General features: G+C 37.6%; 1 protein-coding gene, 1 long non-coding RNA gene, 1 other non-coding gene and 1 pseudogene across 7 annotated transcripts; 3 read left to right on the forward strand and 1 right to left on the reverse strand.

Annotated features, from left to right (window-relative positions):
* The first annotated feature begins 217 nt into the window (after window positions 1-217).
* LOC100686720 lies at window positions 218-1,531 on the forward strand (annotated as a pseudogene).
* A 16,416-nt stretch (window positions 1,532-17,947) lies between these two features.
* Window positions 17,948-88,738, forward strand: GKAP1 (G kinase anchoring protein 1). 4 transcript variants are annotated; one of them, XM_038526972.1, is made up of 13 exons: window positions 18,042-18,073; window positions 18,479-18,550; window positions 30,991-31,243; window positions 32,477-32,620; window positions 42,061-42,138; window positions 45,892-46,015; window positions 48,111-48,133; window positions 66,366-66,515; window positions 78,551-78,652; window positions 82,135-82,198; window positions 85,528-85,598; window positions 86,129-86,206; window positions 88,412-88,738. In XM_038526972.1, the coding sequence occupies exons 3-13, from the start codon at window positions 31,034-31,036 to the stop codon at window positions 88,457-88,459; spliced, it is 1,092 nt and encodes a 363-aa protein (XP_038382900.1). In that variant the 5' UTR covers window positions 18,042-18,073; window positions 18,479-18,550; window positions 30,991-31,033; the 3' UTR covers window positions 88,460-88,738. The 4 variants fall into 4 exon arrangements, with proteins under 4 accessions (XP_038382901.1, XP_038382903.1, XP_038382900.1 ...); XM_038526973.1 differs by lacking the exon at window positions 18,479-18,550 and having other exon boundaries at window positions 17,948-18,073; XM_038526975.1 differs by lacking the exon at window positions 66,366-66,515 and having other exon boundaries at window positions 18,037-18,073.
* On the forward strand, window positions 55,054-55,126 carry TRNAR-CCU. The gene has a single exon. It is a non-coding gene; the product is annotated as a tRNA-Arg (tRNA).
* A 4,426-nt stretch (window positions 88,739-93,164) lies between the features above and the next one.
* LOC119870822 lies at window positions 93,165-110,614 on the reverse strand. Of its 2 annotated transcripts, none has more exons than XR_005354063.1 (3): window positions 110,174-110,614; window positions 95,815-95,953; window positions 93,165-94,468 (listed from the first exon to the last, which is right to left on the reverse strand). It is a non-coding gene; the product is annotated as an uncharacterized LOC119870822 (long non-coding RNA). The 2 variants fall into 2 exon arrangements; XR_005354062.1 differs by having other exon boundaries at window positions 93,165-94,519.
* Between the last annotated feature and the right edge of the window lie 12,559 nt (window positions 110,615-123,173).

Consider the following 123,173-nt stretch of genomic DNA (forward strand, 5'->3'; position numbering starts at 1 on the left):
TTTACTGGGTTTTTAACCACCAGTTTTTGCCTATTTGTTCCTCACTTTTTAGTAACAAATACATTTGTGAGTTATTGATAAATTCTGGTAGAAAACTTCTTAAAACTGAGAATGGTTTCCATTTGGTAGTCACAAAGATGTTTTAAACCCAATTTTTCCCCTCAAAGAAACTGTAAAATACTCTTTTCCTTTTTTTTTTTTTTTTTTTAAATACTCTTTTCCATCTTGCAAGATGATGGGCAAAAAAGCCAAGAAGCCGGATACTAAAGAGAAGAAACCTGAAGCCAAGAAGGCTGATGCTGGTGGCAAGGCAAAGAAGGGTAACCTCAAGGCTAAAACACCAAAGAAGGGGAAGCCCCACTGCAGCCGAAACCCTGTCCTAGTCAGAGGAATTGGCAGATATTCCCGATAGGCTATGTATTAAGAAAAGCCATGTACAAGAGGAAGTATTCGACAGCTATATCCAGGGTTAAAAAGAAGGAGGTTCTTGCTACTGTTACAAAACCAGTTGGTGGTGACAAGAATGGTGGTACCTGAGTGGTTAAACTTCCCCAAATGCCTAGGTGTTATCCTACTGAAGATGTGCCTTGAAAGCTGTTGAGCCATGGCAAAAAACCTTTCAGTCAGCATGTGAGAAAGTTGCGAGCTAGCATCACTCCTGGGACCATTCTGATCACCCTCACTGGGTGCCACAGAGGCAAGAAGGTAGTTTTCCTGAAGCAACTGAGCAGTGGCTTGCTACTTGTGACTGGACCTCTGGCCCTCAACCGAGTTCCTCTGCGTAGATCTCACACACCAGAAATTTGTCATTGCCACTTCCACCAAATTTGTTATCAACAGTGTGAAAATCTCCAAACATCTCACTGACGCTTATTTCAAGAAGAAGAAGCTGCGTAAACGCAGACACCAGGAAGGGGAGATCTTTGACACAGAGAAGGAGGAATACAAGATTACAGAGCAGCACAAGGTTGATCAGAAAGCTGTGGATTCGCAAATTCTGCCAAAAATCAAAGCTTTTCCTCAGCTTCAGGGCTACCTCCGCTCTGTGTTTTCTCTCACAAATGGAGTTTACCCTTACAAATTGGTGTTCTAAATTTCTTACAAAGAACCTAATTAAACAACTGATCCATTAAAAAAAAAAGAAACTAAAATAGTTTAACAGCAAAGTCATTCATTCTTTGGCATTTGATACTCTTAGCTATCATATACAAGAAGCATGTTAGAATTAAATCTGACATTACCATGGTGGTCTTTCCTTTATAAGCATTTTGAAGGAAGCTCATTCCCCTCAGTTTGCAAGCATCTGTTGATATTACGGAGTATTTTGTCCCTGTTTGGATCAGGGCATCATGACTTGCACAGCCAAGTAATCAAAGAACAGGCCAAGACTTCAAGAGTAATGGAACTTACAATCAGAAGTATTCTAGTGGATTGTGAACAAATAAATCAGAGAGAAAGAATGTATACTTTTCCTGGAAGAGTTACCTTCAGTGGTACTGAGGTCTTCTCAGTGAGATTTATGACAAAGTTTTTCCCCGAAAAGAGAAACTAGATGAAAGGACCTGATTATGTAAGTTTACTTGAACAGGCCACATAAACCAAAACACCCTTCAGAGCCAGGGTCAGTGCCTTGGGACTTGGTTCTTATGTAGGACAGAATCTGTGCCTCTTCCAAAGAGTGAACTGGTAACTGAAGGAACCTGTATTCTTAAAACATAACAAAAAGGGTATCTATATACATCACAATGAAAATTTCTATAGATATTTATTTTAGAAATAAAGACTTCTTCCTTAGTGTTTTCTATTAACCTTTTATTACTGAGGATAAAGCTGAGAACTAAAAGCCCTATCATGGAGTGCCTGGGTGGCTCAGTCAGTTATGCATCTGCCGTTGGCTCACTGGGCCCTCGGTTCCAGCCCTGTGTTGGGCTCCCGCTCTGTTTCTCCATCTCTCTCTGCTCCTATCCCTGCTCATGCTTGCTCTATCTGTCTCGAATAAAACCTTTAAAAAAAAAAAAAGCCATGTCTTTTTTTTATAAGTAAAGAACTTATACTCCAATGATAAGTACTATGGAGAAAATAAAGCAGGGTAAAGGAATAGAGAATCAAGGAGACTTTTTTAGATGGAAATATGTTTCTGAGCAAGGCACATAAATAAAGCTGTCAAAACGAGGCTGTAAACTCACAGACTTAAAAATTGCTTTTCAATTGACCTAAGATATGCATGCTCAAAAGGGGCAAGTGTCATAAACTGTGTCTTAACACAGAAATAACATCCAACCAGTTTTTTTTTTTTTTTGGTAAAGTTTGTTTGTGTTTGTTTTTTTTTAATAAAATAATTTTTATTGGTGTTCAACTTACCAACATACAGAATAATACCCAGTGCTCATCCCGTCAAGTGTCCCCCTCAGTGCCTGTCACCCACTCACCCCCACCCCCCGCCCTCCTCCCCGTCCACCCCCCCTAGTTCGTTTCCCAGAGTTAGGAGTCTTCCATGTTCTGTCTCCCTTTCTGATATTTCCCACACATTTCTTCTCCCTTCCCTTATATTCCCTTTCACTATTATCTATATTCCCCAAATGAATGAGAACATACACTGTTTGTCCTTCTCCGATGGACTTACTTCACTCAGCATAATACCCTCCAGTTCCATCCACGTTGAAGCAAATGGTGGGTATTTGTCGTTTCTAATGGCTGTGTAATATTCCATTGTATACATAAACCACATCTTCTTTATCCATTCATCTTTCGATGGACACCGAGGCTCCTTCCATAGTTTGGCTATTGTGGACATTGCTGCTATAAACATCGGGGTGCAGGTGTCCCTGCGTTTCATTGCATCTGTATCTTTGGGGTAAATCCCCAGCAGTGCAATTGCTGGGTCGTAGGGCAGGTCTATTTTTAACTCTTTGAGGAACCTCCACACAGTTTTCCAGAGTGGCTGCACCAGTTCACATTCCCAGCAACAGTGCAAGAGGGTTCCCCTTTCTCCACATCCTCTCCAACATTTGTTGTTTCCTGTCTGGTTAATTTTCCCCATTCTCACTGGTGTGAGGTGGTATCTCATTGTGGTTTTGATTTGTATTTCCCTGATGGTAAGTGATGCAGAGCATTTTCTCATGTGCATGTTGGCCATGTCTATGTCTTCCTCTGTGAGATTTCTCTTCATGTCTTTTGCCCATTTCATGATTGGATTGTTTGTTTCTTTGGTGTTGAGTTTAAGAAGTTCTTTATAGATCTTGGAAACTAGCCCTTTATCTGATACGTCATTTGCAAATATCTTCTCCCATTCTGTAGGTTGTCTTTTAGTTTTGTTGACTGTATCCTTTGCTGTGCAAAAGCTTCTTATCTTGATGAAGTCCCAATAGTTCATTATTGCTTTTGTTTCTTTTGGCTTCGTGGATGTATCTTGCAAGAAGTTACTGTGGCCAAGTTCAAAAAGGGTGTTGCCTGTGTTCTCCTCTAGGATTTTGATGGAATCTTGTCTCACATTTAGATCTTTCATCCATTTTGAGTTTATCTTTGTGTATGGTGAAAGAGAGTGGTCTAGTTTCATTCTTCTGCATGTGGATGTCCAATTTTCCCAAACCATTTATTGAAGAGACTGTCTTTCTTCCAATGGATAGTCTTTCCTCCTTTATCGAATATTAATTGACCATAAAGTTCAGGGTCCACTTCCGGGTTCTCTATTTTGTTCCATTGATCTATGTGTCTGTTTTTGTGCCAGTACCACACTGTCTTGATGACCACAGCTTTGTAGTACAACCTGAAATCTGGCATTGTAATGCCCCCAGCTATGGTTTTCTTTTTTAAAATTCCCCTGGCTATTCGGGGTCTTTTCTGATTCCACACAAATCTTAAAATAATTTGTTCTAACTCTCTGAAGAAAGTCCATGGTATTTTGATAGGGATTGCATTAAACGTGTAAATTGCCCTGGGTAACATTGACATTTTCACAATATTAATTCTGCCAATCCGTGAGCATGGAATATTTTTCCATCTCTTTGTGTCTTCCTCAATTTCTTTCAGAAGTGTTCTATAGTTTTTAGGGTATAGATCCTTTATCTCTTTGGTTAGGTTTATTCCTAGGTATCTTATGCTTTTGGGTGCAATCGTAAAGGGGATTGACTCCTTAATTTCTCTTTCTTCAGTCTCATTGTTAGTGTATAGAAATGCCATTGATTTCTGGGCATTGATTTTGTATCCTGCCATGCTACCAAATTGCTGTATGAGTTCTAGCAATCTTGGGGTGGAGGCTTTTGGGTTTTCTATGTAGAGTATCATGTCATCGGCGAAGAGGGAGAGTTTGACTTCTTCTTTGCCAATTTGAATGCCTTTAATGTCTTTTTGTTGTCTGATTGCTGAGGCTAGGACTTCCAATACTATGTTGAATAGCAGTGGTGAGAGTGGACATCCCTGTCTTGTTCCTGATCTTAGGGGAAAGGCTCCCAGTGCTTCCCCATTGAGAATGATATTTGCTGTGGGCTTTTCGTAGATGGCTTTTAAGATGTCGAGGAAAGTTCCCTCTATCCCTACACTCTGAAGAGTTTTGATCAGGAATGGATGCTGTATTTTGTCAAATGCTTTCTCTGCATCTAATGAGAGGATCATATGGTTCTTGGTTTTTCTCTTGCTGATATGATGAATCACATTGATTGTTTTACGAGTGTTGAACCAGCCTTGTGTCCCGGAGATAAATCCTACTTGGTCGTGGTGAATAATTTTCTTAATGTGCTGTTGGATCCTATTGGCTAGTATCTTGTTGAGAATTTTTGCATCCATGTTCATCAGGGATATTGGTCTGTAATTCTCCTTTTTGGTGGGGTCTTTGTCTGGTTTTGGAATTAAGGTGATGCTGGCCTCATAGAACGAATTTGGAAGTACTCCATCTCTTTCTATCTTTCCAAACAGCTTTAGGAGAATAGGTATGATTTCTTCTTTATACGTTTGATAGAATTCCCCTGGGAAGCCATCTGGCCCTGGACTCTTGTGTCTTGGGAGGTTTTTGATGACTGCTTCAATTTCCTCCCTGGTTATTGGCCTGTTCAGGTTTTCTATTTCTTCCTGTTCCAGTTTTGGTAGTTTGTGGCTTTCCAGGAATGCGTCCATTTCTTCTAGATTGCCTAATTTATTGGCGTATAGCTGTTCATAATAGGTTTGTATTTCCTTGGTGTTGATAGTGATCTCTCCTTTCTCATTCATGATTTTATTAATTTGAGTCTCCTCTCTCTTCTTTTTAATAAGGTTGGCTAATGGTTTATCTATCTTATTAATTCTTTCAAAGAACAAACGCCTGGTTCTGTTGATCTGTTCCACAGTTCTTCTGGTCTCTATTTCGTTGAGTTCTGCTCGAATTTTAATTAACTCTCTTCTTCTGCTGGGCGTGGGGTCCATCTGCTGTTTTTTCTCTAGCTCCTTTATGTGTAAGGTTAGCTTTTGTATTTGAGTTCTTTCCAGTTTTTGAATGGATGCTTGTATTGCGATGTATTTCCCCCTTAGGACTGCTTTTGCTGCATCCCAAAGATTTTGAACGGTTGTATCTTCATTCTCATTAGTTTCCATGAATCTTTTTTTTTTAAATATTTTATTTATTCATGAGACAGAGAGAGAGAGAGAGAGAGAGAGAGAGGCAGAGACACAGGCAGAGGGAGAAGCAGGCTCCATGCAGGGAGCCTGATGTGGGACTCGATCCCGGGTCTCCAGGATCATGTCCTTGGGCCAAAGGCAGGCACTAAACCATTGAGCTACCCAGGGATCCCCCATGAATCTTTTTAATTCTTCCTTAATTTCCTGGTTGACCCTTTCATCTTTTAGCAGGATGGTCCTTAACCTCCACATGTTTGAGATCCTTCCAAATTTCTTGTTGTGATTTAGTTCTAATTTCAAGGCATTATGGTCTGAGAATATGCAGGGGATGATCCCAATCTTTCATCCAACCAGTTTTTATGAGAGGACAAGAGCACTGATTAATTTTGCTAGGCCATTTTATCCTATAAACTGAAAACTGTTCTGGATCTACTGCTTTCTAAATATTTAATTTTTTAAAAGATTTTTTTATTTATTCATTTGAGAAAGAGAGGTAGAAGAAGACAGAAAAGTAGACTCTCTGCTGAGCTGGGAGCCTGGTGTGGGGCTCGATCCCAGGACTTAGAATCATGACCTGAGCCAAAGGTAAACACTTAACATACTGAGCCACCCGGGTCCCCCTCTACTGCTTTTTAAAATACATATTTTATTTATTTATTTATTTATTTATTTATTTATTTATTTATTTATTTATTTATTTAAGAGAGTGCAAGCAGGGGGAGGAAGAGGAACAAGCCAACTCCGTGCTGAGTGTGGCACCTGATGAGGGGCTGAATCCCAGTACCCTGAGATCATGACCTGAGCCGAAACCAAGGGTCAGGTGCCCACTGCCTGAACCACCTAGACACCCCTAGATATACTGCTTTGATCACAATTGCTTATGACTTTTTTCCAAGTTTAGGATCAGATTTCACTTTAAAAATGAGATATAATTCACATAAAACTTACCATCTTAAAGTGTACAATTCAATAGTTTTTAGTATAGGTATTATGTTATGCAATCATACTAATTCCAGAACATTTTCATCTCCCCCACCCCCCCCAAAGCAGATCTGTCCCTATTAGCAGTCAGTCCCAATTTCCCCTTTCCCTCATCCCCTGACAACTACTAATTTACTCTTTGGAATTGCCTATTCTTGACTTTTCCTATCAATGATATTATACAGTATGTATCATTTAGTGTTTGCCTTCTTAGGATAATGTTTTCAAGATTCACTAATGCAGTATGTAACTGTTTCATTCCTTTTTATGGCTGAATAACAATCCATTGTATGGATATACTACATTTTGTGTATCCATTCATGAATTGATGGACATTTGGGTTATTTCCATTCTTTGGCCATTATGGACATCTGTGTGTTAAGTTTTTGTGTGAATATTTTCAATCCTCTTGGGTATATGCCTAAGTGGAATTTCAAGGTCACATGGTAATTGTTTAACTTTTGGGTAAACTGCCAAACTGTTTATAAGCAGCTATATCATTTTACATTCCCATGAGCAGTGTATGAGGGTCAGCTCATCAACATTTATTATTGTCTGTCTTTTTTTTATTATAGCCATCCTAATGGATATGAGATATATCTCATTGCAGTTTTAAGTCACATTTCTTTAATGACTAATGACATTGAGTATTTTTTCATGTTTATTAGCCATCTTTGCATCTTCTTTGGAGAAATGTCCATTCAAATCCTTTGTCTATTTTAAATCGTCTTTTCAGTGTTGAGTTGTAAGAGTTCTTTATATATTCTAGATAGAAGTCTCTTATCAGATATATGATTTGCAAATATTTTCTCCCATTCTATAATTTGTCTTCACTTTGTTGATGGTGGCGTTTGCATTACAAAGTTTTTACTTTTGATGAAATCAATTTATTTTTTCCCTTTGGTTTGTTGTGCTTTAGTTGTCATATGTAAGAAACCATTGCCTAATCCGAGATCATGCAGATTTATACATATATTTTCTTCTAAGAGTTTTATAGTTTTTAGCTCTTATATGTATGACTTGGGTATATTTTGAATTAATTTTTGTATATGATGTGAGGTTGGGATCCAACTTTATTCTTTTTCACGTGGATACCCAGTTGTCCCAGAACCATTTATTGAGAAAAACTATTCTTTGCTTATTGAGTTGTCTTGGCACTTTTGTTGAAAACTAACTGATCACAGATATTTGGGTTTGTTTTTGGATTCTTGATTCTTTTCCATTGGCTTACGTCTTTCCTTATGCCAATTCCATACTGCCTTGATTACTATAGTTTTGTAGTAAATTTTGAAGTTGGGAAGTGTCAACTACCAGCTTTGTTCTCTTTCAATGTGTCTTGCTATTTGGGGGTCCCTTGAGTTTCCATATGAATTTTAAGAACAACTTACACATTTCTGGAAAGAAAAAAAAAGGCTGTTGGAATTTAGATAGGAATTGCATTGAACCTGTAGCTCCATTTGGGGAGTACTGCCATCTTAACAATATTATGTCTTCCAATCCATGAACATGGGCTGTCTTTCTATTTCTTTAGATCTTGTTTAACTTTTTTCAACTATGTTTTCTAGTTTTCAGTGTATAAGTCGTATGTTTCTTTGGTTAAATTTGATCCTTAATATTTTATTCCTTTTGATGCTATCATATGTGGACTTGTTTTCTTAGTTTCATTTTTAGGTTGTTCATTGCCACTGTATAGAAATACAACTGTTTTTTGTACATTGATCGTAATTTGTTTTGACTGATAGTAAATTGGGTTAGAAATGCACCATACCACAAATCAAGGAATGAGGGTAGTTTTTACCCATACAAATTAACTAAAAGAGCAGAAATCCCAACTTATTGCTGTTGTTGATAAATTTTTAACTGGTTATTTTAATATTATTCCTTTCAGAATTATTTGTTTTTCTTATCTAGGTCAGGATGGTAAGATCATAGAGCACAGCTGGATAATTTGGCATTTGTGGTCTCCAGTCTTTGGTCTTTTGCATGTACTTTTCCTATTTAAGTAAAACACAAATGGAATAATCCTCAGCATCTGGTCTCTCTGTATCATGAGGATACTTTCTATATATTCCTCAATGCATATATATTAAGGATTAATGATAATGCATAGAGAGCTAATTTATTCAGCAAATTCTTGTGAGCTAGGTCTTATGCTGAGTGCTAAGTGTTAGGAAACAAAGGAAACAAAGGTGAATAAATCACAGACATCCATCAAGAAGCATATGGCCCATTGAGGAAAGACAGACAATAACATTTTGCCCATTTGAATGTATATAATGAGCCTGGCACTCTAGTGACATAACAGTGGGTAAAACAGGCCAAGTTCTTGCTTTAATGGGGCTCACAATAGAAAGGAGAATATAATAGCTCTGGTAAAAATATAGAGGGTACTATGGGAATATGGAGAAAGGGCTTTTAACTTTCAGGGTTAAGGGAAAGCTTTCCCAAGAAGGTGCCCCTTGTGTCTTAATGGACAGGAGGTTGGCTTTTGGCAGGTATAAGAATGGAAGAAATAGCATTTTAGATCAGGAAATTCCTTTGGCTAAATTCTAAAGGCTAAGAAGTAAGAGACAACATCATATACTCGGGGAACTGCATGCTAGTACACTGGAGACCCCAAATAAGTATCTGTTGATAGACTGAATTTGTGCTGAGTATAGGGGACAACTGAGAATGAGGATAGGAAAGAGTTCAGATCACAAAGAGGCCACAGTAAAGAGTCCAAAGGCTATGGAAATCCTGCTGCATTCGTTCTGTTCAATTTATATGGCAATTGGACTGGTTTACTTTTGCTGCTCCAGATCCTTTAGACATAGACAAATGGTGTATAAAATACCAGAAGAGTGTTATAAACCCATTAAGTAGAACTAATTGTTTACTAATAATTTATAGGTGAATCATGAATATAGGATCCATATCTGAACCTTATAAATATATGCAGAATATATATATATATATATATGCATATCTGTAACTATACATAACATCAATTTAATCACTGCAAGGCATCTGAGGGAAAAATTGTCTACTCTAAGAGGGTATTTTAAAAAATAATCATTTTGAAAGTATAAAATAGTTTTACACAACATAATTCCATATACATGTAGGTCATTTTTCAAATTCAAGCTAGTGACATTTGACTTCATATAAATAGTACACTATAAATAACATCACAGTAAGGGCGAGGGGGGTAGCTGAGTCAAAATACTAGGAAAGCAGCATTAACATTTCTATTTTGCAGTGGACAGTGTGACGGTAGAATGAAAAACTTTAGCTTCTTTTTTTAAATATATATAGTAATATATTATTATAATATTAAGATATATATAATTATTTATAATGTATATAAATGCCCCCTCTAATGAGCAAAAGGATAAAGCAACACTTCACAAAAGAAAGTATACACAATTCAACAAAAGGTGGGCATTTTTTATTTATTTATTTATTTATTTATTTATTTATTTATTTATTTATCTATTTATTTATTTATTTTTTATTGGAGTTCAATTTGCCAACATATAGCATAACACCCAGTGCTCATCCCGTCAAGTGCCTCCTTCAGTGCCCGCCACCCACTCACCCCCACCCCCCGCCCTCCTCCCCTCCACCACCCTAGTTCGTTTCCCAGAGTTAGGAGTCTTCCATGTCCTGTCTCCCTTTCTGATATTTCCTACCCATTTCTTCTCCCTTCCCCTCTATTCCCTTTCACTATTATTTATATTCCCCAAATGAATGAGACCATATAATGTTTGTCCTTCTCTGATTGACTTACTTCACTTAGCATAATACCCTCCAGTTCCATCCACGTCGAAGCAAATGGTGGGTATTTGTCATTTCTAATGGCTGAGGAATATTCCATTGTATACATAAACCACATCTTCTTTATCCATTCATCTTTCGATGGACACCAAGGCTCCTTCCACAGTTTGGCTATTGTGGACATTGCTGCTATAAACATCGGGGTGCAGGTGTCCCGGTGTTTCATTGCATCTGAATCTTTGGGGTAAATCCCCAACAGTGCAATTGCTGGGTCGTAGGGCAGGTCTATTTTTAATTCTTTGAGGAACCTCCACACAGTTTTCCAGAGTGGCTGCACCAGTTCACATTCCCACCAACAGTGTAAGAGGGTTCCCTTTTCTCCGCATCCTCTCCAACATTTGTGGTTTCCTGCCTTGTTAATTTTCTCCATTCTCACTGGTGTGAGGTGGTATCTCATTGTGGTTTTGATTTGTATTTCCCTGATGGCAAGTGATGCAGAGCATTTTCTCATGTGCTTGTTGGCCATATCTATGTCTTCCTCTGTGAATGGTGCTGGGAAAATTGGACATCCACGTGCAGAAGAATGAAACTAGACCACTCTCTTGCACCCTACACAAAGATAAACTCAAAATGGATGAAAGATCTAAATGTGAGACAAGATTCCATCAAAATCCTAGAGGAGAACACAGGCAACACCCTTTTTGAACTTGGCCACAGTAACTTCTTGCAAGATACATCCACGAAGCCAAAAGAAACAAAAGCAATAATGAACTATTGGGACTTCATCAAGATAAGAAGCTTTTGCGCAGCAAAAGATACAGTCAACAAAACTCAAAGACAACCTACAGAATGGGAGAAGATATTTGCAAATGACGTATCAGATAAAAGGCTAGTTTCCAAGATCTATAAAGAGCTTATTAAACTCAACAGCAAAGAAACAAACAATCCAATCATGAAATGGGCAAAATACATGAACAAACTTTAGCTTCTAATGCTTTGATTTATTTGATATTCTTGAAACAAGGTATTTTTAAAATATTAATCAAAGATTAGGTTCTACTTACAATCTTAGTATTACTGTGGGATGATTAATGGTCAGTCTATTAAACTGGCTGAATCAAAAACAATAATACAGCTTCCCCCTCCTTTCACTTGCTAATTTTAAAAAATAAATGTAATTTTTATTTTTTTCAAAGTGACAATGTATATGGTTTAAAAGCCAAATGATTACAAAGCTCATAATGATAAACAGAATCCCTGCTCTATTGTCACTCTGATGCCTGCTTCTCAAAGAAAAGTTGTTCTGCTACTTAACTCCACATTTCTAAAGGTCTTATTTCTACTGCCACATCTTAGTTTTTCAGTTTTAGACACTGTGCCATTTACTAATTGCCCAATATGTTTCCATCATATCATTCAGTATTTATTGTATATATTTTAATGTCTACTAGATGTTGTCCACAGGGCTGTGTGTTGTGCCAGGAGAGGTTAATCATGCTACATTAACAAACTCATAAATACCAAAACCTCAGTGGCCTACAACAATAAAGGTTGACTTCTAAATTTATACTTTCTATCTGATGGCAGATCAATTGGAGTTCTGTGCCATGGTGGCTTCACTCAGGACTTAGATGGCCAGAGGCAGCCTCTGAACAGTGCCTGTCTTATAGCAAGGGCAGAGACGTGGCTCCTGAAGCTTCTGGCTGGAAGTGACATACTCACTTGTGCCACTATTTCACTGGCCACCACAATTCATGATGGGACAGGGAAGTATAATTCTCCTCCAGGGAGGTAACATCAGATATTCTTAAACCATCACACAGCCAATAACAAATCTTTTTGTTTCCCCTGGGGTTTATAATCTTCTTTTTCTGGGGTTGCTTACTCTTCTATATACTTGTCACCATTTCATCTCTATATGTTCCATTGGAACTTTGAGGTTTTGTTTATAAGGTTTGAACACATTAGGTAATCAGTTTCTGCGTTTTTGTTTTTGTGTTTTCTTAGTGACATGCCTTCTGGAGCCCTCCACTCTCCTTTGTTGGAATGGACTGGTTGCTCTCCAGGCTGCTACACAGGTGTCCTCTTCATCTCAGGAATTCTCTTTTTTATTCTTTTGTTAGAACTCTTGCTTATCAGGTCCTGTGTGTTTCTGTGTCTTGGGTTATACCGATCTTGGTGAGGCACCTCCTCCAGTAGCTACCTGAGCATGTGTGAGTTAGAATTTTTGAGATTTTTTCCATTTTGACATCTTTTTCTGTTTGCTGCATTAGCTCTATTTCTTCTTTTCCTTCCTTCCTTCCTTCCTTCCTTCCTTCCTTCCTTCCTTCCTTCCTTCCTTCCTTCCTTCCTTCCTTATCTCCCTCTCTCTCCTCTCTCTTTTTTCTGTTAGTTAATTTGAGGATTTTTCATGTGAGGTTTCTTCAAATATCTAGAACCTGAATTTGGGAATAAAGCAGGTGGGATATCTTGTGATTCAATATATACAACTTCATTTAATTCTGCTTTTCTGTGGAGTGAGTCACTCCTGTCCTCAGCTTTGCCTGGTGTCCAGAGGAGCTCTGACTCAACCTCTTCAGAAAATAAACATCTTATCTTCTACTAAGGTAAGGCAGCATGGAATGGGATAGGGATTCCAGGGAAGGAAGGGTCCCATTGTTCTTCATACAACTTTCGTAATGAATTCTGGTTTTCAGTCCATTTTACTTCTGCTTTCAGAGTCATGGCAGCTCTAGTTTCAGAGCCTTCACACATCAGAGTCTGTGATGTGAATGGGTTCACTTTGGTTGTTTCTACCCCCTCCCAAAGGCTTAGGTATTAATTTTCTCAGTTTTGGTAAGTCAGTTATCACTCACCCATCTGTTTTTCATGTTCCTAAGGTTTGTTGACATCCTTCTTCAGCAGGGATCTTTTCCTAGGCTTCATGTTATGGGTTTATACTTTTTTTTATTGCTTCACTGTCATTTCATTTTATTTTATTATTATGATTTTTTAGTGGGCTCCATACTGGGTGTGCTGGGCATGGAGCCCAATATGGGGCTCAGACTCACAACCATAAGATCAAGACCTGAGATGAGATTAAGAGTTGGATGCTCAACTGATGGAGCCACCCAGATGCCCCTCATTTTAGTTATTTTTTATTTTTAAAAGATTTTATTTTTAAGTAATCTCTACAACCAACATGGGGCTCAAACTTACAACCTGAGTTCAAGAGTTGCATGTTCTACTGACTGAGCTAGCCAAGGTGTCCCTGCTTCACTGTCATTTTAATGAGGTATCTAGAGTAAGTGGAGAAACCAGTGTGTTCAATGCACTACATTTAACCAGAAGTCTCCTTACCAATAGCTCTTAACATGTATAGATGTAATAAACATATTTTCTAATATTTTCTAGGTAGAAAAAGCTAAAATATTATTATAGGCAAGTCCATAAGAGTTATAGTACAAGAATAGAATAACTTTTATTGAGTGCTTATATGGGCTCAGCAGTCTTTTAAATGCTTATTTTATTGAATATATTACATATCTTATCCTCAAAATAACCCCATTAGATGGGTATTGTGATTCAACCCCCAGCAATGTGATTCCGGAGTCCCTATGGTTGTTAACGTGGTATGTCATTTTCTAAGCTACAGGCAATCTCTTCATTTCCAATTTGCCAGGTCTCTAGTCAATCCCTACTTATTAAGTTACACCTAAGGTTTTTCATGTATATTTTGAACATTTATAGCCCATTATATTCGATGTAGCATAGCTAGCATCACAGTTGATGTATCTATTTGAGGATACATGTTGGAGGTAGAACAGAGTAGTTTATGACAAATTTTAAAGCATAGTCATTTAAACTGGAAAGCCTGGCATGTGTTTGTTTTGTAATACAGACAGATGGGCATTTCCTCTTAAAGAAAGCAGTTACCATCTGTAATCTGAGAGGTCAAAGAGAAGCAATTACAAATCCCACATTAGTAACACAAAACTTAAAAAGCGCCTGTTTAAGTGAAACATGATCTCTACAAGAGTCTAACACACTGGCCTTAAACACCCTAGTTCAGAGAATTCAACCCCTCATTCTTTGAAGATGTTAGTACCAGGCTCATTATCACTCTTTCCAAGGCTGTTCACTACTCCAACATTATTAATAGTCCTTTGATAATTCTTCATGAGATAAATACACATATATATATTTCAAATATTCTCAATTCCCTGACCAGCTCTCTTTAAACAATCTTGTACCCTCTGCTTTCTCAGTAACCCACTCCCATGATCATTTCAAGGTGTAGACCTTGGCATTACTAACTACAGCCCCACCTCTCATTTTAATTTCAAGCTTCCAACTTTCAGATTATTCTCTATAGTACCAAAAATCCAACTATTCTTCAACTTGATCAGAAATACCAATCTATCTATTCACCCTACCATTTTTGCACTGTTCCCCATCTTTCCCATAGCCTTACCTCTTACGTCTTCTGAAATTATGGTGCCTCCTTTGCTTCTACCCTCAGCCACTTTGCCTGTCACTCCTCATCCTATTTGCCTGGCCAAATCTCAGTCCTGGTTAATCCCAAACTGCCTATTCAGTGTTTGCATGTAAGCAATGGAATATGGCTAGAGGAAAAATATGGGCCCTAGCCATGTTGACTGGTCTGACTATAAGTTCATGACCACTCTCTCAGGTAGGCCCTTAATAGTACCTGAAAACCCTACTATGCTTCCCTAGTCAATCTGTCTCCCACAGTCAAACTGCTTTTTCACCTTGCCTTCTCTCTCCCCTCTCTCCCAAGCTCCTCTTCAGTTATTGACTACATTAGCTAGAGTAGGCTAAACAGACCCCAAAACGTTAAAGCTCTAACTTGAGAAATTTATATCTTGCTCACATAATAATTGACAGTGGGTTTTCCAGGTCAGTGGGCAGCTCTCCATTCGAGCACCTTCCTTCATGTGGTTCTGTCAACCCCAGGGGCTTGTAGTCATCTGCATAATTCAGCTGGCAGAAAGGAAAAATGCATGGAGACACTCTGGCCTGGCAGGTGTAGACATCATTTCTGCTCACATTCCATTAGCGATAACTTAATACTTGACTATACTAATTGGGAGAAAAGCTGAGAGAAACAGTCTGTGTGCCCAGGAAGAAGGGGAGAAGAGATTGCAATGGACAATTAGCAGTCTGCCAAAATGATCTTGCTCCTTAGTTCACTCAGAAAATAGAAGCAACTAGGAAAGAATTTCTATCAAATCCACAAGCCTACTTCCATATGTCCCATATATGTGGGGGTGGGGTGGGGTTGGAAGGGGTAGATTATATTTCTAGGCTCTTCCCATCACAAAGTAGTTTCCAAGCTTTCAATTAGAACAACATGGTCATATGATCATACCACCCAATTACAAATTCAAACACATTTTCTTTCTTTGTGCTCTTTAAGCTTGGTGATATTAGTATCAATAAACACTACTTCTTGTCTCCGCTTTTGTGAAACTCCAATTTATTTACCTTGCTTTGGTGATTTTGCATTAGCCTGGTTCTCCTCTCACTTCCTTTTCCCTCTTTCCTTGCTGGTTTCTCTCATGTAGGTGAGATTCCTTCTTTATTTGCTGGCTTCTCTTAACTAGGTCAGAGTTTCTCAAACTGTGATGTAATACAAATCACTTAGGGTTCTTGTTAAATTGAGGATGCTGATTTAGCATGTTTGAGGGCAAGGGCACAGCGATTCTACCTTTCTAACCTCCTGGTGATGCCAGTGCTGCTGGGCCATTGGCCACACTTTTGAGTAGCAAAGTTCTAAGAAGATGTTCTCCAAGATTCTGCCCTTTGTTTTCTTCTTTTCCCTCACAGTGATATCACCACTGGGCAGCTAACTTACGAATGTCTTTTCTAGTTCACCCCTCTTTCCTATATTTCAAAGTTTTTATTTCTAACTTAATATCCACATCTATTTGGCTGACCCAACAATCTTTCAAATTCTTAAAATATCCAAATCTAAACTGATGTCTCAAGCAGTTCCTACTTGTTTCTTCTATAATTACCTACACACTTAGAACCTCCATTTTTTTTGCATCCACCTTTCTATATGTTCTCATGTTATCCCTTCTTCCTGTAAAACCAATTAATCAATCCCCAGATTTTGTAGATTCTGCTTCCACATCACCTTCCTGCCCCTATCTTTAGTCCAGACTCATCCTTACCTTTCACCTGGCCTATCTGGTGGTTTTCCCACCTCTGATTTTCGTATCCATTGATAGAGAGGTTTTTTTTTTTTTTTTCCTTCCCCAAAAAGACTTTTAAACCACGAAAACTCAAAGTACCGAGTTAAATACAAATTCTCCCACTTGGCATAGGGCCCCATTCCCCTTTGTCTGTGCCACTTCTCAACTTGCTCTGGAATTTAACCATGTACTTTTTCCTGACCGTGACTTTCATTGATTGATCTTCATATATGTTCTCATGCTATCCCTTCTGGCTGTAAAAATCCTCCCTTTCTCCTTCAGAGTTCATCCCAAATGCCTCCTCCCTCCAGGCTGCCTTTCTTTCCTGATCCCCCAGACAGATAGAAGCAGTTTTTTGACCTTCAATACTCTTTGTGTTTTTCAGACGACACCTATCATGGTTTGTCTTTTATTAGAACTGCTTTATCTTTATTTTGTTCGTCACTCTCTTAAGGTAAGGGTAACATCCTTATCGTCCGTAACCCTGCAGACGTTACTATGGGAGCTTATGGGTCCACCATCAGTTAAAGTGATTTGGGGAGATGCTGGGATCAACGGGAAGCGGTAGGGATCTGAAGTCAGTTGCAGCTGGGTTCCGGCTCTGACACTTACCAGCTGTGAGGCTTGGGCGAGCTACTTGGCTGGTACAGGAGAATCCTACTACCTGACGGAGCACCAAGGGGCAGAACGCTGAAGTGCTGTGTAACTCTCCAGAGAACTGACTGAGCCCTGTTGGTTATTTTCCTTACGGGGAGCCGATGCAGGCTTGCTGCTGAAATCCCGATTTGCAGGACCAGCCGTACTTCACGAATGGGCGGTCCCCCGGCCGTCTTCCTCCCGGTCACCCCCAGACTGCTCTCCGCCACGCAGGTGAGGCCGCCGAGCCGTGGCGGAACGGCCTGGAGCCCCGTTCTCTCGGGAGGCCTCCTCCTTGCGCCCGCCCAGGGAAAGCCCTTCCCTTCCCGGTAACCCCGAGGACCGCGGCGCCGCCGCCTACGCGAGCCGTTTGGACCCTGCCCGGCCCCCGTAGCTCCCCTTCTCCGGCAGGTGGTTCCGAGCCTCTCCCCCGGCCCGGGGCGCTCACGTCACCGGCGAACCTCTCCCCACGCGCCAGCGCCGCAACCAACCGGGGAAATAAACAAACCCCGGCGCGCGGCGGCGGCGGGCGCGCCCGGCCCCGCCCCCGGCCCGCCCCGCGGCTCTCACGCCGCCCCCTCCGCCGGGACTTCCCTCCCGCCCTCGCTCGCAGCCGCGCTCTCCCCGCCCCTCCCCGCAGCTGCCGCCGCGCTCCCCGCCGCGGGCCGCTCCGCCCGCCCCGCCCGCCCAGCCCGCCCAGCCCGGCGCCCGCTCGCGGGGCCCGTTAGTGCCCGGCGCCCGCCCGCTGGCCCGCGGCGCGAGCCCCGCCGCGCGAGCCCGCCCCCGCCCCCGCCCCTTGACCCAGCCTAGTCCCAACGCCCAGCGCGGCCGCCCCGGAGCCGCGGGAGCGGCGGCGGCGGCGGCGGGGGGAGGAGGGACAGGAGGGCCGAGCCGGCGGCCGGGGAGGCCCGGTGAGTACGCGGAGGGCGGGCCCGCCTCGTGGGGGGCAGCGCCGGCGCCCCCGGGGCGGGGGTGGCGCCTCGGCCGCGCCGCTGCGTGCGCCTCGGGCGAGGCGGTCGGGGACTCGGCCGGAGCCGCCGGGCACAGGGCGCGGGAGGGCCGCTCCTCGGGAAGGGCCGCGGCGCCGCGCTCGGGGCGGCCGGCGGGGACCCGCGCCTCCTCAGGCCCCGGCGCCCGGGCCGTGGCCGAGCCGCCCGGGACCTCGCGGGGCGCGGGCCGGGGGCTGCGGGGCGGCGGGGCCGCGAGTGACAGGTGCCGCCGCCCCCTCCCCGGCGGGCCCCGCGCCCGCTCGCCCGCAGCCGGGCGCTCGGAAATTTCTGGAGCCGCGACCCGACCCGCTGTTTTCTCCCTTCCAGGTTTGGAAGCCGCTTCTGTGCCCGAGTTAGGTCTCGCCCAGCCCCATTTCTTTCTCAGCGTACTTTGTGCGAGTAAGTTTTGGAGCCTCGGTTGACAGCCTATGGGTGAAATTTGGCTTTCATTCATGAACGAGGTAGAGCGGCTTACTTTTTGAATAAAGTGCTCCTCCTCCCCGCTAGCAGTTGGAAAGTAGACGAGCAGGGCTTTGGATTTTGTTTCTTGCCGTTATTCTTTGGAACAGCAGTCTTTCAGAATTTTGGTCGCATCTCCCGTTCTTAGGGTGCTTAGTTGATACTGAGCAGGAATGACAAAAATGGCTCATTAAATGGTCTTTTCTCTCCAGCTTTTAGATTTTTCATTCTCACCTTAGATTTTACCGTTGAGTGGGTGCTGTGGCTTTCACCCAAGGCGCTGATAAAAGATCATCTCTCCTTTAATAAGAAGCCAGTGAAATTTCGTCTAAATCGTTCAGGGTTGCCTATTCCTTCGAGTGGTAACAGTGCTTGTGATTGTCACCTGAATCATCAGCTTAATGAATTTGGCTTGCACCTGTAAGAGTAGCAGAGAAAGTTTATGGGAAATTGAAAAATTAGAAATACTTAATCAGTGGAAATAGTGATTTTGTTTCTCAACAGGTTTGAAACTATACTTGGTATTAGTCAAATCCTAATTAATGAGAGATAGAATCTTTTTTTTTTTTTTAAAGATTTTATTAATTCATGAGAGGCAGAGACACAGGCAGAGGGTTCAGAAGCAGGCTCCCTGCGGGGAGCCCCATGCGGGACTCTCCATCCAGGCACCCCAGGATCACGACCTGAGCGGAAGGCAGATAGATGCTCAACCACTGAGCCACCTACGCATCCCTCCCTCAGAGATATTCTTAATTGTCACGAATGGTTACAACAAACTTACTTGTAAGATACCAATCTAGCAGCTTCATTCTGTGGACTAAGCAAGATCTGGGAAGTTGACCAGAAGAACATTGGGGCAAATGAAAATACAGGTGTTTTATCCATGGGCGATTCCTTTAGCTCCTCACTCAGTACCTGCTAGTACATTTTGCTTAGATTTTTCAGTCCCCAGAAATTAGGTGCAGATTGCATTAGGGAAGCAGTACCTAACTATGAAGAAAAAAATTTAGGACATACCCATTAAATGTATGTGGTTTGGGGATCCCTGGGTGGCACAGCGGTTTGGTGCCTGCCTTTGGCCCAGGGAGCGATCCTGGAGATCCAGGATCGAATCCCACGTCGGGCTCCCGGTGCATGGAGCCTGCTTCTCTCTCTCTCTCTCTCTCTCTCTGTGGCTATCATAAAAAACATTAAAAAAATCTATTTTCCTTTAAAAAAATAAATGTATGTGGTTTGTTCACAGCAAGTGTGTTGAGAACAAGGTTTTGGTAAGCACTTGGCAGGTGCTGGTTGTGAACTTTTTAAGAAGCCAAAATGAGGGATCCCTGGGTGGCGCAGCGGTTTGGCGCCTGCCTTTGGCCCGGGGCACGATCCTGGAGACCCGGGATCGAATCCCACGTCGGGCTCCCGGTGCATGGAGCCTGCTTCTCCCTCTGCCTGTGTCTCTGCCTCTCTGTCTCTCTCTGTGTGACTATCATGAATAAATAAATAAAATCTTTAAAAAAAAAAAAAGAAGCCAAAATGAAAGATATTGTTTAGTTGTGTTACTTGAGTAACAGAACATGAAATATTTGTTAAAATTTCACCAGGTACTAAATAACTGATACTCAGTGTCATTTCATTTAATGTTCAGTCGTCCTTTTATATTTATTTTATTTTTTATTTTTTTGAGGTTTTATTTATTCATGAGAGACAGAGAGAGAGAAAGGCAGAGACACAGGCAGATGCAGAAGCAGGCTCCATGCAGGGAGCCCAATGTGGGACGACTTGATCCCGGGACTCCAGGATTATGCCTTGAGCCAAAGGCAGACACTTAACCGCTGGGCCACCTAGGTGTCCCCAATCTGTCTTTTTAAATCTAAGTTACATTTCAAGGAGACCACACTAATTATACCTATGTTGTATTAATTTCTTATTTTGTTTAGGCTAAACTGGTTGATGATGTTAATGGAAGATGACTATCATTTTATTAAAGGAATGTATCTAGTTGTTCTTGACTGAGGTATGGACACTGCTACCATTTTTCTTGACCCTTAAGAGGTCATAGTCTGGAAGGATGAGGTCATAGTGGCAGTGGTCCTCAGAACCTTGGTAGGAGAGCCCAAGAGTACCAGCCATTTAGAAGTCTTGCTGTTCACTGCTTAGGCTGTTCACTTTTAGAGTTTACTTAAGTACCTGATATACCTTAATTCTTTTTAATCAACACTTTAAAACCAGTTATGTTTCTTGAGCAAATCTGTTTCCTCAACAAAGTTAGTTGTGATGGTCACTTAGTAGAATGGCACTTCTAATGAAACAAATTGGAACTGCTAATAATCATTGTTAATTCACATTTGCATTATGGGAGTTAGGGATTATCTATAATACACTTTGCATTTTCTTTTGCTGTGCATTCTACTTTACAGCATATATTTCAATGCATAGATAGCTGTGTACTTGGGGAATATATTTTTTAAAAATTCAATAAATTTATCTTTTCTGTGCCCAATCCTGTGGTTCTGTTAGAGATTGACTTTCAGGATGTTGAAATCATGGTTGTAGGTGGCTAGGCACAAGAGTAAAGAGATGATTTTAATAGAATCCACTTAATACAATAAAATACAATAAAATAAATACGATAAATAAAATAAATAAATAAATAAATACAATAAAATAAAGAATTATTACAGAGAAAGGAAAGATTAATTTGAAGGGGAGGTCACAGAAAGCTTCCTGGGGATGCTCGCCCTTGAGCAGGATTTTGAAGACAATGAATAGAAGTTTTAAATGAATGAGAGGGAGGGCATTTTAGGCAAAGACAACAGAAGATATGAACAAGTAAAACTAAATATGTGTTTAGGAAATTTTAAGTAGTTTATTTTGCTATAGTATAACATCTGAGGAAGGACAGGGCTATAGGAAGCCCTAACATACACTATAATATTTAATAAGTCAAATAAATAATTGGCTTTTTGAGTGTTGAATATGTGTTAAAATGGGTTTCACTATAATTTGATATTGCTGCGATCTCAAGCATAGAGGAATTAATGGTGGTAGTCACTAACAAATTCTAGAATATTGTACTTCTATGTTATGAACCATCTACATATTTACATTTGTAAACTTATGTGTTTCTTATGCATTTTGACCTGCAAAACAGGTTGTTTTTACATTTTTTAAAAATTTTAAATTTTTTTAGAGAAAGAACACAAGTGGTGGTGGGGGGGGAGCAGACGAAGAGGGAGAGAGAAAATCTCCAGCATACTCCCCACTGTACATGGAGCCTGACACTGGGCTCCATCCACGACCCTGAGATCATGACCTTAACTGAAACCAGGAGTTGGATGCTTAACTGACTGAGCCGCACAGGAGCCCCTGAAACAGTTGTTTTTAAATTATCTTGAAAATTTTCTTTTGTCTTCAACTATTTAAATTAGCTTATAAGCTATTTTAAAAATTTTGTTATTTTTAAGAGATTTTATTTATTTCCTTGAGAGAGCGAGTGAGCATACAAGCAAGGTGAGCGGCAGAGGGAGAGCAGGCTCTCCTCTGAGCAGGGAGCCTGATGCGGGGCTCCATCCTAGGACCTGACCTGACCTGAGCTGAGCTGAGGGGAGACGGTTAACCAACTCAGCCACCCAGGCACCCTGCTATTTTTATTTTTTGATTGAGGTGAAATTGGTATATAACATATTAGTTTCAGGTGTGTAACATAATTTTATATTTTCCTTTACTAAAAAGTGATCATCATACCGAGTCTAGTTAATTTGTCACCATACAATTGATCCCTTTTACTGTTTTCACCTATCCTTCAACCCCTTTCCCTTCTGATAATTGCCAGTCTGTTCTCTGTATCTATGAGTTTTATTTATTCATTTGTTTCGCTTTTTAGATTTCACATAATGGTGTTTATCTTCGTTTTTTTGTGGATTATTTCACTTAGCATAATACCCTCAAGGTCCATCCATGTTGTCACATGGCAAGGTTTCCTTTTATGTGGCTGAGTAGTATTCCGTTATGTATATATATCACATTTTCTTAATTTATTCAAACATCAGTGGACACTTAGATTGTTTCCTTATCTTGGCTATTATAAATAATGCTGCAGTGAACATAGGGGTGCAAATTAGTGTTTTTGTTTTCTTTGGATAAATACCGATCAGTGGAATTGCTAGATTGTGTAGTAGTTGTACTTTTAATTTTTTGAGGACCTCCATATGTTTTTTTATAGTGGCTACCTCAATTTACATTACCACCAGCAGTGCAAAAGGATTCCCTTTATCGCACAACCTCTCCAACACTTGTTATTTCTTGTCATTTTTGATAGTGAGCATTCTGACAGGTGTGAGATAACATTTTTTAAAAGATGTTATTTATTTAGGGGCGCTGGAGTGGCTCAGTGGGTTAGGCTTCTGCCTTCAGCTCAGGTCATGAGTTCAGAGTCCTGGGATCGAGCCTCACGTTGGGCTCCCGGCTCAGCGGGAAGCCTGCTTCTCCCTCTCCACCCCTGCTTGTGTCCCCTCTCACTATCTCTCCCTCTCTCTCTCTTTGTGCCTCAAGTGAATAAATAAAATCTTTTTTTTTTTTTTATGATAGAGAGAGAGAGAGAGGCAGAGACACAGGAGGAGGGAGAAGCAGGCTCCATGCCAGGAGCCCGACATGGGACTCGATCCCAGGACTCCAGGATCGCGCCCTGGGCCAAAGGCAGGCGCTAAACCGCTAAGCCACCCAGGGATCCCCAGTAAAGTCTCTCTCTCTTTTTTTTTTAAGATTTTATTTATTTATTCATGAGAGACAGAGAGAGACAGAGACATAGGCAGAGGGAGGAGAGAGAGAGAGAGAGGCAGAGACATAGGCAGAGGGAGAAGCAGGCTCCCCCATGGGAGACTGATGCAGAACTCCATCCCAGAAACCTGGGATCACAACCTGAGCCAAAGGCAGATGCTCAACCACTGAGCCACCCAGGTGCCCCTGGATATCATCTTATTATGGTTTTGATTTGCATTTCCCTGATGATTTGTGATGTTGAGCACCTTTTCATGTGCCTGTTGCCATCTGTACGTCTTTGGAAAAGTGTCATTCAGATCCTCTAACCATTTTTTAATTGGAATTTTTTTTGTCACTGAATTATATGAGTTCTTTATATATTTTGGATAGTAGCTGCTTATCAGATATATGATTTGCAGATCTCTTCTTCTAATCAGTAGGTTACCTTTTTGTTTGATGATGATTTCCTTTACTGTGCAAAAGCTTGTTAATTTGATGTAGTCCCGTTTATTTTTGCTTTTGTTGCCCTTGTCTTTAGAAAGAGATCCAAAACTACCACCAAGAATGATGTCAAGTAGCTTACCGCCTGTGTTTTCTTATAAGAGTTTAATCATTTTTGGTCTCACATTTAGATGTTTATTTTGTTAATTTTTGTGTATAGTATAGCATGGTGGTCCAGTTTCATTGTTTTGCATATGGCTGGCCAGTTTTCCCAGCACTATTTGTTGAAGGGAATGTCCTTTACCCATTGTATATCTTTTTCTCCTTTGTTGCAAGTTATTTAACTATGTGTGGGTTTTCTGGGCTCTATTCTATTCTGTTGGTTTATGTGTCTGTTTTTATCTCAGTCCATACTGTTTTGATTATTATAGCTTTGCAATATGGTTTGAAATCAGAAACATGATACCTCCAGCTTTGTACTTTCTCAAGATGCTTTGACTATTCACTGTCTTCTGTGGGTCTGTACAAATTTTAGTTATTTGTTCTAGTTCTGTGAAAAATGACATTGTAATTTTTTTTTAAAATTTTTATTTATTTATTCATGATAGACACAGAGAGAGAGAGGCAGAGACACAGGCAGAGAGAGAAGCAGGCTCCATGCACCGGGAGCCCGACGTGGGATTCGATCCCGGGTCTCCAGGATCGCGCCCTGGGTCAAAGGCAGGCGCTAAACCGCTGCGCCACCCAGGGATCCCGTCATTGTAATTTTGTATAGGGATTGCATTGAATCTGTGGATTGCTTTGGGTAGTATCGACATTTTAACAATATTAATTTTTCCAGTCCATGATGCAAAGTATCTTTCCATTTATTTGTGTCTTCCTTGATTTCTTTAATCATTGCGTTATAGTTGTCAGTATACAGGTCTTTTCAACTGCTTGGTTAAGTTTATTCCTAGATATTCTTTTTGATGCAATTATAAATGGAATTGTTTTCTTAATTTCTTTTTCTGATAGCCTTTAAGTTTTTTTTTTTTTTTAAGATTTTATTTTTCAGTAATCTCTACACCCAACATGGAGCTCAAACCTAAAACCCAAGATCAAGGGTCGCACATTTCACCGACTAAGCCAGCCAGGCACCTTACCTCTAAGTTATTTTTAAAAGGATACTCAAGAGGAAGTGGGGAAATGTACAGAGTAATCATTATATTTCTGGACTAAAATCCTGATTTGTATAGTATCTTAATAATATGTAAATTTTATTTATAGCTCTAACCACCACATTCATAGACTGCCCAATGCTGATAGCTTACAAGGTGTCAGCTATGTAGTTTTTGCTTTGTGTCCATATCACTTAAGCTCATATAAACTTCTGAGCATTTGAGTATTTGGATTTTAAAGATCATGTGAGACAGAAAAGGAAAATAGTAGGGCGGGGGAGAGAAGAGCACTTTTGAACCTACTTACCTTAATATCTCTTAGCTATGACTAGAGATGGAGATGCAGAAGTTTAGGACACAAGACCAAAGGAATAGTGTTCTGGAGGAATATTAGCCCTAACCATTCTTGAAATTAGGGTCTTTAAAAAGCCTGATGTTTTCCATGGTCTGCCTATTTATCTAACCTTTTCAAGGTTTATAAAAGAAAAGTTTCAGATAAATCCCTGGATTATATAACATGACTATCTTTTTGCAAATTCTGAAAAATTTGTTAATGAAGGTTATATTCTCTTAAAAGCATGCCAATGAGCAGTCTTTGACAGTTGTTCTCTCTCTTTGTCTTCTGCATCACTAACAGGAAGGACCAGAGCATCTCTAGGGCAATCTAACCAGTAGCTGCCAGTAGAGGTTTTGACACAGGGCAAAAAAATCAATATTGTATTGAGTACATTATGTTTACCTTTTTGAATTTAGGTATAGATAACCTTTTTGACTTTCCAAAATGAAATTTTTTTTCTTATAGAAGAAAAATGATCATTATAGAATATTTGGGGAAAGAGTGAAAAACTCCAGAAAAGGAAATAAGTATAATGCATAGTCCCGTGAATTTCCTTCTTTTTGGTATGTATGGGAATAATACACATACTTACAAATTTGGGATTATTTTTATATTTTTATTTCCTTTTTTCATTTAAAATTTACCCTCCCTCCCACTCCACTTCTGAAATACTGGTTAGTATACCTTTTGACATGCTGCATAGATTTTTTTTCCTGGCTATTGAGGTAGGTGATGTGTTAGTTATTACATTTTTTAAAAAGATTTATTTATTTTATAGAGTGTCTGCACATCTGCATGCAAGTTGGGGGAGGGGCAAGAGAGAATCTTTCAAGCAGATTCCACACTAAGCATGGAGCTCTGTGTGCGACTCCATCCCAGGACCCATGAAATCATGACCTGAGCCAAAACCAAGAGTGTTGGACGCTTAAGCAACTGAGTTGCCCAGAAGCCCTCCCCCCTTTTATAAAGTACAGCATGTAGCACAGATGCTGGAACCCTTCCAGTTGTCCCATTTCCTTACCCCTCCAACTACTAGGTATGGTGCAAGTGGTAGCTGCTATTCTGTTCTGTTTCAGACCCCTGCCCCTGAACAAATAAGGGATCATTATAGGTGAGCTTTTCCCTCTTCCTGTCTACTCTTTCTTGAGTTAAAGTATTTTAACACAGGTTGCTGAGATGTATCCTCCGTAGCTGCCTCAGAAAAATTTTATGTCTTTTCACTGTTTGTCAGTTAACGCTATTTGTTCTAATGCTTTCTTTTCACATTATCATTCTCTTTTATTATTTTCATTCAGGAATTGTTTATTATCTATCTGCTTTGTGCCCATTGTTTAAGACATAGTCCCTTCTGTGATTCTTGGGTTTCAGATAGATTGGTGTTTCCCTCTGCAGTTTGTTAGGTGTAATCTTCAGGTGTTTCACTCTCTTCAGTGGCTGACTGCTTGACCACTACTTCTCAGGGCCTAAAAACTTTTTTTCATTTCGTAGATTAAAGTCTTAACTTTGAGAAGGGCTAGATGTTGATTTAACTCTCAAACACTTTTTGCGACGGAGTCAGATATGCTTAGCCAAATTTTTAAATAACTTGTGCCAGTTCACCTGTGCCGCTAGGACCCCAAGACATACTTCAGTTAGTAATCATAGTATAAGAACACCAGCATGTTTATATTTGAGTGTTTCTGCTGTTCTGGCAACTGTTCTAAGCACTTCACATAAAGTATTTAATCTTTACAATAACACAGTGAGCTATGCACTCTTGTCCCTATTTCACAGATGAGGAAACTGAGAGATCCGGTGAATTGCTCAAGAGCTTTCAACAGGTAGCAGGTTGACCAGATTTTGACTAGGCATTCTTGTTCCAGGTCAGCACTCATAGGCTAGTGCTCTTCTGCCATTTGACTTCTGCATTACAAACATAAAAGACCAGAGCATCTTGTTGCCTTCAAACGGAGAAGAGACTTACAGCGCTTATGTAGAGCTGGGTGGAAAAAATGTGTTACATTTTCTTTGTTGTATATGATTAGGATAAATAAAACAATATAAAGTATTAGGAAAGATATGAAATGCTGAATTTGTGTGAAACTTCAAAATCTTTTCAGGGTTTCTAATGAGAAAATTGTGCTTGCTTCCCTGAACAGAAGTTTTTAAATTACACGTTTGTTCATGAAATAAGAATATACAATTCTCAATCCAGACTTTTATTTTATTTTTATTTTTTAAAAAGATTTTATTTATTTGTTAATGAGAGATACAGAAAGAGAGGCAGAGACACAAGCAGAGAGAGAGAGAGAGAGAGAGAGAGAGAGAGAGAGAAACAGGTTCCATGCAGGGAGCCTGATGTGGGACTCGATCCTGGGTCTCCAGGATCACGCCCTGGGCTGAAGGCAGGCGCCAAACCGCTGAGTCACCCAGGCGTCCTCCTCCATCTAGACTTTTAGATGATGCTTTCTTCAGATTGAGTTCCCACTGAAATTTTGTTTGGATGAATAGATAATAAAAACAAACCATTTTTGTTGTACAACTATTCAATAATTTATAACAATTGGAATTATTTTTAAAGAATCTCATAGCTCTTCTCATAGAAAAAGAATTTCTTGTGATAAAATGAACTCCAAGATGACATAAAATGACAAAGCTCTTATTTTCAGACAGCATATGTATTGTTTGAGCAGTCACCTTAGAGCTAGACTTTACGCCATTAAAAAGGCATAACACTGGCATGTGGGAAGAAATATCTGCTCCCTGTGAATATAGAGCTATCAGCTCATTACTTGGAACCTTGCTCACAAGGAGACTTTGTGCTTTCCCACTCCTAGTAGCAGCTGCTGCTCCCTGTATTGCATGTGTTGCATTTGGAGTACCTAAAGCAAACTCTTGCAGTAGTTCCCTGGGCCTGCCTACCCTAAGGGGCAGTAGTGCATTGTACACTGATCTGATGAAGTAGATTTTCAGGCCTTACATACTTCCCAGTTGACAAATAACCACAGAGCAGCATTTGTGGGTACTGTCTGTCCTCTGCAAAGCACCAGATGAGGCTGCTTGCATCTGGTAGTGACCTGCCCAGCATCTCAGAATTCTCCTGGGTTTTCTTAGGTGCCCTGAGAACTCAGAGACACTTTATTTGAGGACACATTGGTAAGGAAGCTTTGCCCTATGCCACAGAAAGAAAATTTCTGTGAGCTTTGTGGAGATGTGTTGGACATTTGTGAACATTTAACTCATGCAGAACCATCTAAATGTGGAATTCATGGTTTTGATATCAGTCCTAGAATGGAAAATAAATTTATTTGTGTAAGATATCAATCATGCTAAGGCTAGGTTATACTGTAACAACAAGCTGAAAATCTCCACAGCTTAAAGCAGTAAAGTTGCTTTTTTGCTCAAGCTACATATCCATTAACAGGTTAGTGAGAGACTTTATTCATTGTTATTTCAGACCCAACAGACCTGACCCCCTCTCAACATAGGCTTGAATAGAAGCAGGAACCATGTTCTGGCTTTTAAAGCCTTTTAAATCTTATATTTTACTGGCCAGAATAAGTCACATGGTCATGCCTCTGTTCAGTAGGAGAGTGGTGCATGATTCTCCTTCAGGGAGGGGCAATGAGTATTTGTGAATGGCTAACCCATGCAATTTATAGTCCCAACAGTTAAAATTAAATGTAATAATAATTGTTGAATGACTGTGTAGGATCACTGTATCTCAAGTACTCAGAGCAACTAAAACTTAAAGGATTTTTAACATGACATGTTGAAGTTGGAGCAGAATTAATGCTTTCCAAAAATGTTTTTGAATCTTGAACTTCTTTTTCATTTTGTAATATATTCTCCCTTGTAGTAACTTAACAAAGCCTTAATTCTCATGCTTACAGCAGAAATTTAAGCCTAAAAATGTGTCGTAATTTATCAGTTAGATGTCATTCTTTTTTGTCATGGTATTTTATCTTGATTTGCGTTTGTGTTTTTTTTTTTTTTTTAAGATTTAATTATTTGTGAGAGAAAGAGAGCACAAACCAGTGGGAGAGGCAGAGGAAGAAGCAGGGGGCCTGACTGAGGCTGAGCAGGAGCAGGGAACCTGACTCAGGGCACCATCCCAGGCCCTTAGGATCATGACCTGAGCTGAAGGCAGATGCTTAACTGACCAAGCCACCCAGGCACTCCTGATTTGCATATTTTTGAGTGTAGGAGCAATATATCTTAATGTGGTATTTGTAATAAAAATACTTTTATTTAATAACTTCTAGATGGCATCTCAAAATATCAGCTCTTATTTTGATTTTTCTTTATTTTTAACAAAAAATTCAAAGATTTCCAAATAATTTTCTGGGTTTTTAGATTAAGATGGAAGATTTAACACATGCTTCTCATTTTTGTTCCCTCCTAAAACATACAAACTGTATTGTGTGGTTAGCTTTCAAAATGGACCTCAATGATTTTCACTTCTGGTATTTGTACTTTTGCATAATCCCATATCACATTGAATAGACGAGATTGGTGGCAATAGGATATTGTGGAAGTGACAGTGGCTAGTTCAGATATGAGTACTGTGGCTCAAGATAGATATGTTAAAACTATAAAGAAAAGCAAATGACTTACAGAAAAATCAGAATAATCCTTATATATCACCATGGGGAGTTGGGATGCTATTGGGGAGAGGCACAGGGGGGTTAAAGTTCTCTTAATCTTAGTGCTGAGTACTTGGAGTGTTCATTTATTTACAAAAATTTTTTTACTCAATTGTGTATCTGATACATTTAAAAATAAAAATCAGCAAATTTCTGAGTTTCACAATCTGTTTATTTATTTATTTATTTGTTTGTTTATTTATTTTTTTGTGAATTGAAAGAGTACGAGTCTTCTAGTAGTGACAGAGCTTCTTATTTTGACCTTGGTCAGCAAGGCTCAGCAAACCTAGATTCAGGTTGTGACTCTGCCACTAACTTGCAGAATGACCTGAGGCAAGTCACTTACCCAATTCAAGTGCCAGTTGCCTCCTCTGTAAAACTAAATGATTCATGAGTTGGGTTAGATACTACTGTAGGACCCTTAATATCACAAGTCTACAAGGCATCTCGGTGCACTGAGACTAGTGAAGCAGAAGATAATGTGGAAGGTGATTTTGAAAGGTTGCCTTTGGTTGAAGAAATTTAAGTTCTCTATTTTGCTGTCAGTTCTGTGACTTAGTAGCAATCTCCAGAATCAAACTGGAGGCAGTATTTTGTGTATGAAAAGTGTCTTCCTTTTCTACCTCTTTTTTTCTGTCTTGAAAGTTGGAGATTAACATGGACTTATGTGTGGTGGAAGATGTTCCCACTACTCCATATTGATTCAAGATGTTCTTTGTAAATATGTATATATTATGGCAGTATATTTAAAAGAGAGAAGAAAATAATTTTTGAAAACCACATAGGGAAAAATGAATACATTTTATTGGTGTCAATCATGCAGTAGTTGTCCATGAAATCTCAATCTACTTTTTTCTTTTTTAAAGTACACAATTTTATATTGCTTACTCAAGTTAAAAAAGAATGTTATTGCATTCTATAGAACTGTGGGTATGAATCCCAATATGACTAAAACCAATGTCAGGAGAAGAGAGAAAGAGAGAGTGTGTGTGTGTGTATAAGATTGTTCTAGAATCTAGAACAGATTTTACTGATTATGTTTACTCATCTACCCCCTCTTCTCCCTCCCTACAGGAATTATTCTTGACAGACATATTTTAAAATAGCAATCTTTACAATGGCCTCGGCAGTACTTAGTTCTGTTCCCACTACTGCTTCTCGTTTTGCCCTATTGCAAGTAGATAGTGGCAGTGGTTCTGATTCTGAGCCAGGAAAAGGCAAAGGTCGGAATACTGGAAAGTCTCAAACAAACAAATCAACTACAAATGAGAAAAAGAGAGAAAAAAGAAGAAAAAAGAAGGAACAGCAACAGAGTGAAGCAAATGAGGTAACAGTTATGACTATTTGTGTCTACTCTCCCACTGGACTGTAAGCAGGAGTCCAAACCAAGGAGTCCACAAGGGCCAGGCTCTTCTTAGCTCCTTGTGGCTGTCAGTCCTCAGTATTCCTTGGCTTGTGGCTGTGTCACTTCAGTCTTTGTCTCTGCTCTTACTTGGCATTCTTTGTGTATCTCTGTCTTCACCTCTTCTTGGGGACAACAGTCGTATTGGATTAGATTAGGATCCCCTCTCATTCAGTGTTACCCTATCTCACAAGCTATCTTGATTATATCTGTGAGATTTTATTTTCCAAGTAAGGTCACATTCACAGATACCCGAGGGTTTCAGGCCTATGACATATGTATTGGGGGTTTACAGTTCAATCCATAATAACCTCTATTTTTCTTTCTTGTTTCAACTACTGCATCTCAGATGATGATGATCATACTGTTGTTGGGAGGGGTTTGGCCAGTCCAATTTTAGCTCATCATGTTACTTTGTGATCTAGGCTCTGTATTTTTAAGGACTAGCAAAGTAGTTGCTAGAGTTGTAAGCCATTAAATTTTAATGTTTTTGAATCCCATTGCTTTGTTTTTTTTTTTAAATTTATTGACCTGTAAGGTCATAGATATATTTTTTAAATTTATGATGTTAATTATAAGAAAGGCACTGTTTTAAGTATTCTACATCAATTGACGCATTTATTCCTCACAACAACTCTATAAAGGCAATTAGTAATGGTAAATTGTATTATCATAAACCCTATTAATTTTTTTTCTTTTATTTGGGGGCATTTGACACACAATGCTACATTAATTTCAGGTGTACAACAAAGTGATTTGACAAGTTTATCCATTATACTATGCTTCACCACAAGTCCTACAATGTCATATTAGTTTCAGATGTACAACATAGTCAAAAGCATACTTATCCTGTTTTCTGCTCCTATAAATTTCTTCATTTAAGTGAATCAGAATCATTAAAATGATGGTATAATAGAATACAGTCCATTTTCACCTATTAAATTGTTAGAAACTCACCAACATTATCTATATACTGGTGAAATTAACATTTTACAGAGATTAAGAAAAACACAGATAGTGACTCTGTGAGTTGGAATAATGAATGGTATAGTATTTAGAAATAGAAAAATACTACTGATTATTTAACTTAACAAAAAAACTGTGAGAATTCCAGTATTAGTAAACTGAATATAATGTTTTTGTTCATTTGTCTCATAGCTCAGGAATCTTGCTTTTAAGAAAATTCCCCAGAAATCCTCCCATGCCATTTGTAATGCTCAACATGAGCTTTCATTACCAAACCCAGTGCAGAAGGATTCACGAGAAGAAAATTGGCAAGAGTGGAGGCAAAGAGATGAGCAGGTACAGTTAAGTAAATCAAATTATTTTGCTTTGTATTTCTATGAGTTTATGGATTTTTTTAAATGGCAGTGCATCTGAGTCCATGACACCACTATTTGTGGTGCATTTTCTATTAGATTAACTCACACATCTTTGTGCTTTTATTTTTATTTTTTATCTTTGTGCTTTAAATAAGAGATTCTATTTTTCATCTACTAGGAAAAGATTGATATACTTGTTATTTTGTTAGCTTTGGCAATTCAAAGCAGTTATTTTGTGAGTTTTCAATTCATCTGTCTTTTTACAAGTGAGGGAGAGATAGGAAAGGTAGAATAACAGGATTAAATTATATTTCAAGTTAAAAAAATCAATATTTGTAGGGTTAGATGTCTCTTGTTAAAAATACTCAGACACTGTTTTTGCTTTGAAAAGAAAGACTTTGAAGGGAAATAATTCCTTTTCAACTTTGATGTAAAACAGTTTATGACATCTGTTAGTTTCTTTAACCTATTTATGTGATACATTGTGCCTCTGTTAAATAAATATTAATAACCAAATCATATAGATAATTTTTAAGACCAATCACTTTTTTTGGTGTATGTGCTATTCAGGAAAATAACATCCTAAGCCTGGAATGTACTATTCAGGAAAATAGCATACTAAGCCTGGAATGTACTCTAGGAGATGCTGTATGTATGAGAAATGAATAGTTACTTATTTGCTTACCTGTTAAACTGGCAGTTAATCTATTGGGAAGAGGTATTATTTTAGCAGGTCTTTGGCTTAGTAGAGTGCCATACCATGCTTTGGTTACCAGTTTTAAAAGAATTAGAGTATTCTAAACCACTCTTAACACTATATTAGTATATATAGTAATATAGTACTATATATAGTAATAATATAATAAGTATGTGTAATATATAAGTATATTATACACTTATATAATAATATAAGTATAGTATATATAGTAATATATAACTATATTAGTTATAACATTTTTGTTAGGATTTTGTAGTGCCTTAGGCCCATCATCACAAGGATAAGTTACTACACAAGAGCTGTGCACAAATGCCACTTAAAATATATCTCCAGGCAGTGGTATACTGGATAAATTATCTTGTGTTAAACCCCCTAGTTGATATTTGATTATTTCTTTTTTTCCTTCTGCAGCATTCATTATGACAGATTCTTCTGGTTTACAGATATAAATGTAATGATCTACTTGTTTAGACAGTAATAGAATTGACCAGTGTCTTCACCAGAGAGAATTTCTCCCAGTAGCCCAAAGGGCACTGGAAAATTAATGAGGAAAAACTACTCAGATTTGCACCAAAATAGATTTTGTGTAATGTGGGGAACTTGAGCACAGAAACTTGATTGCCTTTCTTCCTGTTCCCACCGATTGCTGCCAAAATGACCAGGTAATTGTGAAAAGAAAATAGTTGACTTAGCCCTGACCCTGTACAAGAATGTCATCCCAGGCTCAGGACTTTGAAGCACTTCTGCTGGATATACTATTGATGGATCACTTAGGAAAACCTGGTACTGTATTTGGCATTCTCACTTGCAGGAAAATAATCAAGGTCATGGGAAAAAGAGTAGATCCTCGGATAATCATACTGGTAACTGAAGAGGAGATAAGGACAGGCCTTGGAACAGTTGGACTGTAAACCATTTGGAATCTATTTTACTGTGTGGCACAACAAAATTTAAAAGTAGGGACCAGCTAGTGACTAAACTAGGCAGAAAGCATATAGGATGGTCGGTGTTCTCCCTGACACAGTAAAGGAACAACACACTGAGAAAGTCCAGTGTTGAGGGAGACAAGACAAAAAGATGGCTATAGAAAGCTTGCCTGGTATGTGGCTACTTATTTCCAACACAAAAGATAAATTTTGCTAAGACAAACCTTCCTACTCCTAAATCACTAAGGCGATAATGTAAGTTTACATCAACTAAGCCTCAATATAAAATCTGAGAGCTGGCATTTTACGACAACTAGATAGACAGTAAAGAAGCATCCACTCCATTTCTGTATGAGCAAACACATGGTGTCGTGTCAACTGAAAAAGTTTGTGCCCCACGAAAAGAACATTATACTTAGTGTCCAAAGTGAAAGCATATTTTGAAAAAGATTTATTACAGGAAACAGAAGGTGATTGTAGACAGCATCTGTTCTTTCCCTTAATGAAGACCCAGTGCCTAGAACATTTTGTAAGTCAAGGAGATTAGTAGTGTTATATAATAAGGTGAGGTGGTAGTCTGAGATGAAAAAGTGGTCAAGAGAAATTGAAAGAGATCTAGACAAAATACAAAATTGGAGAGGTGAAATCATAGCAGAATTTAAACTTTCATTAGACTAAAGAACAGAGTATACACTGAGGAAAATTGAGTCAGTTGTATGAAGGAAAATTTGAGATATATTTTGCCAACAAAATCAGTATGATAAACTGGAACACAATTGAAATCCAACAGAGGTATATTTAGTGTCACTACAACAAGGAGAATAGAGACAGTCATTAAAGGTAATATTGTTAAAAATTTTCCTAAGCTAGGTACTCGAATCTGAGCTTGAAAGGACTTAAGCCTTTTTTAAAGACTTTTTTGGGAAAACTTAAAAAAAATTTTTTAATACTAAGAATGAGAGATAAGGAATATTCTTGAGTGTGTGTGTGTGTGTGTGTGTGTGTGTGTGTGTGTATACATACATATATATGGGAAAACAGGATGAAAAATCAGGGCAGCTACTTTAAATGCCAGAATTGAAATTCTAGGACCAAGAATCCCATATCTAGGCAATACGTCATTTTTGTGAAAGTTAAAGAAATTCATTCCTAGACATGCAAGGGCTAAGGAAGCATACTGCCATTATCATTTCTGCAACTTTTTCTGAGATATGCTCCTGCTGATTAAAAGGCAAATCTAAATAGAGAGCACAACAATTGGAAAGCACCAGTGGCAAGCAATGAAGCTAGTTCACTGCAGAATTAACTCTAAATAGTGATTACAAGCGATTATTAAAGAGAACCTGACTCACATGAAGAATTTGTCTAAAGTGAAATCCCTGGTTTTGAATACAAAAATTTGGAAGGAAATAGGTTGGAAAAGCCGGTAGGTATTTTTAAAATTTTTCATATTGATAACAAAGATACATACTTCCAAGTGTGATTCTTTTTAATCTAAAGAGAACAATTTATACATGAGACTTTTCAATCTTTTAAATCAGTTGAAGAAAAAAAAATTAAACCTGGTCCATATAAGCAAAAGTTACAAAGTAAAGGAAGATGCAAGAAAGCCTTTCAAAGAAGGTATAAAAAAGGATAATAGACATTTTGTTTTATATGTAAATATAAATAGTTGATCTTACCTATTGAAGACCAATAGGGATAAACTGCCTGGATCACATTTTGATCTTAATTCTTACCTTTTTCTTACATTAAAAATTGTGACACATTGACCCTGAAAGGATGGATTCAGGCTATTCAAGCTGCTGTGTGTTTTGCTGAGGTATGCTTAAAAGCTTCTAGAAATTGTAGAGATCATCTTTAATGCACTATTAGTATCTTAAGAAATGTTTGTATCTCATTTTCCAATTCATAGACTTGTATCTGTCCCAGAATATTTCAGAGTGGAGGTAGTCTTATATTTTCTATTTCTTTGCAGAGTTGTGTAGAGTTGTTCTCCTTTATTTATGATACATTGATAGTGCTGTTTCCATGTATCTTTATGTAAGTCCATATCATGGCTTAAAAATAATTAACTGAATAGAAAATTTCTTAGGGGTTTTTAGTGACTGATGAAATTTAGGTGTATATTTCTTCCTCTTATTGATTCAAACTCCATACATTACTGGTTTTGTCCAGCTCAGAAGTGAAATATCTGCTAGCATGTGCACAATAGTAATTGTTTCTTCATATCACATCTTCCAGTCCATCGGATAAAGGTGTTTTGCCAACAGATTGTTCTGTTTCTTGTTTGTTTTTGAGTGTGACATGTGTCATTAACCTCATGGCTGGTATAATAAGTCCCTTGGCAGTTGTTTGACTTGCACCGGTTTCCCTAGAAGGAGTGCAAATTCAAATAAGTGCTCTGTAGTTCTTAGCTCTTTCTTTAGCAACAGAATTCATCACTTTTGCTATGGAAAAAGCATTATGTGGGACTTGTTCTGAAAAGACTCATACAAGTCATTGTGCTTTGAAAGTGAAACAAAAACTATGGTGTCTTCAGCCCACTGGTCTAACCATGTTTCATAGCAGGCAGCAAGGAACAAATAAATTGACTCAGTAAATAAAATTTCAAATGCTCACTATCTTAATTTTCTATTTATGATTTTCCTCTTCAGCTGCTTATGTGATATCACTCGTATCTTAAGACATACAGATTTATATTCTGTATTCACTGTATTAGAGTTCTGTTCATTTAACAATTCATGGTGTTTTTATAAGTAGCATTATTTACAGCTCTCTTTTAATCCTTCAGTAAATCATTAAACCATTTTTGTTATTTGGGAGATATAATAAAGCATACAACAAAAATGTAGACTTAAAAAATATAAACAACACTCAGAAAACATAAAGATACATTAACTGAAATGAACAGAAATTAACTGAACCTGACAATTAGTGTGTACACATACATAGACCCAATGTTTTTAAATTTTTAAAAATTTTTATTGTATTTTTTTAATTTTAATTTTAATTTTTTCTTCACCCCCCACCCCGATCCAATTTTTTAGAACACTGACAACCTTTAAAATCCTAGTGTTCAATAAAAGTATTAGAAGATTTCTGGAAAAATAATTCTATTTTCCAAATTAGTGAAAGATACAGGGTCCATACTCTGAATATCATGGAGTTAGAGGACCACAGGGCACTGCTGCTGTTGTGGCTGCAAGCATTAGATGTTCAGAATGATGTTGTGTGTTGTGATACAAAATCCTGTTCCCATGATGCCTGTGGAAAATGAGGAGTAACTCTTCATTTGGAATTTGTTTTGCTTAGATTTAAAGTGGGTAAAATCATTACTGTACTTAGACTTACAAATTAATTTTTAAAAATCTAGTTCCAGAAGATTAACTGGCCTTCCTGTTTTTCATTGGTTCTTCATACTCTTTAACTGATCGTAAACCCTTGAGCTAAAGGTTTGTTTAAATAGAAAAAAAAATGTTTTACTACTAGATAGGAGGAGTAGGAGGCAATGAAGGAAGCCAAGTGGAAGGGGGTCTGAAGTACTCCCTTTTGGGCACATGTAAGTATCTTCTTCAATCCTGTAGGCATTGTAGTCCCTACTATTTCCTCTTTGTCTTCCTTTCCTCCTTCTCCTGTAAATGATGAACAAATCTCAATTTGCAGACTTAATAGAAGTTATTTTTTAAAAATCATGATGGTTTTTGCATTCTCTTGCCCAGTACCTGTCTTTTAGGCTCACACTTCACCCCTACTCCCCAGCTCTGCCTGTACATGTACTGATGAATTAGGTCCACAACTATATTTATAGTAGTCTAATGATTAATTAATGCTGTGAGATATGTTTAGAGAATTTAGAATCATGTTTTCTTTCTCTTTCTTGTTTTAGTCTTGTGCTGCCATTTTCCCTGTTATCTATAATTAAAAATCTTATTTTTGATTCATTTTTCTTTCATATTTCATATTCAGTCAGTGTTCCAAAACTTGGTCATTCTTTTCTAAGATAGAACCTTCTTTATTTTCTATACTTTTATGTTCTGGTTCAGATTTCTATATGCTGAGATTATAGAGGTTTAGCCAAACACATTGACTCTAAGCCTTCGTTTCACTAATGTTCCGGTTTATTTCTTTAAAATTACTCTTATAGGGATCCCTGGGTGGCGCAGCGGTTTGGCGCCTGCCTTTGGCCCAGGGCGTGATCCTGGAGACCGGGGATCGAATCCCACGTCGGGTTCCCGGTGCATGGAGCCTGCATCTCCCTCTGCCTGTGTCTCTGCCTCTCTCTCTCTCTCTCTCTCTCTCTCTCTGTGACTATCATAAATAAATAAAAATTTAAAAAATTACTCTTATAAGTATTTCTCTTTCTTCTGCCCCAAGTCCCTAATTTTTTAGGGATTGCTGGGAATCTAATTCTACCCCACCTAAGCAAACTCACTTTCCACTATTCTCCAACACAGAGGAGAGGAATTCTGATTTACTAGATGTAAGTCTTGTACCAGGCAGGCACTGTGTTAGGCACTTTACATGTATTAATTAGTTTTAAGTCTTTAAAACTACCCTATAAGGTTGATGTTTCTACTTCCTTTTTATATATGAAGAAACTGAAATCTATAGAAGTCATGTAATTTGCCCAAGGTCCTAACATAAATGGAATTGGAATTTAAATTATCTACCTGTGTGATCTCCCAAAGCCTAGGTTTTGTCTACATCTCTCTTATATTGAATTCACACTTTATTTAGGTATCCCCTTTCTTTGATGTATCCCATAATATATCTATTTTTAATACTGTTCACTTGACTCTTTCCTCCTGAAATTCTTCTATTTCTTTTTCTACCTCTCTCAATTGTATCTACCATTTAAGGACAAACTTAAATTAACATCTTTTCTGTATGCTTCTCTGAATTTTATTTGTTGTATACGTTTTTTTCTCTCCACTTTTGTAACACTTTCAATGTCTTATTCTATTTCTTGTACTTCATTTGTGTCAGTCTTCTGTCTGCAACTGGACTAGAAAATTTTAAAAATATTTATTTGACACAGAAAGGGAGCACAACAGGGAGGCAGAAGAAGAGGAAAAGCAGGATCCCTACTGAGCAGGGAGCCCGATGCAAAACTCAGTCCCAGGACCCTGGGATTAAGACCTGAACCAGAGGCAGACACTTAATGGACTGAACTAGGCATCCTTGGAGTAGGAATTCTTAGAGGGCAAAAGCCAAATATATGCTGCTGCTTTGAAACACTACAGACAAAGCACATAGAAGGTTGTCTATTATCTTATTGGCATTGACATTTTTAGAAGATTTGTTCTAGTTTTTAAAGACTTAAATTGAAACTTAAATCATTTTTGCTTTTTTTGTGGTTCCTTGTATACTAGTTTGTGTTAATAATTAAAAGCTCTCAACTGCTGCATTTAGAGTCAAATGCAGAGGAGAGCCATATTTTTTACTTTAAAAGTTCCATTTCATTCTGTTTTTATCATATTAGAACCAACTACTTTAATATTTAAGTTCTGTGAATTAATAGGAAAAAGGATAATGACATCTAGCAAGACTCCTAACTCTCTAAACTGTTCTCCTGCCTATTAACTTATTTTTGGAATATTGGTCAGAATATGTAACATATTGGAAATAATGTTAAATGCCATTAATATGGATTAAAAACTTAGTGATAACTTGAACTGGCTTTGTTTAGAATGAACTTAAGTAGTTTTGTTACTTTTTCTGCATTGGGATGACTTCTTGACTTATAAAGAAATACTTTGTACTCAGTTTGCTTTGAGTTGAGGTGGAGAAACTAATGTAAATTATTTTTTAAAGATTTATTTATTTATTTTAAAGAGAGAGTGCAGGAGTCGGGGGAGGAGCAGAGGGAGAGAGAGACAGTCCTAAGCAAACCCTGCACTGAGTGTGGAGTCTGACATGGGCTCTGTGGGTGCCACAACCCTGAGATCATGTCCTGAGCCAAAACCGAGTCTGATGCTCAACCAACTGTGCCACCCAGACGCTCTTCATGTAAACTTTTTTGCATAATGCTAACATGAATCCAGTTCTTTTTTAATTTATAATTGTATATTATTTTTGAATATCCTTTTGTATTATATATTATTTAAAAGATTATTTTTTCTGATTATTACTAATTTGGATTAATTCTTCAATTTGTTTTAGTTACTTTATAGAAGTATGTACAGTTTACTCTGCATTTAACCATATTTTCTAGTGCTAAATACTTTTACCATTTTAATTCTAACTGCATTTTTGTCTAAGATTATTTTTTTTCTATGATAAACCTAATCTTTTACTGCCTCTTTTTATTATCTTAGTGTAGGTTTAGATGAGATGCTTTCAAAGAGATAAATTGGTTATGAATGAAAGCTTTATTAGTTCATGGTGTCCAGTGTTAACATCTTTCTAATTTTTGAGTTACCCCTTGGAAATAAAACACTCCTCTTTGGAGTTGATTTCTGTTCTAGGTCAGATTTTTTTTGTCATTAAGCAATAGAAATAATTCTAATTAACAGTGGCAAAAGTCATTTGTTGAAACAATTCACAGATTTGAATTAAGAACTAAACAAGTATGCCTTGGGGGAGATGGAAACTAACAATTCTGGAGTGCTTAGAGATGTAAACTGGTAGAACTAGTATGCTCCTTTGTGGAAGGCTGTCATGTCAGATGACCAAACCTACTTCCTTTGTGTTTGTTCCCAAAATTTAATTCCTAGGAGATCAAAAAAGAGTTGGATCCCTTGCCACCACCCTGTCATTGATGATGGTAGCTTGGATGTTTGTGTGGATTTGCTGGTGGGTGGTTTATAGGATTATATATTTGGGTATCCTGTTAGAATCATAGGACCCTGAGATGAAGTGTAGTTATTCACAGGAATAAAGGAAGGGATTCTGGACAAACACAAGAGATGGCTACCAAACTTGTACTTTTATTATCTACTCCACATAGATTGACACATGCTTGTATACAAATCCAGGAAATTTACTCCTGTCATGTTGCAACTCTCCTGTATTCAGCTGCAGACATAACTTTATCTCCAATGGTAGAAACATAAAGTCTCATCCACCTACTGTAACAATTCTGTGTGGCAATTAAGAAAAGTAATTCGTAGAGAGTAATTTGATTAGAGAGTAGTAGAAACTAGATTATAAGAAGTTAAGATGAGATTGAGTGGTGGGAAAGAGGAACAAAAAGATAGAGATCACAAATTAAAGAATCACTTTTTTTGTAGTATTAGATGACCTTAAAGGTAGGGCAACCAAATAAAAGGATAGGAGTACAAAGATGCACTATAAATAATTGTTCTGTAACATCAGAGATAGATGAGAACATTTACTCACATTATTTAAAGTTTCCATACCTGTGGATTACTTTATATTAAGGGAATGAATGGTATGTTTTTATGTCTATTGATTTATTTTTCAGGATTACATTTTTGAGTAGTTAATCACTGTTATAATTTTGTGTCCTAAACTGAATACTGTCATTGACCTCTAATACAGTGTCAGTTTCCTTGTAAGATTTTTTTTTATGAAAGAAAAGAATTATGTGATATACAATATATAATTGACAGTGGATAGAGAAATAGAAACCTCAAAATTGGAAGTTTTTTGCTTTGGTATCTTCTGTAAAATACAGAGTTCCCTACTTTAGCATGGATGGATAACTTTGGAGAACCCATATTGTTTTTTTAACGTATTCGTTTTCCTTTCATGCATATATTGTCATAATATTGTATGTGGCATAATTGTGAAACTTTCCTTTTGTTTTAGTTGACATCTGAAATGTTTGAAGCAGATCTTGAGAAGGCATTGTTGCTAAGTAAATTAGAATATGAAGAACACAAAACGGTATTTACACATTTATTGATTTAGATATTTTAGAAGTTTAAATGGTCAGAAGTTAGGACCAGCCTTCCTGAATTTTGTATAAAAGTTTTCCATTAAAGCTTGTCCTAGGAATTCATCTTTGTAACAAAATATTATGAAGTTGTTTTTTTTTAATAATTTTTAAAAAGATTTATTTATTTAAGAGAAGGGGAGAGAGAGCAGAGTTGGTGGGGAGAGGAGCAGAGGGAGAGTCCCAAGCAGACGTTGCACTGAGTGTGGAGCTCAACATGGGGTTCAATCCCATGACTCTGAGACCATGACCTGAGCAGAAACCAAGAATTGGGCACTGAACCTGCTGTGCTACTCAGGCACTCCTGTTAGGTTTTTATAACAAAATTACTCCTCAGGATTTGAGAGGCAACAGACTGAACTTTGGTGATTTGAGATGTTTCCTTAAGAAATCTGTCCACCCCAGGTGAAGGGAAAAGAGAAAATGAAATTAACAGCAGATGATTAATTTTAATTAATTAGTTAATTTTTAATTTATTTTAATTTATTTTAAATAAACACAGGAAATAAGTAGATTTCCAAATTTAAGTAAGTATGAGTATGGGGCATCCATTAAGAGACCCTCTGCTAGAGATATGCACCAATTAACTAAAGTAAATGGAAGGCCATTTCTGAGGTTTTGTCCTTGTGGATTCTGAATTTTATCTAAACTGTGATATTGGGCTATGTGCTGAATTGCATTGTACAGCTTGAAACTATAGGAACATTTAAGTAAAAGGTAGTTTTGGCTTCCAGTTTCTTTCTTTCTTTTTTTTTTTAAGATTTTATTTATTTATTCATGAGAGACACAGAGAGAGAGGCAGGCATAGGCAGAGGAAGAAGCAGGCTCCCTGCAAGGAGCCTGATGGCGGGATTTGATCCTAGAACCCCGGGATCATGACCTGAGCCAAAGGTAGATGCTCAACTACTGAGTCACCCAGGCATCTCTGGCTTCCGATTCTGTATTCAAATTGGGTATTTATTATTTTCATATAATTTGGCATTTTAGTCCTTTACATGTATTGGGAAGTTTTGGGGTCTATAAAATGTATTTAGTTTGTGTTTGTAGTTGATTATAAAATACCCTAGTCATGCTTAAGGGACTTTAGACTATGTCATTGTACACTAGCTCCTTCACCTAAGATGAAGGGGAGAGAGGAATTAAAATTTAGAGCAGATATTTTTTTTGCTTTTTACTTGTAGTTCAAGGGAAAAGGATGAAAGTTGCTAATAAAGTGCACATGTACATTTTATGTGTACATTTTCCATGTCCCTATTCCTGTTACCCTGAGTAATCAAGAATTACTATAATTCTTATTGTTAGTTGCCTGTTTAAACACATAGCTAGCAATTAGAAAAATGGATACAGCTAGCTTTACTATGATTTAATCATTTAAATGGACTTTCAAGTTACACTGGAAAAGTATAAAAAATAGAATATTATCCTATAATAATGATTTATTGTTGTGATATATATATCTAGATTCTAAAGCCAAAAGAATTAGCTATATCTATTGAGGAGGCATGGAGTAAATGATACTGATAAAATATCATGCACACAAGCCAGTTTTCTTGGCATAGTCATAGCCTGCTACTCAAAAGCATTGGTTCTATCAGACAGTAATGACTTTCAGAAAAGGGAGAAACTCCTGTTGTATGTAATGGTTAGTTTGATGTGATTGCATTAATGTTGTCATTGAGTTTTAAGTCAATATTTTTTAAGTTTTTTTTTTAGTAACTAAAGTTTGGAATGACATTTTCTTTCTTTCCTTTTCTTTTCTTTCTTTTCTTTTCTCTTCTCTTCTCTTCTTTCTTTCTTTCTTTCTTTTCTTTCTTTCTTTCTTTCTTTCTTTCTTTCTTTCTTTCTTTCTTTCTTTCTTTCTTTCTTTCTTTCTTCTTTCCTTCTTTCTTTCTTTCCTTCTTTCTTTCTTATTTTAGAGAGAGAGCAGGGGGGTAGGGTAGGTGCAGAGGGAAAGAATCTCAAGCAGACTTCCCACTGAGTATGGAGCCCCACATGGGGCTTGATCTCATGACCTTGAGATCATGACCTGAGCCAAAAATCAAGAGTTGGAGGCTTAACTGACTGAGCTACACAGGTACCTCTGGGATGGCATTTTCTATTCTGTTTTATTACTTGTTTGCCAAATATTTTTTTGAATAGCCAAAAATGTGCAAAGTGCACAATACAAAGGTAAGGATATGGTCCCAGCCCTTGAGTTTAGTGGAGGGAGACATGCATATAATTACTGTGTATAGCACTGAAAGATGAATGTTCTGTGTAGTGGGAATTCAGAAAGATGGAAGAACTTTCTTTGCCTTTGATCGGTATGGGTTTTAGAAAAGAATTCTTAAAGAGGAGATTTAATGGGTTTATTAAAAGGTGACAGTTTAGGCAAGAGAAAAAAATAGGCTTTGTCAGGAAAGGAGTGGCAAGTATATAGGATATGTGCAGGTAAAAGAGTGTAGCCTATTTGATTTGGAGTTGGTAGAGACACTTTCTGAAGGATAGGATATGGACCAGGCTAAGGAGATTGGGCTTTTATAAATCTGTTGGTGGAGAACTATTGAACTATTTTTAACTTTTAGATTTCAGGTTTTCATTTTAGAAACTCATGCTGTAGCCATGTAGAAGATGGATTGAGGGGCTAAAATTAGAGGGTGTTGCAGTGTCCAGCAGAAGAAGATAGGGAAATAACAGAAGGTCTGAAGGGAAGAGAACAGATGTAAGAGATCTTTAGCAGATAAACTCAACAAGACCTTGTGACTACTTTGTATATAAAGTCTGCAGGAGGAGCAGACAGTGGTGACACAGGTTTCTAGTCTGCGCAGTTATGTAGGTGATGGTGACATTATACAGGGTACTTACTGGAGGATCCAGTAGGGAAGGGCAGGGTGAACATATATATATAGTTTGGTGGTGCTTACTGAGCATTCCATTTGAGTTGTCTGTACATACAAAAAATCATCAGTGTATAGGTAGAACTTTAAACTTTGGGTATAAAGCAAAAGACTTCCTCAAGAATGGAATAATGGTGAGAAAAGTTTGGATATAGGAAGCCAGTGAAGGAGACTGAACAGTAGTCAGAGTGTATTGAGAAAACCAAGAGGTGTTTGAAAAAGCAATGTCTTTGGATATGGCATTGTGGGGGAGGTTGACCTTAATTTTAGCAGAAGAGAACAGGGGAAGCCAGATTTGGTGGAGGTGGTGAGAAAGGAAATTGACTAGAGATGATTGTCTTAAGTTTGGTCCTGAAATAAAGAAGAAGAGGTGGCATCTAGGAGAGGTTATAAACCACAAGGAATAGCTTTTTGTTTTTATTTTAATGTTTAAGAGGCAAGAGATTGAGCATATAAAAAGAAAGCAACTTATGCTGGGGCACCTGGGTGGCTCAGTCAGTTGTGTCCTACTTTTGATTTCAGCTCAGGTCATGCTCTCAGGGTGGTGGGATCCAGGCCTGCATCAGGCTCTGTGTTGAGAATGGAGCCTGCTTAAGGTCCTCTCTCTCCTTCTGCCCCTCCTTGTGTGTGCGCTCTTTCTCTCTCTCTCTCTCTCTCTCTCAAAAAAAAACTGTCCTTTTATACAATTTGACTAGCTTCAAGTATTGATTTTTAAAATTTGTAGTTTACCTTTAAAAAAATAAAACTTTAATATATTACCTAATGGTATGTTGATTTTTTTTTTACCAGCGTAAACCAAGTTTAATTATTGTTGGTAATTCTTCTTAGGAGTATGAAAATGCTGAAAATGCTTCAACTCAGTCAAAAGTTGTGAATAAAAAAGATAAAAGGAAGAATCATCAGGGAAAAGACAAACCTCTCACAGTATCACTCAAAGATTTTCAATCTGAAGGTAATATATGTACGAAATCTATTATGCTAGACTATTTTAAGTCTTTATATATTTTTAAGTTCCTTGCTATTTTTTAAAATAAGTAAGAATTGTTTTGTTAATGTGTTACTGAGATTATAAAAAATGTAAACCTGTTTGGAAATACACAATTTGGGGGATAGTTTAAAAGCAGTCATTAAATCTCCATAAAAATTAAATACAAATTTGTCTTTTTGTATCTGAATTTGTCCATATTATAAAACTCACTAAAAATAAAATTTGTAGTTTTTGAGTCATCTTGAAACATAATTATTGTCTTTATACATAAAGTAATTGGACTTACACCAGGCCAGGAATAGTATCATCAGATTTCATCCATTATTGGTCAGCCTCTTCAAATTATCTGGAACTACACTGTAGAAAATTAAAATACAAATTTTTAGAATGAGACTTATCACCACAAAACTTTGTAATATCATTTGTATTTTTTTTTATTGAACAGAGAAGGCAAGGAAACTACATTATCCACCAAACTTTTGAAGATAGACCATAAAGCGCACTGTTTTTGATGTGGGAAGTTGTGAAAACCCTAAGTCTGTGCTATAAAATATGGTAGCCTCTATTCATGTGTGATGTTTTAAATATAAATTAATTAAAATGAACTAAAGTTAAAATTCATTAGTTGTATTAGCCACATTTCAAATGCTCAGTACCTTCATGTGATTAGTAGCTTCCCCTTCATGTGGTTAGAAGCTACTAATGTGGCTAATACATCTAATGAATTTTTACTATAGTTCATTTTAATTAATTTATATTTAAATTAAGTTTCTGTAAAGTTATCCTTACAGAAAATTTTTTCTGGACAGTGTTGTGTTTATGCCAGTCAGAATAGTTGCTGACAAAATGAACAGCAGTTTGTTCATTGACAGTGATCTATTTGATTCATATGAATTTAGCCTTAATACTTGGGTGTTTGTTCTGTGAGGATTAATAATACTACAGCAATAATCTGAAAAAAAAAACGCAATGAAATAAAATACTCCAGCATTTTCAAAAGCAGGCCTATCTGTTAAATTAGGAATAAATTGAGAGCATTATATTGCTTTGGTTTAAGGATCAGGACAGTTTTTCCTGTAGTCTGCTTCTTTTATTAAGCTAAGTAGGATTTTGTAGCTTGAGCTGAAACTTGTGATTTTGACATATATTATACTTCTAGACCCTATTCTGATCAACAGATGCCTTAAAAAGCTGGACCAGCTTTTAAATTCTCAGTTGTAAGAATGCTATTCTATTAAATTATTGTTAGTCGCTGAGAATAGAAAATTTCTACTATGCACAATAAGCCATGTAAAATATTAGCTATCCCAATCATCTCTAATTTAAATAAGAACATTTTCTTCCTCCTCTTGGTACTTTAGTTTCAGCCTTGTGTCTGTGTGGATTTCCTTATGTCTTCTTTTTTCCTCCTTCTGTAATCCCTTTCCAGAAATGCTGTGTTGTTACTAAGTCAATGATTTGTTTAATCTGAATGTATTTTTATTGCCTTCTTTCTATTCATTTTATAAATATACATCAATTTGTAGTATTTCTTATAGTATTATCAAAGCACTATGATGTATATTTTTAAAATAAAGAAACTAGGAAAAAAAAGAAACTAGGAGTTTAAAAGACACAAATTATTATTCGTTTTTTTCCCCCACAAGGGCAGTGATCTGTACAATTTTGCAGTTATGGTATCCTGTGATTTGATTTTAGGCATATTTGTTCCCCTTTATGCTCCCCTAAAATTGTGTGAAACAGAAAACCTAAATTATTTGGAATTCAGCTGTTCAAATTTAATAATACCCTGTTGTATGAGCGGCATTGACTAGGATGTAAGACATAGTCCCTAAACTGAACAAATTAATGATTATATGTTGAAATTTAACATCTTCCACCTAGAGAGGTCAGTCTAATATCTCAGACAACCCTCAAATGACTTCTGTAACTCTTATTATAACTTTTAAATTCTTCTCAATTACTTCAAATATTTTTACATATTGGGTATTAATGATTATTAATACTAATAAAATTAATATTTTCTTCAATGAAATTTCACCCTTTTTTTCATTTTCAGATCACATTAGTAAAAAGACCGAGGTAAGTGTTATTGTAACTATCTTTATTCTAGAAAACACTTTATTATTTTAAGAATAATACTTCAGTGTTTGGCAGTAAGTCTTTTTTGAGACCTAGCCACTTAAAGGACAACTCATAGGTTTGTTCTAAATGAATTAGGTCATGTTTCTGGCTATTATAAGGATATAAAATATATTACAGTAGAATAAAATATTATTTGCATGAAGAAACTATAATATTATTTGGCTTTATTATCCTAAATTGTGTGGCTGTGCTTGCACGTGTGTGCTCACATATGCACACCCACCTACACCTAAAAGGTTACCACATGTAAGCTTAAAATTTTAGGGAAAAGTGGTATAATACTTCAGTCTTTATTAAAAATGTCTTGAAACAAAGTCTCAAGATATTTTGGAATTATGGAAATTGTGAAGTAAGCTGTGATTCTGTGGTTTATACCTATGCATCATCTACTACTCTTAATATTCACCATTAGAGGGTAGTACACCCTACACATAACTTCCTGGGGTTATTGGTCACTTTTATTTTTTTTTTAAGATCCAGTACCAGATTCTTCAAACCTTTTAAAATTGGGAGGTACTACTATAAAATATCTTCTAATTTTGAGGAAGATACTAATAAAATGTTAGGAGTTATTTTGAATTCTTTAGGTACTAACTTGAAAGTTTCACTATTTTATTGTGTATGTATTCTTGTTAGTAATTCCAGTAGTCAGTTGTTTGAATGGTCAGAGATATTCCTGGATTTCACTTTATAATACATATATAGTTTTTGTCCATTTTTTTATATTGTTTTAAGTATTTGCTTGACAAGTCAGAGAAATGAAATCATCTCTAGAAACCACATCTAAATAACTGTGACTGTATTAAAAATATAGTCTTTATGCACACAAGCACAAAATCGATTTGTTAAGGTGGATGGTGGAAATTCTTTTTATATAAAAACCACTGTCACCATTTTTTAGATTAAAAATTAAATGACGCAAATATAGTCTTGAGTATTCCTTTTATGTTTGAAAGCAGAAAACATGTACATTTGGACTGATTCCATTTTTTTAAATCCATTGACTGACTTGGAGGATAGCTTTATGCAAATGAAAAAGTAGATACAAATGGTACACGCTATTCCTAAGGGACCAGCAACTGTTAATGGTGAGAAAAATAATTTTTATAAACTATTCCATGCTTTACTTTCTTTCCTGATTTGAAAGGGGGAAAAAATTTCAGACTGATAGGGTCTCATGTATTTAATATATTCAATCTGAGTTGTATTTAAACAGGCATAGATGTGTGACTCAGCATATATTTTGGCTTTCATTATAGTTTTAGAGCTGAGTTCTGATTGTCTGCTGTTGATAAATAATTTTATATGTAATAAAATTCACTTTAAATAATTTTAATGATAAAGACATTTTCTATCTTTGTAAATACAGTCTAATTATAATTTATTTCTTACATAACTATTTTAGGAAATTGGTCAAAAGAACATGTAATTCACATTATCCTTTGACACTTGTTAAAAATATACCAAAGTTATGTTCTATTTCCATTAGAAGTGTTACTCATTTTCTTGGAACTTGAATATTTAAGTGTTGTAGTGGTTATGCCATTGCTCTAGGAATCTAGAACTTTTTGAGAGTTCAAAAATAAGCCTGAAAAAAATTCTGATTTTAAGTCTAAAATGAGATATGCTTTCTACTAAAAATATATGTATGAGTCTTCTGTTACAGATATGCTCAATAATTGACTTGTTTTTTCCATATTTAATTTGTTACTTATGCCAAGAAAAATTTTTCCCCATAGGAACTTTAAAATTTCTAACCTCTGTTGAGAACAATATACATCTCATCCATTCCTTCTTAAAGCAGGTATTTTCTGGATAAAGTTCAAAAGAGAAAAGATTTATTTTACTTCATTGCTAGGTGATGAGAAATACTTGAACTTCCTGTATGTTCCTCTAACTGCCAACTAAACTTCTTCTCGGGTTGATTTCATCATTCCCCTTTTTCTTTCTCCATCTATCTTGATTATGTTATTAATCTCATTGCTTTCTTTGTAATCTCTTTTACTCTGAAATGATTAGAAAAAAAATGACATTTGCAGTAGTAAAGAATGGGAACAATTAATTTTTCTTCCTTAAATGTCTAGGAAATGTTAGCTGCCACTCACTGCTACAACAGTCCCCTTATCCATTCTTCACTACAGTATAGTCAAGAACATCCCATAAGAATTCTAGACAAGCAGAATGAATAATAGAATGTGTGTTTGTACATACCTCTTAGAAACCTTAACTAATCATGCCTTTTAAGGAGCATTATTTGACCCTTAAAGTTTTTATTTTTTATTTTTATTTTTTTTATTTTTTTTTAATTTTTTTAAAATTTTTATTTATTTATGATAGTCACAGAGAGAGAGAGAGAGAGAGAGAGAGAGAGAGGCAGAGGGAGAAGCAGGCTCCATGCACCGGGAGCCCGACGTGGGATTCGATCCCGGGTCTCCAGGATCGCACCCTGGGCCAAAGGCAGGCGCCAAACCGCTGCGCCACCCAGAGATCCCTTAAAGTTGTTTTTAATTTTCACATGTTGCCTTTTTAAACACCGGTGCTGCAGGGTAGAGTATCACACAGCTACTACTTTCTCTTTAGCTCCACTTTCTTTTTTTATTTAGCTCCACTTTCATCTTGCCTTCACAACCCCAGTCCTTCCAGTACTATTCAATAGCTTTAAATTTTTTATTTTTATTATTTTTAAAAATTTTTAAAGATTTATTTTATTTATTTATTCATTCATTCATTCATTCGAGACAGTCAGAGACACAGGCAGAGGGAGGAAGGCTTATTGGGACAGGAATGGGAGAAAGGTTACTTTTCACAAGATACATTTTTTAAAAGTTTTTTTTAAAAGAGATCTTATTTATTCATGATAGACATAGAGAGATAGAGAGAGAGAGAGGCAGAGACACACACAGGCAGAGGGAGAAGCAGGCTCCATACCAGGAGCCCGACGTGGGACTCGATCCCAGGACTCCAGGATCACGCCCTGGGCGGAAGGCAGGCGCTAAACCGCTGAGCCACCCAGTGATCCCCCACAAGATACATTTTTGAGGTTTTCTGTTATGTTTATGTACTATGTATTTAAAAATTATATAAAGAATAAAAAGCACTGGGTGAGAGAAGGAACTGGGGGAACAAACCTGGTCTTATTTGGCTCCATACCCTATTTCCTTTTTGTTGCACAATGCTTCATGCATGTGTACCTTAGATATATGAACTTGGATGAATTCATTTTAGGTCCTAATTATATTAGCTGAAAATTAAGGTTGACTTTGTTGATTTCTAAAATTATGATAAATGCTCAGTGTGTGATTAAATATTATATGCTAAAAATTGAACCCTATAGTTAACACTACTATCAAAACACAGGAGAACAGCAACAATGGCCCATTAGATTTTATTTTATTGTTTTTTTTTATTTTTATTTTTTTAAAATTTTTATTTATTTATGATAGTCACACACAGAGAGAGAGAGAGAGAGGCAGAGAGAGAAGCAGGCTCCGTGTACCAGGAGCCCGACGTGGGATTCGATCCTGGGTCTCCAGGATCGCGCCCTGGGCCAAAGGCAGGCGCTAAACTGCTGCGCCACCCAGGGATCCCCCCATTAAATTTTAAAAGCAAATAAATTCTACCTAATTTTTAAAAATCTCACCTAAAATTTGGCTTTACCTAAGCAACTCAACCTGTTTCCTACTCCTCAATGTCTTGAACTCTTGTGACTTTGTTCCATGGCTTTCCTTATTTGTGTTTATTATATTTGTTAGCTCTCTCTTGGTATAAGTAAGAGAAACCCAACTCAATCCAACATAAGAAAGAGATGCTTATTTGGTTGGTATATCCTGGAAGGATAGGGAAAGAGTTTGGCCTTAGAGTTGACTGGATCCCTGGATAGGTTTAGGATTCTTCATTTTTCTCACAAGTCTCAATTGCTATCTATGGCTTTACCTCCTGGCAGATCACATGGTTATTGGAGGATCTTGGGGCTACATCTTTACAGGATTTCCTACAAACTGTTAATTAGCTTTTGAGTCTTGATAGGTTAAAAATCAGTTTTTCTTTGAGGAGATGAGGAAGCAAGAAAATTCCCTATGTGGTATGATACGCTTTTTATCATATCACATTAGGGGATATAGAATGTTTATTTTTATGATGATAAAATTGATCTTCTTGAAGAAATGACTATTACTAACATAAATAAGTGATCAAATCTCCCATACAGATAATTCCAAATAATTTATGCAGGTATTCCACTTCCAGAGAGGGAGTTTAACTCCTTCCACTCTTGAGTATGGAGTGTGCTTAGTGACTTGCTTCCAAAGAGTAGAGTACAGAAGCAGGAAGGGAAATTAGTTTTATACTGTAGAAATCTGGCAGACACCACCTTGACCAGGTGATTAATATTAATATTATTAGTGATAGGTTGATAGCACATAGCCTTGATATGATGTGATAAGAATGGCCTATACTTCTGCAGTTTTCCTCACAAAAATCACATAAACCCAGTAAAATCATGATTAAAAAATATCAGGCAAATCGAAATCAAGGAACATTTTACAAAATACCTGGCCTGAATGACCAGTATTCCTCAAAACTATCAAAAGCAAAGTCTGAGAAGTTGTCATGGACAGAGAAGGCTAAGGAGACATGATAAATGTAATACATCCTGAATGGAATCTTGGTATATGTGGTGCCAAAGCAAGCAGTGAATGGAATCTTGGAACAGAAAAATAACATTAGGGGAAAACTAGTGTAATCCGAATAAAGTATGGAGTCTAGGTTGGTCCTGTAGTGGTATAACGTACTATGATAATGTAACATGTTACCAACAGGGAAAGCTGGGTGAGTGATTTATGGAAACTGTACTCTTCAAAACGTTTCTGTAAATCTAAGAGTATTCTAAAATTAAAAGTTTATTTCAAAACTTCAGCAGTGGATTCAGATGTCAACCGTTATAAAATTTCCCTTCAGAGTTGCACTCAGTGCCTTTTGTAGCTGTTAATGATTATTTCCTTTATCCATTAATTTTTTTACTGTGTTCTTCATTAAATTTAAATTTTTACTTTAAGATTACATGCATATAATAATAATTGAATGGCAGAGGAGAGTTTATGAAACCAGTAGTCTCCCAGCTATTGGCCCTTCCTTTACTACTTTTTAAAAGTCTTTCTCATATTTCACAATTGACCTGCATCAGGCCATGCAAAAGAATTTAGAGTTTTTGGAACACACTAGTTTTTCATGCTACCTTGTTGACCTGCATATTCTTCTGTTCTATCTTTCTCAGTGGTATCTTGTGCATGAATAGTTGTTAGTTCCTCTGGGAGAGGGAGTGAAGTCAGAGCAACCTAAGTCACCATCTTGGTGATGTCACTCTCTTGCTATCTTTCTTTATTTGCCTAACATGTTTCAGAACTTGGCTAAAGAGTTATATTTTCCTGGTTTCATTTAGATGCACAGAATATTTTGTATATACTTCATAGCACGCAATACTATTATTGTTGTTTTGCTTCTTCTCTAGAATTTTAGTTCCTGGAGTTCTGGGACCATATGTTGATTTAGTTTTCCTGGTAGTCCTAATTTCTGTCACATAGCGGGTAATGGAAGTGGAAGTTGGTTGATGAATGAATGAATGAATATTCTGCCTTTTCACTAAAACTTCCTCTAGCCTTTTTGGATCTATTTCTCTCATGTATTTTTACAACAAAACAGAGGCACATAGATCTTATTTTTTGTCAATTCAAGCACATTGTTCAAGCCTTCTGCTTAATGCAGTATTGCATCAAGTAGAATTCTGAAACTGCATCCTTACTCAGCAAGAAAAAATTCCATGATTGATTAATTATATTTGCCATTTATAAAAGAGGAAGAAGTGGCTACATGTCTTACAGGTACTTGCCATTTCTGACGTGTATGGAAGAGTCTATTGTATCTGTTATTATGTGTTAGTTTTTGTCTTTTTCAGTAGATTTGAGTTCCATGAGAGTAGCCTATGTGTTGCATAAGAAGGGCTTAATAAATATTTCAACTTCAAGACTTGAGTCCACCAGGGTCTGTCGTAGTGGGGAGAAGAAAGTAGACTTACCCCATATATAATGTTATCTTTAATATAAGAGCACTTTTAAGAATGCTGTTATTTAGATTTTCCCTTGAAATAAGTTCAAAGCACTCAACTGTAGCAAAAGAGAAATTGCACATATAGAGCATTTGATGTTTGCATATTACTATATATTAATGTATCTTAAAACTGTAAAGCTGGGAGGTTGTTCTAAAGGTGGCTTACAGACCCTGGAAGTATGAAAGGAATTGTTGATCAAGCATTAACATTTGTCAGTTTACTCTATAAATGATGTATTCTTCATTTGGAAATAGGAAGTCAGTGGGAAGCAAGGTTTGTTTGTTTTTTTAATCAAAGTATAATTTACACACAAAAGAATGCACAGGTCATAAGTGTGCAGTTTGATGAGGTTTGACAGAAATATATGACCTACATCCCTAACAAGGTAACATTATCATTACACCAGAAAGTTCCCTTCTCCCTGAAGCCAATCCCTTTCTTATGTCCTCCCCTGCCTACCACAGGCAACCACTGTTGTGATTTCTATCATCATAGATTAAATTTGCCTCTTTATTTAAAGTAAAGCGTACAGTATGTTATTTGGTCTGGCTCTTTCCCTCCCAAATGTTGAAGGTTTGTCCATGTTCTTATGTGTATCAGTGGTTTTTTTCCTTTTCATTGTTAAATTGTATTCCATGGTATGAATATATCATAATGTGTTTATTCTGTTGATGGACATTTAGTTTGTTTCCTTTTTTTGACCATTATGAATTAGGCTGTTAGAACATTTTTAAAAAATAGTTTGTTTAGGAGCACCTGGCTGGCTTAGTTGGTAGAGCATGTGACTCCTGATCTTGGGGTCATGAGTTCAAGCCCCATGTTGGGTGTGAAGATTGCTTAATTAAAATAAAATATTTTTAAAAACCAGCTTTATTTCAGTATAATTTACATACTATAAAGTTAGCCGTTTTAAGTAGATTTTAAATTCAGCTGATTTTAGTATATATACAGAGTTGTACAGCCATTACTGTAATTAATTTTAGAACATTTCTGTCATCCCCATAAGAAACCTCATGCCCATTACCAGCTATTCCCCATACCCTTTCTGCTCTAACCCCTCTCCCCCAGCTTAGGTAACTGCTATATCATTTGTATAGATTTGCCTGTTTTGTACACTTAGTATAAATGGAATCACACACAATGTGGTTTTGAGATTTCTTACACTTAGCATGATGTTTTTAAAGTTCATTCGTGTTGTAACATCTATCAGTATTTTATTCCTTTTTATCACAAAGTATTGTATTTTATTTTAGTTACACATTAATCACTTGGACATATGGGGTGTTTTCACCTTTTTTTTTTTTAATAAAGAAAAAGCCTAATGCAGGGCTTGAACTCCCCCAACCCTGAGCTGAAATCAAGAGTCCTATGCTTAACCAACTGAGCCACCCAGGTGCCCTGGTTGTTTCCACTTTTTAAATTATGAATCATGCTACTATGAACATTCATGTACAAGTCCTTATATGTTTAATTTCTCTTAGGTAAAATCCTAAGAATAAAATTGCTGTGTCATGGGGTAGATGTTTGTTTATTTATTTTTCTTTTATTTTTTAAAGATTTGTGTATAGTTGACACACAGTGTTCTATTAGTTTCAGGTATATAACATAGTGATTTGACAAGTTTATATGTTATGCTATGTTAACTTCAAGTGTAGCTATAAAATGCTGTTACAATATCATTGGCTATATTCCTTATGCCCTACCTTTTATTACTTTGATGTATGTTTAACTGTAAGAAACTGCTGAAGAGTTTTCCAAAGTGAATATGCTCTTTTAGACTTGTTAGAGGCATAGGTATTTGTGAAGTAAGGAAAGTTGTTTTTGCATTCCTGGTAGGAAGACTGACAAAAGTTTTTTTATAATGCTAGTAACTTTAGTTCCTTTCACTATAAATGAAGAAGTAGTTTCAATAATTATTTGTATTTCTGTATGCCAGTAACAGTGTAATTAAAATCAAAATGCTTTTTATCATAATATAATAATACCTAGGAATAAATATAATAAAGATATATAAGGCCTATATTGGGAAAATTACAAAACTTTATTGCAAGAAAGTAAAGACTCAAATAGAAGAATATTCCTTGACTTATTAACACAAAGATAATCACTTTTTCTCAAATTAATCTGTAAAATCTGTACAGTCTCAGCCAAAATCACAATTTAGTTTTTTTATTAACTGAAGTAAAGTTGACCTGCAATATTATATTAGTTTCAGGTGTATAGCATAATGATTCAACATTTATATGCATTATGAAATGTTCACTACCATTAAGTATAGTTATAATCTGTCACCACACAAAGTTATTACAGTATTATTAAGAATGTTCCCTATGCCATAGTTGAAAATCCCTATGACTTATGTATTTTATAACTGAAAGCTTATACATCTTAATCTCTTCTTCTATTTAACCCACCCACCCCTAACAACCACCAGTTTGTTCACCTTATTTGTCTGTTTTGTTTTGACAATTTAATTTTTAAACTAAAAACTAAAGCACTTCTAAAAAATTAATAGGGAAATGAAAAAGACCAAAATAACCAAAACATTCTTGAAGAAAAATAATTTGTCCAATCAGATATCAAGATTTTTTATAAAATTAATAATTAATACAGTAAAGAATAGAGGCAGAATGATAGATAAAAAGAACATTAGAACAAAACAGCACAGAAACAGGCCAACTATGAATATAACCTTGATCTGCAACAGAGTGAAGTAAAATAGTACTAGGTAGAGGATGAACTCTTTTTTAAATAAATGATTTTGGGCAATTGAGTATGTTTATGGAAAAAAGATTAGATTATTTCAAATCATGCATAAAAATTCATGCACAGAGAATCAAAGGCATAAAAGTCAAAGGCTATGTTATGAAGCTTATGGGTGCTAATACAGGAATATTTTTATGACTTTAGGGTAGGAAAGACACAAAACCCACTAGCTTTAAATTTATACATTAAGGAATTATTTCCATCAAAATATATTACAAAAGTGAAAGGACGATCTTCAGAGTAGGAAAAGATTTCTTCCAAAATAGAACTCATTGATGAATCTATGAAAAAGCAAGTACTCACAAAAGGGGATATTTATATGTCTTAAAAACATGAAAAGATGTTCAACTTCATTAGCGGTCATGGAAATGCAAATTAAAACCACATATTAATCTCCAGTTTAGCAAAAATCAAAGAATCTCATGATTTGTGTGTGTGTGTGTCTGTATACATATATATATATTTTTTAAGATTTTATTTTTAAGTAATCTCTACATCAACATGGAGTTTCAGATCAAAAGTTACATGCTCTACCACTGAGCCAGCCAGGCCACCCCCAAAGCCTTCGATGATTTGAATTGTTGGTGAGGATATGAAATAATATATTACTGCTTAAGAAGAGATAACTTGTTACAAACAATTTTGTTCAACATAGTACTAGAAGTCCTAGCCAGGGCAACTAGGCAAGAAAAAGAAATAAAAGGCATCCAAATCAGAAAGGAAGAAGTAAAAGTGTCCTTGTTTGTAGGTGACATGATATTATGTATAGAAAAGGCCCAATAAAGACTCCATCAAAAAACCGTTAGAACTAATAAATGAATTTAGCGAAGTTGTCAGATACTAAATCAATATACAAAAATCTGTTGCATTTCTATACACTAATAATAACAACTTACCAGAAAATTTAAGAGAACAATCCCATTTACAGTTGCATCAAAAAAAAAAAAAACCCAGGAATAAATTTAACTAAGGAGTTGGAAGACTTGTAGACTGAAAACTATGACATTAATGAAAGAAATTGAGGAAGGCACAAATAAATGGAAAGGTATCCCATGCTCATGGATTGTAAGAATATTGTTAAAATGTCCATACTACCCAAAGCAGTCTACAGATTCAGCTCAAACTCTATCAAGATTCCAGTAGGATTTTTCACAGAACTAGAATAAACAATCCTTAATTTGTATGGAACCACAAAAGACCCTGAATTACCAAAGTAATCTTGAGAAAGAAGAACAAAACTGGAGGTATGATGCTCCCTGATTTCAAGCTGCACTACAGAGCTATAGTTAAAAGAAAAAAAGTATGGTTATTGGCATAAAAACAGACACAGAACAATGGAATAGAATAGAGAAGCTCAGAAATAAGTACACACTATACATGGTCCATGAATTTATGACAAAGGAAGCAAGAATATACAGCGAGGAAAGGACAGCCTCTTCAATAAATGGTATTGAGAAAACTGGACCACTATCTTATACTACACACAAAAATTCACTTAAAATGAATTAAAGACTCAAATATAAGACATAAATCCCTAAAACTTATCCTAGAAGAGTTAGCCAAAAAAAAAAAAAAGAAGAAGAAAAAGAAAGAAAGAAAGAAAGAAAGAAAGAAAGAAAGAAAGAAAGAAAAGAAAAGAAAAGAAAGAAAGAACCTTGCTAAGTGTGAAAACATGGTGAACCTAGTGGATGTTACGCTAAGTAAAATGAGACAGAAAGACAAATACCATATGATTTCACTTATATGTGGAACCTAAAAATATGAGCAAAAAAACTAAAAAAAAATAGGCTCAAATAGAGAACAATTTGCTGGTTTCCTGAGGGGAGAGTGGTAGAGGAAAGGGCAAAATTGAAGGAGATCAAGAAGTACAAACTTTGAGTTCTAAAATAAGTCATAGAGATGAAAAGTACAGCATAGGGAAAATAGGTAGTAATATTATAACATTGAATGGTGACACATGGTGACTTACTGTGGTGAGCACTATGTAACAGAATTGCTAAGTCACACTGTTATACAGTGAAATGAATGTATCATTGTATGTCAACTATGTTTCAATTAGAATGCTCCAGTAAGAAAACATGGGTGGTAAGCTTGACGTTGCAGTTGGCGATGATTTTTTTGGATTTGATCCCAAAAGCAGAGGCAACAAAAGCAAAAGTGAACAAGTGGGACTACATCAAACTAAAAAGCTTCTGCACTCCAAAAGAAACCATAATCAAAATGAAAAGGTAACCTACTGAATGGAAGAAAATATTTGCAAATCATATATCTAATAAGGAGTTAATATTCAAAATATGTAAAGAAGTTGTACAAGTTAATAGCAAAAAACTAAACAATTCACTAAAAAATAGGGAGAGAATATGAGCAGACATTTTTCCAAAGAAGACATATAGATTGGGGATCCCTGGGTGATTCAGCGGTTTAGCGCCTGCCTTTGGTCCAGGGCGTGATCTTGGGGTCCTGGGATCGAGTCCCACGTCGGGCTCCCTGCATGGAGCCTCCTTCTCCCTCTGCCTGTGTCTCTGCCTCTCTCTCTCTGTGTCTCTCATGAATAAATAAATAAAATATTTAAAAAAGACATATAGATGCCCAACAGGCCCATGAAAAGATGTTCAACATTACTAACCATGGGGAAAATGCAAATCAAAACCACAATGAGATTCACCTCAAACCTATTAGAAGAGCTATTATCAAAAGGACAAGAAATAACAAATGTTGGCAAGGATGTGGAGAAAAGGGAACCCTCATGCATTGTTGGTGGGAATGTCAATTGGTGCAGCACCTATGGAAAACAGCATGGAGGTTCCTCAAAAAGTTGAAAATAGAGCTACCCTATGACCCAGAAACTGCACTACTAGGTATTTATATTACTTAGCCATTAAAGAAATGAAATCTTGCCATTTGCAACAATGTGGGTGGAACTAGAGGGTGGTATACTGAGCAGAGTAAGTCAATCAGAGAAAGACAATTATATGATTTCACTCATGTGGAATTTAAGAAACAAAACAGAAGATCATAGGGAAAGGGAGGGAAAAAATAAAACAAGATGAAATCAGGAAGATAAACATGAGAGACTCTTGACTCTAGGAAACAAACTGAGGGTTGCTGGAAGGAAGGTGGATGGAGGGAGGGGTAACTGGGTGATGGGTGTTAAGGAGGGCACGTGATGTGATGAGTAATGGGCATTATATGCAACTGATGAATCACTGAACTCTACCTGTGAAACTAATTGAAACTAATAATATATATGTTAGTTGAATTTAAATTAAAAAAATGCATCTGTACCGTTAACATCTAAATCTACAAGGGTAGGCTTACTAGAAAAATACAAGCACCGCAGAGAACTCCTTAAGTTGAAAATGTTCATGAACCCCTTCAACCTCTTCAACTCTAAACCATATGAGGAAAAGGATGGATTCTTGGGTCCAGAGTGGGCAAGATCTGGGTCATTAGTTAGGATACCACGTTTAAAAGGTGTGGATCCTAACTGCAACAACAGTGATAGATCCATCCAAGAAACAGAACTGAAATATGAGCTGCCACTTTGAGGGGGCAAAAGAAGCAGAACCCAGAATCCCAAGATCATGACCTAAACCAAAGGCAGATGCTTAACCAACTGAGCCACCCAGATGCCCCAGCTAAGAGTCTTTGAGGTTTTCCTAAAAAAACATATCTTTTTTAAGATTTTATTTATTTATTGGTAGAGAGTGTGAGCAGGGGGAGAGACAGAAGGAGAGAGAGAATTTCAGGCAGACTCCACACTGAGTACAGAGCCTGATGTGGGGCTTGATCCCACATAATCTCAGGTCACACCCTGAGATTATGACCTGAGTGGAAACCAAGAGTCGGATGCTTAACTGATTGAGCCACTTAGGTGACCCTCTATTTTTATCTTATTTTTCCTTCCATTCTATATTCATCTGTTTTGTTTCTTAAATTCCACGATTGAAATAATATGGCATTTATCTTTCCCTGACTGACTTATTTTGCATAGCATAATACACTCTAGTTCCATCCATGATGTTGCAAATGGGAAGATTTCATTCTTTTTGATGGCTTAGTAGTATCCCATTATATATAAATACCACATCTTTATTGATTCATCAGTCGAACATTTGGGCTCTTTCCATAATTTGGCTATTGTTGATAATGCTGCTATCATTAGGGGTCCATGTACCCATTCAAATCAGCATTTTTGTATCCTTTGGATAAATACCTTGCAATTGCTAGGTTATAGGGTAATTCTATTTTTAACCTTTTAAGGAACCTACATACTGTTTTCCAGAATGGCTGTACCAGTTTGCATTCCCAGCAGTGTAAGAGAGTTCCCTATTTCTCTGCATCCTTTCCAAGATCCATTCTTTCCTGAGTTTTAATTTTAGTCATTGTGACAAGTGTGAAGTGATATTTCATGTGGTTTTGATTCGTATTTTCCTGATGATGAGTGATGTTGAGCATTTTTGCATGTGTCTCTTAGTCATGTGTATGTCTTCTTTGGCAAAATGTCTGTTCATGCCTTCTGTCCATTTCTAAATTTTTTGGGAGTAGAATTTGATGAGTTCTTTATTATGGATTCTGGGTACTAGCCCTTTATCTGATAGGTCATTTGCAAATATCTTCTCCCATTCTGAGGGTTGTCTTTTAGTTTTGTTGATTGTTTTCTTTGCTGTTCAGAAGCTTTTTTATCTTGATGATATCTCAATATTTCATTTTTGCTTTTGTTTCCCTTGCCTCTGGATATATGTCTAGTAAGAAGTTGCTGTGGCCAAGGTCAAAGAAGTCTCTACTTGTGTTCTCCTTTAGGATTTTGATGATTTTTTATCTCACATTTAGGTCTCTCATCCATTTTAAATTTATTTTTGTGGATAATGTAAGAAAGTTCAGCACTATTTCTTAAAATATTCTCTGTTCCTATCTATTTTCTCCTTCTGAGATTCCCACAATGGATATTTTGGCCTACTTCGTAGTACCCTATAGATACCTCAGGCTCTATTTCCTTTTCTTCAATTATTTTTCTTTCTATTCTTTGTTCCTACGTAATTTCCATCGTCCTATCTTTAAGCTCACTGATTTTTCCTTTTGCTTGCTCAATTCTGCCTTTAATTTGTCATTTCAGTTGTACTTTTCAGCTCTAGGATTTTTTTTTTTTGGGAGGGGGTATCTTTTTAGGTTTTCTGTCTCTATTGATATTTACATTTTGTTCACACATTGTTTTCTTGATTTTCCCCACAACTCCTTTAGTTCTTTGAGCAGTCTTTGACAATTGTTTTGAAGTCTTTGTTTCATGTAACTGCCATAGGTCTTTTTCAGGGACAATTTCTGTTGGTTAATTTTTTGCCTTTCAGTGGGTCATATTTCCCTATTTCTTGAATACATTGTGATTTTTTTGTTAAATGATAGACATTTAATAATATGGCAACTCTGGAAATCAGATTCTCCTCCTTCCTTGGAGAGTGGTGTTTTTTTAATTTTTGTTTTTTTGATTGTTTAGGCTCTCTCTGTTCCAAATATAAACATAAGGTGTAAGCTTTAGGCCTTTTCCTGAGGCTTTTTCCTTGGGCCTGTACAGTCACTTTCTAATTTTCCCCTTATAGGCATTTGTTTCTAAATGTCCTAATTTTTAATGTCTGGCTCCCAAAAGTGAAAAAGCAAAAAATGAAGGGAGGAAGAATGGGCACCAGCCCTTTAAATCTAGTAGAAGTCACTTCAGCTGGAGGGAGAGGGGCTTACAACAATTTGAGGAGGTACAACTACAATGGTTGCCTGTCTCCTTGTCTGGACTGTGATCAGAGCAGCAGTCAGTAACCAAAGCAGGTTCCTATTATTTGGAGGACAGGGTACTTTTTGTCCACCTTAGTTCCCATAAACTGTGCATGCTGCTCCACAAGCCTGCCTGCCAGCCACATGGCTGAGGTTGGGGGATGAGTAACTACTACTGTACTAAAAGCTAAAATTAACCAAAATTAACTTACCTTCCATGTCTTGCCCTGGAAGTTGCAAGCCCTTGATAGATTCCAAAATTCTAAAACAGTTACATCAGATAGATTCTGACAGTGCAGTTGTTGTCCAGGTGAGGAGACAGATTCCTTGTGCTTCTTCATCTTCTCAGGATCCTCTCTGATTGATTTTTGAGTTAGTTTTTGTGTATGCTGTGAAAAAAGAGGCCAAATTCACTTTTTGGCATGTGTGTATCCAGTTGTTCCAGCTCCACTTGTTGAAAACACTCTTGTTTCCTTAATGAAGCAACTTACTACTTTTTAAAAAGTAAACTGACTGGGGCGCCTGGGTGGCTCAGTCAGTTAAGTGTCTGCCTTTGGCTTAGGTGGTGATCCCAGGGTCCTAAAATCAAGCCCCTGCTGAGCAGGGAGCCTGATGACTCTCCCTCTCTCTTGCCCCTCTCCCCCCACTCATGTTCTTTCTCTCTTTCTCAAATAAAATCTTTGAAAAAAAAAAAACTGACCATGAATGTGAAGGCTTATGTCTATATTCTATTATGTTTCAATGATCTATAAGGCTAAAATTACACAAACATCATACTGTCTTTCTCATTATATATTTGGCACATAATAGATGTTCAGTATTTGAGTTAAATTGAAATGGAATTGCTCAACTTATTAAAGAATGTGTGTTCTTACATTTGACATATTTTTGTCTTTTTTCTTTTGGGGTATGTGTATGTGGTGGGGGGAGTTGTGGGTGATTTATTTTTGCTTCTTTTCTCCCTAGTTTCTTATCAGACTGTCTTTATAAAAATTCCTTTCTTACTCTGTGAAGAAGTTTTCTGCCTCACTGATAAATACTCAAGGTCAGAGTACCTTTGGGATAGGCATGCTGGTAATGATAGTAGCCATCAAAAAACAGAACTGGAATTGCACTTTTTAGAGAAGTGAAATCCAGAGGCCAATTAGTTGCTTTCGTATCATTCCTTTCTTAGAAGTTTAGCACTGTTTTAAGCATTGTTGTATTTATTATTTAAAGTGAAATCTTACCAGAATATACTGGACATATTTTGTGAAGCAGTAGACTTATATTTGTACCACTTAGCAATAGAATAACTGATAGGCAAGTTATTTAACTTTAGTGAGGCCTTGATTACTTTGTGGCAAAATAATTCTTGCTCTCTCAATCTCCTGTGTTGTTAATAAGAATCAAAGTGATGTTTATGTAAGAGTTTTACAAAATACAATGTGCTACACAAGTATTTTTAATGTCATTTATTTATTAAGCAGTGATAACACATTTTTGTTTCTTTCAAACACTTTCTAAGATAATATATAGGGAAAGGAATTTGAACTTTTGGGTCATTTGCTTACAAATACAGTCGAAATGGGTAAAATTTGAGTGTTATAGCTCAAGAATATGGGACATATGTGAAACTAATGAGAGTGAGAGGAATATTTTCTTCAGTCTCTTTTTAAAAAATTTTTTAAATTTATTTGAGAAAGAGAGAAGCTCAAGCAGACTCCATGCTGAGTGCAGAGACTGACACAGGGCTGGATCTCACAACCCTGAGATCATGACCTAAGCTGAAACCAAGAATTGGACACTTCACTGCACCACCCAGGCGCCCCTTCAGAGGTCTCTGTCTTTATAACAGGAAGTGGAGAGGAAATACCACTTTGATTGAAGAACATGTAAAATTTCTCATTTAGTGTAATTGGTAGATTGTGATAAAATCTTGTCTCTTTATCACAAATATGTAGAATTTATGTAAAAATTATTTTTAAAATGTAATAGACAAGATGGAGCAATACATAGCTATAAGAATCAAGGCAGTGTGGCATGGCATAAGGGTAGACATACAAGTTGACAGAATAGAATTAAATCCAGAAGGAAACTCTTAAATTTGTGGTCAGTTGATTTTGTACAGGAATGCCAACACAATCTAGTGGGGAAAGGAATAATCTTCTCAACAAATAATGCTGGATATCCACATGCAGAAGAATGAGTTTGGGCCCTTTGTTCACTCCATACACACACAAAAAAAAAATTACTCAAAATGGATTATAGACCTAAATGTAAGAGCTAAAATGGTAAAGCTCTTAGAAGAAGGAATTATAGGAGTACATCTTCATAACTGAGTCGTTTCTTGCATAAGTTGGATGCTGTCAAAAGGAATTTCGTAATACAAAGGACACTATCAAGAATGTGAAAGGAAAACCTGCAGAGTGGGAGAAAATATTTCCAGATCATATATTTGACAATAGGCTTGTATCTAGACTATATAAAGAACTCTTACACTCAAAAGTAAAAAGCAATCCAGTTAAAAAGCAGGCAAAGGATCTCAGTAGACATTTTTCCAAAAAGATATACGAATGTCCAATAAGCATATGAAAAGATGCTTAGCACCACTAGCCATCAGGAAAATGCAGCTGAAAGCCATAGTATGATACCATTTCATACTCAATTGGGTGTCTGTGATCAATAAAGACAGATAATGGCAAATGTTGGTGAGAATGTGAAGAAATTAGAACTCTCATTCTGATGGGATTATAAAATGGTGCAGCTGCTTTGGAAAACTATCTGGCAATTCCTCAAAAAGTTAAACATTGAGTTACCATATGTCTCAGAAGTTCTACTCATAGATACATATATACATAAGAGAATTAAAAACATAGCCACAAAATACCTGTTCTTGAATGTAATAGTAGTAGTATTCATAATAACCCAAAAGTCGAAACCACACAAATGTCTATTAACCACAGCATGGAGAAATAAAACGTAGTTATTATTTGGTAATGAGAAATGAAGTGCTGATACATGCTATAATAATATAGGTGAACTTTGAAATCATTGTACTAAGTGAAAGAAGCCTGTCACATAAGACCACATATTATATGGTTTCATTTATATTGAATGTCCAGAAAAGGCAGGTGTATCTGGACAGTAGATTAGTGTTATGCAGGGGACAACTGAGTAGGGAGAAGTAGGGAATGACTGCTAAAAGTTCAAAGTTTGTTTGGGAGGTGATGAAACTTATTAACTTAATTATAATTATGGTTGCACAATTCTGGATATATTAAAAACCATTGAAATGTGCATTTTAAATGGGTGAATTGTATATGCTATATGGATAATTTTTTTTAAATTAAGCAGTACCCAACTCAAAGTATGAAGGAAAGGTCATCTAAGAATGCGTCTCTACTGTTTACCTCTTGGAGATAGAGAAGAATCAGATGGTTGATTGTCTCTTAGTTACCATTTTTCTTTCATTCTCCAGCCTTCTGGTGGCTGACTAGGTTTATTAAGTGCATACACTTTCGTGTTGAATGATAGTAAATCATAATTCATTTTTGACAGGAATTGAGTTCTCAGACTTTATCACATGATGGAGGATTCTTCAATAGACTGGAAGATGATGTTCATAAAATTCTTATTAGAGAAAAAAGAAGAGAACAGCTTACAGAATATAATGGAACAGATAATTGCGCAGCTCATGAACACAACCAGGCATGTAAAATAGAAAATTCTCTTAAAATCACAGTGAAATTAAAATGCAATTTTCCTTTCTTAAAAAACAGTAGAATCCAGTTATAATATGACGTTACAGTCTTAGGATATTATCTTAGTCATTATCATGCATAGATACTTACATTAACATGTATCAGGTACTCCATTTATTGAATATTTACTGAGTGTGTGCTATGTGCTAGATACTCTTAGGCACCAGTATAGGAAAGTGGGAATACCAAGGTGGGTGGGACTGTCCTTCACTTAGATACTCAGAGTAGTGGGGGTAAGAGGAGGCAAACCTATAGAGTATCATTCAGCATGATGAAGGCTTTGAGAGAGAGATGAACAATACAAATGAGGTTTTGAATAGAGAAGGTATTAGCTCCCTCCTTGGGTGAGTTGTGAAAGGTGTCTGAAGAATTGACATTTGGGATGGACACTGAATGATGAATAAACTATAAGAGAAATGGAGGGGCCCTACGGGAAGTGCAATAGCAGAGGTCCAGAGCTGCATAAGCTTTAGACTGAGTATTCAGGAAATAAAAGGTTCTGTACTGAGAAGCACAGTGTGTGTGAGGCTAGGGTAACAGGGCCAGGGAAATAGCTTGGGTTTTAGATTATGAAAGTCTTTTTATGGGGAAATAAGTTGGAATTTTAACCTGTAGACAGGAGTTGCAAACTATTGCCCTAAGAATGGCACTCACATTTTAAATATATTACTCAACAAACAAAAAAGAAAGAAAACTTCATCATATAGAGACCTATAAATGCATCTTTCTTTCTTTCTTTCTTTCTTTCTTTCTTTCTTTCTTTCTTTCTTTCTTTCTTTCTTTCTTTCTTTCTTCTTTCTTATTTATTTATTTATTTATTTATTTATTTATTTATTTATTTATTTATTTATTTATTTATTTATGATAGACGCAGAGAGAAAGAGGCAGAGACACAGGCAGAGGGAGAAGCAGGCTCCATGCAGGGAGCCTGACGTGGGACTCGATCCCAGATCTCCAGGATCCTGTCCTGGGGCAAAGGCAGGCGCTAAACCGCTGAGCCACCCAGGGATCCCCTGCATTTGTTTTTTTTACACAGTTGCTAGTCTTCTGCTTTATTTATTCCTTTTATGGGAGGGTCTTAGGTATTCTTAAACTTGCGCCTATTCTTTACCTTATGTTGACCTCCAATCCATTAATAACTGTTCTCAGTCTCAAACTTGTAGTAATTTCAGTTGCGTTTCCACAAACACTTTCCTTTTACCTACTTGATTTTCTCTTCTTCCCTTGGTGCACAGTATTGGTTTTCACAGTATTGCCTACTCTCTCTAGTCTGATTTAATGTCTAGGCTGCCAGGTGTTGCTGGAAAATACATATTTTTTTAAGATAATGCTAATGTTCCATTCTGAAAATCAGTGCTTGTGTAACTTTTGCCACATCTTCATTTCAACATTAACAGTCCTTTGGTTCATCTCTCTCTCTCTGCCTGTGTAATAAACATACAGTATTATATTAGTTTCGGGTATACAATATAATGATTCAATAATTCTGTACAATTTGACTTTGACAGATTCCTACAGTGGCTATTCCAAAGTCTAAAAGCCCATTTCCCATCATCCTTTTACTCTTGTGTGGACATTATCTCTTTGTTGTTTCATTAAGATTGGTAAATTCGATCAACAAATTAAACACCTAAGTTGTGTTACATAGGACACAAAGGAAGTCAGACCCTTGAGAACTTTTTATTCTGATGCAGCAGTAAGATGGGTTTATAAATAACACTAACATAATTCCACATGAAAATCTATTTTCAACTTAATAACAGGGAATCCTTGCCTGTCCAGAACTACTTGTGAGCTTCTTCCTTTCTGGCATTGAATTAAATTTAATATTTTCCTGTCTTGCTTTGTCTGTCAAATTTTATGTATAGTCTGTGCAACCATGTTAATATTTATGGTAAGCATATATGCTTCCTCTTGGCTGTGATTCTCCCCTTTGTGATCCATATCTTCTTATTTTCTGAAACCCATCTGAGATCATTTTTGGATAGAAAGAATAATATTAGTATATTTCAGCAAATAGGTGTCTCAAACCCTTTGTAGAACAAATTTGGCCATATAAAAGTTCATTAAATGATTAAGTTATATTAGTGATCTAATAAAACCAAAGCAACAGAGCAATATAGAACAACAATCTTTGAAATCAACCAAGCCAAATAATACAAAATACAGTTTCTGTAGCTTATCAGCAGTGCTACACTGGGATTACGTGCCTCTCATGTATTTTTATTAAGAGTTGCAATTAATTAGCAGGTAAGATTTAAAGTTTTTATCAGAGCATGTTGTATATTGTACCCATTTAATATATAATTATTTTTGTACAGGGTAGGAAAAGGTGTGTCCAAAAAAGGATATACTGGTAAAGTGCCATAGTAATTTTCAGGAATGGAGATCAGAGATGTTTTAGGAAAAAATGGCTTTTGAACTGGAATGTAAAAAACAGTAGAATTTGAATATGCACAGGTGAAGGAGAAGAAACTATAATGCCAGGAATAAAAGTATGGAGGCAGGGAAGTATAAACCAGTTTAATTAAACAGAAGGATCTTTGAGGAGTGTAGTTTAGATGTGGTAAGGTGGGTCAGAAAAGATTGTGGAGGATTTAAAGACCTGGTTTACGGTTTAGTCAGTAGCCAGTAAGGAATTCTTTAGGGTTTTTGAGCAGAGAACAAAATTTTGTGTAATAATTTCACTGCAGTGCCTAGAAGAAAACTGAATGAAGTTAAAGACTAGTGTTAGGAACTAGCCAGTGCTCACTTATTAAGGGTATAGAACAACAGAAGCATGCCACTAGTGGTATAGGATAAATTCGTATAACCATTTTGGAAAACAATTTGGTATTAATTTTTATTTATTTATTTGTTTATTTTTGTGGTAAAGATGCAACATTATTTTTTCAGCTTTATTAAGGTATAATTGAGATATAAAATTGTAAGATATTTAAAATGCACATCATAAAAAGTAAATAAAAAGCACATCATGATGATTTGATATACATTAACATTGTGAAATGTTTCTTCCCATCTAGTTAATTAATGCATTTATCACCTCACATATTTATCTTTTTCTTTTTAGAACATTTAAGTTCTAGCATCTTAAAACATCAATTATACAATACAGTGTTATCAACTATAGTTACCATGTTCTATGTTAGATTCTCCGACCTTATTCAACTTAGAGTGAAAGTTTAGACCATTTTACCAGACTCTCCTTTGTTCCTCTTTCCCCCAGACCCTAGCAAACAGTATTAACTTTTCAAGTTGAAAATGATGGACAGACCATATGTTCTAGAAATTCTATACTAGGGGATCCCTGGGTGGCTCAGTGGTTTAGCGCCTGCCTTCGGCCCACGGCGTGATCCTGGAGTCCCAGGATCAAGTCCCACATCAGCTTCCCTGCATGGAGCTGCTCCTCCCTCTACCTGTGTCTGCCTCTCTCTCTCTTTCATGAATAAATAAATAAAATCTTAAAAAAAAATTCTACACTAGATTAAACCCTGGAGACATGTTCAAGAAGAATATTCAAAACTCAATTCATAATAAAATCAATAGGAGAAATGAAAACTACACTTACATGTAGCAACATGGATGAATATCAAAAACATAATATTTAATTAAAAAAGCAAGTCACCAAATAATAGTTTGATGCCATTTATATATATTTCAAAAAAACAGTAAATTTAAGGTATATATATGCAGTAAAAGACTAACAAAGGAAGAGAAGACAATACAAAATTCATAATAGGGGATATCCTCATGTGGGAAGGGAAGGGATAGGATTGGGAAAAGGCACAGGGAAGATGCCAAAATTTTGGTATTTTTCAAATTCTTTTTTTTTTTTTTTTTTATTTATGATAGTCACAGAGAGAGAAAGAGAGAGAGGCAGAGACATAGGCAGAGGGAGAAGCAGGCTCCATGCACCGGGAGCCCGATGTGGGATTCCATCCCGGGTCTCCAGGATCGCGCCCTGGGCCAAAGGCAGGCGCCAAACCGCTGCGCCACCCAGGGATCCCCCCCGGTATTTTTCAAATTCTTAATCTATTGGGTTATTTTCTTTTTACCTCATGTGTGTCATTATATATTTCTATTGCATATGCAAAATTTTTCATAATTAAAAAAATTAACGATTTTCTCATAGTGTATCATTGAGTATAATAGGGAAAAGAAAAAATTGAGACCATTTAAAAAAAAATACTTCTCTCTTCCCTCTCTCCATAGTACTCCTTCCTCAAGGAAAAAAAGCTCTTCTTTTGCCAGTGTTAAAATCCTCTTTTACTGCACATTAATACACCCAGGAATTTTTAAAGGTGAAAAATAAATCAACTCTAATTCACCCATTCTTAACATGTGGTTTCATTTTTGAATATTGCTTTTCTGGGAAAATACCATGTGCATGGGTATTTAAAAATAATTGTAACAAAAAAAATAATTGTCACAATAAGGAATACAGTTTTATAGCCCCTTTTGTAAACCATGCATTATATTGTCAAATCAATACAGTGTTATTCACTTGGTCATTCATTGCCTATTATTGAATATTTAGATTGTTTAGAATTGGTCACTTGATACTCATGGAACTTCTTCCTATGTTTAATATTTTTGATAAATTATTTTCTTGAAATTCTTTTTTTTTTTATTTTGTTTTTTTAAAGCAATTTCTATCCAACTTAGGACTTGAACCCATAACCCTGACATCAAGATTTGCATGCTCCATCAACTGAGCCAGCCAGGTACCCCTCCTTGAAATAAAATTATTTATTTATTTTTATTTTTTTTAAAAGATTTTATTTATTTATTCCTGAAAGACAGAAACAGAGGCAGAGACATAGGCAGAGGGAGAAGCAGACTCCCTGCAGGGAGCCTGATGTGGGATGCAATCCCAGGACCCTGGGATCACAGTCTGAGCCAAAGGCAGACGCTCAACTGGAGCCACCCAGGTGCCCCGAAATAAAATTTTTTCAAAGATTTATTTATTTGAGAGAGAGAACAAGTGGGGGGAGGAGCAGCAGAAGAGAGAAGAGAGAATCTAAACAGACTCCCTGCTGAATGCAGAGCCTGACATGGGCCTTGATCCCAGAACCTCAAGATCATGACCTGAGCCACTATCAAGAGTCATACACTTAACTGGCTAAGCCATCCAAGTATGCCTTGAAAAAATTCTTACAGTAATTGAATCAAAGGATATAAACATCTTCATATCAACATTGTCTTTTAGAAGCAGGGTATGAGCTTACTCAATTGTCCACAACCTCACTGGCATTGGATAGATCAGCCACTCCTGATTTTGCAGACTTCGTTGTCCTTGTGTATCTTTCTCTTTTGCTCTATTCTCACCTAGTCCAAACTCCTGCGCATCATGTACTCCAAACCAAGCATTTGCCTTGACTTTCGTCATTTCGGTTTTTGGTTCTGTCATTTTATCCAGATATCCAAACTCTCAACTTCCTTTTTCACTTTTCTGTTTTTGAAGGTTTGGGAGTTTTTAATTGTTGAAATAGTTCTTAAATCTATCTTCTCTTCCATTTTCATGAGCACTTTTCTAATTGAGAACCTCATTATCTTCTAATGGTATTATTTCAGTAATTTTTAACAATTCTTTTTGCCTCCTGCCTTCTAATACTAGTACTAATTTCTCCTATACAGGGCTACCAGATGACTTTTTAAAAAGTATGACTTCCACCATGCCACCCTAATACTTTAAACTTCAGTGTCTGTTGAATCAAGTACAATACCTTGGACCTGATATGTAAAATCTTCAGGCTGTGCTTTTCAAACTGAGAGTTCCACCGCATTTAACTGGTCCATAAATTAATTTAGTAGATTTATAGATAGATAGTAGAAAAATACAGTAGATAATAGAAAAAAAAGATGTCAAGAGTATATGACCTCTACCTATTCATATTTTACGAAATTTGTTTCCATGTGTATATATATATACACATACACGACATATACAACATAAGTACATACATGTACACTGATGTGTGTGTTCTGAGTCATGATCTAAAACATTCCTTAATGTAGATGACTGTCAAATAAGTATGGTTTTTTCGCAACGGGTCTGCCGCCAGAACACAGGTGTCGTGAAAACCACCGCTAAACCTAAACCAAAATGGGAAAGGAAAAGACTCACATCAACATCGTCGTCATTGGACACGTATATTCAGGCAAGTCTACCACTACTAGACATCTGATCTACAAATGTGGTGGGATCGACAAAAGAACTATTGAAAAATTTGAGAAGGAGGCTGCTAGGATGGGAAAAGGCTCCTTCAAGTATGCCTGGCTCTTGGATAAACTGAAAGCTGAACATGAACGTGGTATCACCATTGATATCTCCCTGTGGAAATTCGAGATCAGCAAGTATTATGTGACCATCATTGATGCCCCAGGACACAGAGACTTTATCAAAAACATGATTACAGGCACATCTCAGGCTGACTGTGCTGTCCTGATTGTTGCTGCTGGTGTTGGTGAATTTGAAGCAGGTATCTCTAAGAATGGGCAGACCCGTGAGCATGCCCTTCTGGCTTACACACTGGGTGTAAAACAACGAATTGTTGGTGTTAACAAAATGGATTCCACTGAACCACCCTACATCCAGAAGAGATACGAGGAAATCGTTAAGGAAGTCAGCACCTACATTAAGAAAATTGGCTACAACCCTGACACAGTAGCATTTGTGCCAATTTCTGGTTGAAATGGTGACAATGTGCTGGAGCCGAGTGCTAACATGCCTTGGTTCAAGGGATGGAAAGTCACCCGTAAAGATGGGAATGCCAGTGGAACCACACTGCTTGAAGCTCTGGATTGCATTCTGCCACCAACTCATCCAACTGATAAGCCCTTGTGTCTGCCTCTCCAGGACGTCTACAAAATTGGTGGTATTGGTACTGTCCCAGCAGGTCGAGTGGAGACTGGTATTCTTAAGCCTGGCATGGTGGTCACCTTTGCTCCAGTCAATGTTACAACTGAAGTAAAGTGTGTTAAAATGCACCATGAAGCTTTGAGTGAGGCTCTTCCTGGGGACAACGTGGGCTTCAATGTCAAGAACGTATCAAAGATGTTTGTCGTGGTAACGTGGCTGGTGACAGCAAAAATGACCCACCAATGGAAGCAGCTGGCTTCACGGCTCAGGTGATTATCCTGAACCATCCAGGCCAAATCAGTGCTGGATATGCACCTGTGCTGGATTGTCACACAGCTCACATTGCTTGCAAGTTTGCTGAGCTGAAGGAAAAGATAGATCGTCGTTCTGGAAAAAAGCTGGAAGATGGTCCCAAGTTCTTGAAATCTGGGGATGCTGCCTTTGTTGATATGGTTCCTGGCAAACCTATGTGTGTTGAGAGCTTCTCTATCCTCCTCTGGGCCATTTTGGGTGTTGTGGGTGTCATCAAAGCAGTAGACAAGAAGGCAGCTGGAGCTGGCAAAGTCACCAAGTCTGCCCAGAACGCTCAGAAGGCTAAATTAATATTATTCCTAATACCTGCCACCCATGTCTTAATCAATGGTGGAAGGACGGTCTCAGAACTGTTTGTGTCAATTGGCCATTTAAGTTTAATAGTAAAAGACTGGTTAATGATAACAATGCATCGTAAAACCTTCAGAAGGAAAGGAGAATGTTTTGTGGACCATTTGTTTTGTTTTGTTTGTGTGTGTGGCAGTTTTAAGTTATTAGTTTTTAAAAGCAGTACTTTTTAATGGAAACAACTTGACCAAAAATCTGTCACAGAATTTTGAGACCCATTAAAACAAAAGTTTAATGAGAAAAAAAAAACAAGTATGAAAACATTGTTCTATGGTGTAGTTTCAGCCTAATTAACTTCAGCTATATTTTCCCAGATTTTCTCATAGCTAGAGCAAAGCCCTACTATCACCGAAAGCTTGGTCCTCCCTGGCTTTGCCCAAGGTTCATGTCACTTGCCATCTTCTCCCTGAAGCTTTCTCTCACTACCCCCACCCCAAACACCAAACACAGAAAATCTGGATGTGATCTTTCCTTTTTTTTACCCCACAGCAATTTTTTCTTTTCCTTTTTTTTTTAAGATTTTATTTATTTGACAGAGAATAAGCAGAGGGCATGCAAATGGAGAGGGAGAGGCAGGCGCTCTGCTGAGCAGGGAGCCTGATGCAGGGCCCGATACTGGGACTCCAGGATCATGACCTGAGCCAAAGGCAGGCACTTAACCAAATGAGCCACCCAGACACTTTGCATTTTGTTTTTCTTATGGCACATTTTATGCGGCACATTTTTATTATCATTCTTAACAGACTACAGATCCTTTGTGGACATGGACTTTATCTTGTACATCCTTGTATCCTTATTTTAGTATAATATTTTCTACTTAGAAGATAATTTTAAAATTTATTAATTGAAATGTAAAACCTTATAAAAATGAATGCACATTAAAACTATGATTTTCTGTCTTTAAAAAAGTGATCTTTGTTGGTTTTTAAAAAATGATTGCTTTAGAGAGAGAGAGAGAGTGGATGAGCTGGGGGGAAGAACAGAAAGAGAGAGAGAATCTCCAGCAGACTCGCTACTGCAGGTGGAAGCCAACCCAGGGCTCAATCTCAGGACCTGGGGATCATGACCTGAGCTGAAACCAAGAGTTGGACACTTAACCAACTGAGACGAGTCATCTTTTTAAAGAAATTTTAGAAACTACTGATAAATGGATTAATGATAAGGCAAAAATTAATATTTGAGGGCTTTACTATATATTTGCCAGATACTATGTTAAGTACTTAAAATGGTTATTTCATTTAATTTGCACAATTAACTATGAAGTTGGTAGATATCCCCAGTTTGTAGATGCAGCGGGGGGAAAAAATGACCTTAATTTTATTCACCTGGAGAAAACTAGTGATAGTTTGTTTTGGTCCAACTTTTCTATGGATGTATACTTTTTTTTTTTCCTCTCTAAAAATGTAGAAACTGTTATATGGACCACACCACTTTTTACTTAAATAGAGATGGTCACCATTTTGGGTTATTAAGTAATAATTCTTATACATTAAATAATTGAATTTTTAATAACTCAATTGCTTTCAGTTATCCCACACTGAGAAAAAATATTTTATTTTTATTTATTTATTTTTTTTAAATTTTTATTTATTTATGATAGTTACAGAGAGAGAGAGAGGCAGAGACACAGGCAGAGAGAGGGAGAAGCAAGCTCCATGCACCGGGAGCCCGACGTGGGACTCGATCCCGGGTCTCCGGGATCACACCCTGGGCCAAAGGCAGGCGCCAAACCGCTGCGCCACCCAGGGATCCCGAAAAAAAATATTTTAAATGTGCCAGTTTGAGATTACATTTCTTTGCTTACTACTAAGATTGTATACTTTCTCATGTTTATTGGTTATATGCCTGTCATATGATTGTGACTGTTTTTTTCAGTCGTATTAAATAAGATAAAAACAGAGAGGGAGGCAAACGATAAGAGTCTCATTTACCTTTCAATTCTCTTAGGGTATTTTTGGAGATTTTTCATCAAGTTAAATGTATCAGTCTTTTCCTTTTAGTTTCCTCCATTTAGTATTATGTTCAGAAGGGCTTTCTTACTCAAAAGATGATATGATACTCTTCTTCATCTAGATTTTATTTTAATGCTTCTTTTTCCATTTTTTTTCAAAATTAGAATAGTATGTTATTCAATGATTCTATACTTAGTACAAAACAATTTTGATAAAAGGAAATTTTTAAACAATAAAGTGAAATTTCCGTCTCACAAAAATAAATCTTCTAAGAGTAAATTCTTAGTCTATGTTCTTCCAGAATTTTTTTTGCATATAGTGTCATAATATTGAGACCTTGTGAATATATTTTATAGTTCTGTATCATTTTTAGTAATTTCAGAGTTTTCAGTTTTATAAACTTACTATACATTTAGGCTATATTCTATTGGTGGGCATTTAAATTTGATGTCTAGTTTTTTGTAATAAATCTGCAATGAATACTTCTAGATATTCCTCCCTACCTGACTTATCTAGGTAAGGTAGATTCCTAGAAGTGAAATTCTTGGGCCTAATATTATGTATATTTCTAATCTGGATCCACCCCCCTATTTGCTTAAACTAGAATCTTGAAAGTGCCCATCATCCTCACCTGCCACATTCAACTGCTAATAAAATACTGTAGATTCTGCTCCCAAATAATTTCTTATACATTTCTCTCCATCTGCACTGCTTCTGATCTCAGTCATAATCTTCTCTGATGTGGGCTTGCAGTAGCAGTTAAAGATTTTGCACTTCTGTTACCCACTCTGATCCATTTTCCACAGCAGCCAAAGTGATCTCTTAAAAACATAAATGTAACATAAGCAGAAATCTGATAGTCCTGCTCAAATTCCTTCACTGGTTCACGAAGCCCTTCAGGATCAGGCCTCTGTCTTATATTATCTACCCCCTCACTGAATTCCAACCATGTTGGCTTCTTTTTTCCTTCAGATTCTCTAGGCTCCTTCCTGCCTTGAGGTCTTTAAATATACTGTTCTGTCTACTTGGAAATCTCTTACCTCCACTTTTTGCTTAACCAGTTCTTTCTCATCACTCAAAGTTCATCATAAAAGTCACTACCTTAGAGAGAGTTTCCCTGATCCACAAGGGAACAATCCACATTATTCCCCTTATAACACTATGCTTCTTTTCTTCGTAGCTTAAACTGCACTTTCTTATTGCAGCATTTATGTTTCTATCTGCCTCCTCTCCCAGACAAGTCCCAGGAGAGCAGGAGTCTTTTTAGTTTTCTTCATTGTAGTACCTGTAGCACCTGGTAGGTAGGTACGTGCTCAGAGAATATCTTTAGAATAAGTTAATGTTGCCACATCACTCATTAGATAAAGGGAACCGATTTATACTCTTACATAACTTTGAGATTTTTTTGCATTTAAATTTGTCTGGGTAGGTGGTGCAAGAAGGCAGGGATTTTCTTAACTTGATTTTTTTCTCCCAGTTAGCCACTTATCCAGTAACCTACATTTATTCTATAATTCAGCCTTTTCTCACTTCTTTAAAAATACCATAATTATATTACAATAAATTTGTATATCTGGACTTTCTTTTCTGGTACACTGCACTGTCAGACCAGGTGTTGTAGTTATTTTTGTTGTGTGGTGTGCCGTTATTTGGTAGGCAAATTCTTCTTTATTGCATTAACTTTTTGTTTCTGTCCTTTGTTCTCCCAGATGACGTTTTGACTGGAATTTCAATGGAATTTTATTGAAATAATATTTAGTCTTCCCATCTACATCCTTTGTCCCATGTCCTTTTCAATATTTTATAATTTTCTTTGTAGATCCTAAACATTTCTGAATTTTATTTTTAGGGATATTTTTTATAACTACTGGGGGAAATGGTTTTTCTAGTTCTATTTTCTACCTGCAAATGCTGTACAGAGAAAATTTATTTTTGGGTTTTGTTATTATTTATTATATTTTATAATTATAAAACAATTTTAAATTATAAAATAATTATAAATTATAAAATAAATGTGAAATGATTTATTTTTTCTAAGTTTTCAGTTCTTTTGGGTTTCAAAGATAGACTAATAACTTGTAACAGAGCACTTTTAATGTGTTTATTTCAGTATAGAAAAATTTCAAAGCTCTGATATTATTCTGTTGTGTTTGTAGTTTGAGATTAATCATAAATATCTTACTTTTACTGTAATAATTACAATTATATAATTGAGTAGAGTTGGAAATGTAATAAACAGTTTAAGGTTGCTTTAGAAAATGGATTAAAATCAGGAAAATCAGGATTTTTTTCCTCTTAAGCTTTTCACAAAGGAATATTATAAACCAGAATTGTTAGAAATTGGTTTTTCTTTTTTTTTTTTTTAAGATTTTTATTTTTAAGTAATCACTACACCCAACGTGAGGCTCACACTCACAACCCTGAGATCAAGGGTCGCATGCTGTACTGACTGAGCCAGCCAGGCGTCCCAGGATATCTTAGTTCTAAAATAGTGTTTTTCTCCCACAGGAAGTAGTTCTGAAAGATGGAAGAATTGAAAGACTAAAGTTGGAACTTGAAAGGAAAGATGCTGAAATCCAGAAGCTGAAAAATGTGATCACTCAGTGGGAGGTTTGTAATTATTTACTGTTGTAAACTAAAATAATCCTATAAAATTATACTTTTCTGTTGTTCTTATATGTAAATATGTATAATATTTGATTAATAGAAATAGTATTTCTGCTGTTAGGTTTTTAGACTTTCATTAATGATAAATAATCTGACAATATGATTTTTTATCGTGAAATATGTATAACATTAAATTTGCCATTTTAATCATTTTTAAGTTATAATTAATTGGTATTAATTACCTTCAGTGTTGTGTAGTTATCACCACTATTTCCAGAACTTTTTTTATCATCCCAAATTCTGTACCCATTAAATAACTTCTATTTCCCTTTTCTTGCAGCCGCTCATAATCTCTAATCCCAGTGAATTTGCTTTATTCTAGATACTTCATATAAGTGGAATCACATAATATTTGTCTTTGTGTGTCTGGTTTATTTCACTTAGCATAACGTTTTCAAGTTTCATCCATGTTTTTGCATGTATCAGAATTTCTTTTTATGGCTGAGTAATAGTCCATTGTGTGTGTTATATATATATATATATATATACACACACACACCATGTTTTGTTTGTTCTGTTCTGTTTATGGACACTTGTGTTGTTTCCCCTATATCCCTGTTGTGAATATTGCTGCCATGAACATTAGTGTACAAGTATCTGAGTCCCTGCTTTCAGTTCTTTTGGATATATACCTAAGAGTGGAATTGCTAGATCATATTTGACTTCTGGAGAAACTGCCATACTGTTTTCCATAGCACCTGCACCATTTTCCATTCCCATCATCATTACACAAGTATTCCAGTTTCTTTCCATTGTCGCCAACATTTGTTATTTATACTTTTTTTAAGCCACAAACCTGTGTTACTTTTTTACTTACTTCCTGCTAAAACCTGTTTGGACTGTATCCACCCATCTCCCTTAGTTTTATTTTGTGATTTATATTTTCCTTTTCTTTCATTGGGCACAACAAAGATAAAGAAGATGATGTTGCATGTGTGTGTGCGTGTGTGTGTGTGTGTGTGTATGATGGAATATTATTCAGCCATAAAAAGAATGAAGTCTTGCCATTTGCAACAACATGGATGGAACTAGAGAGTATTATGCTAAGTGAAAAAAGTCAGAGAAAGACAAACATCATATGATCTCACTCATGAGTGGAATTTAAGAAACAAAACAGAGAAACAAACAAAAAAAAGAAACCGAGAGACAAACTCTTTAACTATAGAGAAAAAACTGATTGTTACCAGAGAGAGGAGATTGTGGGGGGTGGGAGAGTAGATGATGGGGATTAAAGAACACACTTATCATGATAAAAAAAAAATAGAATTAAATAAATGCAAAGCTTCATAAACTATAGGCAGAAAAACCACTGGATTGATGCTAAATGAATATACATTTCAATTCCTATCTAAAAACTCAGCCTAAGTAACATTTATAAGATAATATGTGTATATATATACATATATACAAATATATATATATATGCACGCATGAGGCGTGGAGTGAAGATAGTATAGTAAAACAAGGGACAGGTATTAAATGTAAGAGTAATAAAAAAAAAACAAAAAAACAAAAAAAAATAAATGTAAGAGTAAGAGCACATTTTGAACAGGTCTGGGCAGTGGGGACTAATATCCCATTTTGTATTTACTGAGTTTGAAATGGCTGTAGATACAGGCATAGATATTCAGGATGCAGCTGAACTCACAACATACATATCATTTAAGTGCTCTCTTTTTTGTGAAATTAAAAATACTAATAAGGGAACTGTAATGTTTCATTTATGCTCTTATAAATTACATGGCATTGGGGATCCCTGGATGGCTCAGCGATTTAGCGCCTGCCTTTGGCCCAGGGCGTGATCCTGGAGTCCCCAGATCGAGTCCCGCATCCGGCTCCCTGCATGGAGCCTGCTTCTCCCTCTGCCTGTGTTTCTGCCCCTCTCTCTCTCTGTCTATCATGAATAAATAAATTTTTTAAAAAATCTTTAAAAAATAAAAAAAAATTACATGGCCTTAGTATGTTATACATTTTGTTTTTATAGATAAATTTACTGTTCAGGGTTGTATATATAAAACTACTATTTTTATGGGCAACATAATGATTTTTTGTGGATAATTTTGCTCATTTGCAATTTTTGCATTATGAGCTGACTTTAGACCCAAAGGTTGCTATTAAAGGTGTGTCTGTGTACACTGATCTGTACCTTGGACAAAAGACTTGAACTGGAGAAAGTTTGACAAGATAATAACATTGATTGAGGCCCTGAGAGAAAATTTAGATATCATAGTGGAGATATTTCTGTATTCATAGTGAATATACTTGTAATTGACTGTGTGTGTTTTTCTGCCTCATATTTTTGTGTCCATCTGACTTACCTTTCTCATTCATTCTTAAGCTGCTCAGAAGTTCTGTTCCCTTTACATTTACGTGGTGCTTGCTTCTTTTCAGGGTATTGTCTGCAGTATTACCAAATATCATTACTAATTTATTATCAGCAATTTACTGGATAGAGTATTTAGTAAAAGCCATATTTATTGGACTTCATTTAAAATACATTAAATATGTTATACAAGAAAGAATTTTGAATCAGTAAATTTGGTACTTATCAGCGTAAATGTTAGGAGTAGAAATGACAAGTTTGTTATAGTGATCGATTTCCTCTGTTCTTTTGTTTTTCCACAATGTATTAAGTGTATTGTTTTCTCCAATGTATTAATATATTAAATATTTATAAATAATTAAGTCTGTTTAAGATATGTTGAAGGGAAAATTCCTTGGAATAAAGACGTTAATGCAGAACATAATTTCTCTTGTTCATAAGTATATAATTGTGTCATTTATGTAGTAGAAAAAGCTAAGTCATTTGGAAAAAGAAATTGAGAAAAATGAAAGATACTCTAGTAAATAATTAATTCATATCAACTAAAAGTTACTTTAATAACATATAGTTAATGAAATAATGAGAGGTTAATAAAGTCTTAAATGAGCAGACATAGTACTGTGCTATATAGTTCTGTAACTACAGTGTGTATGTACCTAGGCACTGTCAGTAGTTAGTAGCCTACAGTTGGACAATGGCAGATAAAGAACAGATACAGAAAGTTCTAGTATAGTACAGGATGGTCTTGGTCTAGAGCTGTGAATTACCATTCTTTGTTTTCATCTAATTGTTTTGAATTGTGTAAGGGTTTTGTTTAAGGAAAAAAAAAAGAGAAAAACTTAAAGAAATTTTAGTATTATCCTGAATTTTCTCCAGTTTTATCCCTTATTTTTCAGTTACCTATAATATTAATTTCTGTTATTGTATCAGGGAATTAATTTAGGAGTAGACAGTTCTGAATACATTGTCCTCCATTCTGTTTCTTTCAAAAGTAATTTCTGTCTTTTAGCAAGCCTAGAATTCATAGCTCCATAAATTCTTAGTAAATTGTTAATTATATCATTTACTTTAAAAAACTAAATCTTTTTTCTTTGACTACTAGGCAAAGTATAAAGAAGTAAAGGCAAGAAATGCACAGTTACTGAAAATGCTTCAGGAAGGTGAAAGTAAGTGATTTGTGTGTTTTTAGAATTAAGAGTTAAACTTAAAAATATCTGAAGATAATTTTTCAAGATATGTGAATAACTCAACAACATAAAGAATTTTCCCAGAGTGATTCAAGTTGAATTTTTGCTGATAATTTTATTATTATAAGTCATTCTTATAGCACCTTAGCATAATAATACAAGTTTCCAACTATTCAGGTAAGAGGAAATTTGAAATTTCAATTCTTATAAAGTATTGGACTACATTTAGCAGGAAAACAATAGACCTTGCTTTAAGATTCTCTTTTTAAAAATTAGAGTAGAATGCCTGTCATCATTTTAGGTTTTCTTTTTTCCCTTTCCCCCCCAATCTTTTTTAAAAATCTCATTTATTTATTTTAAAGCGAGAGAGAGAGTGTGTGTATGCACCTGCGAACAGGAGGAAGAGCAGAGGGAGAGAGACAGGCAGACTTTGTGCTGAGCACGGAGCTGGACATGGGGCTCAGTCTCACAACCCTGAGATGATGAGCTGAACTGAAACCAAGAGTTAGATGCTTAACTGACTGAACCACCCAGGCACCCCTCTCCAACTCTTTATACTTTTGTGGCCACTCTAAACTTTGGCAGTAGTTCACCAGCAGGAAGCTAAGAAAATCCATCAAAAATGATTAGAGATAATCAGATTAGTAAAGTAGATGTTGAATGAAGACCCTCCACAACATCAGTTGCATTCCTGATTATGCGTGAAGCTCATGGAAAGGAAACTATAAATCATAAAAGACACATAGGAAGACCTGAATAAGAGAAAATCTTCTGAATAGACAAAATTAAGTTTAATAAACAGTTTTCTGTTAATAAGTATCAATGATATCCCAAATAGCTCTCTTGTGAGTACTCTAGTGTTCAAGAAGTTGTGAAACTCACCTTAAAGAATAAACAAGAAACCAAAATTGAAGATACTGAGAGTGGAATTGTCCAATCAAAACTTAAACTATATTTAAAAAGTTACCAAAACAATATGAATAAAACCAGGAGTCATGTTCAGTTGAACAGAATATACAGTGTTGAAATAGATTTAAACTTACTGTTTTAAAACTTCACTATTTTTTATAATTAACTTACACAGCTTAACTATGATGAAATAGAAGTTAAAAAATAATGGAGAAAGGCATTATTTGGACAATTAGATATGAACATTCTGAGATTAATTTAGATCTGTGCATGTTACTGAGTTCCACGTGGATTATTTAATGAACAAAAGTATAAAAATAAAATAATTATTTACAAGCTACACTTCTAAAAGAAGAAATTAGAAGTATCATTGGACATTGGATGCATGATTTTTAAATATTTAAAAACAAAGTAATATTCCTATTTTGGGAAACATTTGTGAAAAATGAGAAAGTTAACTGATAAATGTTTTCTCTCAAAAATACATTTTAAAATGGCTACCATTAACATTAAATAACATCAGTTATTTAATTAAATAACATCAGTTTCCATACTCTATACTATTAAAAAATGCAAGTAGGGGTGCCTGGCTGGCTCAGTTGGTAGAGCATGTGACTCTTGATTTTGGAATTGTGAGTTCAAGCCCCATGTTGGGTGTAGAGATTGCTTTAAAAAAATCCAAATAAAAGAATTTTATATAGAACCATCACATGAAAAATGCAGTATGTTAGAGCATATATACTCTTAACATTTATGAGTGAAAATAGCTCCATTATAACATAACACATGTTCCTAAAAATCACCAATTTCTGCAAAAGCACAATTGAAACCACGAGGATTATGGGGAAATGGGGTTAGGAGGATGCAACACTTAAAAATACCATCACAGACACATTAAAAAAAAAGTTGGGACCTAATAAAACAGTAGCACAGTTTCATACATGTTAAAATGGTTGAACACAAATACTGTAATAAATATGGTACTTCATCTAAAAGACAGCCTTAAGTTTGCTTGTGGAAATAGGCTTTAGAGGGTCTACAGGTTGTGCGTTACTGTGAAGTAATGGAAGGATGGAAAGTTGGTGTGGTTCCTAACACTGAACAGAGAGATAGCTGGTAGGTATTTGAGGTAAGTGCATAGGTCCTGTTTTCTGTGTTTGTGAAATTATGCTCAAGCAAATGCAAAATCCGTGTTATGTTCAAGTTTTCCGGTAAAACAGTAATCTCAAATTCATGTTTTCAAAACAAGTATGTTTTTGGAAAACGGACTATAATCGAAATGTTACATAATTACTAAGAATCACTAGTTCTCAGTAGGTGTGCCTAATTCTGGGGAGGAGGATGTAAAAGTTCCCAACTTGAATCTTGAGAGACTATGATTTGATTCTTAACTCAGTGTCTCACCTTACTGCATTAAACTATGAAAGATAAATTTGAATTACAGTGTTCTATTGCTAGAGCTGTGATGATATCATTACTCATATATTTGATCTTTTCCTCCTTCACTAAATTTATTACAATTTTACCTCTTCAGTCTCTCCTACTTTGTTTTCAAAGTTGAGGAGTTAGTTTTTCATGCATTAGCCATTTACCATGGGTTAAAGAAGTTGTTAACCATGTGGAGATTTTTAAAGCTTAGGAGGCCTTGGGGCTGAAATGTAGATAGATCTCTTGCTTCCCTAGAGGGAAAACCTCTAGACAAAGGAACAGTTCTGAAAGACCACAGGTGTATATAATCTTTTATGATCATATGAGCTACATTTATTTGACAGTGCTTTTTTGGTATGAACAGTCAGATAAAAATCTGAATTTTTTGTAGACCTTACAGTACTGCTCACCCTGACAATATAACAAAACAAAACATTCTGCATTGTTTTTAAAATCTTGCTTTAGATTTGCCAAGGTAGGGGTGCCTGGGTGGCTCCATTGGTTAAGCATCTACCTTTGTCTCAGATCAAGATCTCAGGGTCCTGGGGTTGAGCTCAGCGGGGAGTCTACTTCTCCTCACTTTCCCTCTCTGTGCCTGTGCGCTTTCTCTCCCTCTTTCAAATAAATAAAAACATTTTTAAAAAAGCATTAGTCAAAGTATTGGTTTATCCCAATGAGAAATTATATCTTCGTCCTCTTTAGAATAGCTGGAAAAAAATTATCTTTCAAAGTATCTATACAATTAATATTTTAACGCCACAGAAAATGTAAAATTTCCAAGAAAAACTGCTGTAGTAATAATCAGAATTTACCAGTGAAAAAATAAGAGTTATATAGAATTAAGAAACACATGCATTCAGTATAAGGATAATTAATCTGCCCGAATGTACTACTATCTTGGTTCACTAAAATATTGTTCCAGAATTTGAGTGATTGGAAAGATTATACTGCTGTTTTTCCTTTCTTGTCAGTGAAAGATAAAGCAGAAATACTTCTGCAAGTTGATGAATCACAGAGTATCAAGAATGAGCTAACTATACAGGTAAGAAAAACTAGAATATGCAGGACTGGTTTTCTTAAGGTATTATTCTCTGGTCCTAAAACATGAAACTTGATTAAACAAAAATATAGCTCATCAACACTGCGGTAAAGTGAAATAAATTATACATCATTATTATCATGTAATTGCAAATGAATGAAGATTCTGTTAACTGTGCTGAGGGAGGTAGATATGTCCTGAAGAGTAAGGGAAGATGAAATTGTATTTCAGTTGATGCAGACTATGAATATAAAAATAGGAAGGACAGATAGAACTTATCCTATTCAGGGACTTGACTTTCTTCTTCCCATCCTTACTCTGCGTTTTATCTGTCTTTAATATACAACTGAGTAAAATGCCTAACTGAAGTTGTGTGTGTGCTTAGCTGGGGGGGTGGGGGGGTGGGGAGGTGGTTCTTCTCTGATGCCTATTCATCTAGTAGTCACATTCATCATTCTGAGTAAGTGTTAAGAATTAAAAATATTTTTGCCTGAAGAGACAAAGTCTTTTTTAAATTGAATGTTTGGTTTTAGGTGACTTCACTTCATGCTGCATTAGAACAAGAAAGATCTAAAGTGAAAGTATTACAAGCAGAACTAGCCAAATACCAGGTATGCTTTTATAATTTTGAAAGTGTTCTCCTCACAAATAATACATTTCAGAATCGATACTATGTGAGAATAAAGAACTATTTTCTTCAGTCCAAATCTATTCACCAAACATATAATTTTGTTTTTGGTCATATAATTTACACTTTAGAAAATGTTAGGGTTATTCTAAATATTGGTACATACAGCAATAACTAAAGTAAAATCCTTGGTACATGATGTGGCATATGTGCCAGTGAATCATATCGAGGGAAGGTACATAATAGCATTTGTCCTAGTATATAAATTTGATCACTTGGACACAGCAGTTTCTCCCAGATATCTCCATTGTAAAGATATCTTTTCCTCTTTATAATTAATAAATAATGTGAAGTGATACTTTGAGATTGTGTGAATGTTCTTTTCTTTTTACCCAATGGTTTTAGCATCCATTGATGATATTTGTATCGGTTATTATTTTGGTGGTTGCAAAATAGTGATTTTTCTAATTCTATTATTTCTTCTGCATTTACAAGCTGGCATTCAGCATTTTTTTCTGGACGAAGCAGTAAAAAAAAATCAATTCTTTGTTTCAATATATGTGTTTATGTATATGTGTGTACACACACACACACATATATTTGTATGTATGTATGTGTGTCTAAGTCATGATATAAAATGTGTTAATTAATGTGGGGGGTCAGAGTAAAAAACAATTTGAAAGCTACTGCCACTGGTCTGAAGAACATAGAAGTTGTAACAGCCCCAGGTTTGACCTCATCAGTCTAAGAAGGAGAATTCTCTTTGCCTGGGAGACTTTGAAAAGGATTCTTGAATTTTGTGGAGGGTAATTTTTTGTTTGTTTGTTTTTGTTTTTAATCTTGTTGAAAAACAAGGTAAGAGTTCTAAGCTGTGTAACACTGGTACTTATGCATAGTGGGTATCTACTTTGTAGGAAAGTTTTTTTAGTAAATGTATTCGTATTTTCCTGCTACAGGAAATAAATTTTGATTTTAACATATGGCATTACACATCTCAGGTCCCATAAGTATATGAATCTGTGCAAAACTTTTATTTGGTAGGAATGAATAATGGCATTCTTATACTTGATTTTTTTTATAAAAAAGCTTTATGTAGAAATGTTTATAACCACCAAGAGGGATATCAGAAGAAGGATGAAAGCAGCGAAGAGTAGCTGCCAACACTAGTAAATGGGTCTGGATGCCACATGCCCCTTGATAGAACCACCACTTTAAGAAATGTACTTCAACAGACAAATACTAGTTCCCAAACTTGTCTTGACCACAAAAGTGACCAAGAATCACTTGGGAATTTTTTGAGTTACAGATTGTTCAGCCCACTTCTGGTGATCATAAATAGATCCAGGGCAAAGTCTCAACATCAGAATTTTAAAAATATTACCACTTAGGTGATTCTGTTGATCAACTAAGTTTGGGTATCATTGCCATATTTTATAAAAATGGATGAGAAACTATAAAATTACATCAAACCATTATTTATGGTTAAAATGGGAAGTAGAATAGTTAAGGATGATTTTAATTTTATTTTTTGTACCTTTGTATTTTCTGTATTTCTACAATAAGTATTTGCTTTTTAAATCAGAGTCAGGCAGAAAATGTTTTGTTAAAAGTAATAAATGTAAAATACTTATCTTTTAAGCTCCTACCTCTTTCCTTGGCTCAAATCAAATACCATAGATGGAGTTTCATTTGGAGCAAATTAGAGATTCATATATGTATGTCACTGAGCAATATGAAAAGTATACCCTAATTTTCAACCCACTGATGAACAAAATCAGGTTTCTAATGCCATCTAATATGAACAAGACTAACTTGAATTAGAAATAGAATTATTCTAAAAGATAATGAACTGAATTAGCAAATTTGCCAATTATATGAAGTAAATTGTTTTAGTATTGATCGAAAATTATATTTTTTAAAATAGGGAACAGTCCAAATGAGCTCTAAAAAAATACAATATTGATAATCTTACTAACTCTAAATTAATACAACCTGCTTTAACCATTTGTAAAAAAAGAAATAATAACCATGTAAAAATAATTCAGGGGTATGCACATTCAAATTTGCAACAAACTAAAAAAAATTGCTTCTTATTCATATTTAAAAATACTTTGTCTCATTTATTCTTAAAATGAAAATGCCCCCAAAATGGTACTTCCTAAATAATTTGCCTTATTTTTCTTTACAGGGTGGCAGAAAAGGGAAAAGAAACTCTGAATCCGACCAGTGTAGGTGATTCCGTTAGCCTATGAGGTCAACACAAAAATTAAAACTTTCAGGGTTTTGCAAAAATGTATATATTTAATGCTGTGCAACTGCTAAACTATGCAGTTTTTGTTGGAGAAAGTTAAAATGATGAGCTCACTAACAGTCTATAATTTTATGACCTTTTGGCTTAAAGTGGAAAGAAGAAAAATAGAATTCCAGCAGAACTCAATGATTATTGTTTACTATCCATACTTCTTATCACTTTAGTTTTTCATCAGTCAATAAAATTAATTTACTCTTCCATTAATATGTTTGATTTTCTAAAATTTCAGTAGCAGTGTGAAAGTATGATTAATTAATTGGATTGTTTACATACAGTGAATATTTACTCAGCACTTTCTGCATGCTAAACCCTACAGGACCTGCAAAATGAATGAACACTGGTGGATACCCTCAAGTAGCTTACGCTCAGAGGACTTAGAAATGGAGGTGTAAAGACAACAGCAAAAATAATTACCATGCATATTAGAGTGTGATAGCATATTGTTTGGAAATTGAGAAAACTTGCATGAAATAGTTTTTGGAAGGTAGATACCTCTGCTGTAAATTTGTTGAGAGGCAGCAAAATCTGTGCTAAAACACTTGATTAAAGAATATTTTGTCTTGAGGACAGAAACATGACACACTGAGAAAAAGTGTTGAAGTAGGAGGAATGAATGAGAAATTTTTCATTGGTTTTATCAATTGCTAAAATAATTAGTAGTATATGGGATTGATTTTGTTTTTAGGGTAGTCAGCAAAATACACCTATGATTCATTAAAATACAGAGGGTATTTTGGTTTTACAACAAAAATGAATACATAAATACTGATCTTGGCCTCTAAACCAGCATTATATGAAAAATTCTATTTCATGTAAGTGTTTGAAGAAAAAATACTTAAAGTCATCATTGCTTTTATCTTTGGGTTCTTCCATGAGGTTACATGAACCTTGCAAAAAAATTGTGACTTATTTTTCCCCACATTCCTGACACATATAGTCCTTTGTGTGGCACAGAATAGATACTGAAAAATTATTTAGTAAAATGATAAAGCTGTTTTAGATAGTTTCCCCTAATTTTACCTTTAAGAATAGATGCCATCAGAACCTAATTAATTCATTAAATATATATGATAATATTCCATGATACCACATTTTTCTTTTTTTTTTTTTTTTTTATTGGTGTTCAATTTACTAACATACAGAATAATACCCAGTGCCCGTCACCCATTCACTCCCACCCCCCGCCCTCCTCCCCTTCTACCACCCCTAGTTCGTTTCCCAGAGTTAGCAGTCTTTACGTTCTGTCTCCCTTTCTGATATTTCCCACACATTTCTTCTCCCTTCCCTTATTTTCCCTTTCACTATTATTTATATTCCCCAAATGAATGAGAACATATAATGTTTGTCCTTCTCCGACTGACTTACTTCACTCAGCATAATACCCTCCAGGATACCACATTTTTCAATTCAGTGATGAACAAAATCAAATTTCTAATGTTGTCCTATATGAACAAGCTAGACAGAACTTGAATAGTTTGTGATAACTGAATTACCCATGTAGTTTTTATGAAGTACCAAAGCACACTGTATCATCATCTGCTTTTGATTATCTACCTGCACATTATCCATTTAGTACATTATCTAGCATCTAGCACAGTGCCTGGCACATGGTAGATGCTAAACAGATATGCCATTTTCTAATGGTGTATATTGATTTAAATCACCTGGGCACCTTGATCATCCTCTTTTGAGTTGAGTATTCTCTGGAGTACTGTATTCATAGCTCTGTTTTCCTCCCTGAATTTTTCCTTGACTGATATATCCACTTCTATTGTTTAATCTATCATGTTTAGGCTGATACTTTAATTTCATCAGGGGAAGCTTTATCTAGTAATAGAGAGGAAAGACAATCAGTGGTCAAATGGTGGTTTTCCTTTAAATTGATTTCTCGGGCATTCTCTTTTAATAAATATTATTTTTTTATAATAAATTTATTTTTTATTGGTGTTCAGTTTACCAACATATAGAATAACACCCAGTGCTCATCCCGTCAGGTGCCCACCTCAGTGCCCGTCACCCATTCACCCCCACCCCCCGCCCTCCTCCCCTTCCACCACCCCTAGTTCATTTCCCAGAGTTAGGAGTCTTTATGTTCTGTCTCCCTTTCTGACTTTTCCCACACGTTTCCTCTCCCTTCCCTTCTATTCCCTTTCACTATTTTTTATATTCCCCAAATGAATGAGACCATATAATGTTTGTCCTTCTCCGATTGACTTATTTCACTCAGCATAATACCCTCCAGTTCCATCCATGTCGAAGCAAATGGTGGGTATTTGTCGTTTCTAATGGCTGAGTAATATTCCATTGTATAGATAAACCACATCTTCTTTATCCATTCATCTTTCGATGGACACCGAGGCTCCTTCCACAGTTTGGCTACTGTGGACATTGCTGCTAGAAACATCGGGGTGCAGGTGTCCCGGTGTTTCATTGCATCTGTACCTTTGAGGTAAATCCCCAACAGTGCAATTGCTGGGTCATAGGGCAGGTCTATTTTTTTTTTTAAAGTTGTTCTTTTTTTTTTTTAAATTTTATTTTATTTATTTATAATAGTCATACAGAGGGAGAGAGAGAGAGAGAGAGAGGCAGAAACATAGGCAGGGGGAGAAACAGGCTCCATGCACCGGGAGCCCGACGTGGGATTCGATCCCGGGTCTCCAGGATCGCGCCCTGGGCCAAAGGCAGACGCCAAACCGCTGCGCCACCCAGGGATCCCCGGGCAGGTCTATTTTTAACTCTTTGAGGAACCTCCAAATAAATATTATTATTTAGATTATTTTCCATTTCCCAGAAGTTCATTGAGATTATTGATAGTTTATCTTGTGCCAGGTGTTGTGCTAAGTACTAGAGATGCAAATATATCCACAGTCAATTGGAAGAAAACAGAAATGTAAAGAAATACTCATAAAATATTCCAATAAATAATACTGATATATTTGAATTCTGTTGGAGTACAGAAGAAAATGTATCTTCCATTTTAGAGGGGTATCTTAGATAATTTAAATATGTCAAACTCCATTAATAAGGTCTTACTTAAAGTATGAATGATTATGGCAATATAGCTGGCTAATTAAATTCAAATATTTTTGACATTTGTGGGATTTTTGAAATTTTCTGTAGTATGTAAGTAAAGCCAGAGGAACTAGAGTATTTGAAGTCCCTTCTCTATTACATATTAGTTATATTTGTTGTATGACCTTATAGTTATATTAGTTATAGACCTTCGCTCCTAGTAAATATTCAATAAATGATTGAACAGAGTAAAATTGAACAGAGTAAAATTAGAACAGCTAGGGAAAGTAATGGGTTTTTAAAAACTAAATAAGATTCAATCTCTTCCATCAAATTATTTTCAGTCTAATAGGAATAAAAGAGCATAGCACATAAGTAACTTAAATTCAACATAGTGGATTCCATAAGGAAAGTATATTGTTAGGAAAGTCCGACGTTACTTATAAAAAAAAGTAATATTCTTTAACTGCTTCCTGAAGGACAGGCAGCTTTTAGGGGTATAGGTCATATAATAAGAAAATTTTTAAAAAGTGGAAAAAGGGGAAAAGAATGAATGTGTTTAGGGAACAGAAAGATAAAGAATGTGTTGGGGAAAGAGATTGCCTTCATTTTACCTGGAGTACAGAACAGTAATAAGGCAACCAGAGAGGTGGTTTGGGATAGCTATCATTCATCTTAAATTTCAGGTTAAGAAGTCTATACATAATCTGGTAGGCATGGGAAAGTTGATAGACAAAGGACTGATGGAATCCAAATTGCCATTTAAGAAGATTGAAATGACAGTGCTGTGATAGCAAATTAGAGAAGAAATGAATTTGGAAAACAGTGTCAAGGAAGCTTCTATAATAGAAATGGGGGGTAAAGAGGATCTGAACTAGAGAGGTAGTAGTAGGATTCAGAAAATGGAGTAAAAAATGTTTCCAGGGAGGAATCTAGCAAACTTGTGTAGAGTGAAAAAATGAACAAGGGTGTCAGAGATGAAAACAAGATCTCATACCTAATTGAGAGTGAGAATGATACTGCCATTAGCAGAGTCTGCTGATGGAGAAATGAATGTAGGGCAACGGACAGAATGGGCTTTGACTTGTTAAATTGGATATGCCCACAGAGCATCTAAAAGTCGAGTCCATTAAGTTAGGATTACAGTTCTGGTCCTTTGAGGAAAAGCTAGAGTTAACAGTATAAATTGTAATTCATACAATTAAGTTGTATAAATAGCTGACACACTCAAAGGAAAATGTTTTTGAAGAGTGGTATTGCTGAGGACAGACTTTGGGAATGGTAGGAAATAGTAATCAGGAAGGTAGGAGGCGTGGTCATGAATGTTGTGGTAGAGAAGTCTCAGGTTATAAGCCCAAGGAAAAACTATAGGACAGCTAAAGGACACATTGATGACCTTCAGAATAGCTTTCTCAGTGGCACAGAGCAAGGCATTGAGGAAAAAGTTAAACTCTTTAACACTTTTGGCAATTAAAGGGGCTCCATGGGACGCCTGGGTGGCTCGGTGGTTTAGCGCCTGCCTTTGGCCCAGGGTGTGATCCTGGAGACCCAGGATCAAGTCCCACATCAGGCTCCCTGCATGGAGCCTGCTTCTCTCTCTCTGCCTGTGTCTCTGCCTCTCTCTTTGTATCTCATGAATAAATAAATAAATAAAATATTTAAAAAGGGGGGAGGGGACTCCAATGTAAACAGAGTAAAATGAAGGGGCCACAGGGTTGAATGAGGATTGGCTTGTTTTTATGTGGGACTGAGGAAGCCTTTCCAGTGTTCACGAACACAAAAGAGATTGGGGGTGGGGTGAGGAATGGTCTTGTGAGCCCACCAACCAGGTGTTTTCTTGCCATTACACAATCTGGTTGCCTTATCAACCCTCTGTAATTTGTAGCTGTTCTCTGTTAGTGAAAATTATAATAATCCTTTCCACTATAACAAGAGCAGAATTGAAGGACTTAAAAAAGAAACACAAGATGATTTAATGAAACAGACATTAATAAACTTCATTGACTTAGCTTTTATACACTATGGGAATGAAAACTTACTGAAGCAACAAGCAAGATGGTAAGTGAAAGTCTAGATTCTCCAGAATCTGTCATTGAGGAGTTTTCCGGGGGTAAATTTTTTATTGAATTCTAAGTTACCTAACATGAATGCCCACTGCTAGTGGGGTGGTTATGAAGTGGATGCCCATATATGTACTACTAGCAATCTTGTACTTTGGTTTTTGCCTTTAGGAAAAGCACTATGGTGATTTTTCAAGAGCCACAAAAATATACCCACTAATTACCAATATTGGATAATTTACCCTTAGAAAATAATTTGAGAGGTGAATAAGTTTTAGAAAGTCTATACAGGTGTAACAGTATGTGTAGTAGGAAGCCATGGAGGAACCCAAATGTCCAACCTCAACCCAACCCAGTGTCCAACTTGAATGACTAAATCATATAACACATCAATGGGGATTGTTATTGTTATTATGCAGCCTTTAAAAAGGTATAATTAGGATGACTGTAAAAACATGGACTATGTTGAACAAAGTTTAAATATAAAAACAAAATAAAAACTTGTACAGTGATTATAGCTGTGTGAAAATATATGTGCACAAGGACAAACTGAAAAGTAGTAATTCTGAAATAAAACTGCTTATGTGGGGATAGGGGGATTATAGGGAATATTGGGTTAATTGTTTTTTCTTCAAAAAAAATTTTTTTCCTCAAAAAATTTAATGTACTTTTTTTGTGTGTGATTAAGAAAAAGGGAAAACACTACTACCTGTTAAGTAATTTGCTGCTATGGGAGTAGGTGTTAACTTACCCATTTTATTGACATGTTCAATTGAATTATGTTGATTATTAGGAGACATCTCCTGGATGTGGAAGTTTTATTTTGCTTTTCAGTCCAGAACCCTTCATTATAATAGAACTGCTGCAGAGAAGATAGCATTGAGAATCATATGACTGTAGGCTGCAAGAAAACCTGTAAAATTTAATTAACCAGCTTGATGCTTCCCTTGTTTTACTTCCCATTTAAAAAATTTTAGAAGGGGGATCCCTGGGTGGCGCAGCGGTTTGGCGCCTACTTTTGGCCCAGGGCGCTATCCTGGAGACCCGGGATCGAGTCCCACATCGGGCTCCCGGTGCATGGAGCCTGCTTCTCCCTCTCCCTCTGCCTATGTCTCTGCCTCTCTCTCTCTCTCTCTCTCTCTGTGACTATCATAAATAAATAAAAATTGAAAAAAAAATTTAGAAGTTTTACTGCCATTAACCATGTCTTATTGTTCTGGAGACATTTTCAATATTAACTTTTTTGATATTTATATTACAAAATAAGATCTGAATTATTTTATAAAAAATACCGTATGCTCCTCATTGTGAATTTGTTAAGGAAGCAATAATTTTCTTCTCCATACCTCATATATATAGAGTACTGATTGTATCATCTTGTATAAAATTAGTTTTTTAAAACACAACTTTATTGAGATATAATTCACATAAAACTGCACATAATAAATGGTATAAGCGAACCAAACATGCTTTTAATATTTGTTAAGATTTGCCTTAGGCACCAGTATATGAACTACCTAAGAAGTGTTATGTGTGGGCTTAAAAAGAACGTGTATTCTGTAGTTGTTGGGTGCCGTATCCTCTATGTGCCCAGTTAGATTGAGGTTCTTGAAATCTAATGTATCCTTAATGATTCTGCCCTCTGTTCTGTCCATTACTGAGAGAAATGTTAAAATCTTGACTGTGATAGTGGATTTGTCTATTTTTCTTTATTTTTGCCAGTTCTGCTCTTGAGGTACATACAAATTTGAGTTTTTCCTATTTTCCAGGTGATTTTATTTTTACAAAGTGACTCACTATTTTATTTTAAAAGTGTCTCATCCAATATTATTATAGCTAAATTAGTTTCCTTGCACTTAGTGTATCTGCAGGTATATTTGGTACCAATCTTTCAGTGTCCTTATATTTTATTTATTTTAAAACATACATTTATTTATTTATTAAAGATTTTATTTATTTATTCATGAGAGACAGAGAGAGAGAGAGAGAGATGCAGAGATAGGCAGAGGGAGAAGCAGGCTCCTTGCAGGAAGCCCAATGTGAGACTCGATCCTGGGAATCTGGGATCACAACCTGAGCCAAAGGCAGACACTCAACCGCTAAGCGACACAGGTCCCAGTGTCCTTATATTTAAAATAACTCTCTTCTGAACAGTATTTTACACCTTTTAAAATCCCAGTCTGACAAAGTTTCTATATTTATGCTTACCTCTTTTCCTCATTTTCTTTGAGTAATTAACTTGGTGGCCTCCTCCTTTGTCAGGCCTTCAATGCTTTTAAGAAATTATTCCACATTTTAGCTTTTTTAAACTGGAGAGTTTGTCTGAGCAAGGTTGTTTGTCATATCCCTGGAAAAGAAGGAACTAAAAATTCTGTTAGTTCTGTTTTTCCCTTTAATGGATCTATACCCACCACTTTATTGTACAAAGTTTTATTGCAGAGACTGGGTTGTCGTTTTGAAATAACTGTTTCAGGGCCCTATCATGAAGCTAGCTATTGCCGGAGGAAAACAGCTGACAATTAGAGTTTTAGTTACGCTTTTGAGCCAGTAATTTTAATCTTACCAGATATAACATGTATGTCTAGTTCCCCTGTCAGTAACACCTGTGTATAATAAGAAATAATACATACATTAAGGTACCCTTTTTGGTCTCTATAATGGAAAATGCTAGTCATACTATTAACATCTAGACTTATTAGCAAAGTAATTGGTCAGGTCTTTTATTTCTAAATATCATCAGCCTTTTGTGCTTATAAGATCGCAAACGGTTATTGTGGTATTATGATGAATCAGTTCTCCAGATGATTTAAAAACGGCAGCCAGCCAGGTTGAAAACCACTGTGCTAAAAGGCAAAAACAAATTCAGGGAAAGAGTGTGTGTGCATGTACCTGTGTGTATGAAATTCATCACACACAAATATTCTGACCTGCTGTTTCATCTAATTTGACCGTGAATTATTTGACCTGTCTTCTTTCAAGAAGTGGCATTTATGGTTCCTTCTCTTGAATCTGAATGGGTTCTGTGACTGTTTTTAGCCAATAGAATATGTATGGCAAAAATGACACTATACCTGTTCTTAAACCTGGGCCTAAGACACTGGGAACTTCCACATCTACTTAGCTCTTGGAGTGTTCCCTGTATGGAAAGCCAGCTACAATGTGTAACTATTTTGAGACCTCTTCTATAAAAAATTCAAATCACGTGGAAGACCACCTATACTCTGGTTGATGACCACAGCCTAGCCAATAGCCAGCAGCAATGGTAGGCCACGTGAGCTAGCCATTTTGGCCATCTCTCCCAGTCAAGTCTGCATTATGACCCCAGCCTGAGCTGCATTTGCCTGCAACTGCATGAGAGGTGTCAAGTGAGAACTGTCCAGATAGCCCACAGCACAGTGAGAGATAATAACAAATTGTTGATTTAAGGTACTAAGTTTGAGAATAGTTTGTTATATGCCAATAAATAACCAAAGCAAAATTTGTTACTTTGAAGAACGGTAATATTGTACTAAAACTCAGTACATATGATAATGGTGTTGGCACCAGGTGGCAGGCAAAAGGTGGAAAGACCCTAAGGGGCTTATTAATGAGTGCAGAAGGGACTTGAGACTTCTGGTAGGAGCTTATAAGACAGGGAGACAAAGGTTATTGGAAGCTGGAGAAAAGGGGGCCTTCTTGTTTTGAAATGACAGATTGGCAACATTGCCTATAGTAGGAGGGAAAACGGAAAATCTCACGAAGGTAAGTCTGGCTGGGAAGGTTTTTCAACAATATGGAGAGTTGCAATGACTTGTGCTGCAATACAGGAAGAAATGAACTAAAGGAACACGTTCTTCAGCAGATTTTTTTTTTTAAGGTTTTCTTATTTATTTGACAGCACAAGCAGGCAGAGCTGCAAGCAGAGGCAGTGGAAGAAGGAGGCTCCTGATGTGGGGCTCCATCCTAAGACTCCGGGATTATGACCTAGCCAAAGGCAGAGGCTTAACCAACTGAGCCACCCAGGCACTCTCTTGAGCACAATTTAAAGAAAACATAAAGGAACCAGGAATTGTTGGATTCAAAAATAAAAAACTCGGGGATCCCTGGGTGGCGCAGCGGTTTGGCGTCTGCCTTTGGCCCAGGGCGCGATCCTGGAGAACCGGGATCGAATCCCACGTCGGTCTCCCTGCATGGAGCCTGCTTCTCCCTCTGCCTGTGTCTCTGCCTCTCTCTCTCTCTCTCTCTGTGTGTGACTATCATAAATAAATAAAATTAAAAAAAAACAAAAATAAACTCAGGCTTTCTCTGCCAGAGATTTTCAAAATAATAAATGGCTTCAGGGCAAAGATCAAATCCAGAGGAATAACAATAAAAGATCTCAAGATAAAGATCTCAAAGGTATACTTGTTTAAGACCCTAGGTTAAGATTTCAAAGACTTAGGGAGCCCTGGCAGAGCTATAAAAAGAATCCTAAGGGCATTATGCTACAGCCTTATGGGCAGCACAGAGTAGAGAATTTTTTCTCTGAAATAAATACAGGTATGTTTTTTGTCTAATGAAGCTGATTACAAGAAATGCACAAAAAATTTATAGGCACTGTACCAGCTTGAACTGGAAGGGATAAGAACAATACAAAAGAGAGAGCTTTGGATCATCAAACTTCTGGCAGGAAGCAGTCTGAGGAAGCTACCCAGATGTAAATAAGGGCTATTTTTTTAAGAAAAAAGGGTGACTCAGAGAGGAGCCAAGAACAGAGCTGAATTAGGCCCTAATCAAGGGATTGGCAATGTGTGCCTTGTTAGAGTTCAGATTTGCTAAGTAGACCAGTAACAACACGTTGAGTTTCTCATAATTTTCTCCTTTCTCAGTAGGAGTGTCTGTTGTGGTTATCCCGTTTATCGGCAGGTGGCAGATGACTTGTCTCTTGATTGGAATTGAGAGGAACTAACACCTGGGCCTGATTCAGATGCTGACATCCTGGACTGAGGCTGCAATAACATTAAACCTTGGGAATCAGGGTAGTGAATGAGTATATTTGCTTGTTGGAGGAATATAAATGATATATGGTCAGAGGGCAGACTATAGAAGACTAGAGATGCCTACAGATTGTTTCATGTTTTTCTCATGGAAAGGTGAGGGGTTTGTGTCCCTGTCCCTCGAATCTGGGTGGTTCAGGGTATTCTTTGATCGACAGAATATAGCAGAATGACCCCAGGCCTTAGGAGACTGACAATTTCTACCTTTACCTTTTGAAGAGAGTGAGAAATAGGTACTGATCACAAATTGACAATATCCAGCCATAATGGCTTGAATTACACACCCTCTTCTCCCCTCCCCCCAAAAAAGTTCTGTTCAAGTCCTAACCCTCAATACCTATGAATGTGACCTTATTTGGGCTAAGGGTCTTTGCAGATGAAATCAAGTTAAGATGAGGTCATACTATATTAGAGTGGGTCCTAGTCCAATAATTTCTCTTCGTAAGAGAGCAGAGGTGAGGGAGGGTTGGGACACATAAACACGGAGAAAACGGCCAGGATACCACAGAGGCAGATATTGGAGTGATGCAGGTGTCAGCCAAGGGATACCAAAGGTTGCCAGGAGCAAACAGAAGCTGGAAAAGGCCCAGAAGGATTCTTCCCAAGATCATTCAGTGGAGTCATGACCCTGCCAACGCTTTGATTTCAGACTTCTAACCTCCAGAACTAGAGAGAATAAGTTTGTTATTTTAAGCCACCAAGTTTGTGGTAATTTGTTATGGCAATCCTAGGAAATACATCAGCACAACATCTACCTCCTCAAATTTTCATTTTCTTCCTTCCTTGCTTGCTATGCCTTATGGCCTCCTCTGCGAGGTCTTCCTTGGCTGACTTCTTGATACTATGGTGCTCCATGACTTAGTTCTGAAGGTTTACCTTCCTCAGTCTGCTTAATGAGTTCACCCATTAATGTTCTTTAGATACTAGCAATATATTCATGCTTCTCAAATTTATATTTCCATACCTGACTTCTCAAAAATAGCTTGGCTACGGATGACATATTCAATTACAATTGACCCTTAAACAACTCACGGATTGGGGCACTGACTTCATGCACAGTCAAAAATTTGCGTTATGATTTTGACTCCCCAGAAACTTAACTACTAATAACTAACCTACCGTTGACTGGAAACCTTACCGTTAATATGGTCAATTAACACATATTTTGTTTGTTAAATGTATTAATCTAGTGTATTCTTACAATAATCTAGTGAAAATGCTATTAAAATCATGTAGAGGGATCCCTGGGTGGCGCAGCGGTTTGGCGCCTGCCTTTGGCCCAGGGCGCGATCCTGGAGACCCAGGATCGAATCCCACACGTCGGGCTCCCGGTGCATGGAGCCTGCTTCTCCCTCTGCCTATGTCTCTGCGTCTCTCTCTCTCTCTCTGTGTGACTATCATAAATAAATAAAAAAATTTTAAAAAAATCATGTAGAAAAAATACATTTATAGTACTATGTTGAAAAAAAGCCACATATGTGTGGACCCATGCAGTTCAAACTTGTGTTGTTCAAGGGTCACCTGTATTTATCCTCACCTGGATATTTTTTTAAATTTTTATTTATTTATGATAGTCACACACACACACACACACACAGAGGCAGAGACACAGGCAGAGGGAGAAGCAGGCTCCATGCACCGGGAGCCCGACGTGGGATTCCATCCCGGGTCTCCAGGATCGCGCCCTGGGCCAAAGGCAGGCGCCAAACTGCTGCGCCACCCAGGGATCCCTCACCTGGATATTTTTAAGAGAGAAATTATTTTATCACCCTTCCAACTTTTCCTCTCCCAGTAAATGATGCAAATATCCATCCACATGCTTCTGTTGTCATTGATCTTTGCCTCTCCTCACATCATCTCTTAGCAAGCCCTGTCAAGTTTTCCTCCAAATCTATCTCAAATCCACCCATATCTCTCCAGCCCCATTGCTAACACCCTGTTCCCAGTCATCATCATCTCTGTTTTGGACTAGTGCTGTAGCCTCCTAATTGGTCTTCCTGCTTCCCACACTATTCATTCACATACAGCCATGTCAACTTTTCAAAACTATAAATCAGACCGTGTCATTCCCCTCATTAGTTTTGCAATGCACAGAAAATAAAATTCAAACTGGCCTCTGTGGCATACAAGACCCTATATGCAGGAGACGTTCTCTGTCCGCTTCTCAAATCTCCTGGACTATAAATGTTCCAGCCATACTGCTTCCTTCTTTGATCCCTGGATACACTCAACTATTTCCTACTTCAGTCAGGGCTTTGTACTTTGCAGTGGACTGCATGTCAATGTCCCCCTGCCCCAAATTCTTATGTTGAAACCTAATTTCCAACGTGATGTTATTTGGAGATGGAACCTTTGGGAGATGTCATGAGGGTAGAGCCTCATGAATAGGATTGGTGTCCTTATAAGAATTGCAAGAGCGTTTGCTGCCTTGGGGGACAGTGAAGAAGGGGGCCATCTATGAACCAGAAGGTGGGTCTCACCAGACACCAAACTACTTGCACCTTGATCTAGGACTTCTCGTTTCCAGAACTGTGAGAAACAAGTATCTGTTGTTTAAGCCTCCCAGTCTATGGTATTTTTGCTAGGGCGGCCCAAATGAGACTAAAACACATGTTCTCTACCTACAGTGCTCTTTCCTCAACTCTTTAATTTTTTATTTGTTAAGATTTTATTTATTTGATAAAGTGAGAGAGAGCACAAGCAGTGGGGCAAGGAAGAGAGGGAGAGAAGCAGACTCCTCACTGACCGGGGAGCCGGACAACATGGGGCTCCATCCCAGGACCCTGGCATTATGACCTGCGCCGAAGGCAGTCACTTAACTGACTGAGCCACCCAGGTGCCCCTGGCATGTAGCGGATTCTTAACAAAAATATCTTAATGAATGATGAATGAATCCATCAGTCTTTAGGTCATGCAATGTTCTAGATGTTTATAGTGAGATATGAGTCAACTTTGAGGCTAATTTAAAAATCTGTGTCATAGGGACGCCTGGGTGGCTCAGTCAGTTAAGCGGCTCAGTTGAGTGTCTGCCTTTGGCTCAGAGCATGATCCCAGAGTTCTGGGATTGAGTTCCACGTTGGACTTCCTGCATGGAGCCCGCTTCTCCTTCTACCTATGTCTCTGCCTCTCTCTCTGTGTCTCTCATGAATAAGTAAAATCTTTTTAAAAATCTGTGTCATATATAAAAACAAAACAAACACCTCAACAGCCAAGTCATAATCTAGCAACCACTAAAACTAGAGAATTTTAAAGGTTGAATTAGTCTTAACAAATGTATCCACTCAATTTCTAGATGAGGAAACTGAAATCCAGAGTTACAGGAATTTTATTAGTAGAAAATACCTAGAATATTCTTCTTTGGGGCACCTCTTTCTGCACAAATGCCACTTTGTAACAAAGACTTTCTCACTCTTTGCTCACTAGATTAGCCTATAAATTGGTCGAAAGCTATATGCTTTGGTAATAAGGTGATGCAAATTGGTTACACTGCAGTGGTTTGAATTCAGAAAAACATGCTATCATAGAAACATACAAGTTGAGTGACTTAACTACACAGGGAGAGTCAAGCCACAAATATAGTAGCTCTCACAAAGAGCTAGTAGTACATCCAGTTAGCCTAAAATAGAGGGCCCTGTGGTCCTCTTCTGGGCAGCTAGAATTAAGAAGGCCACATACCTTAGTATGCATTAAATATGCCATAACTCTGAAAATAAACTGTTCCTCCTTGACTTCCTTAGAGGCATGCCTCCCACCCCAAAGTGATGGAACAATAACTCTTCTTCAGTACTTCCCACCATCAGGGACTAGTATCTGCCTGGAATGGCAAGAACCTCTCTTCTCTTTATCCTTGGCTAGGGAGCTTCATCTAGACTTCCCTTTGAGAACACAGAAGGCAACAATATTTCCTGTGGACAAGTTTATACTCTCTACGAAATGGATCACTAGAAGAATAAAAGGGAGCCTGCTTTCATGTGTGGAAGCAGGATATTATTAGCTTTTAATTAAATAATGATTTACACAAGGTCACCTAGTGACCAAATCATGGGGCCAGGTACTAGAACTCTGAATGCAGTTCCATTCCACTATAACTATTTCTCAAACTGGTCTGCAAATTATCTGCATTATTTACCTAGTGGTAAACATGTAATTTTGGTCTTTACTCCAGTTATGGTGAATCAATATTTCTGGAAGCAGGCCTAGGTATCTAAAATCCTAACAAACTCTCCCAGGAAAAGCTTACACATGTTACAATTTGATAATCACCACATTACCTTTGCTTTTTCTGATATACATATTAGAGTTTACTGGCAACTTTCTATTGGCAACTTTCAAAATACTTCTCAAGTATTTTAAGTTCACAAAACTTCAATTTCACCTGTAAAATTCACCTTTGTAAAATGATTTCTTTGTAAAATGAAAATTTTCGTAGATAATATCTGAAACCATGAGGGTGCCTGGGTGGTTCTGTCAGTTAAGTGTCTGCTCAGGTTATGATCCCAGGGTCCTCCAATCGAACACCACATTGGACTCAGTGGGAAGGTGACCGTGAATGATGTTTTTAATGTATTGTCTTATGCAATTTGCTAAAGAAATTTTCCTAAATAAAGAAAACCGGGCATTAAAGATTACATACTGATTTAATTTATATGAAACTCTAGAAAAGACTATATAATGACAGACGAGAGATGAATAGTTTTTTAGGGACCATCGTCAGGGGTAAAGATTAATTGGGAAAGGGCTCAGGGAATTTTTCACAGTAATAGAAATGTTCTATATCTTGGTTGTGGTAGTCGTTACACAGATGTACATATATTAAGACTCTGAAACATGCACTTAAAATTAAGTGTGCTTTATAGTGTATAAATGATATTTTAAAACGAGTAGATTTAAAAATTCCTTTTTGTATATGCTCCATGTTTAAAAAAAAAACCTATGCAGGGACGCCGGGGTGGCTCAATGGTTGAGCATCTGCCTTTGGCTCAGGTCATGATCCAGGGGTCCTGGGATTCAGTCTCACATCAGGCTCCCCAAAGGGAGATGGCATCTCCCTCTGCCTTGTCTCTGCCTCTCTCTGTGTGTCTCTCATGAATAAATAAATAAATCTTAAAAAATAATCTATGCAAGCAAAGAGAACTAAAAGTCATCTTTAGCCAAACACACATACACAAAATAATTGTATTTTATTTCTACATATCCCATTAAATAATTTAAAATAAAAAGTTTAAGAGAGATCATTTAAGATAACAAAAAAAAGTATAGCATGAATCCAAAAAGAGATGTGCAAGACTGCTAAAAAGAAAAGTATGAAAGTTTATTGGGAGGCAATAAAAATCTAAATAAATACATGTATCTATGTTCTTGGAGTTGAAGTTCTATACATTAAAGATTTTGGGCAGCCCGGGTGGCTCAGCAGTTTAGCGTCGCCTTCAGCTCAGGGTGTGATCCTGGAGACCCGGGATTGAGTCCCACGTCAGGCTCCCTGCATGGAGCCTGCTTCTCCCTCTGCCTGTGTCTGTGCCTCTTTCTCTCTCGGTGTCTCTCATGAATAAATAAAATCTTCAAAAAAAATAGATTTTAATTATCTTCAAATGGATTTATAGACTTAAAATAACCTCAATTATTCTCAACAGAATATTTATTTTGTTTTGTGGTACTTGGCTTACTGAAGGAAAGGGCCAAGGAAAGCCAAGACATCCTTGAAGGTGAAAAATTATTTGAGGATTTGTTCCACCAGCTACCAAGAATTTTTATAACATCACGGTATCTATAACTGTGGGATTGCCTCAGGAACAGAAAAATAGATTGAATAGAGAGTTATTTAGAGCACAGCTGTATCAGGACTTGGTTTCTGAGAATGGTACTGCAGATCATTTCTTACAGGAAAGGATGGTCTTTTCAATATGTGGTCTTGGAACAACTGGACAAAAAACGTTTACCTCGGGGGTGCCTGGATGGGTCAATTGGTTAAGTTTCTGCCTCTTGATTTTGGCTCAGGTCATGCTCTCAGGGCCATGAGAGAGAGCCCTGTGTTGGGCTTCATGCTCAGTGGTGGGGAGTCTGCTTGAGATTCTCTCTCTCCCTCTGCCCCTCCCCTCTCTCTAAAATAATAAATAAATAAATATTCATTAGTTTAATAAAACCTTCTTAACTCATACCATATACATAGAAATACACTAATTATGGATGGATTGAAGAGCTATATGTAAATAGTGAAACCCTAAACTTTTAGGATATAATTGTAGTAGCTTAAATAAGATGTTCATCTGGAACCTCAAATGTGACCTATTTGGTATAAAGAGTCTTTGCAGATGTAATTAAGTAAGTAAGATGTAATCACGAGATGAGATTATTCTAGATTAAGGTGGACGCTAAATCCAAGCATGAGTGTCTTTATACGAGAAAGAAAAGATGCACAGGAGAAACACAAGGGAGAAGGCCATGTGAACATGAGGCAGAGACAGGACTTCTGCAACTATAAGCCAAAGGACTCCCGAGAGTTCCTTACAGCAAGTAGAGTGCTTGCCAGGATAGAAGCATGGAACAGATTCTCTTTTCAGAGCCTCCAGAAGGAATCAACATTACCAAAACCTTAATTTCAGCCTTCTGGCCTCCAGAACTGTTAGAAAATGAATTTCTGTTTAAAGCTACCCAGCTTGTGGTCATTTGTTATGGCAATTCTAGGAAATAATAACATAGGAGAATATTTTCATGACCCTAGAATCTGAAAAAGTACAAAAACACTAGCCACTAGCCACTAACATTAACACTTCTTTTAAAGAAAAGATTAACTATCCTAAATAAAATTAGAGATACCTCTTTTCAGGAACAGATACTATGAAAACCAAAAGAGCAAGCAACAGAGTGGGGAAAGCTATTTGCAATATATATAACTGATGAAAGACCAGAATTCCAAAATAGGCAAAAGACTTGAACAGGCACTTTATAGAAGAGGAGAGAAATCCAAATGACCAGTAAACATATAAAAAGGTGATCAGCTTTATTAATAATAAGGGAAGGACACCTGGGTGGCTCAGCGGTTTGGCGCCTGCCTTCCGCCTGGGGTGTGATCCTGGAGACCAGGGATCGAGTCCCATGTTGGGCTCCCTGCATGGAGCCTGCTTCTCCCTCTGCCTGTGTCTCTGCCTCTCTCTCTCTGTATCTCTCATTAATAAATAAATAAAATCTTTAAAAATAATAAGGGAAATAAAAATGGAAATCACAGTTATGTACCTGGAAGATTGTTAAAACCAAACAGGAAAAAATAGGCACAAGAATATCAGGCTGTATACATAAACAGAAATCCAAATGGCCAATATAATATGAAAATGTGCCCAAATTAATTTAAATTCCAACTATAAGAAAATCCATTCAGGACAGCTCTGATGGTGCAGCGGTTTAGCGCCGGGGTGTGATCCTGGAGACCTGGGATCGAGTCCCATGTCAGGCTCCCTGCATGGAGTCTGCCTGTGTCTCTGCCTCTTCTCTCTCTCTCTCTCTCTCTCTGTCTCTATGAATAAATAAATAAATAAATAAATAAATAAATAAATAAATAAATAAACAAACTTAAAAAAAAAAGAGAAAAGCCACTCATTCCACTAAATGGCAAAAGTGTAAAGGTCGATAATACAATAGTTGGTGAAATTTGGGGTCAATTGAAGTTCTCATACAGAGCTGGTAGGGGTGTAAATTGTTACGACCCCTTTGGAAAATCTTTTGGCATTAGTTGGCAAAGCTGAAGATTCAGAGACCCCATAACCCAACAGTTCCACCCATATTTATATATACCCTGGGATAATGTATAAAGATATTGACAATAGCACTGTTTGTAATAGGAAAAAACTGGGGGGGAAATGTCCATCTTTTTTTTTTTTTTTTTCATTTTATTTATCATGAGAGATACAGAGCGAAAGAAAGGCAGAGACACAGGCAGAGGGAGAAGCAGGCTCCATGCAGGGAGCCCCAGGTGGGACTCGATCCTGGGACTCCAGGATCATGCCCTGGGCTGCAGGCGGCGCTAAACCGCTGAGCTACCCGGGCTGCCCCATCTTTTTTTTTTTTTTTTTTTTAAAGATTTTATCTATTTATTTATGAAAGACACACACAGAGAGAGGCAGAGACATAGGCAAAGGGAGAAGCAGGCTTCCTGCAGGTAACCCGGGGAACCAATGGGGGACCCCTGGGGTCATGACCTGAGCCGAAGGCAGACGCTTAACCACTGAACCACCCAGGCATCCCTGATGGATGGATCTTACAAACATAATAGTAAGTGAAAGAAGGAAGACAGAAAAAAATACAAATAGTATGAGTTTATGCAAAGGAAATTTGAAAGCAGGCAAAATTAACTTCATTGCATATTTTAGGTGATAAAACTCAAAATCAAATATATGATTATTCTGAAAGTCATTTTATTATCTCTAGCAGATGGAAGAAGATTATGATAGGAAAACACACAGTTAATACGGTCTTCAGGGGTGCTGAGAATATTCTATTTACTGATCTTGGATATAATTCTATCTCTACATAAATATGTCTAAAATGTATATATATAATGCATTTTCCATCTGCACTGTCCATTATATATCACAAAATTAATTAGTAAAAAAGGGAAGGTGTTTGCAAGTATCTCTTGTTTTAATACTCTCCTTAAGGCAGTTCTATGGTATGTTAGAAAATGAAAAGGATCCTAGATCTCAGTCCCTGAGGTAAAAAAACAACTATTTAAATCCTTCCAGGAAAAACTAGGTATCTCTCTCTCTCTTTCTCTGACTTATGAATGTGACTGAGTGTCTTGAAGATTCTAAATGTCCATTGCTCATTTTTGTGATTTAAAAAATACTATCAGGGAATTTTTTTTAAAGATTTTATTTTTTATTAATGAGAGATACAGAGAGGCAGAGACACAGGCAGAGAGAGAGAGAGAAGCAGGCTCCATGCAGGGAGCCCGATGCAGAACTCGATCCCAGGACTCCAGGATCACGCCCTGGGCTTAAGGCAGGTGCCAAATCGCTGAGCCACCCAGGCGTCCCCACTATCAGGGAATTTTTGAACACCACATAAGTTTTAAAAGTACCCTTTAAAAAGTATAAAGGCTGAAATGGGAATACTCTATGTTGAGTAGTAATCTGTGACTTAAGATCATAGTGATGTGTTGGTTGTGACTTTTACTGGCTGCTGAGAGTTGATTGTGTGCCTTTCTTCCCAACCCCAAAATCGGTGATATTGCAATCACATTGATAGCTCGAAATTGGCCAAGAAGGGAATATTTACAGCATGGATACTGGCAACTGATAAATGCTACAAATCAACAGCCCCACCTCCACCCCACCCAGCTCATCAGCAGGCTTCTGCTTGAAGACTACAAGTGCTGAATATAAACTTTTCTTTAGAGAAATCGAATGTGTTTACAAACGATTTTGTCAACAGCCTAGTGCCTCCTGAGCCTTAAACAAGAAAGCAGCTCAAGGAAGAGAAGTTAACTGAAGGAAATCTCAGAAAATAAGCAATTGAAGAGTGGAAAATAAAATAGAACAAACAAGATGGCACACATTACACCAAGCCCCTGCCACTTTCCAATAGTGTTGCTAAAGAAAAAAGAAAAATCATTGCAATAATACCCCCTTCTTCAGGATGCCTGGGTGGCTCAGTGGTTGAGCATCTGCCTTTGGTTCAGGTTGTGATCCCGGGGTCCCAGGATGGAGTCCCACATTGGACTCCTCACAGGGAACCTGCTTTTCCCTCTGCCTATGTCTCTGCCTCCCTCTCTCTCTCTGTCTCTCATGAATAAATAAAGAAAAATCTAAAAACAAACAAAACAAAACAAAACAAACCCTCTTCCCTTTTGTTTGGTCAACAGTTGATTTCCACATCCAACTGCTCACTCAGGAGAGAATAAAACAGTCCTCTGATCTTGGGGGTAAAACCATGGGGGCAGTTTCCCCTATTTCAAATATCAGGCAATTTGGGGCTAATGTGTTCAATATTTAATATAAAGTCTTTTTTCTTTGTCCTGGCTCCCTCAAGCTGTTTAATAAAGGTCCCTACAGTTTTATTGCTGTTATATTAATCAGAGATTCAGAAGTATTACTTATCCAGTCTTTTAACTGGATGGAAAATTCTCTAACTTTTCTGAAGTGAGTTGCAGATGATTGTGGGATGCAGCACCTTCAGCGAGCAAGTATCTGTCTACTAGGAACTCAGTAAACCCAGACTGTGCATTTTGGCTGTGTTAATGGTGTACCTGACGATAGTCATTTAGTTGTGCATTGCCTTAGTCTCTGCAAAGTCTTAGGTCTTAAATACTGATGATACTACGATTCAGAAGGTTTGGATTTATCCTTTGGAGCCCTTTGGAATGAATGCAGTGTTGAAGAACAATGTAGTAAAATAGATTTAGTAGTCCAATTTCAAATGACAAAAACACCTTTTACAGGTCAGTGATGTCTATGTTCTCTTCCCTTTCACTGGGACACAATCTCTTTCTCTTCTCATGTGTACTTAGTACTGATCCCAATAGATCTAGTTTCCACTTTGAACAGAAGCGACCCCTTTTGAAATATTTGTTTTACCTCCCAGTGGCTGGCCAGCAGCTCCCAAAGCATGCTCCCCCCTCCTCCCTTCTCTCTCCCTTTCTGTTTCTCCTCCCCCTCTCTCCTCACTCTTATGGTAGCTGGAACAGCAGTGAATTTAAAGGCATAGCATTCTTAAAAAAACAGCTGGTCGTTATGTAAGTTATTTTACAGAGTCTAAACTCCTACAAAAAATAGGTCTAGGCCCAATCTACCTATCCTGTAAAGTTTTCATTGAATTATCAAATCCAGCCTGTATTTACAATAAAGATCTAATGACACTTAAGTTCCCTAAAAGATGTATTTTTTTACACTTAAAAAAAATTCAGATACTGCCCAATACTAGGAATAGATACTACACCAGTACTAGGGCACAACTCAGCTTCTTTGGAGGTTGAAAAACAGTATTTGTGCTGAACATTTTTAGCTGTGTTTTCTCCATTGATTTTTTTTTAAGATTTTATTTATTTATTAGAGAGAGAGAGCATGAGCAGGGGGGAGGTGCAGAGAGGGAAAAGCCGACTCCCGCTGAGTAGGAAGTTGATGCAAGACTCCCAAGACCCTGACCTTAGCCAAAGGAGGATGCCTAATGGCTTCACCCACTGAGCCACCCAGGTGCCCCCTCTCCATTGAACTTTAAAGTGAGGAGTATATTGGAGGTTACCAGGCCCAGCCACTGCATGAATCCTCTGTAACATCTGTAATGTCAACTTTTTGTTTGGCTTTTACGTGAACATTCACACAAGTCCATTTGGCCGATCGTTAAGGACCTCTAATTATTAAAGGCTTTTCCTTTAGGATGTACTGAATCTGCCTCCTTGTCATTTCCACGCATTGGTCTTCATTCTGTGCTCAGAAACCACATGACTACTCATCACGTATTTGAAAGCAACTTCTATGTTCACACTCAGACTTTTTCTCATCCAAGTTGGACTCTCCCAGCTCACCCAAGGTAGTGGACTAGAGCGCGTAGGGGCACAGGCTCACCTGGCTTACGTCCTGGGCCGCGGCGACTTGGATCCTCTACCTCTGGCTCTCACGGAAGGGACCGGAGTCCTTCGTCTCTGACCTGGGAGTCTGTGTCTTCTGCGCATGTCTCCCCACGAAGCTGTGACAGACCCACGTGGCAGCTTGCAAGTTGGCAAGGAGAGGCTATTAGATCACCCTCAGCTTCACGCCTTTGTGACAACTAGTACTAAGTTTAGTCCTCCTTCAGAAAGCAGTGACAGAGACATGAGCCACATGGGACACGAAGGGGAAATTCACAACTGCTAGGGGCATAAACTTGGCAGATTTTTAGATCTTTGGCTGCTGGCTTGGGAGATGAGGGAGCAGGCGTAGGAGCCTGTTCAGAATGGCACCAGCTGGGCGCCCGGCCGGTTCAGCTGGAAGAGCGAGCGACTCTTGATCTTGGGGTCGTGAGTTGGAACCCCATGTTGAGGGTAGAGATTACTAAATAAATAAACTAAAAAAAAAAAAAAAAAAAGGAATTGCAACAGCTGAGCTGTCTTTCCCTTAAGTCTATCATGCTAATCTTAGATCCACCCAGAGATGACAGTAGAGTCTCAGAAGTTTTTTTGTCGTTGTTGTGTGTTTGTTTGTTTGTTTACTATTCATCCAAACTGCCATAAGGAGCTTTGGTCTTCTCCAGTTTTTCTGAGGCAGACTGATTCTTATGGGAAACCATAAGTGTGGCATTTTAGATTAGTATTAAGGCTCTTACCGCCCCAGACTGGGTTTACAATGCTGATGAGGTGACCCGCTGAAGATTGAGAAACAGACCAAAAGAAATATAGATTAAATTCTTACAGTCTGCCCTTCCATCATGGAGAACTTTCCCCTACTACTTACGTTGAATTTAAGCGATGTTATTTTGATAACGGGCAGGTGATGCCTCAGATTAAGCCGGACTTCTCAAAAAAGGTCATCAGCCAAAAGGCAGACCCCCCTCTTCCTCCAACCCAACCTGGGAACTCTGGCTGTGGCCTGCCACAGTTCCTGAAGCTGGAACAGTGTGAGCAATGATGACTCTGCTTCTTAATACAGGGCTGGGTGGATTGAAAACTTTGAAGTCTGAAGCTACTGTCAGTCAACCACTGCACGAATTCGAACAAAGTCAAGGCACCTTGCTTCCTGCACGTAGTCACCCTCCTTAGGTGTCAGAGGAGATTCTCCTGACTGTAGAGAGCTATCACGTAGAGACAGGCTGGTAACTTTGAGGCTCAACAATTTGAGCGAGTCAATAGGACTGATGATTTTGCCCATCAGAGGTGCCAGTTTGGGGTTTGGGACCCAGCCTCTCTAACCCGGCTACTGCATACACGCCTCTTGAAAAGCAGAAACGCAGCTCTTGGCTTTGCTGCTGAGCTCTTGTTGCAAATGTAGGCCTACTTGGCAGAGGCCTTGCAACTCTCAGCATGCTACTTTCATTTTGGGGTGGGTCACCTTGGCCTGAATGACTGTCCGAGTGAGAAGGGCTCCATAAGCCGTGCTTATCAAATGGAAATGGCATATCTAAGAATGATCCTGTTCTGGCCCCAGTGGCATCTTGGCCATGTACAAACAAGTGGGATCCCCCCGGCCCCCGGCAGCAGGACAAACTTTATCCTTGCCTACTGCTCCCTGACTTTTCTGTTGGGAACAAAGCCACTGGCTCAATGGAGCTGTTGAATCACAGTTTCCCCTAAATGCCTGGGTTTGACTCACGGATGGTTTGGCTACACCAAAGTCTGGTAGGTTTCAGAACTGTAACAGCTGGGGGCACCTGGGTGGCTCAGTGGTTGAGCCTTTGGCTCAGGGCGTGATCCTGGGGTCCTGAGATCAAGTCCCGCATCAGGCTCCTCACAGGGAACCTGTTTCTCCCTCTGTCTTTGTCTCTGCCTCTCTCTCTGTCTCACATAAATAAATAAATAAAATCTTAAAAAAAAAAAAAAAGAACTGTAACAGCTTTTCAAGCTCAGTGTCAACGTGTAGAAGCCAAAATGGGATACTCAGTGGGCAAAATTCAAGGCCACTCTCTTTACCTCTGCCCAATAGTGCTCTTGTCATATTTGTATTGACTCTTGGGCTGTTGCCAATGGCCTGGCTCTTTGGTCTAAACTTGGAAAACGACAGACTGGCAGATGGAAAATAGCCCTCTTCTTTGGGGACATGAACTATGGAAACCAATCACGGCTGCAGAGCCAGTCACACGGGTGTCTCTTGTACATGTCCCTGGAAGTGGCCATTCTGAGGACACCGACTAGAGTCCAGCAGCCAGCAGAGTCTTGTGCTGCCCTAAGCACCACCACTGCCGTCTATGTCTGTCATTATGTTGGACACAGTCCACACCAACCACAGAGCGGGCGCAGAGTATAGGAATTAATGTTTCTTATGCACAGGCTACTACTGCCTGCCAGATGTGGCCTCCTGACAAAAGGTGACACATTTGTTTCACAGCGAATGAGGCCACGCTGCATGAGTGCAGCCCCCACCTACTCCTGGATTACATTAGTCTTTTGATCCTCCCTCAGGGCTCTTGGTGGTGCCTCACTGTTGTTGACACTTTTTTAGCTTTTGGGGTTAGTGCTCCAGTCCAGTTAACTGACTCTAGTCACACTGCGTGGCTCTTGAAATTAATCTGTGTCATGTGTTAGGCTTTCTGGACCATTTGTGGTCTGACAATGGTGTACTTTTTGTTGCAAAAGCCATTCAACGATGGGCTAATGGCCAAGTTACTTCATGGACTTTCCATGCTTTCTACTATTGACAGGCATCTGGTAGCATTGAGTGTTGGAACAGTTCACTTCAGAAATCAAGTCAAAAAGATTTCTTACTATAAGATTTCTTTCTATATCCCTCACCTCCTCCTGGATAATATACTTTAGTTGGGATATTTTGGTCACTGAATGTGGCTGTCCCCGGAAAGGAATCATGTTCTCTTGGCCACTTCCTAGACTATGATAAGGACAAATGGGTGAGGTGGGGACTTTACACCCCTACTTTACACCCCTACTTTGAAAATCCGGAAATCTACCCTGGGCATTCCTGGGCATGATGTTTCTTTCTTTCCCCTAATGGCAATTGCAGGCCTGCATGGTACACCCTCTTGGTGGCAGTCCTGCCAAAAGGGGGCCTAAGAGATTTGAATTTAATTCTAGGTCAGCTACTTGGATTCTCCAGTTGGACTGACATGGGCTAGAGCATGAGGATAATAACTACATAGCTGAGCACAGTGCCCTCGAGTTCCCTTATAGTGGCCTATGAGGGCCCAAATGGAGGACATAATGGGTCTCCGTAAGTTTTAGAAAAATCTCTTCATCCCTTTTGCACCTTACCTTCTGGACAAAAGGTCTGGGTGTAAGTGGGAGATGATTAGGAAAAAGGTGAAAGGGAAAACATGCCAGTAGTAAGCCTTCCCAGCACCAAGGAAGGGAACATCTTGGACCTTGGGAGGCACTGGAGAGGGAGAGACATTAGTAATCTACCATATTTCCAAGCTATCCCTGGACCTTTCTTCATAAAGGAAAGCACTCAGGTTAGGGTCTCCTGAACTAATACTAAATTTACTGCTGAGTCTGCTATACTTCGCCAGATGGCTCTGACCACACCTGATCACCATTCTCCATAGATTTAACAAGAAACCCATTGAAAATGGCAGGGAATAGCCCAGCTCCTGCACCTTTCATGCAAAATCTGTCAACTCCTCTAGGTATCTTTCCCACTCCTATTCCTTGTTGCTTTCACTAGTCCTGTGGACTGGATGAATGCCACCTGAACAAACAGGACAGTTTCAACTAGACTCCATAAATAAGGACTAGACTCATTTCAAACAGACTGAAGAACCCAGAGGCCTACCAACAGCTGAGAGGCCATAGTGAAGATGTGTCAACCTGTGCCCCCTAATTGCTTGTAGATCACCCTTGAAGGGTTCTGAGAATCAGAAACAACATTTTCTTCACAGGTGCACCATGTGAGCTCCCAGGACTGGGCTTCTTATGTAGAAGTCAGGAGTTAACTTGCTTCCACTCGAAAACCATAGTGGTTTACTCCTTTGGGGTGGTCATTAAAGACCTTTGAGTGTTTAAGAAAATACCATTAGTAGATCACAGAGGCCTCAGATGACCAGGAGAACTATCCAAAATGATGCTGCCCTTGATTACTTGGAGGAGTTCCTCAGAGGGATGACTTATTTGCTGTGTGTGTGCATCTCATGTGCAGTTATTCTTATGATGAGAACCACCTAATTAGAAGTGATGGAACAAAATGTGTCCTGATTTTAGCTGAAGAGATCAATGCATCGCATTGGCACTGGAAGGCATTCAAGTGAGCTTCAACTCACTGCTCAGGGTTGTTATCATGGATATAATTGCCCCAGATTTCCTTCTTGCAGGCCATGGCGAAGTATGGACAATTGCTAATGCATCCTCTTGCGCCTAGATTAATACCGTGGGGCCAAGGAGAAAAGTCAACACAGAACAATTCCTAGGAGGCAGCCAAAGTAGACCTTGATGGTTTATGGGATTCATTCAGCTGATTGGGTCTGGACCCTGAGGAGTTCAATTATGAATTCTAAAGGTTGGCCTCATCCTGCTACTTAGCATCCTGTTGATATTGGCCTTCTTACAGGCTATAGGAAACAAGTCGAATGGGTTTTGCCCCAGCCTCTGGTGGGGAGTTTAATCAGAATGATGAACAGAGTGGCATACTCACGGGCAGGTTTGTCAGAAGCCAAGAAAGTGTAGAAATGGGTAGACATTACTGGGAGACAATTCTTCATGGGTCTCTCCTAATTCTGCACATCTTGTGAATACAGGCACTGACTGCCTGGGGTGGGCACAATAATGGCTCTCCCAGGAGGTCCACATCCTAATCCCCAGAAGCTGTGATTCTATCACCTGAAATACAAAAGGCATTCTGCAGCTGTGATTAAAGATCCCGAGACAGGGAGATTATCCTGGATTACCTAGGAGGGCCCAGTGTCATCACAAGGGTCCTTGTAAGTGAAGAGAGGAAGGTAGGAAACTCAGAGATTGACAATGGAAGCAGAGGTTGGAGTAACTTGTCCCCAAGCCAAGGAATGTGGGCAGACTCTACAAGTTGAAAATGGCAAGAAACAGATTCTCCTCTAGAGCCTCCAGAAGGAATACAGCCTCTGATTTTTGCCTTTTAAGATCCATTTTGGGGGATGCCTGGGGGCTCAGCAGTTGAGTGTCAGCCTTCAGCTCAGGTCGTGATTGAGTCCTGCATTGGGCTCCCTGCGGGGAGCCTGCTTCTCCCTCTGCCTGTGTCTCTGCCTCTCTCTGTGTGTCTTTCATGAATAAATAAATAAAATCTTAAAAAATATATATATATATGTATATATAATCCATTTTGGAGGAGAGAGGGATGGAGGGATGGGTAATTGAGTGATGGGCATTAAGGAGGGCATGTGATGTAATGAGCCCTGGGAGTTATATACAACTGATGAATCACTAAATTCTACCCTGAAATTAATAATACACTATATGTTAACTAACGTGAATTTGAATAGAACAATGACGAAAAATGAAAACAAAAAGGCACAAACTTCCAAGGGTAAGATAAATAAGCTCTAGGGATGTAATGTACAGCATCATGACTATAGTTAACAATACCATATTGAATACTTGAAAGTTATTAAGAGTATATCTTAAAAGTTCTAATCATAGAGAAAAAAAATCGTAACTATGTGAGATGATGGATGTTAATTCATCTTACCATGGTAATCATTTTGCAATATATCCATACATCAAATGTGTTGTACACCTAAAATTTATACTATGTGATATGTCAGTTAATAAAAATAAGGAGAAAAAGAAAAAAAAAGATCCATTTTGGACTTCTGACGTCCAAAATTATAAAATAATAAATTTCTGTTGTTTCAAGCCACCGAAATTTGTCATTATTTGTCACAGCTGCAACAGAAAACTAATATACTGCCTTTGTTCTGAACTTATTTTTCAAGGATATTTATATAATGAACAGTCTTTGAAGATAGTCCCCCCCCCCCCCCCCGGCAAAGGGCTGCAGGTTCACTGCCCACTTAAAAAATCCAAGGTTCCCATGCTGGGATTCCTCTCTTAGAATGCGACCCACTGCATGTGCAGGTGTCACGGGCCCTCGGCATCACTCTGCAGAAGTTAGAGCTTGGGAAACCTGCAAGAAAATGCTGATACCGGGGCCACTGCTATTGTAACAAAGTACTGTGTTTCTGACCTGGGAGTCTTGTATCTTTTGCCAGCATTCATGAAACTGTTAGCTTGTAAATAGGGAAAAATCTCAGACTGTTCACAATTCTTGATAGATTTATAGAACAACTCAGATAACTCAGTGTTGTTCTGTCTTCCCTTTTAACTTATTTGGGAACTAAGTTTGTAAGAATTATTTGGATGAAATAGAACTATATACTTTTTTTTCTAACACCTCTAAGCTTCCTCTGTAACATATCTAAATAGGTTAATTTCTCTTTTTTTAAGATTTTATTTATTTATATACTTGAAAGAGCAAGAGAGAGAGCCGGAGTGGGGGTAGGGAGGGGAGGGGCAAAGGGCAAGGGAGAAGCAGACTCCTTGCTGAGCAGGAAGCCTTGATGAGGGGCTTGATCCCTGGACTCTGGGATCATGACCTGACCTGAAGGCAGGCGCTTAACCAACTGAACGACCCAGGTGCCCTCAACAGGCTAACTTCTTGAGTGCTACAAAACTCCCTAACATCCAGAAGCATTTTTGTTCCCCAAAAGCATCTTATCTTCTGGAATTCCTAAATGATTTGCTTCATACAATAGATTTTGCACACTTTAACCTACTTCTCTCTACCCTCAGAGAACACCTAAAATTTCCCCATGGCTCCTTCACTTAGTTTACACAACACAATAAGCAGACTCTTTGTGTAGTGTAACCTCCTAAGATCAGGAAACACATTCAAAATATGTATGTGTTGAATAAATTTGTCTTCTGAAAAGAGATCACCGCGGTTGGAACTCTATGCAAAATAAAACCAAGCTTGAGCTAATTATAAAAATATTTACGGTTGTATTCATATGTTTCCAGGAGAACCAGTCTTACCACTTCTGTAAGATATTCAATGCTTTGCCCTGGGGACTGTGACTCAAGATATCACTCAAGATATCAGCAGTACCTGTTCATAAGAGAGGTCAAAGCAGAATAGTCCTGGAATATTTTTAGGCATTTTCAGAAGGCCTGGGGAAATTCCAGACTCACGGTAAGAGGTGAGTAGGTGAAATGCAACAGCTGAAGTTAAATGCAAGTTCATAATGGAATCCTGGAAATATTTACAATACTGGGGAAAATATATCAGGTTTGTCATGTTATTAAGGTGACTCAGAATTAAAGAGACTTTGTAGTGAAATATGATTCTTTGTGCAGCAGTGGTTCCCAACCAGGGGCAATTTGCCTCCTGGAGACATTAGGCAGTGCCTAGAGTCATTTGAATATCATCCTAGGGGTGGGCTGGGCTGGGCTGGGGGTGCTACTGGCATCTAATGAGTAGATCTCAGGGATCCTGCTAAATGCACAAAAAAGCCCCCATAACAAAGAATTATCTGGCCCTAAATGTTGGTGGTGTCAAGGTTGAGAAACCCTGCTGTACAGGAAGGATAAGAAATAGGGAGACTGGAGTGCCTGGCTGGCTCAGGCAGTAGAGCATGCAACTCTTGATCTCAGAGTCGTGAGTTCGAGCCTCACATTGGGTATAGAGAGTACTTAAAAAAAAAAAAGTTAAAGTAAAAAAAATAGTGAGACTAGCGGTAGAATCACTTTGACTTGGGGATCCCTGGGTGGGCTCAGTGGTTTCGCGCCTGCCTTCGGCCCAGGGCGCGATCCTGGAGTTCCGGGATCCAGTCCCATGTCGGGGTCCCTGCATGGAGCCTGCTTCTCCCTCTGCCTGCGTCTCTGCCTCTCTCTCTCTCTGTGTCTCTCATGAATAAATAAGTAAAATCTTAAAAAAACAAAAAAAGAATCACTCTGTCTTGACTGTGATTTTGGTTACCTAAATCTGTATGTTGGCTAAAACGGCATAGAACCACACAAACACACACGTATGCAAATGAAAACAGGTTAAAAAATATGGTGCAAACTGCATAAGGCACGCAGTCTAGTTGACGTCAATTTCCTATTTGATATTATGCAACAATATACCAAAATAAGGTATATTCTTCAGAGGTTTGCCATATGTCCTTCTCTGGTGTGCTGCTGGACCTCTCTCTGCTTCTGTGTTTTATGCAGTGCCTGGCACAGCTCTGGGATCCTACTTAGCAGTCTTGATTCAAAGCTTGTGGTGACTGCATTCCGCCCAGTGGTCTACAGCTTTGGTTGGCCAATTAATAAAGTAAGTACTTCTCTTCACTACCACCTCTTCCTTGGCCCTAAGGCTCAGAAACTTATTGAATGTTTTACTCGATTCTCTTTGATTTTGACATAGCCCTAAAGGTAGTTGTGGACTGTCCATAGGCTGTGGACCACACTTCGAGATCTGCGCGCTAGCAGAATTTCTATTTCTCACCACTGCATCATGATGTTGCCTCTGTTAACACTTAACAAAACCATACCCATTCCTTAATGCCTGGCTCAAATCATTTCTTTCAAAGTTCTTCTCTGACTCACCCGCCTTCCCCTCCCATACCCCAAGCAGGAATAAATACTGTTTCCTTCCTTTGAATCTATTGCAAAGCAAATAAGTTTCAAGGTGCATGTGTACATATCTATTATCTTTCTATCTGTATGTCACTATGCCATAAACCTTGGGAGAGACAAAAGAGTATAAATGATCTATTGATTCAAATGAATTTCCTCTCTAGTAGAAACATGACAGTTCAACACTTCAGTTCAACAGTGAATGCTTTCATGCCAAGGATTAGTTTGGGCAAGGTGGTATATATAATGACTAAGACTTGACCCCTGTTTTCAAGGAACTTGTCTAACAAAGGAGATAATGCACACAATTAAGTGTAGTACAAGGCATGACACCACAAAGGGTAATAAAACTGGATGGAAATAGAGAGTATTTAGAGAAAATTTCTCATCAAGAAAAGATTATCAGGGAAAAATTGCTAGGGAAAGTCACATTTCAGGTGAAGCTTGAAGGGTGGGTCAAACAATGAAGTCAACATGAGAGGGAAGAATTTCTACTTGCAGTGCCAATGTTGTGTCGAAGTCTTGAGGCAGGAGGGCAGCCCAGATGGCGCAGCGGTTTAGCACCACCTTCAGCCCAGGGCGTGATCCTGGAGTCCTGGGATCGAGTCCCACATCGAGCTCTCTGCATGGAGCCTGCTTCTCCCTCTGCCTGTGTCCCTGCCTCTCTCTCTGTGTCTCTCATGAATAAATAAATAAAATCTTAAAAAAAAAAAAGTCTTGAGGCAGGAAAGTGCAGGACAAGCGTGGAGAGCTTAGGGGACCCGTTTGGTTAGGGGGTCAGTTATGAAGGAGAAGCAAGATCTTTTGTGGAGACTTTACACTGAGGCAGAACCTCTGTAGGAGGCTATTGTTGTAATCTAGGCCAGAACTTATAAGAGTGTGAACTAGATTGGTAGCAGAAGAATAGTTTTAGATAATAGAAGCTATGTTACGAGTGATGAATTGTTATGTGAATTGTTCTAATAATTATGATGAAGGATCAGAGAAAAAAATGATTTTGTAGATGTAGGTGTTCAAGGTAGGTATTACAGAGGAGGCAGCAATAATGGGTACAATGTGAGGGGGATGTAATCACTTGAAGGAATGATCGGAGGTGAGGAGAGTATATAATGTACAAGTGCTTCTACAGATGGTGATAAATATGCATGACTATGGTTGAGTGTATCTACAGGGTAATGGGAATGAAACCTGAAAGACAGATTGAGAGTTAGTGGAAGGCCTTGAATTTCTAATTAAGAAGTTTAGGCTTGGGGATCCCTGGGTGGCGCAGCAGTTTGGCGCCTGCCTTTCGCCCAGGGTGCGATCCTGGAGACCCGGGATCGAATCCCACGTCGGGCTCCCGGTGCATGGAGCCTGCTTCTCCCTCTGCCTATGTCTCTGTCTCTCTCTCTCTCTGTGTGACTATCATAAAAAAAAAAAAAAAAAAAAAAAAAAAGAGTCTGTTTTTTTTTTTTTTTTAAAAGAAAAAAAGAAGTTTAGGCTTTGGGACATCTGAGTGGTTCCGTGGTTGAGTGTTAGCCTTTGGCTCAGGGTGTGATCCTGGGGTCCTGGGATCGAGTCCTTCATCTGGCTCCCTAGAGGGAGCCTACTTCTCCCTCTGCCTATGTCTCTCTGCCTCTCTCTCTCATGAATAAATAAAATCTTTTTTTTTTTAAAAGAAATTTAGACTTTATTTTCCAAGCAGCATGGAACTTACGATGGATTTTGAGTAGGGGAGTAACATGATGAATGCATGTTATTTACACTACTTATTTGACATGACATGTATATTACCTTGTGTTGAAGCTATGTAAGTTCTCAGACACAGTATTAAAATGTGCTCAATAAATTCATGTTGACTGAATTAATTGACTCATTTTGCCAAGGAAGAATCCTTCTACTATGTGAACAATAACCTTTTATCATTATACTTGAAGTTTGGCTCAGATTAGTTTGTGAGAACTGAACTGACTGGTAAAATTTCAGGAATTTTGTGAGCAAGTTGACCTCAAGTCGGTAGACTGAGACTGGCCATTTTGCAAATATTTACATCAAGGAAATTAGCAAATGCTATAAATCAAAGCTTGTTTTCTGGAGAATTGGTCATTAAACGTTTACCAGCATGTCCTTGCTCTCTCCCTCACTTTTCCTATTCCCCATTCAACTAGCATCGGTTTTCTGGGGGGCAGAGGCCGTGTCTTATTTGTCCTGTATTCTCAACATATTTGGACATTGGTCATGCTCAATTAATGTTTATAGAATGAATGAGATACGCTCTTGTAATTTTTCTCCAGACTGACCATTAAGTAAAAAAATTCATCAAGTAGACACATAGACCCTTTGGTTCCAATCAGATCCTATGCTGCATAGTTCAAATTGGATCCCATGCCTCTTTTCTTTCTTCTTTAAATTTTATTCTTTCATGAGACACACACACACACACACACAGAGGCAGAGACACAGGCCGAGGGAGAAGCAGGCTCCAGGCAAGAAGCCCAACGCGCAACTCGATCCCAGGACCCCAGGATCACGCCCTGGGCTGAAGGCGGCGCTAAACCGCTGAGCCACCCGGGCGCCAGCGAATGCTTCTTTTCTAAGTGGCTTTGGAATGCAGCCACTTCCTCATGTATGTGTGGTCTATGGTTGCTTTGTGCTACAAGGGCAGAACTGATTATTTGAGATAGAGAATGTATGCCCTGCAAAGCCGAACATATTTACTATCTAGTCTACCCTGGAAATTTGCTGATCCCTATCTAGACCCCAACTGCCAACGGTTCCTTAGTAGGATTATTTATAAAAAGTGGCATATATATTGTATATTCTTAGAGATAAGTTGCATTATTTCATAAGTTGTGCACATACTTTTTTTTTTTTAATAAATTAAAGCATACACAGATAATTACAGACGATTTCATAAGAGCAGGGTTAGAGATAATGATTGGTTCCAATGGTGGAACTTTCTACCTTGAGAAGTAGTGATTACCTCACATATGCAAGTTTTCATCCGTCAGCAGCGTGTATCCTTCAACAGGCAGCCTTGTAAGGTAACCTGTTCACCTTATTGAACAATGCTGCCAGAAATTAGCTGATGTCAAATGATGTCTATATTGAAGTTTATTTTTTTGGAACTCTTTTAACACCCAGATTCCAAAGGTGTTCTGCTAAAAAGCAGTCTTCCTGGGACAGTATTCATTGCCAGAACAGGGCTGGATTGTTTAAAAACACAAATACAGAACGTGTCTTTGCGTATTTGGGTCACTGTGGGCTGTCTGGGTTTCCATTTGCGCAATACTGATTAATAAAGCTAATGTCCTGGGTTCTATATTCCTTGCAAGTCATCTTTAAAGGCAAATGACGTCATTTCAAAGCCCGAGTTCTAGGGGGGGGGGAGATAATTAAATTATTTATACCCACACTCTACTAAAAAGGATTTTTGAACCTAAAATCTGAACTGCAGGAATAACTTGACAGAATGTAAAACGAACACCTCGGCTTCATTCAAGCGCCCCAGGTGGGGGGGGGGGGCAGCCCTTGGGCCCCCGTTTCTGCCCCCGTACTTTGCGGGGCAGCGTCCAGAGAATCCGGGGCGCTCGCGCAGGCTGTCCGGGCGGGGGGCGGCGGCCTGTCAGCAGAGGTGGCCTGATCGCCAGACCCAACCGGCTGACCCGAGGGCGGGCCGCCCGGGCCGCGGGGCAGTGACTCCGCGGGATCGCGCAGGGTGGCTACGGCCCACTCTTCCTTCGTTACGACGAAGCGCCTTCCTCCATTAACGTAGCTTCCACCTCCCGCGCACCGGGCAGTACGGGCAAGCATCTCAAAGGCCACAAGTGGGCAAGCGGACGGCTGTTACCGCGACACCCGGCACTCCCACTGCCCTCCCCGGGGTCCCGGGTGCGCGCAAAGGCGAGGCGAGCGCTACGGCGCGGAGGGGCCGGGCACGGCCGCCGCGGGGTCCGCAGGGGGCGGGGGCCGCCGCCGAACCACAGCGCGCAGGCGCGTCCGCGTCGCCCAGTGGTCGAGCTCCTTTCTAGTAACTTCGCTAGGCGTGAGGTCATCACCGCGCGCCGTTACCGTGCTTCCCAGAACACGCTAATTTGTTTTTTAGCCAAGGGGATGAAATGAAATGAACTGATCCCTCCCGCCCCATTTTGCTTTTAGCTCTCCTCTCCGGCTGCGCCTACCCTCTGGGCCATGGAGCCGGGACAGGGAAAGAAAGGCGGCCGGGGCTGGAAGCGGGGCTGGCCGGGCATGACTCGGCGACGCCGCCAGCCGACTTACCCGGCGTGCCCTGCGCGGCGCCGGCCGAGGGACGTGGGGGGAGGGGCGGGGAGGAGGAAGAGCGGCGGCGGCTGCGGATG

Source organism: Canis lupus, chromosome 1, assembly GCF_011100685.1.
Source record: "Canis lupus familiaris isolate Mischka breed German Shepherd chromosome 1, alternate assembly UU_Cfam_GSD_1.0, whole genome shotgun sequence".
In the NCBI taxonomy this organism is placed as follows: Eukaryota; Metazoa; Chordata; class Mammalia; order Carnivora; family Canidae; genus Canis; species Canis lupus.

Bases quoted from the DNA above. Each gene is read 5' to 3' on its own strand.
- GKAP1 (XM_038526973.1), top strand. From the start codon at position 31,034: ATGGCCTCGGCAGTACTTAGTTCTGTTCCCACTACTGCTTCTCGTTTT. The intron at 42,139-45,891 runs GTATTTACACAT...AATTCTTCTTAG, and splicing joins AATATGAAGAACACAAAACG to GAGTATGAAAATGCTGAAAA. The intron at 85,599-86,128 runs GTAAGAAAAACT...GTTTGGTTTTAG, and splicing joins AGAATGAGCTAACTATACAG to GTGACTTCACTTCATGCTGC.